Source organism: Dinoponera quadriceps, unplaced genomic scaffold, assembly GCF_001313825.1.
Source record: "Dinoponera quadriceps isolate SergipeBrazil2010 unplaced genomic scaffold, ASM131382v1 scaffold1565, whole genome shotgun sequence".
Taxonomy (NCBI): Eukaryota; Metazoa; Arthropoda; class Insecta; order Hymenoptera; family Formicidae; genus Dinoponera; species Dinoponera quadriceps.
Genome location: NW_014556124.1, coordinates 1 through 121,994, shown reverse-complemented (window position 1 = coordinate 121,994; position 121,994 = coordinate 1). Strand labels below are relative to the sequence as shown.

The 121,994-nt window shown below is 40.1% G+C and overlaps 18 protein-coding genes and 1 pseudogene across 49 annotated transcripts; 11 read left to right on the top strand and 8 right to left on the bottom strand.

The window, feature by feature from the left end:
• Positions 1-11,214: 11,214 nt before the first annotated feature.
• On the bottom strand, positions 11,215-17,923 carry LOC106746646 (sodium- and chloride-dependent glycine transporter 2-like). Its single transcript, XM_014623442.1, has 9 exons — positions 17,767-17,923; positions 17,122-17,400; positions 16,486-16,690; positions 15,790-15,983; positions 15,551-15,734; positions 15,220-15,457; positions 13,743-14,081; positions 12,201-12,353; positions 11,215-11,343 (listed from the first exon to the last, which is right to left on the bottom strand). Exons 2-9 carry the CDS (start codon positions 17,372-17,374, stop codon positions 11,215-11,217), a joined length of 1,695 nt encoding a protein of 564 aa, XP_014478928.1. The 5' UTR covers positions 17,375-17,400; positions 17,767-17,923.
• Positions 17,924-27,739: 9,816 nt separating this feature from the next.
• LOC106746862 (uncharacterized protein DDB_G0284459-like) lies at positions 27,740-37,379 on the top strand. 8 transcript variants are annotated; one of them, XM_014623972.1, is made up of 14 exons: positions 27,740-27,913; positions 28,284-28,395; positions 30,129-30,226; positions 30,344-30,443; positions 30,716-30,827; positions 30,912-31,178; positions 32,498-32,736; positions 32,809-32,968; positions 33,066-33,798; positions 34,307-34,714; positions 35,027-35,137; positions 35,282-35,473; positions 35,598-35,737; positions 35,939-37,379. In XM_014623972.1, the coding sequence occupies exons 2-14, from the start codon at positions 28,288-28,290 to the stop codon at positions 36,043-36,045; spliced, it is 2,775 nt and encodes a 924-aa protein (XP_014479458.1). In that variant the 5' UTR covers positions 27,740-27,913; positions 28,284-28,287; the 3' UTR covers positions 36,046-37,379. The 8 variants fall into 8 exon arrangements, with proteins under 8 accessions (XP_014479458.1, XP_014479459.1, XP_014479461.1 ...); XM_014623973.1 differs by having other exon boundaries at positions 27,742-27,843; XM_014623975.1 differs by lacking the exon at positions 27,740-27,913 and adding an exon at positions 27,950-28,116 and having other exon boundaries at positions 35,285-35,473.
• A 2,037-nt stretch (positions 37,380-39,416) lies between these two features.
• Positions 39,417-49,585, bottom strand: LOC106746645. The gene is made up of 20 exons (XM_014623441.1): positions 49,421-49,585; positions 48,990-49,267; positions 48,767-48,916; positions 48,485-48,710; positions 48,328-48,425; positions 47,906-48,066; positions 47,230-47,379; positions 46,440-46,675; positions 45,859-46,247; positions 45,487-45,797; positions 45,325-45,383; positions 44,948-45,233; positions 44,635-44,858; positions 43,977-44,473; positions 43,325-43,756; positions 42,916-43,161; positions 41,842-42,169; positions 41,615-41,773; positions 40,538-40,817; positions 39,417-39,586 (listed from the first exon to the last, which is right to left on the bottom strand). Exons 1-20 carry the CDS (start codon positions 49,583-49,585, stop codon positions 39,417-39,419), a joined length of 4,845 nt encoding a protein of 1,614 aa, XP_014478927.1.
• Positions 49,586-49,795: 210 nt separating this feature from the next.
• Positions 49,796-53,807, bottom strand: LOC106746644 (sortilin-related receptor-like). Its single transcript, XM_014623440.1, has 10 exons — positions 53,771-53,807; positions 53,521-53,671; positions 53,256-53,452; positions 52,676-52,892; positions 52,388-52,507; positions 51,964-52,292; positions 51,163-51,417; positions 50,667-51,098; positions 49,995-50,296; positions 49,796-49,933 (listed from the first exon to the last, which is right to left on the bottom strand). Exons 1-10 carry the CDS (start codon positions 53,805-53,807, stop codon positions 49,826-49,828), a joined length of 2,148 nt encoding a protein of 715 aa, XP_014478926.1. The 3' UTR covers positions 49,796-49,825.
• An 868-nt stretch (positions 53,808-54,675) lies between these two features.
• Positions 54,676-61,073, top strand: LOC106746710 (transferrin-like). Of its 2 annotated transcripts, XM_014623550.1 has the most exons (9): positions 54,676-54,932; positions 56,313-56,549; positions 56,739-57,038; positions 57,169-57,329; positions 57,435-57,544; positions 57,738-58,142; positions 58,769-59,223; positions 59,398-59,516; positions 59,581-61,073. In XM_014623550.1, the coding sequence occupies exons 1-9, from the start codon at positions 54,875-54,877 to the stop codon at positions 59,902-59,904; spliced, it is 2,169 nt and encodes a 722-aa protein (XP_014479036.1). In that variant the 5' UTR covers positions 54,676-54,874; the 3' UTR covers positions 59,905-61,073. The 2 variants fall into 2 exon arrangements, with proteins under 2 accessions (XP_014479036.1, XP_014479035.1); XM_014623549.1 differs by lacking the exon at positions 54,676-54,932 and having other exon boundaries at positions 56,168-56,549.
• Positions 61,074-61,143: 70 nt separating this feature from the next.
• Positions 61,144-64,599, top strand: LOC106746712 (replication protein A 70 kDa DNA-binding subunit-like). Of its 2 annotated transcripts, none has more exons than XM_014623555.1 (10): positions 61,144-61,788; positions 61,853-61,900; positions 62,067-62,251; positions 62,449-62,567; positions 62,725-62,824; positions 63,019-63,175; positions 63,275-63,476; positions 63,572-63,687; positions 63,843-64,006; positions 64,105-64,599. In XM_014623555.1, the coding sequence occupies exons 1-10, from the start codon at positions 61,759-61,761 to the stop codon at positions 64,172-64,174; spliced, it is 1,191 nt and encodes a 396-aa protein (XP_014479041.1). In that variant the 5' UTR covers positions 61,144-61,758; the 3' UTR covers positions 64,175-64,599. The 2 variants fall into 2 exon arrangements, with proteins under 2 accessions (XP_014479041.1, XP_014479040.1); XM_014623554.1 differs by having other exon boundaries at positions 64,095-64,599.
• A 35-nt stretch (positions 64,600-64,634) lies between these two features.
• Positions 64,635-66,457, top strand: LOC106746714. Its single transcript, XM_014623570.1, has one exon. It carries the CDS (start codon positions 65,447-65,449, stop codon positions 66,443-66,445), a length of 999 nt encoding a protein of 332 aa, XP_014479056.1. The 5' UTR covers positions 64,635-65,446; the 3' UTR covers positions 66,446-66,457.
• A 152-nt stretch (positions 66,458-66,609) lies between these two features.
• LOC106746717 lies at positions 66,610-67,692 on the bottom strand. Its single transcript, XM_014623572.1, has 3 exons — positions 67,333-67,692; positions 66,800-67,154; positions 66,610-66,735 (listed from the first exon to the last, which is right to left on the bottom strand). Exons 1-3 carry the CDS (start codon positions 67,372-67,374, stop codon positions 66,626-66,628), a joined length of 507 nt encoding a protein of 168 aa, XP_014479058.1. The 5' UTR covers positions 67,375-67,692; the 3' UTR covers positions 66,610-66,625.
• Positions 67,693-69,103: 1,411 nt separating this feature from the next.
• LOC106746709 (janus kinase and microtubule-interacting protein 3) lies at positions 69,104-84,646 on the bottom strand. 7 transcript variants are annotated; one of them, XM_014623543.1, is made up of 16 exons: positions 84,544-84,635; positions 84,325-84,422; positions 84,015-84,204; positions 83,483-83,815; positions 82,779-83,052; positions 82,278-82,391; positions 80,816-80,887; positions 73,934-74,023; positions 73,672-73,791; positions 73,151-73,477; positions 72,756-72,980; positions 71,676-72,335; positions 71,521-71,601; positions 71,045-71,251; positions 70,561-70,690; positions 69,104-70,414 (listed from the first exon to the last, which is right to left on the bottom strand). In XM_014623543.1, the coding sequence occupies exons 2-14, from the start codon at positions 84,407-84,409 to the stop codon at positions 71,207-71,209; spliced, it is 2,616 nt and encodes an 871-aa protein (XP_014479029.1). In that variant the 5' UTR covers positions 84,410-84,422; positions 84,544-84,635; the 3' UTR covers positions 69,104-70,414; positions 70,561-70,690; positions 71,045-71,206. The 7 variants fall into 7 exon arrangements, with proteins under 7 accessions (XP_014479029.1, XP_014479033.1, XP_014479027.1 ...); XM_014623547.1 differs by having other exon boundaries at positions 71,045-71,240; XM_014623541.1 differs by having other exon boundaries at positions 71,045-71,601.
• Positions 84,647-84,741: 95 nt separating this feature from the next.
• Positions 84,742-92,984, top strand: LOC106746713. Of its 13 annotated transcripts, none has more exons than XM_014623566.1 (5): positions 84,742-84,921; positions 86,836-87,607; positions 88,951-89,356; positions 89,865-90,374; positions 90,874-92,984. In XM_014623566.1, exons 3-5 carry the CDS (start codon positions 89,061-89,063, stop codon positions 91,172-91,174), a joined length of 1,107 nt encoding a protein of 368 aa, XP_014479052.1. In that variant the 5' UTR covers positions 84,742-84,921; positions 86,836-87,607; positions 88,951-89,060; the 3' UTR covers positions 91,175-92,984. The 13 variants fall into 13 exon arrangements, with proteins under 13 accessions (XP_014479052.1, XP_014479045.1, XP_014479043.1 ...); XM_014623559.1 differs by having other exon boundaries at positions 84,742-85,050; XM_014623557.1 differs by having other exon boundaries at positions 84,742-85,194.
• Positions 92,985-93,104: 120 nt separating this feature from the next.
• On the bottom strand, positions 93,105-95,988 carry LOC106746711 (splicing factor 3A subunit 3). 2 transcript variants are annotated; one of them, XM_014623553.1, is made up of 3 exons: positions 95,910-95,988; positions 94,640-94,889; positions 93,105-94,506 (listed from the first exon to the last, which is right to left on the bottom strand). In XM_014623553.1, the coding sequence occupies exons 2-3, from the start codon at positions 94,850-94,852 to the stop codon at positions 93,217-93,219; spliced, it is 1,503 nt and encodes a 500-aa protein (XP_014479039.1). In that variant the 5' UTR covers positions 94,853-94,889; positions 95,910-95,988; the 3' UTR covers positions 93,105-93,216. The 2 variants fall into 2 exon arrangements, with proteins under 2 accessions (XP_014479039.1, XP_014479038.1); XM_014623552.1 differs by lacking the exon at positions 95,910-95,988 and having other exon boundaries at positions 94,640-95,064.
• LOC106746715 (PRELI domain-containing protein 1, mitochondrial) lies at positions 95,489-99,101 on the top strand. The gene is made up of 3 exons (XM_014623571.1): positions 95,489-96,023; positions 96,127-96,340; positions 96,561-99,101. Exons 1-3 carry the CDS (start codon positions 95,932-95,934, stop codon positions 96,987-96,989), a joined length of 735 nt encoding a protein of 244 aa, XP_014479057.1. The 5' UTR covers positions 95,489-95,931; the 3' UTR covers positions 96,990-99,101.
• A 280-nt stretch (positions 99,102-99,381) lies between these two features.
• On the top strand, positions 99,382-101,268 carry LOC106746797. The gene is made up of 3 exons (XM_014623824.1): positions 99,382-99,526; positions 99,773-99,994; positions 100,384-101,268. The coding sequence occupies exons 1-3, from the start codon at positions 99,511-99,513 to the stop codon at positions 100,440-100,442; spliced, it is 297 nt and encodes a 98-aa protein (XP_014479310.1). The 5' UTR covers positions 99,382-99,510; the 3' UTR covers positions 100,443-101,268.
• A 141-nt stretch (positions 101,269-101,409) lies between these two features.
• On the top strand, positions 101,410-103,025 carry LOC106746796. The gene is made up of 5 exons (XM_014623822.1): positions 101,410-101,557; positions 101,947-101,981; positions 102,194-102,373; positions 102,597-102,687; positions 102,819-103,025. The coding sequence occupies exons 1-5, from the start codon at positions 101,536-101,538 to the stop codon at positions 102,866-102,868; spliced, it is 378 nt and encodes a 125-aa protein (XP_014479308.1). The 5' UTR covers positions 101,410-101,535; the 3' UTR covers positions 102,869-103,025.
• Positions 103,026-103,487: 462 nt separating this feature from the next.
• On the bottom strand, positions 103,488-111,953 carry LOC106746794. Of its 3 annotated transcripts, XM_014623818.1 has the most exons (11): positions 111,871-111,953; positions 110,298-110,402; positions 109,726-109,864; positions 108,675-108,839; positions 108,080-108,608; positions 107,359-107,892; positions 106,897-107,283; positions 106,645-106,833; positions 105,696-106,555; positions 104,872-105,315; positions 103,488-104,228 (listed from the first exon to the last, which is right to left on the bottom strand). In XM_014623818.1, exons 1-11 carry the CDS (start codon positions 111,882-111,884, stop codon positions 104,034-104,036), a joined length of 3,561 nt encoding a protein of 1,186 aa, XP_014479304.1. In that variant the 5' UTR covers positions 111,885-111,953; the 3' UTR covers positions 103,488-104,033. The 3 variants fall into 3 exon arrangements, with proteins under 3 accessions (XP_014479304.1, XP_014479303.1, XP_014479305.1); XM_014623817.1 differs by lacking the exon at positions 111,871-111,953 and having other exon boundaries at positions 110,298-111,855; XM_014623819.1 differs by lacking the exon at positions 111,871-111,953 and having other exon boundaries at positions 108,119-108,608; positions 110,298-111,855.
• A 118-nt stretch (positions 111,954-112,071) lies between these two features.
• On the top strand, positions 112,072-114,432 carry LOC106746795 (ras-related protein Rab-18-B-like). 2 transcript variants are annotated; one of them, XM_014623820.1, is made up of 5 exons: positions 112,072-112,180; positions 112,673-112,805; positions 112,881-112,998; positions 113,083-113,400; positions 113,542-114,432. In XM_014623820.1, exons 1-5 carry the CDS (start codon positions 112,093-112,095, stop codon positions 113,704-113,706), a joined length of 822 nt encoding a protein of 273 aa, XP_014479306.1. In that variant the 5' UTR covers positions 112,072-112,092; the 3' UTR covers positions 113,707-114,432. The 2 variants fall into 2 exon arrangements, with proteins under 2 accessions (XP_014479306.1, XP_014479307.1); XM_014623821.1 differs by lacking the exon at positions 112,072-112,180 and having other exon boundaries at positions 112,581-112,805.
• Positions 114,433-114,524: 92 nt separating this feature from the next.
• On the top strand, positions 114,525-115,800 carry LOC106746798. Its single transcript, XM_014623825.1, has 3 exons — positions 114,525-114,866; positions 114,934-115,391; positions 115,603-115,800. The coding sequence occupies exons 1-3, from the start codon at positions 114,614-114,616 to the stop codon at positions 115,798-115,800; spliced, it is 909 nt and encodes a 302-aa protein (XP_014479311.1). The 5' UTR covers positions 114,525-114,613.
• Positions 115,801-115,901: 101 nt separating this feature from the next.
• On the top strand, positions 115,902-117,189 carry LOC106746858 (annotated as a pseudogene).
• On the bottom strand, positions 116,447-120,290 carry LOC106746857 (protein RCC2 homolog). The gene is made up of 4 exons (XM_014623951.1): positions 119,777-120,290; positions 119,147-119,387; positions 117,812-118,659; positions 116,447-117,584 (listed from the first exon to the last, which is right to left on the bottom strand). The coding sequence occupies exons 1-4, from the start codon at positions 119,975-119,977 to the stop codon at positions 117,414-117,416; spliced, it is 1,461 nt and encodes a 486-aa protein (XP_014479437.1). The 5' UTR covers positions 119,978-120,290; the 3' UTR covers positions 116,447-117,413.
• Between the last annotated feature and the right edge of the window lie 1,704 nt (positions 120,291-121,994).

Below are 121,994 nucleotides of genomic sequence, written 5' to 3'. Positions count from 1 at the left end.
GGGGGGGGGGGGGGGGGACAAGGAAGAAGCAAGAGAGATGAAAGGAAAGAGAGCCAGGTATCCGGGAGAGTCAGCGAAGAAGTCGGCGAAAGATCGCGGTAGCGGATGACATGGGGCGAGGGCAGGGAAAGATGTGAAAAATGGGAGCGTGCTGAATGAATGCCACCCCAGCGAGACAAGACTAAAGACGCGGAAGGAGACCCAACGTTGCACAAGGTACACAGGGAAAGTGAATGAGAAAGACGTAGAAAATTTTATGCACATATTGACGTTTCATATATATTAGATAAAGAAAAAAAAAAGAGATGAAAATAAAATGCTAATTGCGAGACATTTCAAGACAATTATCAAGACCAAAACGTCACACTAACTGAAAATAAAGAAGTGTTATATCGTAGAAAGCAATATTTCACTATTTCTGTAAAAATAGGAGGAATTTTTGTAAGAGATTTTTTAAAGAAATTACGCACAATTTTGGCGTCTTACTTTATCTTTCTTTAAAAGTTGGTTACTGATTATAAATTTTGGACGCTGCACGCGAATTATTTAATTCTTTGATATTTAAATAAAAATTTAAATTATTTATCACATATTGTTCCACTTGAAAATAATTCTCAAATGTAACGCTCTCTTAAAGAATAGAACTTCTTGCAAAATATCTATTCAATCTTGTCATTTCAATATTGTCATTTGCAATCATAATTACCCAAGTAGAAATCTATTACAAACAGATAGTATAAAGATAATGCTTCAATAATATCAACAGAGGTGTACATTTGCGAGATTCAAAATAAATTCTATCGTGTTGATGCATATGACGCGAATCGTGGATAACACAGTTTTTCCTTAGCTTATAAGCGGAGAAATTAATATATGGCATACATATAATACATGTAATAATATTTTAATTAAATAAAATAACTAAAAATGTTTCATTTGAACTTCCACATTTAAAAAGGTGATTTCATATGCACTGATAAATTTCGGGTCGAGTAAATTTCAGAAAATACTATTAAAATGTTACATTTTCAATAGAAATATTAAATGTCCATCCATATGCTCAGTCTTGTACACAGTAATGTATAGCTAACTCTAGTCTTGTTTTTTCAAATCAATGCGATTCATAATCATGCATGCGCTACATTAAATAACACTCTTTGAGCGTTGGAATTCAGCACTCACCATTGTGCGTTCAGATTTACTGATCTGTAAAACCAGCGAATGTAGTCCACTGACGAAATTCTGTATGCCAAACTATGTCGTTCTGCATCTCTCGGAACTCGTCCTTCGTCTCACGTTGATCGCAGTTCATTTCACAACACTTCACCAGATTCAATTAACCCAATTAATGTCATGTTAAAAGGGCATGAATATCTCAATGGCATCGATAAAAAATGTCAATTTTTCCGGAAAAGGGAATCGATTCAAAAGAGACGAATAGGAATTTGCAAAATCGTTCAATGAGTATCGCGACATGAGCATAGCTCTAGTTTTTACATTCGCGGTACGATAAATTTCGGCATTTCATGAACACACTCGCGTGTAAAATATCGCAGAGCCGACCGCTCGAATTCGATCAGCATCGTACGCGAACGAAGTAATCGTGATTGCGGCGTGAAATTTTCACGCACGAGGATTTCGCCATATCTTAGCGAAAGTATGTTCGCAATATTTTTGCGGAGGTGACTTTCATAATAGCCCCGCACATATCGAAATCGTAAACGGGAAATCACAGAGATCGCAAGAAACCTATGAACGCTTCGCGAGTAAAAAGTTATTTCAATTATTTTAAGTTTTCATCTCACTGGTCAATGTAATAATTCGATGTAAATAAGCGAAAAACGACTTTTTATTTACTTTGTTAACTCTCTTTCCGTAAATAATGATTCATATCCGATAATATCATATCTCGCGCGAGACTATATGTATGAAAATGGAAACTAAATATCGCAACGACTACGAAATTAACGAGAACAAACAAATAATCACTAGATCATTATATTCACGCACAATTATTATATCGAATTGTTTGCCGTAATTTCTCTTTGCGATAGTCTGATGAATTTAATTTGAGACGAAACTCATATTCGATTGCGAAAGACAATCGCGATGTGAAAGCACGTATGAAAAATCTGAAAAACATACGACTGATAATCGCGAAATCTAAATTAACGCGAGCAAAGTACTCGAGAATTCCACGCACGTATTGGCATGCTGGCGCAATTCCATTGCGCATTATACATCACTCAAAACAATTAGAAGATCACACTGAATACATAGTTGTGTGGAATATGTTTAGAACGAAATATAATTAGAAGTGAAATAATCACACAGTTTAAATTAGATTTTTACGTACTCATTAGAGAGATTAAGAATAGACATATTTGACAGAAAAGTATTTGATACTTTAAATTTCTATCAAATAAGCGTTTGGAGAAATGATCTTCTAATTTAGATATTTCAACAAACATAAAATCTACATCAAGCATTGATCGCATTGATTGTGTCACTTTAAATGTTTCTACCTATTACCTTCTAATTTTGATTTCCATTCATCTTTCACTCACCAATCACTGCAGATTCAAGGCTGGCCACGTCCTGTTTCCAGATCTATGACAAAAAGGTAATATTTTATTGATTGACGAGCAACTTTTGTTAGAATGGGTTAACTCTTGAGTATGTAACTTAACGATGTATATTCTGACAACTTTATCTCGACTTTGAATCGTGAAAGGTTCAACGGAGGGAATCTGTAAACTTACCTTCGAGCCGATCCAGCTCGGCTCGAACCAGCTTCTCCGGTACGGTTTCCAGCATGTATTGGAACTTGATTTGCCTTCACGATACGACCGTAAGCTCTGCACCGGATCTGAGACGGAAAATAATTGTTCTAATTAGTTGTATAATGCTCCAGAAATTAGTCGGTTTCAACGAATAGACGATAGAGAGGTTAGGTACGGCGGTGTAGCGTCATTTTATCTCTGAGTCTAATGTGATGTTTACCTAAGGATTTACAGAATGCTTTCGGTGTTCACGACGATAACGTACGTGAAGTATCACGTCTGGAAAATACTCACTTGAGGAGTCTGAAAAGATCGCGCCAAATCTCCTGCTGCGCGTTCAACACTGTCCGTAACGGCCGCTGAATAATTACAAACATTAGTGCGCGCAGAGGACGCGCGACCATCAAAACAATAACGCGTGCTGGACCGTAAAAATACTTAACAAAACTCCTTATACATGATGATCTATTTAATTTCGGACGATATTATTCTAACGTATGTTAGAATTGAACTAATCCGTATAGAACACGATTTACGATTTTTCATCACTCGTATGAACTTAAATCTGACCATCGTAGTCACGATTGTATGTATCTTTTAAATTGTAATACGTAACACATAATACTGCCGTGCATTTTAAGCACTTGAATTATCTAAAAGTTCCACGCAAATTACAATATCGCGGACGAGTGATTGTTAACGCGTAGTAAATGCATTTTATTAATCGTTACTCGGTAACGGATATCAATCAATACGCAAGTTGTATCGTGGAAATATGAGTTAGTTTGTAATATGTCGTTAAACCGAACGGACCATTATTTATAATCTCGAAAACGTGCTTTTATCGTGTTAAAAGTCTTGTTTGTCATTTCAATGTAAAAGTTGTTGAAACGGACATCTTTCACTATCATATTTGCTGAGTAATCGTATGTCAGGAAAAGGATGCAATTTTTAAATATTCCATTCTGTAACAAATGATTTTTTTTTATCAAAGTGCAATAGTTTGAAAAGTTATGTAACTCTAAACGTCTACTTGCAATGATCCAAGTGAAAATTTTTATTCTACATTAATCCCGCAAATTTCGTCGAACTTGAAGTACCTATATAAAATCTCTTAATATTCAGCTATTCTGATATTCCATCTGCATTTAATCTTTATTCTTAATCTCAAAGCATAACGTATTAATTATATTATTCACTTAATTCCCTTAAACAGATAGAATGTGCGATAATGATTTTAATAAACATTAATGGATTATCAGTAAAAATAATAAACATTCTTTTTTGTAATAATTCTTTCATTATACTTTCTTTTTGACATCAAAAGCTTTAATAGGACTTGAATATTCAAGAGGCGTGAAAAGAAAAGAATCTTAAAGACAAAGGCTGGTATACTGTGTGTCCAATAATACTGTGTGCCGATAGAAATTTAAAACTGAATTAAGTATAATAACTCTTTAAATAAGGGTGAAAAGGAGACGCGTGCAAGGAAGCATTCATGAGAGTTATTAGATTTTCGACACGAAAATCTCTTTATCCTCAGCAAGCGTCCTTTACAATCTTGTAAACACCCTGTAAGAATAAGGAAAGATTATAGGTAGAATGAATCGGTAGATTAAAACTTCTTCACTGGGCTGGCACTCGAGCACTTATAAGTTAACACAATCATATATATACCTGAAACGCACTTCAGATCACAAGACGTTTACAATGTGGCAGAACAATGTACACCTGCCTCCCACGGTGATCTGCTAGTTTCCGACTACACTCGTCGACGAGCCGCTTTCTCATCTCGAGGCCAACATTAGAACCGACTAAAAACCATCTATTCCATTTTCTCAACACAAACGTCCATATCATAAAACAAAACGGACCAACAACAACTCGAAAAAATCGGTCACACAGCACTCCTTTTCTTTATTAAACACATCTAATTACAACATTCTGCGCTTTACGTCCTGGCTTCAACAACCTGGCTGCTCTGTCGGATATTCACTCTGACATTCGCGTAAATATGAGTAGATCGGAGGAACACGTGTTAATTAACGTGATGGGCAGGAGAACTCGACCAAATATTTTAAGAGCCGATGAAACGCTTTAATCACCCGACGGGGATTATAACTAATACATCAATACAAATATTTTCCGCGTCACTAGACAGTTTTAAACGTAATGTAACGGAAAACTAGATATCGTACCGATGGCTATGGTCGTTTTGAAAGTCCAAGCAATGTTTTAAAAGCGTTATTTATTGTAACCTCTCGGTTATCAAAGGCATGCATTATTAATTGGCCGGCGATAACTGTTGATGATTGGCAAAAATAAGTTTTGCCGAATGTTCTCGTATATTTTTGCATAATCGTTTCGAGCCGACGAACATATTACAACGCAAGAAGTACGTGCACGTTGGTTATCATTCGCGTCGCGACTCTTAAAATATTTAATCAGGCTCTCGTCAGCATCGCGTTAATTAAAACACGCATTCCTCTCTGTCTGCACGAGTGTCAGTGTCGTACGATAAATGAGTATCTGGAACGACGAAGCAGTGAAAAGATACAGGATGCTGTATCGAGAAACCACGACGGAAAATACAGCGATCATCCAAATTATTTATTATACAGCATGTTTCTAGCTTTAATAGACGTTTGACGAGTTTATTAAATAGTCGAAATTTAGAATCTAACCAATTTCACAGGTGCTTCGCATTGAATCTACCAATATCTTCTCTTCATCTTTAGACTTTATTTTAGCCTTGTTGTCGGATAGGGAATCTATATTTAAATATTTATTTTTTGTGCAGAAAACATCATTGGCAGCTTCAAGTTCAATGGAATTTGCGGGGTTAATATTAACAAAACCAAAATTTCGGCTCGAATAGCGCAACATGTAAACTCTCTTGTTTATCAACTTTCAGCTTGTCAAATTTTCAATTTCATACGAAATGCTAGATGTTGTTTTAAATTAAAGATCATCTACGATAGATGATTTTGAGGCATACTTTCGCGAAAGAATGCTGGTGGAAAATTATTTCGTAAGATTTATTCAGATTTACGAAATGTACGTATCTATCTGGTAGACGACTTAAATGAGTAAATGCTTGTCATTGGCTGGTCCGCGTGTTACGATAATAATGAGTTTACGTCGCGCGCTCGTCTGAAAATACCCGCTGCGCTCGTAATCGTGACAAAACCGAAGTTCGGATGTGCCGCGTAATTTGGTCGCATTAGTCGCCGAGCTCGGTAAAGATTCGCGACTACAATACGTCCTTAACGCGAGTTACCCTGCACGGATCTCGATGAACAACAAAGGCTTTCGCGCGGCAGTAGCTCATTTAGTTTCTCTTTGCGTTCTTCTTCCACAACTGAAGCACAAAAACTGCTTCGCGTCCGATTCTGTGCATTAGTTAAATTAATAAAAAAAAAAATATCCAAAAGTCTGTACCCATACATGCGTATTTTATTACGTATATATAATTTATTTTATCCTTTTTCAATACTTCTCATTAGCTTACTTTACTTTTTACGTCGTACATTAAGTAAGCACTGTCGCGATTACGAGCGGTAGGATGTTCTTTTTCCAGAGGGTCGTAAGACAGAGAGGAAACTGTATATTGGCTGGACCGTAAGCCCTGCGAGTAATTGAGCTCGCAAAGAATACACATATATATGTGTATTTCTTTTTTTTTTTTCATTGCTTACTCGTGCTTGGCAGCAGCACGGCCACTTGTTACAAATTTAAGGAGCACCTGCTCCCTCTTGTTCCCGTTGCCATCCGCAATTAAGCACTTTCCGTATTTTATTATATTTGCATCTTCATTCCGATGCGCTTTTACGCGTTCGTACTTAGCGAAATTGTGAAAGAGGCACAACGTTGCTTAACGTTTCGCGCAAATTAGAACAAGTATCGATTTTTATCGTCTTCTACTTGGTCGGATTTCACGAAAACGATGTTTACCACGGTGCAAAGGTTTCCTCTTCGCAGATATATTAACATGCAGAGAATATGAAAATAAAATTTCAATGCCTTTCCTTAACTAACGAAACGAGCGTTTGTGATCGTGGAAACGCGAAACCGGTGTGTTTAACACTCCATTTCTATATCATTATAATTCGTTACTGCATATGACGGAATACTTTCTTGTTGCTAATATCGAGAAAGCATTTGCATAATATCCGGATAATAATTCAATTTGTTTAATTAAGTGGAAAGATATTAATAATTTCGGTGAATTTGAACGGTATGGGTGAAATGTGTCCGCGATTTTGGACCGCTGGAGTGTAAATTACACTCCGTTCGACATTTCCCGGGTTAACGAAAATTTAATTGAGGTCGCGCTTTTTCCGAAATTTAAAATTTTCCGTATTATTTAGTTACAGTTAATTATTACTTGAGAAATAATTACAGTCATATGAATCTACGTATGAATCTAATTATTCCATATTTATTCCTACAAAGACTGTCATAATGTCTGAATAATTGATTTGATTTGAGGATGAGCTAATTGACGAATCTCTCTGCTCTATATTACTATGTAATGTAAAATCATCAGGTCTTATATTGCACTATCCTACTCACTGTTATACTATAATATAGCGGCTACTGTATTAATTGTAGACGACATATTATCGACTCTGTATTGACACGTCATTCCGTTGTATTCATGCAGAGGAAACAAAACGTTTTCCCGCGATAATAATCGGTAAAGCTCGGGAAGCACGCGTCTAGCGCACTCTCATGAATTTCATGTTCTGCCCGTCACGCCTCTGGTTGTTCCGGCCAAAAATCGCCGCGGAAGCGGTGGCACGCGAGCAGGAGAATGCAAATGCTACGGCGACTTTAATAGCACGGATTATAAAACAGATCCCGAATCCAGATCTGCGCGCCCGCGCGTGCGTAACGCTACGCTTGAAAATTTAAATCCGCTCTACGGATCCATATAATTCCATTATGCCCGCATTTGTAGCAAAGAGTGGCCGGCTTACTTTATCGGTTTAAAGCGTGTTTACGCGGAGGTTGCGACCGAAAGAAGGAAAATATCAATTCTTCCTTCTTCTCCAAAAAATTATTCAACAATTTATTCGTGTCGCCTAAAAAATTGCCAGTAACTGTATGATGAATCTTATTCATCGTCTTATTATAAACGAGAAAGCTCCGTTTAAGCACGTGTCCGAGTTGCAAGTTGTTTGCACTTCCAACAGCGTCGGTAGAAAAAGCCGACATGCAACTCACATCGCACGCGACTGTGCGATCGTTTATTTTCAGGGGCTGTATTTAAAACCGTGACAACCTTTGGAACATGACGTTTCAGAGATTAGGGACAAGAGTAAAGTGAATTTTACTTTCATTACTTTCACAAAGAGTAATCTGATTATTTCGCCCGAAAATTATGGAGAATTTGAAATTTTTTATATGGGTGCAGTACATCCTGTAATTTCTTCTAAACGACAAAAAATTAATATTAAAAGCAGTAACGGTTTTTAAGAGAAAATAACTCTCTCTGTTGTTCAACCTTAACATACGATATCACCAACGATTCACACCGACTCTTAATCGATCTGCTAAAATATTTCGCAGCAAACATCTTGTAATTGGGAACGGATAAAATGCGCGGCGCACTTCCCGTTAATGAATCGACCTACCAGATCGTTCTATTAATGCCGACGTAATTGTTTCGTTGAATCTACTTGGGTCGATTTGATCTTTCTCAATTCGCAACGGATAAAATATTCGAGTGCGAAAGATAAGCGTCGTCTCGTTCGGTTTTGCGACACACAAAAAGATAAACTGCGAGTAAAACTTCGAATTCTTTCCCGTTCTCAGACTGATTCGATTACCGGCCGAACGTGCGAACACGGTGCCAAAGAAGTGAACAAACGGACAAGCGCGCGATAAATAATGAGATTTTAAAGACTAATTGCCGCGCATTTTGTAACCTGTTGGCGTCCCGAATAAAGTTTCATTCACAACGTTCGCGCATGCAACATGACGATACGAACCAGCAAAGAAACCTTGTAATTTATATCGATTCGATACATACGTTATATTTTAAATTCTCTTTCTACGAATCTAAAGCTGAAATAACTCCGCGTGAAATCGTTTCCTTATTTTCCTTGAAAATAAGAGGTACTCCTTTTTACTTTCCCCAAAAATATATAACTTTTTCATAAAGTATTCCAAGATGTAAATAAGATCCTGAAATGAGGCAAAAATATACCGTACGCATGAAAATTGAATTTTTCAAGAAAAGGAAAAAGTACGAGACATATAAAGATATGTGGAGTTATTGCATTATCCTGAATTGTCATCGTGAATTTAGTATTTCTCTCACGTTTAAATTGTCGAGATATTGTCTGCTCCGCTTGATTCTGGAATGATGTTTCTTCAGGATTTAGCATGCATCGTTCGTGGATTTCGGAAAGGGAAAAAAGAAGAATATCTCGAGAGTCGGCGCAATTTCTGCACAATAAATTTCCGGTGCACGATGTTGCGCATTTCTATTCTCGACGTTATAATTTGCCGACGTCTCATGTGTGTTCGCCGCACTATCCACGGCATTATCACAAGGCGGTTAGCTAAAAGTGTGATAAAAATCACATATCAGGAAGCGCTTATCATAAATGTCGTATTCAATCTTGCGAAAGGCATATTCTCATTGTTACTTTTAGCGGTGTTATTTTTATTACTTTAAATGAAAAATGCATTGTGCTTCTATATTCTCAATATGTTGATTTCGAAATATTAAGATCTCTATAAACGAAAATTCAAGAAGTAAACATCGGCCAAGTAACTTTTGCCCAAGAGGCAGATATTTATTCAATATTTATTGCGCTAAAAGTCAAGAAATATCGGCACGAGCTATCGTAAGTGAAGAAAGATCTGCGGAGAGAAAATAGGAATGAAATAAAAGAAAAAAGAATAAGAAAGATTGACAGTGTAATTTCTGAACGATGACAAACGAAGGTTAATTTATAACGGTCTAAACAGATTCGATAGAAGATCCGACGCAGCAGCTGTAACGGCGCGTCGCTCTGGTAAAATTAGGTAACAACTTCGATAACTCCGGTGCACGTATATAACGCGCTTAAGCCGAATGTATTGCGGCCGAGAGCAGGCTCGGCGTCGACGCTGCGATGTTGCACCACTGCAGCTGCATTAATTACACCAACCGGCTATCTTTTCTTGTTCGGTAATCACGGGCTGGCCGTATTCCCCACCCTGATTAATTAGCTAACGAACAATATCGTAAGTCAATTTAATCCAGTCTTTCCTGATTCAATTTAATCGTGCGAATTTCAACTGGAAATTAACATCTCACGATAGCGCTTGTTATATGTTTGTGCGTGCAAAGTTCGGAGAAATTTTCGAGAAAAGAAAGTAAATACAACATAATTCGAATAAGTTCATTGTAAATCCGAATAAAATCTCCTCGACAAGTAAAATTGCAAGTTTTCGCGAATGATTTCTTGTTCGATCAGAAACCAAATAAATGCTCTCATATCGAAGAAAAGATGAGTTCGCAAAGTTGAGTTTCCAGCATCGATCGGCCACGCACGACACGGCACGACACGATGCCAACCGCTTGTAATTCCCATTAGGGACGCGCGTACTCGCGGACCTATAAGGCGCGCGGTGCACACAAGCGGCCGAGCCGCGCGATATTACAGCATGCTGGGACATGGTATCCCGAGTAACAGCCATGTTCGCCGGCATTAATTAGCAGAAAAGACGGTGCGGAACAACGCGATAGTCTCCGCGTTTTCCGACGTTGCTCCGTTGATACGTTGAGCCAAGTCAACTTCTAACGCATGAGTTTTCCTTACAAAAATTAGCCTTCAAACGCGCGGAATTAACTTACGTCTTGATTTCTGTTTCGCGTAACTACGAAATTCCACTACTATTATTACATGCTATCGATATATATTCTGAAAGTTGCCCTTTATAGGAATACTTTGTCGGCAAAATACTGACATTCTTTTGCAAATTTTACATTGCACCGATTGCGTAGAATTCTAAATGCTTTTACACAATAAATCACGAACGAAACGTTCTAATTGATTAATTGCACCGACCTTATGTCTATTTTCGTATAAAGTTAACTTTTAAAGTATCTATTTTCTCAAAATTTGTGTTGCATTGAATGTTTTTTTTTTTATATACGTGACGTTCTCTTTGTAAGGTCTTTTTGTTAAGTATATAAACTCAGTGATTTCAACAATAGAATGTTTTTGGTTCTATCTAAATGAGAGCATTTTCTCACCAGAGTTCGTCATTCACTTTGGTATCCTCCATAATAGTTAATATGATTTAATAATTATCACACAGATCGAGATAAAAAGATTGTCGGAAAACTCAATTCGCACACACACACACACACACACGTGCATTCTTATCGACTCAATTTCTTTCACGATTCAATATTCAAGACAAGCCTCTAAGCTTTATCCGAAGAATTATCGTACGCCGGATTAACCACCGCTGTGTTGTCACTGTCGTCATCCGGCGCATTCCTCTTCGTGGCCGGCCCCCACAGTGGCGAGGGTTGGAACAAACTTCGGTAATTCTGCGAACAATCAAGAAGGCGCAAATTAAATCGTCGCCGATCCGATAACGGGCATCTCGCGAGGTCATATCGCGAGTATCTTCGAAAAACAACGGAAGTAAAGGTAGATAAGAGTAATGTTAAATTTATCGGCTAACGGAAGGCGGTCAAGAAAGCGAGTTGTCGGCCTCGCTTACTCTCCGTAAAAATAGGTGCGATCCGGAACGATGGAGAGCGACGGGTTCACAGAGAGAAACTTTTCGTTTCAAAGTACGATTACCTACGTACCGTGGAAGAACTTGTATTAAGACGTTCCACGAGTTCTTGAGATTTTACAGTACGGGCTAAGTCTAACTTTTAAACCGGAACGTAACCGCCGACCTTCGAGAAATTTCCATTCTAATCGGGACGATGCAAATACGACAACTCATGTCAACGTCTACATACCTGCGTTGTAAATCTGACCACAGAAATCGGTCGAAGAAAAAGTTTCGACGACTTTTGACTTTTGTTTGTAAAAAAACTTCTTTTCTATTCTAACGAAAATTCAACGAAAGATCACAGGAAATGTCCTTTATCAACACAACTGTCACGTCACGTGGGCGGTTTTACTTACTCAAAAGATTTTATTATGTTCTTGGAAGAGTAGTACGAAGCGAGATCATAAATTCGCAAAATTCACATAAAATTGAAACAAATCAACGCGTTGAGAGATCTAATCTCGAACTTTGATAAATTTCGCAAAATAATTTTTAACCATATGTATGTATGTCCGAATGTTTGTTACGATTTCTCTGTTCTTTCCCGAGATAAAAATCTCCGATATACTAATTATAAGTGGCATTAGCGGAATCTTCCAGCCAGAGCTATCTCCTCACCTTCGCTTGCCATAGTTTTATAACGAAGAAGATCGGCATCGGCGCCAAAGTCGACAATCCGATCAGTATTCCAATCGCATCCGCCCATTTGGGGAATTTATACGAGCCGTAAGTTGCTACAGTGTAGGTACTCGTTTGATATATAAAGATCCCCTATAGATAAAAGCTTGGTTAGTTGGTCACGTACGGCAGGAGTGGAAAAACGCGCTATAATTTTATTCGGTAAAAAAGTAATCATAAATTTTGAAATCTCACAATAATTGATAATCCATTGAACTCGTATATTCTTCTCCGGTAATATCCAGTGATGTAAGATTTTGAAGAAGATCGAATTGCTCTCGCTAGGAAATATCGAAAGCACTTTTTTAATCTTGACGCGCGAATTTGCAAACGGCGATTGTTTAATTCACGAAGTTTCAGTAATTATTTCGTGCAATTAGAATAGTGCGAGAGGGCCGAAACGTGACACAATTATCAATTAAAAGAGATTTCATATTTTTAATCAAAACTAACTTCCGCAGGGCACACACCAGCGTGTCCCGCCGAGGGAGATATTCCGCGAACAACCGTGCCCAGACAAAATTCAGCCGTTATAAATAAAAATTCGCTTGGCATGCCCCGGACAGGCAGTCGGATTAATTAAGCAGTTTGGTCGTGGGAAATTCGCCTCCTAGGGCCGCGGCCCAGAACGAGTCTTGCGGACGGTAAAACTAATAAACCCTACCTTGGCATTATTCCGATAAATTTTTGCGAATAACACAAATCCTTTTTTATGTATACATGAAACTAAATCCAATAAATTCTAATAGAAATGAAATACAATCGTGATAATAAAACTCATTCAATTATGTAAGCGGGAGATCCATGTGACACCTTTCTTTCTGACAAATCGAAGAGTCGTTATGAAGCAATCTGTATAACTTCATAAAACTAAGGAATATTTCTTAGGCAGCATTATTCTACAGAGCACTTCCGCACAGTCTAAAAGTTTTTACTTTCCATATAAATTCGATTAGTCGTCTTCATGAGACGGTCGCGACTAATACACGGTGCCTGTCTCTTTCACCGAACTTTCCACAAAGTTTACAGTCAATAAACGTAGACTCCTTACTCCGATGGGATTAAGCACCGTCATGCTGTATCTTCTTCTCGTTATTACCGTCGATTGTATCGCTTGGCAAATATATTCTGTCGTTAAAGTTTTGATCGTCGCATTGAGTTTACTCGGAAGCGTATAAAGATAAGGGTCGAGATAACTTATTTCAATAACAATGGAGAATCGAGACGTTGCAAGATCAAAGTTTATACAGGAATGTTTTCATATAAAACACATCTAAACTATCACACAATTTTATTTTACGCGTTTCTCACGATTAGAGAAACATTTGTTTCCAAGCGCACCTTAGTAACAATTTCCCAATTAATAATCAAAATAATGGCTTATAAAGCGATAGATTGCTTCGTCTGTGTGAGATACTTGGTAGAAGTATCAATGGAAATTCCTGCGCTGGGTAACGAAAGGATTGAGCGGAAGACGCTTACCAAACAAGTAAGAGGTGCCAAGACAACCCAACTGAGCCACCAGTAGCCATGGAAGAAACGGCTGAAATGCATTCCCATTTCGGCGACGTTATCTAAAAATTTATTGCAGCCGTAGCACCAAGAGGCCTCGACGACCTCGGCGACTCCGATCAGTAGGATCGCCCAAGAGGCGGTATTCCAGTCCATCAGTGTAAACATATAGATACCCCCGCCGTACACCATCGGGATCGCCAGTAACCAGCAAACAATGCATATACCTATGATCACGAAACCCTCGCGTTTTCGCAAATTCGGCCACTTGTCCAGTATGGCGGTATTTATCGCTTGCACGCCTGCAAACTACCATGAAAAATAACGACGATGCTCTTCTCTTGTTTGAGAAAAATTATGTATGGATCGATCACGCGCCTTAACGCCTGTGAAAAGGAAGAGAATTTTTTTAAGAAAACTTCTGCTCGCAATAAGCTACTAGTTGCCGAACGGTAACTTTATTGTGTAAAAAGGTACATTTACATTGCGCGTTTGTTGGGTAAGTATTGATTGTTACTGTAAATTACGCCCTTCACGTTTACTCGCGAACTTTAAATTGTTGACATATGGCTAACATCTTGCGAACAGATTTTCAGCAAAGCTTTAAGTATAAAAGGTTGCAGCATGAAAGAAATGTTATCCTCCTCCTTTTGGAAAAAAAACGAGCGAAATTCGCCAGTCTATTCGACCAGCGTAATTTGATTTTCTTCGGGAAAAATGCTCAAACTTTAACCTCAAAAAAACCTCATCGATATGAGGCAAAAAGTCGGCTAAATCTTCGGTATGTCAGATAATAAATGAAAAATAAGTCGTTAAATTTAAAGATGCGAAAAATCATGTAAACAATTATTATTTTATAATATCATTCTATCCCCTGCAGTTTTCCGATCGTTTGTAATTCGATTTTGTAAGAAATTCCGAACATACGGTCGCATATACCGCGCGCATATTATTTCGCTCCATTTACCGAACTATTTCGAATAACCAGAAAAGACAAACAACTCTCCGAAACAAATGCAGTTAGCGCGATGTTTCTCGTTACGCGGGAGAACATTGAACGACCGTCCGGCTGCACTGGTAATTAATTTTCTCATAAGTACGACGAAAGTAAAGCTTTTTTCGGAGAACAGACAGCTTTTTCCAACTTTGGTCGAAAGAATTTTTTTGATTTATATTTAATCATCAACTTGTTATCGAACTTCATACAGTTGCTTCATCGGACGACGTAGTGTATTGACAAGCGCTTTCGCATTTATCGCTCCCAGCCACTGAGTAACGTTACACGACTGAAAGGATTAAACATTTGTACAACCTCATAAGCTCCCTAAGGTTGCCACGACAGGCGTGAAAGCACGTAAGATCGAATCGCTCGTATTAGCTTCTTCTCCAGACGGAAAATGCTTAGAAACGGCGGGCAATATTATTAAAGCTCACTCAGTGTACTCACTTGACTGCCAAGACCGAGAACAAAGAGCATGAAGAAGAACAGGACGGCCCAGAGATTGGGTAGCGGCATTCGCGCCACCGCCTCCGGGTAAGCGATGAAAGCTAGCCCCGGGCCGCTCTGAACCACCTTGTTAATTGGCATATGCATCTGCTGGGCCAGAAATCCGAGCACCGAGAATATGACAAAGCCGGCGAAAACGGACGTAAATAGGTTTGTGATGCTAACAAAGATCGCGTCCCTGGCAGAATCAGAAAACGTTCGACCGGTAAGAATTTTCTACATATGTAAGCATTTCACTGAAATTTTCTTTTCATCGCAAAAAAAGCCGTACCTGTGGCAATTGTTATTGAACTTGCTGTAGCTCGAGAGAGTGATTAGAGAACCACAACTGATGCCGAGCGAATAAAAGATTTGAGAGGCAGCGTCTCCCCAGACCTTGGCGTTCTTCAATGTCGACCAGTCGGGCGTGATATACCAGAGAATTCCGTCGGTTGCGCCCTCCCCTAACGTGACACCTGTGCAAATATCCTCCTGAGTTACAGTCCTGTCGATTATCCTTTTGTTTCTTACCTCGTATCAACAGTGCTATGAGAATAACGTAAGGAAAGAGCGCTGTGAAGTAGACAATTTTGCCAACGCTCTGAACTCCGCGTATTAGACAAAGGCAGCAGATCACCCAGGCTAGGGTGAGACACCCGAAGACTTCCCACCGTATGCTACCGAAGTTTTCCCATGTGGCACCGCGTATACCGAGAACGTAGTCGCTGGATGTGACCGACAATTACACGCTTTTGCAGGCGTGAGCATGCGTAATTTTCTCTGCTTGCTCCTCAACGCTGAACAGCGGCGTAAGGTTCGTTACCGATCCTCCGACACGATGCAGCGCTGATGACAATTAAACACAATGTCCCACCTCCACCGCGTTATTTCGTATAATTGCATATTTTCCGAACGATTTTTCTTTGGCGAGAACGTGTCAGTTACCGATTGCGCCCGATAAGTTCTTAATTTTACATATACTTTTGGAACTCCGACACGTGAAGTTTTTAATTCCATATATATTTCAACTGAAGTTTGCCAAAAATATGTTTCCATTTGGCTTTCTAAAATTCGCTTTACGAGAAAGGTCTTTTCGATCTCCTGTAATGTGGAAACTATCGGCGCATTTTTGACGAAGAGAAATAGACTCTAGGTTGAACGAAAAGGTCTGTCGTTCAAAAATAATAGAATTGAAGTGGGACATATATATATATATATATATCGTACCTGTAGTATTCTTCGGACGACAATATCCGAGTATAAAGGCTAGTAAATAGTTGAAATCCTCCGTCATTTTTAAAACAACCAGTGCTATTGCCTTTGGAAGAATTGAAGAAACCCATACAGACATCATCGAAGGTCATGCAAGTTTTGTTGAAAAACATGGTATTACTTTTCTGGCAATTTATGTCATCAAGGCCGCTGTAACAGTCTATCGATATTAGCGTTTAAAATTTATAAGTATCTATAGAAACTAACGAATGATATAAAATGCATAAAAATTCTTTTGCATAGAAATTATTCGTAAAATATGAATTTTCATAAATGGTCGTCGCTTTAAATTTACTATTCGGGAGAACGTAGATATTTGACATCATAATTGACATTCTTATCACAACAGAGAAATTTTAATAAAGTACGATTTACGTAAAAATTAGTGTTTGGTGAATTTTGCTGGCTCTTTGATGTTTTCTAACTCGCCAATTAAACGTTACAATCAGAGTTACAAAAGTTGTAGGATATAATATTTTTTTTTTCATTTGCAAATATTAAATTACATTTGATATTTTCAATTCGTTACTCGAAATAAAATTTCAACACAGCCGCCTATTGTTATATTATTATTTACTTATTTTTACTTACATTTTGTGTTGAAATCGTTATCGCAATAAGCCCAGGCGAGTCTCGGCAAAAAGGACGCGAAAGTGTAGAATAAAGTCCACGCAACTATTACCATGTAATATATAATCACCAGGGCTATTACGACCAAGGTAGAATAACCTACGCCATGAAAAGCAGGTGCCATACGGCTGAAAGACTTAATGGGCCCAAATGCGGTGTACTGCCCCAAACAAAGCTCCAGGTAGAAGATGGGTAGACCCATTGTTATCAACATGAGAATAAAAGGTATCAAAAATGCCCCTATAACAATAATTAATATATTCAAATCATGTCTTTAATAAGTAATGTCTTCAATTGTTGCGATTTCATTGTATCTTCTCTTTCACCACTCTTAGAATCGAATTTTTCTTTTTTCTTGCTTCCGTGACAGCTATCCGGAACGACGTAACAATAAGCGCGTGGATGAACCGTATCATCAGAGAAAAAGCTTCGCAAAAAGAATTTCACACATGTCGGATAATTCGGATATATTGATAAACGTGAGAAATCGGACGACCCGTAGAATCGATTAACCGGATAGTCGAATGTCCGGCAAATCTGGACTGTATTTACGGCTTAGTCGTATCATATCGCGTTTTACGCGTGTATGCCGCGGGACGTACATACCGCCACCATTACGATATATGAGGTAAGGGAAACGCCAAACATTGCCGATGCCAACGGCGTACCCGACGCAGGATAGAACAAACTCGATCGGGTTAGACCAGTTGCCCCGCTCCGGCTCGTCCAACTCCACCGAAACCTCGCCAACGCCGAGAGAAACCCTCTTTGCCTGCCAATAACACACGGGAACTGCGTTATAATATTTGCATCATATAAGTTACCTTCGAATCGGGAAAGATTCGACCAACCAGTAACATCGATGCGGTACGAACGAGTGAGGAAAGAAAAAAATGGGTTTTTCACACACGCATATACATTGCGTCGAAACCTCAGACGTATTTGCGTAATGAGATTACAGACTCGACTGAATTTATCTCTCAATATTGCAACGGTGAAAAAACATTCGATCGCATCATGAAAGAAGATAAAATCTAATCGATTATTTTTCTCCCCTAGTCAATATAATTTATCTCCAAGAAAAACTTCATTGACGTATCAATGATGCATTCTGGCACGTATTTTTTCGAAGAAAGTTATATCGATGCAATAATAATTGACGCGAATGCAATAATAAAGGGCGAAAAGGGAAAGTTAGAGATGAACATTTCACAAGAAACCAGGAAAAATTAATGAAAAAATTAACGAAAGAACAGAAAACCATGAATTCTCCGGAGCATTCAATTACAAGCAGGCTTTACACGGAGAAAGAGAGAAAAGAATTTTCATGTTATCTAGGATATTCAATATTTCAACAACCTAACGATATAACTGCGAATGCGCGTATAAACGGTAATTAAAAAGAAATCTTGAATTTTAATAACAAATTATAAACTATTACCAACGTAAAATTATTATGCAACAAAAATAATTACGGAAAATGTTCCCGACATTTTATCTACAATTTTAATAAACACATATACAGGAATCGTAGACATTATTGCCTGTGCAGTATCATATCCGTCAGTAAGAAAAAAAAAATCATTCAGCCACCACAGGGTCAGAAATAACCTTACAACTTACAAACGGTAAATGCGAAAAAAGTTATCTGCGAGCAACATGCCGGGAGAATGGAAAAACAGTGTGAAAAAATGTTCAAATCTTCTCTCTTTAAGATTGAAAAAGTGGAAACCCTACAGTCTTTGGGGATAGCAGCCGTTGCTGGATAGAAAATTCCGATAAATGTATCCGAGAAATTTCCGTTGAAATTTCCATCACCCCTACCGTTAATTCAGCAATATTCGTCCACGCTAAACATTGTAATTTCAACTTATATTTCAACAACGGCGATCGCGGGGGAAACAATTGCAACACGATTGAAACATGCTTACATTCTCAGAAAAAAAAAAGAAAAAACTAACCTTAGACGTTTTTTTAGATTCCGTCATTGTAGCAAAATCCGATTCAAATATCACACGGCACGGCTTCGATCCGAGACTACGTTGACGACTGTCTGGGCATTCTCAACGTAATCTCACAGCTATAATATTCTGTGACAATAAGTGGCAAGATAATACTTAAGAGCTATTATCGGGATGGTTCCCACTCGAACGAATACATTCGAGAACAAATAAATTTAATCACGCATTAATATCGCTCTATATCGCGTAGCGCAATGCGACGCGCAATTATTTCAGTTATTCACAAATAATCGCTGATACTAAAGCACAGAAAGATACGCTGTATAGTACTCCAAGTTTTCATTAACACTCGCACCGTGAGGTATCGTAGCGTTCATATAAACTCTGATAAGGTAACAATGTCGTCAGGCTCGTAGATAACGAGAGCGTTCCCCGAAAGTGCCGGTTTATCGTGAACGTTTTTGCAAAGTTGAATGATCGAACATATATGACTTTCCTTCCCATATCTATACCTATCTGGAAAACTGTATATAATAGGAAAAATAATAATTAAGGAAAGATAGAAATATCCAACAAACTTGCTGCAACTTGGTGCTGTTTTGGAAATATTAGATTCGTATAACTCCAAAAATACACGTGTGATTGTAACAATTAAGTATTACAATATATATTGTATAAAAAGATACACGTAAATTACTTTAGACGAGGTGTTTTTCTTTTTTCGCTGAAAAGCGATCGGCAATAGAACTCAGGCAAAAAGATATCGTCGTAAATTGTATCACCGGTGAAATTGATTTTGCTTATCTCCGTTGTCACTTACGAGCCCTTGGAAAGTACGAAAAAAAAAAAGATAGCTCAAAGTACGATATTCCTGTTACGATTACGGTCTTATCAGACTGTCAAAGATTGTCAATTCTCGCAATTATCCGCAGCAGCATTATCATGCAGCGATGTGTGACGCTGTCTAAAGATAAGCTTGCCGAAAGTCTTAATAAAGTCTCGTTAAACTCCATTCTTTCAAACTAGACGTGTATCAGACGATGGCGATCAATCCTATAAGATATTCTAGGATAATAAGGTATCGAGGAAGAAGTCACTCTTTAAAAAATGCATATAAAGCCGAAATTGAGCGTTATCGATTTTTATTCTCGCTCCTCCTCCACTCAGCGCTAGCGGAATAATCGAGTTCATAACCCAGGAAAATTATCTAAAAAAAGCAATTTCATATTAAAAATTGAATTGAAATGATGGCCTCGATCGACGAATTCGTTTGAAATTTGGTATCACAAGCCTCTCTGAAATAGAAGATCCAGATTAGAAACGTTCAGTTGACACACGCGAGTGTGTCGAAAGAATTGAAAGGACCGCGGTGCCTATTATTTTCCCAACGCGGGGGTAGTTCCATAATTCATAAAGTTTGTCGCAGCTCCCTTTTTCTCTGTCAGGTTGAATCTTTATAAACGATAACTTCGCGCTTGCGTTTGCCTTCCGACTGGAATCGGTGCTCCGTATGTGCCACTCCGAGGGCGAGTTTGCAAATCGTCTCTTTTATCCCGTCGCTCCACGGGAGCAGATTTGCTCGCCTTTCCTGCCTGCTCCCATCCTCTATCGCGATGCTACTGCATACGCGATTGGACGATAGCGAGATCATTCCTTTTCCGGTCCTCTCGAATAAAACAGGTTTTTCCCCATCGCCAACATTTCCGCGATAAAGTAGTACATCCGACTTTTTTTCTCTTTTTTTCCACTGCGGTCGCCCCTTTTCATCTCTGAATTCCATCGTGATCCGAACATTATCGGAAAGAGATAAATAGAACGGGATAATGCGCATTTTTAGTCCAACAAAAGTTGCAGTAAATTTGACTAAATTTTTGTTCATATATTTTTCCAACTTTATGAATATGTCGGCCCAGTAACAATATCCAAATTTTCAAAGCTTATATCAATTCGGTCCACTCACTCCGCTATTAAATACGTCGTTCTTTAGCGAAATTCGGACAATAATTTTCTCTGTCCTAAGGGAGAAGTTCTTCTACTTGGTTGTTTACTAGGTAAAGGAAAAGTTTTCGACGTAACAGTTTCCGAAAAGAAATTGTCTTAATAGGCTATGTATGTTGTAAAAAGAAAAAAAAACGATAGTAAAATTTCTTCACTGCGAGACAAAGAATGCCGAAGAGAACAAAGAGTGAATGGGAGAAAAACTATCGGTCTAGCCTAAGAGGGACTTTCCAACGAATATTTCACTAGCCATGACGAAGGAAAAACGCCGTATTGTATAGAGCGCAGGTTGTATTTTCGATCGATGAGATTCGTGCGAAGCTTTTCGTAACTTGATTTGTAATACGAATTTACAAATAGCCGGAAATGGAGGGTGACGTACATACACCGTTTTGCGGACTGAACGATATTGCGAGCCAATATCTCCAACTTGGTCAATTCGATAGTTTATCTTTGGTCGCTTTATTGCGTTCGGCGCTAATGCAAATGTTTTTTTCCCGCTTCACCCCACGTCGGACTCACCACCTCGCAAACTATGCCGAACAGATGCGATCGATGTTATCAATGCGGGCTAAAGCAGCGTGTGTTACTCCGGTTATTCGAAGTCGGGTGAAATGAACAACCGGAAAGAGTCATGGACAAACTTGGTGGACTAGTATTTTGATCGATATACAGGGTAAAAAGTTAAGAGTGTCGCGCAGTTCTTAACATGAATTCGTTGTGAGATCAATCTTCTTTTTATAAATATCTTGCAATTAAAATTTAATAAAATTATATATGACTGCAAGAGTGTCGGTGTTCTTTTTAACGAACGCCTATATATACTTGGATAGTTTAGGCCTTATCGTCGTTGAAATGAAAGTGTTTATATTTTTAATTTTTGACCGCGCTGAAAGATCCTGCCACTTTTTGCCATTCGCGAGCGTGAGCATTTAATTGAAACGATTCGAATTATCTCGTAGTATTGCTTGTCGCTTAAAAATCGCAAAATATTCTTTCCAGAATGCGAATATTTTTCCCAGAGTTTCATTATAATCGGACAAATATTAGAATCAGTACGCACTGCAGTATTCTACGTTCTATTACAAACAAATGAAAAACTTGAAATCATAATGTCAAACTCTTTATTAAGGCTTGAATATTCGTTATCCTTTTTAAGGAGGAAAATCATACCAATTTATGTGACGGAATATGTGGAAATAAAAGAATCCACGCACAAGATAACGCTCAGCACACTTGTAAAAAGATTCTTTCCTTTAAGACAATTAATAAATTAACGCAACAGAAATCATGAGAAAAACGTAAGTTGCGTGTTACACTAATTTACGGCTATTTATTAATTGTTATTAAAAGGAAAAGACATTTTTCGAAGAGTGTTGTATCAATCGTTATTTCGTGCGTATATATTCCTTTATTACCACATATATCGTCGCATAAAATGATTTTTCTGGCATCATCGAAGAGGGACAATTATATCCTAAAACAAGAATAAAAAGAAACATACAATTCTTTGTAATTTAACAAAAAGGAACATAATTGGAGATGCGCGCCCCGTACACACGGAACAAATGTTCGCAAGTGAGCGCATGATTTTAATTGCATAAATCACCTACAAATACATATCTTTCATAGGTTGAGCATTTTTTGCATTTGATGCATTCTACCCAGGCTTCTAAAGGTGGTTCCTCCAATTTTTCGTAGCAGAAAGAAAAATAAAAATACTCATCTTTTTCCCTTTATTCTGTGACCTTCTTCTTTAAACTGAGGGACCTGGGTTATTAGGGCTAATTTTCTCATAGGAACTATTTTCCCTATTTCTATCTTATTCGTCTTTTTTTCCAGCTTACTTCCGCGTACATTTGCCTCGAGCACATATCTTTCTGAAGAAAATTTCAACCTTTAAATTATAAAATCATATTAATACATTGTTTCTCGTAAAACGTTGACAAACGATGTAATTTTTAGACAAATGCATGTAATCACCTTTTTTTTGTCGAGCAATTCAAGCGCAGCAAGCAACTAGGAAGTACTTTGAAGGATACTTTGAAGAAAATTATTCGTTTTTACATTTTCTTATTTTTGTCTGTTGCAAGCATACTCCGACGTACGTCTAACCACGAAATGGTGACTAAACACTTCATAGACTCACAACAAACATCCCTTACGCTACGCACACATAGGCGATACAGTTACTTACTCTATAGTTAAAAAAATTCTAACTTAATAACACTCGAGTAATTTAATAATAAGAGGGATAGATTGATTATATTAATTATATTTTGCGATATATCAATGCGTCGGCAAAATGCAATGCAATGCAATGGAATTTTTTCCCCTTCGCTAGTATCCTATTCATCATTTCACCGGGCTATAAGACGAAAGTTGGTAGTCCGTGAGATAAGGGTTTTTCGGACAGAATGAAAAACAAAAATCTAGCTGAAGAAAGAACTAGCTGAAATTTCATGCCTTAAAGGCTTTAAGGCATGAAATTTCAGCTAGTTCTCAGAATGCACATTAAAAATCGCTTTGTCACTTGTGTGAGATGTTTTACGACCTTAAAAGGCCTGTCGAGGCCTTTTAAGGTCGTAAAACATCTTCACAGCAGGATATTTCTTTTTTTTTTTGGGATTTCGATACCTGACCTAGAGATCTGTGATTGGTCGATTCCCTTCCCTATTCCCTTGCTTTTTACCCTTAGCACTAACTTTAAAAGCAGCTAAAGGCAGATGTCACACACTTTCAAACAACCCTTCAGAGTGAACAGACGAACAGAGTTCATATTTGAAATCTTTAGTCGTTTTCTGCAAGTGCAAGTGTGTGTGTGTTTACAAGTGAGAGACAGGTAAGAGTTCATTCCCTTCTGTGATCTAATTTTGTACATTTTACATTTTTAAATATGTGTGCGTATCTGTGCAATCAAAATCTGTGGAATCAAAATCAATTGCGTCTGCTGTAAATTTCATTGACGGTATATCTGCGGGAATATAGATCCGCTAAAAGAGTATGACGAGAGAATTTACGTTAATAACCGAAAAGGGATTCCGCATCATACGATAGAGTCCGCTCGGTTCCTACAGCCGATCTGTCGTCAGGCTCTGTCAGCGACTCCATTGATGATGTACGAATTTAATGCGGACGATATCGGATGATTAGTCAAATCCGTTAGCATGCCATATTTCACTTATTATTCGATCGGAAGTAAAAACATTTTTGGACATGAACGATAGTAGCTAAAGAGACACATTTTTCTCTCGAAACTGCGCAAATTGTCCATGCAATACAGGGTATTTGACGAAAGACAAACACCACGCTCATTAAACTGAACAAAAAAGCCATTTATTATTTTGACGTCAATTTTGAAATACTGATTTCAAAAGACTGGCGAACGATCGCGCGCGATTCAGTGAACAAGTTCTGTAGAAGTGACATCTAAGGTCTATTCGTTTTCGCTGCACTAGTGCAATAAGTTGAAGAGAGACAAGTATATGTTTTCTCACTTCAACTTATTGCACTAGTGCAACGAAAACGAACAGACCTATTCTAGACTCGCATTCGCCGTTTAACCAGTCGGATCAGAACAATGCTGCGCGAGTGGGGTTTCATGGATATTTTTGTTCAGATTGACTCAATCTACACGAGCGTTGTTTAACTTATCGTCCTATATATGTTACGGCCAAAACTCGAAACCTAAATATCAGTTCCAGACATCGTCAACTAACAAATTGGAATATTCCGTGTGCTAACGCGTGCTTAATTCTCTCGTATATAAATCGCTAAAGCCGTAAAGCTTTAGTTATTGCTTTAAAATTGCTGCACTATAGAAGAAGATAGAACTGACGAGGTAAATCTGGTCGTAAGTAATTCGACTGGGTGAAATCCTAGTTACTTCATCTGAGTCCTAATTACACGGCTATCTTCTTCTAAAATACCTAAAGCAATATCCTAATTGATTCCTTAGCTTAAAATTACGTTTATGATTAAATTTATGGTTAATTTGTGTGCCTTTATTGTTATCACAAAGTCTTTTTCCCAGATCAACGTTTGCAATCGATCTTGCCATCTCTTGGAATCACTAGATCTTTGGAAAATCGATACTGAATTTTTCTGAGTAACCGGAGATCTTGTTCAATTGAAATGCTTCCATTTCATGAGAGAGCTTGCGCCGATTTTGGGAGAATATTTGACGATGACGAGGATGTCATTATGGTGAATCAAGATGACGGGAATTCGCATATAAATTTGGATGACTCATTGACAACAATAGATATAAATAATGCAAACACGATGATGGATGTCAGCACTTTCGATGATGATACACAGGATATTGAAATGACAGAAGCTATCGCCGATATCGAGATGCAAAGATCCCTTTCCCAATGGGAGTCTTATAGTCCCATAGATGTCGAATTTGACGACGAAGATATGTAAGTACAAATTATATTTCTTTACGTATGTAAAATGTAATCGGATTATCGTCTTCCGTTGAAACCTACTGGAAAATATGCCGATCTCTCTTCCTTCCTCATTTCTTTATATATGGTTCGGATTTTTCCCAAATTATTTTTTCACTATATTTTCTTATTCGTTCTATTCATTTGTGCTAATCATTTTCGCAAACTCCTTCCCTTCATTTCTCTGTCGCTTTCTTAAATATCCGTTATTATTTCTTTCTTTTAATATTCTCTCATTTCTTCTCACCTTAATTTTATTTTTTCGCACTTTCCATCTACTTTCTTACAACACATATATTATTATACTATCTAGTTTCGTTAATTAATCAGCTAGTTCTTATGTGAAAAGATAACACGGTCAGAAAATTGAATAATTTATTGATTCTACAAACGCGATAAGCTATATATATGCTAAAGTACATGTATATACTATAGTAACAAAACAAGCCCCGAGCAATGTTACATAATATGCCGACAAGCCAAACGTGTTTCTTTACCATGTTCTAGCAATCATCCGATTGTTGTCGGTATTCTATTGAACCGTCAAAGGATGTTGCACGTGCTTGTTACAGTAAACACAGATGTGTTTCGGACGAATACACGTCAAGAATCGAATTATTTGCAGTCAATCGTTTCCGATCGTAACTAATCGATAAAATGTGCCAAAGTAGTGAATTTCGCCAAACCAATGACACAGTCGATTTTCATGCTTTTTGTTTAGTAAAACATACGGGACGAAATTCAATCAAATATCTTATATTGCAATATAATTATATTGCGAAAATGCCACATTACAATATTCTCGTTAAATGTCTGCTGATAATAGAATCGGTGTGCATAGTGCTTATTATTCAATAAATTAAAGGGTAGTTAAATATTTTACACTTGTGCGCATCACGACCGAAAATGTCGATAACTTCGGAGTTTTCGAGCCGTTTAACGGGCAAATCTTACTTACGTTATTGTTATATCTCGCATGGAATTAACGTCACACTGAAGTTTGCAAGATTGCGACTGAAAGATTGTAGCTGAGAGATTCCGATGCTAAATATAAATTACGAGTACAGATAAGACAAAGTAATCGAAAGTTTGGCAAATGTTTAGAATAATAAAATCTCATTTGATTTCGATTTTTATCAGACTGCCCTACTTACGAGATGTAAACCTTGAATAGTTAAAAGCATCGTTCAACACTGCAAAAAAGGTTTTCGCTTGCTGAAAGTCCTAATTACACGGCTATCTTCTTCTAAAATATACAAACCTAAGGCAATACCCTAATTGGTTCCTCAGCTTAAAATTACGTTTATGATTAAATTTATGGTCAATTTGTGTGCCTTTACTGCTTTTCTCCAAAGATCTAGTGATTCCAAAAGATGGCAAGGTCAATTGCAAACACTGATCTGGAAAAAAGACTTTATGATAACAGTAAAATAAACAGATTCCCTTTTAACATCCCTATTATAAAACTACAATACTACTATGAATCTATAGTTCATGTTACATATGATAATGGGATTTGCTGTATTATCGGTACGAGTCAGCGAATCGAAATCAATTCGTCTTCGTCAATCTTACGCACGCTTAAATGCCAAAGGGCGCGATTGAGTGTTTTCAAAAAGAAGTGTCGAAAGTAGCACGTGCGAGAGCTCACAGCGCGTGAATGTCCAAAAAGAACACAGTTAGTGGTGACGCCCTCTATCTCGAAAACACTGAGCGCAAGCGCGGCGCGCTAGAAATGTGCATAATACGATTTTGATGCGGCGAACAGTCAAACATGAATCGAAATTCGCAATAAATTTGCGATATAAATGCCGAACAAATATTCCGGGCATTGCATGCAACGTTGTTCGTCGTGTCGAATTACATGAACGCAGATACGCGACGTTATTTATACTGTGCCAACTAAGAAACAACGGCCTTGCACATATCTATATTCTACCGCGTATTCTAAATGATTCGCACGCTCCTGGTTTCAGGGAGAAGCGATTTTCAGCAACTTGTCATTTCTCCAAGATATTCACCGCCACTAATTCCCGAAGGCGTGACGCAACGTGGAAAAGCCGGCTTCTCTCATTGCCTCTCCCCTCTTTCTTTTTCTCTCTTCCTTTCTTGCGCGTGCGCGTCCTCGCTCAAATGGCTCTACACATGAAAGAAGCACACACACGTACGTGGTGCCAAGCAGCGCTCCCTTCCATGTGTCCGCATCGTGAAAGAATCTGTGAGAGAGGCCACGAGCCGTAGATCGCGTATCTGGAAATATACTTGCAAGTATAGTGAGTTTTCGACAGAGTGTAATTTGGTGCGTGACAGCGCATTGTCGTGACCGTTCTATAGTGAATAATGGTGAATATCGCGAGCCGGTTGCCGCTCTAGTTCAGCAGCTGGTCTCAACACGCGACACTATTGTCTGTGCATCCAATTGACGCGCCAATAGTGCAATCTGCATTTATACATTGTGAGAAATACACGCGTATTTTTTCGATCGATCCGCGGCGCACGTGTGTGTTTAGTGACTAAGCGCGCTTTAAATTCCACGCCAACGTCAAGTGAGTGTCAAACTTCAAGCCGTACACGTGCGTTCCGCACCATGCTCTCTCTCTCTCTCTCTCAACTCGACATAACCTAAAAACCCTAAAAACCGCGTGAACAGCCCGATCGCTACCGATGACTATTGTTAATCAACGTTCTTCTCATTATATTAATTATATTGCAGGCAAATGGTTGAGATAGAATCCCCGATTCCGGATATGGAGACTGAACAAAGACATTTCCACGACGAAGGAAGCATTCACGAATACTATACAAGTATCTACAACCCGCAAGAGGTAGTAATGCTTGACTGTGAAATGAAGTGCACTTGTGAAATATCTCCTTTTTACGACTGTATAGTTGAATAACTGTATAGCTTTTTATATATATTATATATTATTTGTATATATTATACTTTCTATCATTATGCTTTCCTCATCAATATCATTAAGGTTTTTGTTATTTTATTTTTGGACCTCGAATTATTGATTTAAAATAAGATGTAATCTCTTGTTGTTTCTTGGAGTTCAATAACTTTTTGTTATTTTCTATACATGAATGTAAATAGAAAAAATAGAAATTCAAGGATACAAAATTCGTTGACTAGTGCATTTTGTCACATGTTATCAATTTTATAATGCTGCTTTATATATATGTATAATTTTCTGCTTACTTTCTATATATATATACAGGGTGGACCATTTTAATTCATCCAGTCGAATATTTCGAAAACCAAGCCCGGGAGAGAAAAATTTTTCAGACAAAAGTTGTTTGGTTTCGAGGGGACCATAAGACGGTACCATTGGTTTAACCTTGAAGAATTATTTGAAAGTCACATGAAGGTCACCTCAATTTTTTTTAATGGCATCCTCTATTTTTTATTACATATTCTTGTAGCTGACCTCGAGAGCTTTCCAAAAACTATAATGAAATGTTTCTTCATTGAGTACTTTTCGAGTTATAAAGCTCCAAAGTTGCAATTTGAAAATGCATGATGTGCTCTTTGACGTCCTAAACGGCCTTGGCGAGCTCTTAGTTCGAGGTCCCGGATTGTAGTATGATTCGGATGTTGTTCTCTTTCGCGGTAACGATTCCGGTAAACTCGCGAAGCTTCATGATAATTTAGTTCACATTCTCCGAGAACAAGGAGAATATCAACAATCTCTGAGGGGCGATAATCAGCCATGGGTATTGTTGGCAGACGTAAGCCTCTGATTGTGAATAATAAAGTTTGACACTCCGATCAACAGTGGGAGAGATTTCCGTAATCAATTGATACCTAAATATCCAATTGTATCTACAAACTATTAATTCCTATTAATTCCTATTGCAACTTTGGAGCTTTATAACTCGAAAAGTACTCAATGAAGAAACATTTCATTATAGTGTTTTGGAAAGCTCTCGAGGTCAGCTACAAGAATATGTAATAAAAAATAGAGGATGCCATTTAAAAAAATTGAGGTGACCTTCATGTGACTTTCAAATAATTCTTCAAGGTCAAACCAATGGTACCGTCTTATGGTCCCCTCGAAACCAAACAACTTTTGTCTGAAAAATTTTTCTCTCCCGGGCTTGGTTTTCGAAATATTCGACTGGATGGATTAAAATGGTCCACCCTGTATATATATATATTTAATGCACTTAAATCAATACCCATGTATGCTAACGTGGTTTCAATAAAAGACGTTTATTCCTTTAAATTATACAAATATCCACTTGAAATATGAAAAGGATATAAGAATCTGTAAATTATGAGGGTGTATGTGTAATATGAAAAGTGGAAACACTAATAACTAGGTAAGAGGGAAAAATAATTGTGTGTGTATAAGTATTACATAAATATCTTAAAAATGAAAGAAAAGCTTTGAAGAATTCAGTGAAAAATATATATTTATATTTTAATCTATATAGGATACAAGATTAATGCAATTAAAAAAAATATGTACATATAAATTAAAAACATAATGATATAATGATAAATAGAGAACGATAAATACATATGTTTGCATTGTGAATTATTTATTTGCAGGGTATAATACAAAATCGTTCTGATCTCTTGTTTTCATGTACTGAACAGGATTTTAATACCATTCCATATCTTTTGCAACTGCAAAACCAGGCAGAAAAGTAAGTACATCGTTCTTACTGAATGACATGATAGATTGATACGTGTTAATATATTGGTTGATTGATTGATACGTAATATAAGTACACTCAATTTTATTTTAATATATTTTAAAATAGGAAAGCACGAGTCTCACAGCAGTTGGAATCTTTACAATCTATAGAACTTCCGACAGTACACCTTAAGCAAGAAGAAGAAAACTATGATCGTTTTATACAGGTTCATAATCTCATATTATTCTCATTATAAATTATAATATTAAAAAATTGTTTAAAATTATCTAAATCAAAAATTTCAAGCAATTTTCTAATGATAGCAATGATTATATAAATATGATATAAAGAGAAGAATATAATAAAACATAACATAACATAAAAATATCAATTTATTTCTGTTTGTATATTTCTATATGTACACACGTACGTGTATGTGTGTGTGTGTGTGTGTGTGTGTGTATACAAAATTTATTACAAAAAATATCTACATCTTAGGACATGTTCCCAGAATTACATGGTGTGGAGGCTATGCTTACAGAATCATTAGAAGAATTGCATAATGTAGAAAATGTATTACCAGAACCACAGAAAGAAAAAGCGGAAATAGGTTTGTATTGCCAATGATTTTCTTCAGTTTGCCTTCAACACTGTTGATTTTTGTATAAAACAAGTATTTTTTTCTATTTTACAGTCAAAGGAGTTGAAGGAGAAAATGAATGTAAAAATGTAGATGATCTCCCCCTTAGCACTGACGGTAAAATTGAAGAAATAGAAAGGGAAAGAGAAATAAAAACGGAGAAAGAGATTAATATCGATCTACCATCTACATCTCGACAAGCATATGGATCCGTTAAAAAAGATACAAGCACTAAGAAAGTGCGTCCATATGCGAAAAAGAGAAAAACGAACACAGGAAATGTAACTCCAAAAATGAAACAAGAACAGGAGGAGAGTGCAGGTAATTGAAACTCCATATCAAATAAAATATTTGAGTCAACTATGTTTGAATGTAGTTTGAGTATTTTTGACTATTTATGGATTTCAAGTTTTAATCATAGGCACTTATTTTTCGTGTATATGGTTACCACACCGGAGGTTTAGGGGTGATCTCTGAGTGTCTCCTTATTATATATATTGAGAAAATTATTGTATTTTGATTACTTTTTTTTTCTTTTTGCAATCGATCGTAAATGAGCCAGTAAATACGTTGATTCATCCAGAAATAGTCCAAAATCATAAGTACCAAAAAATGTGTTAGAGAACATGAATTACTTTTTCATCCAAGGGAAACGTCATAGCTCTATTTGCCTGAGAATTGCATAGATTTTTTTGCTAATAGAGGTAAACGAGAAGAAATCTTTCTGATCTTTAGACAAAGGATATATTTCAAAGTATTACAAAAAAATTTGGCCTTTAAAACTCCGATTGTTATCGAGAAAATTGTAGGGCTCGAATAATAACAACGTCCAAATTTCTGTTTTCTGACGATTTCACAGACTAGTAAAGAAAAAAATTAGGATTTATATTAAAAATTACAAACTCACTAACTTATACATATAATCATAGCATGTTTATTTAAGCATGAGTAATATATAAAGAAAGAATTAATTAATTGTACTGTATCTTCATGAATTTGCGATATATTTCGTACACAATAATGACCGATGAATATCGAAGAATTTTGCACTCCGGAAATAGAGCTTTTTGTTGTCTTTTTCTGCCTTACCTCTTCGAGTAGCTGCGAGTTTTTATTATGTATCTTCATTATGTACAACGATAAACAATAAGTATGACCTATTAATAATAATATACTTCCAATGGTCTCAAATCTAGAAAACCTGATGATAGACAACACTATGGAAAAGATTTCTCTATTATAACATTACACTTTCTATTCTTTATGAGCAATACATTTAAAATTAAATCATTTACTGATGTTATAATTAAATTGAAGAAATATATAATCAGAATATTGTTTCGAGTATAAATTTACACTATCAGCTTAAAGTGAAATAAATAAAGATTTACTTACTAATAAGGTTTCATGGTTGACACACTGGGATTCCCAGACTAATTACACTGGCACATTGTTAGTCTAGCGGCAACTGACTGTTGCTGCGAGCTATTGAAGAGACTTCAAACTTTTTTTCTAAGACAGTCATAACATCTCTAATTCTAACAATAATGAAGCTTCAAAATTTCACCGAGGTTTCGGAGACTTCTGAATGTATATATCCTAGAATTAATGGAGATATATATCTTTATTTTCTGTTATAGGAGAAGGTATAGAAGCTGTGGACTTACCTAGTTTATTAGAAAAATTTGAAGAGATTGAAAAATCTGAAACTTTACCGAATGATAAACCAACTGTTGAGGACGTACGTCGTGTCAAGTTACCAAACAAAACGCGCAACGTAAAGCAACGGAGTTGTCAAACGGATGGCGCATCCAATAAATCTACTATATACACTCCGTGTCATGCCGAAAACTCGTGCGAGAAAGTAGTTATGACGGAGGTAAATTCTATTACGACAAAAAAACTTTTCTCCTTTTTTGACTTATTTTATAATTTAATTTTATAATTTTAGGTACCTAAAAGAACCGTCCTGACAACGCACGCTGTACTAAACACAGAATATTCTGAAAATCGCAGTAATATTATGTTCAAAAGTAAAGAAAGTAATAGTTCTTCTATAGACTTGGAACACGATTATTGCAAAGTTTATTCTAATGAAAGAGCGAGCAAGAGTAAGTGTAACACACAGATAATTCGATAGCAAATAAATTAACTATTCGTAAATATAATTTATATAATCCTTTTATATACATCACATTTTCATAAAAGACACATCAAAATCACATCGAAGTGAAACATCAAATCAATCGGAGAGATGTGACAATCAGCCGAAAAAGAGCGACGTGATATTGACACAAGTTAGCTGCGCAGTTAATTCGCCGTCTGCTCAAAAAGCAGCTCCGAATCTAATCAACAAAGCTCCTGCCACTGGCGACATGAACATTCAGTCAGTTCTAGCCAGGACCATCTTAAAGTCGCGACAAAAGAGTTTTGCAATGGAAACGCAGACAGGACCTAAAGCACTCCAATTAGTTTCTGTACTGAAAAAACAGCAAAATTCATCTACACAATGCTCAATATTAACCAAGAACATTAAGGAAAGCATTGTAACCACTATCAACAGTTCGAATGATGAAATTAAAAATATAATACAGCAAGACAATACTGAAAATATACCGGTACAAGAAACTAAAAAACCGATACGTAAAAAGTTAAATCTAGAAGAATATAGGAAAAAAAGAGAATTTTCAAATAATAGCAATAAAACTGGTATATCAGTACAGAGAAAATTGGTGTACCTTTATAATGCGTACACCATGACAAAACCTTTTGTGGAAAAAGGTGAAGAAATTTGGTCTGGATGTGAGATTGATACAGCTATAAAGTCTGTATTAGATAATGACGCAGGAAATACTAAATTACTGAACTGCGACGCAGCGGTCCAGACGTATGAAACGATTTTTGAATTTTCTGGAAAATCGCCACAACAAGAAAGCAAACGGTAAAAACTCCAAAATCTATTATTAGTCTACCTTATATAATATACGTCTAAATAACAGCGGTAATTGGCTAAATTTGATAATTCTTTCTTTATTGAAAATTGCTGAAAATAATTTTTAGGACTTTTAAACTTTAATTTTAATGAGTAGCGTAATACAATTAGTCGATACTAATTTATTAATGTCTTATGATAATTACACACACACACACACACTCTCTCTCTCTCTCTCTCTCTCTCTCTCTCTCTCTCTCTCTCTCTCTCTCTCTCTGTATGTGTGTGTGTGTGTGTGTATGTGTGTGTGTATAATAAGAAATTTTCATAAAAATTTTAGCACTTGAATTTTTCGAACGATTTGATACAAAGACACGGGATATTATAATATAATTAATGTATTCACACGATATAAAGAAATATATTGAATAATAAAATAAGCCAATATCTGCGATATAACTTTTATCAGCCATTCCTTTCCTATTGTTTAAATTTATTTTTGAAATTATAAATCTAGTCGTTCAAGTCGTTCGAAATCCAACACCAAAAGCAGGAGCAGGAGCAAGAGTAGAACTCGAAATAAGAGCAGCAGCAGCAGCAGCAGCAGCAGCAGAAGTAGGAGTGAGAGTAGAAGGACGAGAAGGAGTGGGAATAAGAGTATATACAGGAGAAGAAGTGTTGAGAGAAACAGGAACAAACGCAGAAGCCGGAAGTCAAGTACTAGTGAAAGTAGAAGCAGAAGTTTGAGCAGGAATAGATCTTCAAACCACAGTAAAAATAGAAGCAGAAGTAAAAGTAGAAGCAGTTCTGAAGAAACTAGACATAGCAGAGTACGACGAACAAGTCGTCAACGCAGTCATGATAGTTCGACTTCCAGTTCACTTCTCTCAACGTCTTCCTCACGATATTACTCGCGTCGTTCAAGGTATATAACAAAAGAAGTATATGTCGTAACTTATGCATCATACAGGATGGATCAATAATTATTAGCATCTGAAACATCTCAAACTTCTGCCGAAGTTGGAGATAACTCCACTTACAGCGAGAATTCACCTAAAAAAAAGGAAAAAAATTACGATTGCTCCATCTCTATCACATGTCAATCCTATTCTATGATCGATTTATTAATAGTCGTTCTCGGAATTATCCTGTATGATATTGAGGAAACGATAGTTCACGAATAAGTTACATAGATAGAAATATGAAAAATTTAAAGGACAAATAACGGTCATTTTAGATCGTCTTCTCGTGGAAGGAGCCGAAGATCAAACAATCGAGGCAGCAACGATCGGGAACGATATTATGATAGAAGATATTCCAGAAGCCGCCAAGATCAGGACATGAGAAGGTAAATAATGTCAAAATAAAAATAACCTAGCTCTCATGTATACTATCGACAAGAGAAGCATATTCACGATCCGTCTAAAGAACAACTCGAATTGGTTGAAACTTTGAGACGCATCTTTTGATAATTTTCATAATTATTTTTTAGCAGGTCCCCTCTATCATACCATCGTAGACATCAGAATGAAAGATACCGTAAAGAATGGCAACGTCAAGTGGACGAAAGAAGAGTAATATATGTAGGGAATATTGAAAATGGAATAACCAAAGCAGACCTACACAGACGTTTTGAGAGATTTGGCCGTATTGTAGGCATTAGTCTTCATTTTCGTCCACAAACGTAAGTAATTCTCTCTATTTTGCAAGGAAGGAAAAATTTATTTTCACTCACCACCAAAAATAGTATCTCTAATATTTCCTTTGTGCTTACTTATTTTTTGCCCGTGCAACAACGTGTGTTTCAGTAATTACGGCTTTGTAACATTTGAACACAAAGCCGATGCTTACACAGCCATTGAACACGGTAACGATGGCCAATTCCCTATTTATCAAATATCCTTCGGTGGCCGTAGAGCTTTCTGTCAAGTCAACTATGCAGATCTTGGTAAGAATTAACACTATAATTCATTGCCAGCGTATATTAATGTAATTCATATTAATTCACGCAGTCACATAAATATTATCCTAAATTTATAATCAGTCCGTATATTTAGTCATCGTGAATAATATTGAATACAGAAAGACATTATATTCTTGAATTCTTATATTGACTGCATATCAATTATACTTTCTTTCTTTTTTATAGACGGTGCTGCAACTAGCTCACACGGCAGTGGTTCCAGCGCATCGACGGAGAACGACGATTATGATATCGTTTTACATAAGGAAATGCGCCGTCGAAAATTGGTTTGACAATTGTATTGTCTAACAATTGTAAATGTTATTTAAATGTAAATGTATATGTAAATAATATAAATTAATCCACAAATAGAAGTACCATCATGTATATACCCGCAGTATAAGTAAAAATAGAAAATAACTTTTTAACAACACATTGGGAGATATATTATTGAAGTAACAATAGAGAAAATGCTTGTAAAAAATTGCATGATCGCTCTGCGAATGATTGGTTTTATTTCGATCTGTCAGTGTAAACGTATCATAGACGTACAGTAATCTTTTAACTTTAAATTTTATTTTTTGTTGTTTTCTCTATTGTGACATCGTCTTCTTTGCATTGTGGCGATTTTCAAGAGAATTTAAAAATGGTGTAAAAAATGGGAAATTCAGAAAATTTTATAAGAAAATTTTCTTGTATCTGATTGGAAGTGATTTTCCAAAAAAACTTGCGGTATTTATAAGATTTGCATTGTTTTCTTAAAAAATAATAACAAAACATCAAACGGCCGATTATAGAAAATCGATACATATTCACATTTATGTTCGCTGACCAAAAGTTACTATTAATTAATAAAAAAGAAAATTGCACACAGAAATATTAGACCAATTGAGATCAAGTTTACCATGCATTCTAGAGCTCAAAATCATGATAATTCAACAATTATCATATCCTTTATCAGTAGGTACTTATTAATTTCAATATGTACTCGCGCAAATCCCTGTTTGATGTCAAAAATATTTCGAAGGATTAAATTTAATTTATTCGTATATGTCAACCATGACGAAGAATAGGTATGTAATCGTCATTAATTATACAGACGAATTGTTGCTAACTGTAAAAAGAAAAAAATTGAAAAATTGGATAATACGAGATCGTGAGACAACTAGGAAAGGAATAACGTTTGAAAATGGAATTTCTTTGTAAGACATTTCGTTGTGAAGAAAACCGTTCTTAAGAATTTACATTACGTATATGTGCAAAATAATAATTTTATAAAGAAACATTTTCAGACGTAATATACTAGTAAAAACAAAAATATTATCGTAAAAATGTACAGTAAAGTTTCTTATGCCGTAGATATCAAACAGATAATAGGCTAATGTTATTTCTTTAAGTTACGTCCTCTACATGATAAAATATTTAAATGGTATAGCTTTTACATTAATCATACACTAATGATGACTTGCCTTCATGATTGTATGCAATTAATGATGTATATCCGAAGTTCTTTACCAGACAGGGAAGTGAGAGTCATTGTCGTCTCGTATAATGAAGGAGTTGTTGGCGAGATGTGTATACAGATTGGAACTTGTCCGTTGGATCGTCTTACATCTAGATACACATAATTTATGTAGCATTTTTATAATTAAATAAATATAAATCTAAATAAATAGTTATATTAATTGTAATTTTTTACGGCATATAAGATTATGTTACCTTAAATTAATTTTGATATTTATAAGAAGTATTCTGTCAGCACAATGTGTCAACACATCAAATATGAAACATTTCTGCTATTTTCTTGTTAAAATAATAAAACTGTTGTCTACTAAATTCTCGAATTTATCACAAAAATTAATTGTGATAGCGATTCAAACGATGAATAACTGGGATAATTTCTACATATAAGCGAATTTATAAGACGATCTTATGTATGTTTACATGCCGTCGGCATGTAAACATGAATAGGTCAACCTGTTCAGCTACCAATATAGAAATTGCTTCTAATTTTGAAAGGACTAATTTCTCGGTTTTATGTTTGCTAAACATTTCCTGCTCAGATTAGTAAACATTATAAATCGCTATATTTTTTTAACAGCCAATATACACACACACGCACATATATATATATATATAAACGGTGCGCCGTTAGAATCCGAACAAAATTGAATTTGAAATTCCCGCTATATTAGAATTCAGCTATGGGTGCCACTCGGCACCAAGGCAAATCAGCTGCATGGGTAACCGCGGACCAGTGCGATATCCAATGAGCCTGCAGCTCTTTTGGAAAAGCAGTACGTTCATTGGATATCGTGCGTCGCAAGTGGAGCAAATTTATGGTAGCGTCGAGCGCCATTGGCTGCCGTGAAAAACGCCCCTTTTCGTACTGGTTGCGAAAACCGTAAGACGTGCGTAACCTCAAAATGACCGATTTAAGCCCGGAATGTAACCGGAGGACAGCGATCATTGAAAGTCTTCACGCCGGAAGGACGCCAAACGAAATAATCAAGTTTCTCGGGTACCCCAAGTCGACGGTGTACGATGTTATCCGGAGGTACGCGGAGGAGTCCTCGGAGAAGGACTCCTCTACCCCGGCGAGGAAGATCCGTCGGATCGCTCAAGAGGATCTCAGGTACACGTTCTACGTTCTCAAGATCCGCCAAATGCTCTCCGATGCCGCCAAGCTCAAGAGACTAGCCCGCTGCCACTTGCTCATGTGTTCACTGAAGCAGGAAGCTGCCGGCCGCCTCAGATTTTTCTCCGACGAAAAGATTTTCACTGTGGATGCCAAGGTGAACCGGAGGAACGTACGTTGGCTTGCCCGCGACCCCGAGGATGTGGTGAACAAGACGAAATTTCCGGCCAGTGTCCACGTCCTAAGCGTAGTCTCGAATGAAGGCGACGTCATGCCGCCGTACTTCTTCCAGAAGAAGGAAACGAATGAGGTCTACTTGGAGATCCTGAGAACGGTGGTGAAGCCTTGGATGGAGGCCGTGGCCTCAGGGAGGCCATATATTTTCCAGCAAGACGATACACCCGTTCACACTTGGTGCAGAATTGGCTCTCCGACAACGTCAACATGTTTTGGCCCAGTAGGACTTGGCCTCCCGATAGTCCCGACCTGAATCCTCTCGACTATTACATGTGGGGCATAGTCGAGAAGGTTACCAACAAGTCCAGCCAGCCCAACGCGGTCTTCTTCCGCCACCGAGGCGGCGTTTGCAGCAATGAACCAGGCTCAGTTGAAGACGGCGTGCTCACGCTTCAAGACAAGGATCTCGAGGCAGTGATCGTGGCGCAGGGTGGCTTCATCGAATGAGAAGGACGGATCCCTCGAATGTATTTCTTTAATATTGGCTCTAATAAACGATTTATTTATTTACAAAAAAACGTTTTCATGTCCGGATTCTAACGGCGTATATTCCACATTTTTTTCAATCTATGTGTGTTTCAAACCAAATTTTCTACCAAAATTCGAAAATATATTTTTCAACATCACGAAAACGACGAATGACTCTTTTCATTTATTATTATAATATTTCTTCCAATTATATAAGTTTCTTCCTAAAAGTATTTCTTTACGTCTTCAAAAGCAATAATTATATTGTTTTATTTAAACCGTTTCATTCGATGTAAATGATGCGGCAATTAACTTGAACTTTTACCGACCTTCTATAGTAAAATATTCTGGTATAACAAGAGGGCTCGATTTGTCCGAAATCGCTACTTTATATGTGACCGTGTTATCAAAGATATGGGCAAATTCAGAAACTGTGGAATCAATGTCGTCCCCCATTAACCATTGTATTAAACGTAATCCGATGTGCGTATCTGAAACGAATAGTAAGTATAAATATTAAAAGATGCAATCTTGCAATCCAAGAGAGTTTAAGAGAGTAGCTTTGTTACAAAAAGATATTTTATACAAAGTAAAAAAGAATTTTTAACGAAAGTCTTTTAGTGCAGTTCAATGAAAACAGAATGAAGACAAAACCGCTTCTCTCTGCAGGACTTTTTATACGTAGGTTTAATAGTAGTATGACACATTTTAATACTGACAATGTGTGATACCTAAATATTTGGACCAGAAAATACGCTCTCTCGAGTCGAGAGTTTTCTGAAACATTTCGGCAACGCATCTCCAGAGCTGCATATTGCGCGATAGTATGGGTACACTAAAATTAAACGGACAAATATTTTTTGTGTCACCTCGCTGATCTGGGCAAACGCATTCTTCCCGAATCGTCCACTCGATGACAATATTATCATTAACCGGTGCTTGCCAAGTGGAATTTATCTACGACAGTTGTTGTTGATTTTATTCCACAATATAATCATTTCTACTTGTAGGATAGTAGCAAATTAATATCCTTATTTCTACATCGCAATATTTTGCGTTGATCATGATTTTATTATTTTCAAGAAACAACTGTTGTTTAACACCAACCTGAATAATGAAGTCACCAATCTTCGACTGGAAAATTAACCAAAATTTCCGTTGCTTAGGTGCAATGCACGCTACACTGATCGATAAAAGCACTTCCGGCGCACCTTCGACAACAATTAATGACTTTTGATTTAGAAAAAGCCTCCTCGGTATTTTTCTGGCACATAGATCACGCCATCGAGTCATTTCTAGATTAGCTAAATGCGCATTTGTGTCATGATATATTGCTTTGGTAATTATTTGTGAAAATATAAGACTTGCTCAACTTTGTCCTGAAGGAATTAAGGTCTAAAAATATTTAATCGCAATCTTCAGGAAAACCGCTGTTATCTTACACGGATGATTCGGCCGTTTTTCCGTTAACCATATCTCGTATTCTGCTGCGTTTCGATAAGGTACGTTAATTCTCAAACTGGTCTCGATGACTTCGTACAATTTGCTGCGTACCGTGTATTCTTTTATAATTCCTACGTTATCGATCTGACCCTCCAAGACGATGCATTGGTTGCTACCGAAGTACGGGCCGATGGCGCATCCACAAAACAACAAGTATGCTGACGAAAGAATAAATTCATGCAAAACCGCCGTTAAAAACATTAGTCTCGAACTATTTTCCTAAAAACGACAACTTTACCTTGACATTTTCTTATTTTCTTCGCGTGAAACTGTATTTGCACTTGCCCGTTATCACGCATATTCAAACGAAGGATCGATACAGGATTTAGGATGTTGAAAAAGCGATTGGTGTTGTTGACGAATAATAATAAATAACTAACAGCGTTATCTGACGGATTCGAAACGCTTATTTGCTTGGTTGCAGTTTGAGATAGCGGGCAGCTCAATTTTATCTATATTAACAAACGATTATACATATATACTCTCTCTGTACATCACACACATGATATTACTCGAATCCGTTCAAATGCATTTTTGTTAAAGATTCAAGTACATTTTTACAACGGCGACTGTATTGTCTCTTTAATTTCGATTAAAGAGCGATTTATTTCTATCATATCTTTTCATTTATTTAGAAACAGACCACTTTTTTCATTCTTAAGACAAATCTCACTTCCCATTTTTTAATCAATTTCGAGCTCTTTAAAAAACAGCTCTATCGCAAGAAATCATGTTCAATCACACCTGCCTGCTTTCTTTAAATTGCATATTATTGAATATTATTCTCAAGAAATTGAATAATTAGTCCGTTTTATACTTGGGACATTCCAACATCCTGGAAGTATATTGCAATTTTTACTTCGTTTCTTTGAAAACTGACTCACTATTTTCTTTCAATATTTCTCTCTATTTTTCAAGAATGAAACTTACTCTTCTCACTAAACCATGCCTGTTTTATCTTTTCTACATATTAATTATTTGGAATATACTGGGATATAATTGAATTATACAAATACCTTGGCATTGGGCACATACGTCGGTAAAGTTTGAAAAAGATGGGTCACCAGCATCAACATCTGAATTTCATTCGGATTAACTAATTGCATCGGCGTGATTATAAAACCAACTCGTATCTTTCTCCAAGCGGTGACCAAGCAAATAGCATTGTGTAATGTCTGCGTTAAGGACATAGTTTTGTGAAAATTATACAGAATCTAAAAGCGATAATGTGTCATTCAATTACCTCTTCGCTGTTCCTCGGGCGGATGTAGAAATTACCGAAGCACTCGCGAATAAGAAAGGGACAGTAGGCCGCGGTAAGGGCAATTAACACTAGACTGTCCGATAAGTCCCGATGAAAATTCTGAACTAACCGAGGCTCGTCTAACTTCTCTTGCGAATTCAAGCGGTGGTCGGTCATCCAGTCTCGCACGCGTTGCTGCTCGTAATGGTACTGCAGCCAAGCCAGCAGAAAGCTCTCCTCCGGGCAACGGTTATCGAGTTTCTTGCTCGACGAATTCACGATACTTCGATGGATGGATCTCTCGTGTAATTCACACTGCTTCGGCAAACTGGAAGGTCCGTCAAATTTCTGATGAGTGAGTCATTCGGAGGAAAATACTTGGAGGCTTTCTATAGATATAAGACGATTATTCTTCTAATAAACGATTTCCTTATAGCTTGTAGGAAGGCTCTTATAGTGATACGGTAAACCTCGATGGCGGGATTAGCGACTCCCTATGGGATTTTCTCGAGAAATGCATCGTGAAGAACGGTAATATCCGATATTCGCGTTCATGTATTCCAGCGAGCACGAAGCATTTGTAAGTTTGTAAAACCACGTCCAACCAACATCGCTGGTTTCGCAAGTCGAATGACTGTCGCGAGAGCCGCTCGCATTGATTCGGTTTTCTTTGAATTTTTTCCTATAATAAATGATGTACATCAGTAAGAGACGGCGCAAATTTCCGAAAGTCTTTTCAACGTCCGCGTTTTCGAAAGATTCGGTGTAACGGAACAATGTTCAAGTCAATTTTTCGAGTCAACTTATTAAATTATATATATATATGCTTTGCAACTCACATCGTTCTGTGCGATTTCAGCATTGATTAGGAGGTAATCGTCGTAATTTAAAAGAAATTGCGTCGAGACGTGAGCTAAATGTGCTCCGCGTGATATAAGAAAGTCGAGCACCTTATCATACAATCGTAGAATATAACTGATTCTCTCGACATCGTCTTCCGGTAACGGTTGCCTCGAATGAAACAGTACGTTAACAATTGGCACATAGAAATCAAGGAATATACCACGACATTACTGTTCTCCCAAATAATCACGTATCTTCGACCCCACGAGCGACTCGAGCACATCGATAAATGACGGTATAGTCGCGTTATCTTTCCTCTTGGGATATCCTACGTTCGACTTCCTCTTCACGGAGTAATTTGAGAAAGCCGCAGTGATACCGTGGGGAATGCTCAGGTAAAACCGAAATCTCAGGGGTCCCGAATACATCCATTCTTCCATAGATATCGTTACTTGGTGTATATACTTTCCGCAAACGCTAGCAAAGCACAGAAACTTGCAAGTTATTTGTAAAAAGCATTTTCCTCTTTTCAATTATGATTCAATTGCCGTGTGTTGATCCTTACTAGAACTCATTTTAAGCACTTTGTTACTACACATCATCCTTTTCGTTCATTGTGTGATTTCTTTGTAACACTCACCGGTCATCAATAAAATAATCTTGATGCGATAATTTCGCAAAGTGTTTCTTCGAATCGATTTCTCTCTCGCGAAATAACACTCGCTCATTCTCCGTCGTCTCTTTCTTGTCTGTTTGTACATTATTACCGACCATCTCATCGTCGTTAGTATATATTTCTTCATTTCGAGATGAATAAAGTTCCGAGTCTATAATTTGTCCAAGAGAACGATCGCCCGTTTCATTGTTTGACGATGGCGATGAATAAATGGAGACACGTTTTGCATCGTCAAACAATCGCATTTGGTATATCGTCAATAAATTATTGTCCGCCGTCGCGTGCACCTTTAGGCGACACACGCTAGTTGCACGATCGTCCCGAAACTCGATCGTCAAGCAAAATGACACAGGTTGATCACTTTTGAACGTTACCGTTCCCTCAAGTTCTATGCACCTATAAAGAAACATTTATTTTAAACGTTCTTGCACATAGAATATTCGTATAAGCAAACGATTTCTGTTGGAGGATCAACTCGTCGGAGAATTTTTTATCCCAGCCTTAAGAGTTCCAAATTCGTTGGGATAAAAAATGTTCATTATTTTCAAAGTAGCATTCATCGTTGAAGAAATTCTATTCAAATTGGTCGTTGTAAGAATGTACTCGGACGACTTACGAATGAGGAAGAACGCCATTTGGAAAATCGACGCGTATCAAATCGTTCTTGTAGTCGCCGCGGCATCGCGACACCGACGAAAAGTCCGCGCCTATCGAAGCCGAGTTATCAAAGTGCCTCGCTCGGATCATAAACCTTCTCCCAATCGCCATGCCTAAAGGAACGGGCGTGAGATATATCTCTGTCGGTTCTACGTCGATCGTGCTGGCGGGAAACTCGCCGTCGAGACGTAATTTATTGAATACGTCGAGCCCGCCGTGAACATGTATCGGCGCTTCGACACTGAAGCTGCCGCGTTTCTTCGGCTTGAACTCGAGAACGAAGTGGACGCTGTCGCCGGGATATAAGGCGCACTCGATAGAATCGGACGTTCTTCTGACCTCCGCTCCGCGAGACCACTCGATGGTGAACGGACAATCGGATTGGCTGAATTCCTCAATATTTAAGAGCACCGTTGTTCGCGTTACCCGATTCTCTATGCACAATTCTTCGGACAGCTGCGGCGGACAGAACGAAAGATTCGATCTCGATGAAATCTTCAATCAACGTGATTAAATCCGTCGGTATAGACACTCGCCTCGTTAGTCGCGACGTTGAATCGAAACAGCAGTTTGCTGAAGGAGACAACGCGAGCGGCAACAGTACAATCGATGGTTACCGTGGGTAGCTTATCGGGCAACGGTGTTATCACAAAGTTCGACAGATTTGCGTAGCGAATTTCGCGCGATTTCAGAAATTCCGACGGTCTGACGCTCAACGCCGATACCGGCCCCAGCAGTTGGTTTATCATCATCGGCAAGTAGAAAGCGTAGCTGGCTAAGTCGACCGGTTCGAAGTGCAAATAGAAGCTTCGACTCGCGCCTGGGACGATAATTATATTCTCTGTCAAATACAATTAAAAGATTAACGTCCGTTGAAAAACTCCAAAATATCAACAGATTGCTTCTCCTCTTTTTGCCAATTCTACTTACCCATATCCGAGCTTTGACCGTTTACCGACAGAGAGATGCGAAATTCGGGATATTTTTTTAACAAAAATTGCACTTCCAATATCGTCGTTCCGATATTCGTGGCTGTTATCCGATGAGTTTGACAGGCATCGACACTGACACGTTTCATCTCTATTCGCTCCGGCTGAAGTTTTAATCGCGGAAACGATACTTTACCGTTGATCTTGTACGTCAATCGCGCACTCCCTTGAATCATAACTGCGATTACGGCGGAAAAGTTGCAGCAAATATCGAAAGTAAGATGTACCTACACAGAAGCGTAAGAAAGAAATCGTTAAGATAGTAAATGAGATGAATTCTACATGAATATGTCGAAGGTCTTCGTATTCTGAAGTTACTTTCTCCATCTGAAGACTTAACCAACTAGACTTGATAATTCGAGTGGAAATGTTGAATTCTACGAAAATTTCGACGACATAGCACCTCAAGAATCGCGATACCGCGCGCCGGTATTCTGCCTCTCGGTGGACTAACGGCGCTGCCGTGTGTCAATGACGCACTGTCCACCTCGTACGCCACTTCGTTAATATCGAAGTTTCGGAGAATGGCGATCACTTTGGTCGGCAGATTGAGCGGTATCTCCCCGAGATTCACGTGGTCGTTTACAAATTCGACCTTCGGCGTCAATCGCGGTATGCTGAGTCGCAAGGACCCGCAACTACCGCTCTCGCATTTTACGATGGCTTGAACGCTATTAACTTTAGCGTGATTATTAGCGACGTAATGCGCGTAAACGTGTAAAATAGCGTCACCGCGCACGGCACCGGACGTTGGCTCTATGTAGAAACCAGAAGCACTCGGCACTTCCCATCTGCAATCAATCGTGCGCTTTCGTTCGATTCGATGTCGATTGGTACAAACAAATAATTTACCTGAAACACGTTCTCGCGCCTAGTTTGTTTTTAATACAAATGACAGAGGCCAATGGCCGGTAAGCTTCCTCGCTCGACCATTCCTTCCCAAGTTCGATCTCTCTCTTATCGATGTGCAGCTGCTTATGAACGACGTAAGCGGTAACGTTGAGATCGAAGAAGTGATTATTATTAATCACATAGCCGATGCATCCGTTAAACTTGCCAATGTCTTTCGCATGGTACTCGACAAGCTTCGTCATCGACGTCGAGTTTGGTGGCAAGATCATCAAGTCACTTTCAGGAAAGCGGATGCAGTCAGCCGGCGAACTTGTTAAGCGTATCATCACTGGGATATCGTTCGTGTTCCTCGCGACCAACTGTCGATAGTTGAGACTATTCGGCGCTACCTATCAATCGCGGGGTGTCGTCCGTGATTGAAGTAATTTATAATGAATATTTTTCTGGACATTCTCTGCTAAGGGAAAGGTCTGCACGGACGAAACAGGCTTATTTTCTCATCGGCTGTAATTTTTCTCAGAAAACTTTTCATCCAAATATTATCAGCGTCCATGCAGCTACATATATTTGGAGTTACCTACCATGCCAAAGGCGAACACGCTTGGGCGAATGTGGATATTGTATATCTGCAAGGGCGATAAAGGTATCAGTACAGCTGCTTTTCTCGTGCAAATCGATCTCTCAAGAATGGGCTTTTTCACGCGACATACTAGTCTATCGACCGGGTAATCGTCGTGTTTCCATTTAGGCGTGCGAAGAATTCGTCTCATGATTTCTTCGTCGTTGTCTATCGCTTTTATCGGCAAACTTCTTCTGCCTTCGCCGGAAAAAACAAAACATTAATTAACTCGTATTCACGTATGAGGAGGAACGCGAAGTACAAGCAGATGCAACTGCTTGTACATACAGTGAGGCGCTAAGTAGATAAAGACATATGTCCCGCTTATACATCGACTGTTACTCCTTACGCACTGAAAGAAAAAAAATACTTATTCGGTGGATACTAATAATATCTTTACTTATATCAATATTTTTGTACTGAAAAACATTTTCAAATGAGAAAATATACACATTTTCTTAAATTCCTCTTTTTCTAAAAAGCCTTGCATGAAATTTACTCTATTTCAAGAGTAAAAGAATTTTCATTTAATACATATGTTGTTAATACCGATTTTTTTTTAATCTTTCACATATCTTTCCTCTCAGTGTGTTATAACAACACGTACGTGTTGTAGAAACGCGATTTCATGCGAGAAAGTACTTGTAAGAAAAAAACTCATGTCTCTTACTTTGAAACATTCTACAATATATTCGAAATTTATCAAAATCGGAAGATACCCCTTTCAAGATACCTTTCCTTGTTGGACTTACTCAGGAATCCTAGTTTAGATTTCAAAATAATATTCACTGCACAGTCGACGGTATAACTCCCAATCTTTCTCTTTTCGATACATCGTCTCGATGCGGTCGAGCTGTAAGAATCCACCTTGACGTCGAAGTGCAGCTTGAACGAAGGTTGAACTGTACAACATATCACGTTAGAAACGATAATAACGAGGGGATGGGAAAGCCCCCCCACTCGATCCGATTTAAAATCGCAAGATTATGAAATTTATTTATCGCATTTAGAATTGATCGAACGTGCTAATTACTGCTCTCTTTTCCGCGAACTTTAATGAGAATTTCGATCGACGATTTTGGCTGAAGTCGCAGTGATTTTGGAGAACAGCGCGCTGCTGCATTCGGCACGTATTCCAGGTATATCGGCGCAACAGCCGAGAGATTTGTCAGGCGAAGTACACGCTGTGACATCTGGCCGACGAGCACGTCGCCGAAATAAAGAATGTTCGGCTCGATGTAAAGCCGTGCCGTTGCCACTTCTCCATAGAGGCAGAGTCTTATTATGTCATCATTTTCCGAATCGATGCCTGGCGAGCGGGCCGTTGACAGGGCGGAGGACTCTGTCGTTGTTGTTCCCTCTTCTGTTGAAATGCAAAGTGTTAACCACGTATGGCGATTACACAATTATTCCGGTGGTAAAACCAACCGTCGTCCATGAGACTGTCTTCCATTTCAAGTCGACGGAATCCCGATTCAGCGCAATGCACCTTAACTATTCTTATGAAGGCTATAAAATCTCCGTTTTCAGGACATTTTCTTTCACGTTTTGTCCGTTCTTGTCGCGATAACTTGCTTGTCGGCGAAAATCTGTAAATCATTTAACAGACACGGCCTTTTTAATTTACAAGATTACATATGAAAAAGCAGTGTGCTTAAGCTCGCAATGTTAAGGAAGGTTTCCCAAATCACAATCTAACGTTAAATCCTTCGACGAGAATTTAAGAATGGATTTTCTCCCCCGCAACAAAATATATATTCTCCGATTGTTTTTTAACAGATTCTACTTGAAGAAACATTATATAATTGCGCGAATATGCGTGCGTTTTGCGAAGATCCATAGGGACTCACTCTATCTCGAAGATAACGCCTTGGAACGGATCCAGTAATCCTTCGATCGGACGAATTTTAAAGACTCTGTGAGACGGATGTCGCTCATGATCGATATCCTGCAGAGATTTGATCCATTGTACAAACTTACTGAAACGCGCACTTATCTCAGTCGTACCCGAATGCATTTCACTTCGTTGCCCATTTCAGCGAGGACGACATAGCTGACGACTCGAGACGAGAGATTCCGCAACACGAAGGTGTCATATCTGCTAGTATCTTCAATGGTGGGCGAAAAATCGACTAGGGTGAGGCATCCGGTCGTGTTCGGGTGGTAGACCACCAATCGCGGCGCGATGACGTTCACTTTGATGGGAACGCGAATGTTTGGAACGGACTTGATCCTGCGGATATCGTTCGAATTTCTCTCGGGTCGGAAACTTACGGCGACGTGCCTTACCAGAATTCGCTGTAAAAGACACCTTCGTACGTGCCGACTAATTCGACTCGCAGAGTCATCTCTCTCGACGGTCTCACTGTTCCCCGGAGAGGTTTCACCGAAACCTCCAAGTCACTTTGCCCGAGGTCGATCGAGAACCTGTCAATTTTCCTGAATAATTTCCGCACTTGTCTCCATGAGAATCCTCGATTTTGTACGTTTGACGAGTTGATTATTTCCGCACCTGGTGCTTTTGCCACCTTTATTGCGGATCGTAATTATCTTCGAAACAGACTTGTAGCCTAAATCGATGATACCGAAATCTATCGACCGCGGCTCGATACTGATGCCTTCAGCGGCCAACGTGCACACGACACGATAGTCCAGAACCTTCCCGTCAATCTCGATCGGGATTATCGCGTGCAGCAGAGACGGTTTTCTGAAGGTGTAAGACACGCACGCTGTTAAGCTTAATCCGGGACTCAGCTGCGTGTTACTTTTCCAAGTTTCCACCTCAAACCCCTGTTGAAACATTCTAATCATNTTTTTTTTTTTTTTTTTTTCTTTCGTTTTATTAGTAACACTTATTCGTGCGTGTGTAATGTTGTAAATTTGGGAGGGACGTTCTCGCTTTTAAGAATTCCGATTAATAAGAATATCGAGAGAGATATTTACTATGGAATTCGGCTGGCGGATTCTGATGAACGCAGATCTATTTCCGACGTTCTTGATGGTAATACATTGCCGATACGAAATGCCTTCGGCGGCTTCGGTGAATTCTACTTGGCTAGGCGTGATGTATACGTTATTGTGCTTAACACCCGTCACGGATTTATTCATGGCAAACCTCCTTGTAACGCCTATTTCAAATGCTTCCCCAATTGACAATCTGAAATCTACGAAAATTATCGTCGTCTCGACACGTCATGGATGCATATGCGCTTGCATTCGTGGCGAAATACTCTTTTGTTTTACGATGAAGAAAGAACGAACGACATCGATTTGTTCGTATTTATATATATTTGCCAATAATAATTTGTCGGGGGATAATCAAGTTATCATAAAAGATATTTTCAAATTTTATCTAACGATGATGTAATCCGTGTTCGGTTGTCGATCAAGATCAGGTGGGCCACTAACTGGTATACTCTCTACAATCCGATTGATCCAATCGATATACACTGAAACCTGTAACGAATAAAGTGACCATAGTTCCTTCTAATAATTTGCTTTTTTCTGCTTCACGTACCTTCGTGAAAACAGTGTAAAAGTTTGGATCGCACACGCTGGTACCCAGTCTACGTGGGCTCACGGAAACGACACCGTGAACCTCCCAAACGCTGGAATTCGGCCGTTGGATCACCAACCCTCCACCGCTGTCCCCGTTACATACTCCGGTACCATTCGCCCATCCGGCACAGAAAGACGTGTAAGTTAGATACTTGCGAAAATCCTTCTTTTGTTTTTGACGACACTCGTCGTCGGAGACGATCTTCGCCGTGGTCATTCTCATGGTCGGACTAAACGTGTCGTTCTCTGTCAGCCCCATTCCTGTAAAGCTTTCAAAGCTTTAGAATCGTATTGTAATCGTCAAACACAGAATAAGATGGATCAAGAAAATAATGTGGATCATTATGAGAGAAAGTGTGAGAACATTCTTACATAGTTTTGCGATTTAAGGAATATATTCGCTCGTTGTAACACCGGAAGAAAATATGGATTGGAAAGCGGCCAGAGATGTGGCAAGCTGCACTGAAGGTGCTACACTCAAGTAATAAAGTAAAAATTTACCAATTATTTGAACTTTCCTCTTTCATAGTATAAAGAGTTAAAATAATAAAATATGAGAAGCTTTTCCGTTTTTATTATTTAGAAAAATAATTCGTGTAAATAATTCTTTCTTATTTCGGAAACTACCTACCGGCGACCAATCCGAATCCACCGTTTTCTTGAGCCTCCGTCAACGTCGCGTCGGGACGCTGAGGAAGGCAAGCAGGTGAGACGACCGAGTCGATAGTTACGGCTCTCTTCAAGATCAGCAACGCGATGTCCGAGCCATAGTTACTTTCGTAGTCCCGATACGCGCTCTGCAGTGTGATGCTCTCCACGTCGATCACTTGCGCGTCTTCTCCCGCTTTTGTCAAGTTGCTCGAGAGTATACCGAGAGCGACGCGCACCGTGTCCGTCGCGGTTTTCCAGAGGCAATGGCCAGCGGTCAACACGACGCGCTCCGCTATCAGTGTACCGCCGCAAAAGAATCTCCATTCGCCGTTCTCGTGCGAGAACAGCGTGACTTGCCACGGCAGTGTTTCGTCCTTCTCGACGCGCCACCCCTTTACGATCAGTGCTGCGGCTGATTTCAGAATTCATACATCAATCACAAGCGATCGTTCGTTTTTGCTAATCAATTGACAAACCTGTGGAGTCTCGCGTGCCACAGATAGGAGCGCAACTCAGGGGCGTTTGACTCCACGTGCCGTCGTGGAGGCATACGATGCTCGAAGACCCTTTACGACGCTCGTAGAAAGCCGGGCACTCCAGAAGAACTCGCGTGCCAACTGGAAGGGCTCGGTCACAAGGCAGCCATCCCTTGTGAGGGCCCCACATCGCCTCACATCGTTTAAACGCACCGTACGCCTCAACAAGCACTGGACATGTTATTCCTTCCTTACCTAAAAATTGCTCCGGTCAATGAAAAACATTTTTTCGCAACACTTAAGGTGGGATTCCAAGTTTCGGGATTGATAAATGGAGAATTGTATAAAGAATTCGCTTGGTAAAGATTTATTTTCTTCGCGGAACTGTCAGATGCGTATATCAATACATCTGTATTGTTCATATTGATTATATGGTTAATCAATCGTATCCAATCTAGGTGGAACGTCAAAATGACGAATCAAAAAGTGTCATCTTGACTGTCTACCTCATCCTCCCGTACATATTAATATTGATAATATTCAATAGCATCCATGTTATTCGGTTCTTAATAGATCCGTTATTTTTCCTTTCTTTCCTAAAAATTCTTCATACATGTGTATATGCGTATAATATTCGTTTGGCACGCATTAAACCAAGTACGTAAATATTCTTCGTTTGATTCGATTTATTAAAATTTCGAGCGGAAGATCATCAGTCTCTAATTTAGAGACAAATTAAACGTTAAGATTTTGCAAATAATGAGCGGAGAGATTAATTGGAAGATTACAAAAATTACTTACCGACGATACAACTCGGAACAGCAGGCGACCACCGATTATTCTGGCAATAAACTTCACTCGGACCTTGCGGAGAATCCCCAGTGTCACAGGTATAATCGAGACGCGTGAATTCGGGAACAATTTCACCCGGCCGACACTTGGAGCATCCACTTACATTATAATGCGTGGCCGCTTTTGCCGCGGGTAACCGACAAGCGCCTTCGGGCAGCGTCCTCCCGCACAGATATTCCTCCTCGTCGCTCCAGTCGTAACAATTCAGCTGGAAGTTACATTTTAATTCAGGCCGAATGCAGCCGCCGTACGCGCAGCGAAACCAATTTTCAGGGCATCTGTGGAATATTTAATGAGATCGATTATTTCACAGAGTTAAGAAGAGGGGAATTTTCATGTTTTCACACTGATGATTTGCATGAAAATTACGTACTCGCGCGCTTTGCACATTCCTGCGCTTTCGTCGGATCCGTCTCTGCATTGTCGTGTGCCGTCGCATACTTTAACCATCGGTAAGCACTGTCCTCCGCTCTCGCATGTAAACTCCTCGTCTCTGCGGAGAAAACGAGACGAAACAATTTTTAATCGATCTAAATTGTCAGCGAAGGAACGGTGAAAGATTCGGTTGAACCTTAAAGGAAGATGAGTAGTAGAAACGATTATTCGATCGAATCTTAACGAGTCGCGATAATCGTCAACAAGAATTATTTAATCGACCAACCTGCATTTATATCGCGCGCATTCTTCACCTTCGCAATTAATTGCCGCGCACATACTCGAGTCTTCGTCGGTGCCATCGGCGCAGTCCTTGACACCGTCGCAGATCGTTTCCTGATGCACACAACCTCCGTACGAACAACGGAACGTGTATTCAGGACACAGGTATTCGCGACAAGTCGTCGCGTTCTCGTCACTGCCATCCGAGCAATCTTCGCGACCTGATGAAGGCGGAAACTTATACACACATATATATGTATAAATTAAGAAAAAAAAAAGGTATTCCGAGTATTAAATGAATATCTTTCGAAATGGGCTCGTTAGAATTTTCGCGAGTCGATTTGGCCAATTGATAAAATCTAATTTGTTGTACCTGAGAAAAATTTGTTACGTATTGACAATTACTCCAAGTGATTTGATCGTTTTTTCCTTATCTCGAGATCTCGCAGAGAAATTGTACCGAGTCGAACGGTATCTCTATTAATGCACCCAAACATTCTTTTTATACGGCAAATCAATTTGTTTATTTCGAATAATGTTCAACATATGGCAAACCTATTCTTCAATTTGATGAGCTAGCTTACCGTTGCACACCTCACGAAGAGGTATGCACTCTCGATGAGGAGTGGAACACTGGAACTCGCGATCGGAGCAAATGTCGTTTAAATCACGGTCGCACGCGAACTCGTCGCTAGCATCCACGCAATCCGTCAGACCGTTACATCGTGCCGCACGAGTCACGCAAGCGCCATAACTGCATCTGTACATGTACGTTGGACATCTGTGGAAAAGAGATATTTTCATCCTGCCGAGACAACTACTTGGTAACCGAAATGTGTATATTCTTACAGAACGTGACGGCATAATGTTGCAGCTTCGTCCGAGGAATCCGGACAATGAGGAACCCCGTCGCAAATGTTCGCTAATGATGCTACGGAGCCGTCCGTGCAAATGAATGTCGATGATGAGTACGTTCGTCCCGTATTGATCGCGCAGTACCCTGCAAACCCTGATTGTTCGCTAAAATTTGTCGCTGCAAATACCTCAACATTTTTTATAATACTCTAATTTATTGACTTCTCACTCGTTCGTGCCTTACCGAGAATCATTGCAAACCACGTCACCGGTGAAATCATGTTTAATGAGAGAATTACAGGTAGCTCTGAGAATTACGCTTACTACATTGCAAAGTACGCAGAGTTGCCGTCTCTATATATACTTATAATTACCGGGCAATTATTCCGTCACTCGTCCGAGCATGATTTTTACGACTGCTGCTGAGGGAGCATTTTCTTCTAACAGAATACTGTGAATGCTATCTCATTATTATCAAGAACAATGATGTTCTGGTGCCGCGAGTATTTTTAATCCGCAAGGATACATTTGAGCGTCACAATTTCTGCACAATTTCTCTCTAGGACAACTTTGGCGGCAAATCTTACAAATCTAGATGAAAAAATGGTGACAAATGTTTATTCCTGGATGAAACATTCGTATTTAGTCATCGTCGATTACTTTCGCCGAAAGTTATCGTCACCAGATAAGTAGATAATACCCGTATCAGAGATATTACGTCACTGACAAAACACCTTCCCGTCGTGACGTGATTGAGTGTACGCACTCGTAAAAAAAAAAAAGAAAAAAGAAACGAAGACGTCCGAAAAACTATAAGGAATATTAAACACGATTTATTTCTCTCCGATTAAATTACAAGTACATAGAATGCATTCTTGTCGTTTTGCACGTAATTCCATACCCGGTCATACTTTTTGCGTTATACACGCTCTAAGATGGTCTGTTATTCTTTTGTCGTCATGTACGCGAAATATTTCTTGTGTGAACAGGATTGAAGGAAAAATTGTGAAGAAGAAAGAAATACAGGTGGGTACGTTTTGTATATAAAACTCCATTCTACCCCGCAAAGAGCAGATCTGTATGAAGGCGCTGCCATGACAGATAGCTCACACCTTGCGTCAACGGTCCGATCTTCGTCGGATTGGCCGGTGCGATTACAAAAATGATGAACATGTCAATGTGGTGTATGTATATACAGGGCGTGTGCGTTCGTTATCGGAGGCTTCTTATCATTCGGTTCGTGTGAAGAGGCAAACGGCGCACCTAGTTCCGCTTGTGCTGTTCATGCTGGACTCGATTGCTCCAGTTCGTATCAAACTCTCGCTGGATATCGTTCCAGGCATCGACGATGAGGAATATCGTTTTGCTGCTTCTGCTCACCACGCTTGTAAACGCGGATCAGAAATGTAAGTTATCCCGCAAAAAATATTTTTATATTGCGATATTTTCTTACTGAAGTGGTCTTAATTTTTTTCACCTGCATCGAACAGCGCCGAGAGGTCAACTGGCGATCGAGCCACTAAAGATACGACGAATAAATGCAGATATATTTTATTCCGTTTGACTCCTTTTGTATACGTTACAATTTTACCGGATGAAATTCAGTAGACACCACTTCATAATATGTAACTTAATGAGACATATCATAATAATATCGTTGTTAAGAGCGGTATTCCTGCTCAGATGTGTGTTAGCAACTGTACTACAAACTGCACTCCAAAATTCTCTTATCAAAGAGAATACATCGATTAATGAATTTTCAGCATACTTACGTTAATAGTCCGTTTCACAGATGCCTTGAGCATTTTGGATTCAAGGCAATCCGTAAAATCGTTATCGTTATCTCGCCAATTTGATCTTATTCGAGTAATCTAATTCCTCCTATCGCAGAGATATATCGTTACAATTTATTAATATTATGAAACATCATAAGAATAATGCTTTCTTGAATTACACATATATTGTAGAATAACTGACCAAAGAAATATACGCGTTTCGTAATTGATTTTATTCAACGTGCCTTTAGCAGATTTGAGTAAATTAATTTTTATTTTCAAACAAGTTAAAAGTTACCTGCAAACAGACTTAATTAAGTTAAATTAGCTTATTAAAGTTAAACGTTAATTATACGCGGAAAATCATACATATATATACTCGATAATGTATATATATATATATATATTTTTTTTTTTTTTTTCTCCCTTGCATAAGTAATCTTTTCATATGTGAAATAATGAAAAAAATAGTTTATTATAAGAAGGAATTAGCTGTGTTTTGTGTTCAGGATTCCATATAAGAGCATCAGTGCTCAGAGAGATTAGAAATATTCTGCTAACATTACTTTTCATTTTTCTTATTCTCTATCGTAAGCAGCTTGCAATAATGGTAATATTGATGAATTACTTTAACTTATATGAAAACAGTTATTAAGTTAAAGTTAATTAATTTTCTTTTTTTAATATCTTAGTTTAAAGGTTAACTCATTTAAATTAAGAGTCACCGACTTTTTAACCGATTAACTAGTTACTACCTTAACTCTAGCAATTCGATCGTCGGTTAAACTTCCATACAATCAATGGAAATCAACGCTACGGTCAATGTGTTAAAAAAAAACGATATTTCGACAGACAATATTTACAAATAAATCTCTAATTGCTAATTGTTATTTTTAATTTGTTCATTTAAAATAAAATTTCACCAACACCGAAGCCGTATGTGTAGCTCTGGAGGATTTTATGCCACGCCACTTGTAATTGGATGGAAATTTATATCGATCGATGTTTCAGACACATTCTGCGCACCCGTGAAAACGATAAACCAAGACGAGTGCTCCGCTTTGCAACGAGGGGAGAGCGAGATAGTATGTTTGCCCGTAGCGGACAGCGCCGAATGTTCGATTCGTTTAGCACAGGGACAGGCTGATTTTGGTGTTTTCAATGCGGAGGAATTATTATTGGCATACCCATTTTACCAGTCCGATATTGTACCCATCCAACAATTAAGGCACAGGACAAAGTTGAGCGGTACGCAAGATATGCAGTTTTAATTTTTCTATATATCTTCAAAATTACGTATAATGTTAACACACACACATATATATATATATATATATATAATTTGGATCAAAGTTATTTTGTTCGAAAATGATCAATAATTTCTGATCACGAAAGAAGAAAGACATAAAGTAAAAACGTAATCCTCAACTTCCGTAGATGAATTCGAATTCCAAACGGTGGCGGTGGTTCGTGCGGATCTGACGCAAATAATCAATCCACCCGGCACAGGATTCGGTTATTTGAAGAATGGTGGACTTTGTCATCCCGGTTTTAGTAAATCTCAATGGTGGAACGATTACATACTCAAATACTTTGAAAAAACAGTGAATCCCGATAGACAATGCCAAGATAAAGTGAGTGTCATTGAGAACGAAGTCAGAAATCTCCGAAGTTTCTTTGGAAAAGCTTGCAGACCAGGCGAGTGGGCCTCTGAAAGCTCCATTGATCAGGAATTAAGTGAGTTGTCTCGTATTTGTGATATTTTGTCGAAGCAATCTTATTTAAACTTTAGCCTTCGCCCTCTCATCAACGATTTTCAACTTACGTTAACATGATCACTGTTTCCTTTTTTTTTTTTTTTTCAAAGAGAGGAAATATTCAGAACTGTGCGTTCTCTGCGACAACCAGGCAAACTGTACTTACAACAATAAAGAACATCACGGACATCTCGGAGCTTTGAACTGTCTGATTAATGGTCGCGGTGGTGTGGCGTACGTAGCACTTAATTACGTGAACGAATACCTCAGGGTAAGTCATTACTTTTTTGAGAAATTATACCTTTTATGAAAACTATATTTCCACTCAATTAATATTGATTTATTTTATGTCATTACCATTCACACGTGTGTCCAGGGAAACAAGACGTTCGAATTCTTGTGCCCAAACGGTTCCAGACTTCCTTTAACCAGTCCGACTCCCTGCACATGGATCAGGCAACCGTGGAGCGTCGTCGCTGCCAGAACGTATGTGAACAATGTTCAATGTTCAAATTTACATCGATAAGTGAACAGCTAATTTCAAAAAGTGAAACTCGAATCTTTCTAACTTACTTTTTCTTTATTCCAATTTGGTTTTCGGCGAGAAAAGAAGGAACCGTAGGAAAATTGATCTTTACAACTTCTTTGCGTCGCTCGAACTTACTTCTCATTACTTCAGGGAAGTTGCAGAAATACTTAAGAATAAGCTGCCCAGCTGGCTGAAACGAGATGAAACGAAGGTGAAAGAACCTTGGAAATGGGCTTTAAGTCGAATTATACAAGAGGACAGCATAGCTCTCAATATAACAGAAAATTTGTCTTTAACGGGGTATTTGACCAAAGGAAGGGTCGATGTCGATTTCAGAAGTACTCAGACTTGCGACAGAACTATCCGCTGGTGCACGATCGGTGACATGGATACCAATAAGTGCAATTGGATGGCGAGAGCCGCGATAGCCCTCGGCATCGAACCGCGTATTTCCTGCGTCAAGTCGAAGTCTGTATTCGAATGTTTACGCAGAATAACTGATCAACAGGCGGACATAATCACCATCGATTCTAATTACGGCTACGTGGCACGAAAGTAAGCATAAAATTTCAAATAGCTGTGAAACCTTGAGGAACCTGTAGCTTTACACGCAGGAAAAAAATAATTTGCTGGCATAGCAAATTTTTATGCTGTCGCAGCGAAGTCTGTCAGTTACTGTATGGACAGTAAAACAATTTATTATAATATTATTATTGCCACTCGCTGGTATTAATTTGCTAAATTACTTTGCTGCGAGAACAAGTCAGTAAATGTAGAAATTATTTTGTTCTAACAGCAAATTAACTCGGCAGAATATTTTCTATCCTGGCAACTATAATAACGAATAATTCGCTAATTTCGTTATTAAATGTTATTGTAACAAATAGATAGTTTCGCTAAAAAAAAGCAAAATTATTTTCCCCTGTAGAGTTTCTCGCTTGCACGCATCTTCGTGTTAAAAGATGTAAGATTTATTTGAATGCAAAAAATCTCCGCTAATTTTTATGTTTTCGCGTTCCTGCGCATTCCTGCTATATTTTATTATAATTTCAAAAATTTACCCTCTAAATTCTTTATTTCTCTCTATCTAATTTCTCCCACCTAATTTAATAGCAACAATATTACTTTATCCGGGAGATTTTTTACGTCTCACGATGTCTTCTTTCCGATCACGTACGCAGAGTTTATGGCCTGACAACGGTTTTGTACTGCGAAACTGAGAAGGTCAATAGTAGCAAGATAGTTGCCGCGGTGCGTGAGCCGTCGGAGATAAAGAGCTTCCAAGATCTGAAGGGTCGAACCGCGTGTTTCCCCGAGTACGCTGGAATCAGCTGGCTGAGTTTCGTTAATACCGCGAGGAAAATTGGAATCGTTTCGTCCAAGTCCTGCGACTATCCGCTTTTGATGTCCAAACTATTCTCCGGTGCCTGCACCCCCGGAATAAAAGATCGTGATCACTCGCGCACCGGCGCCTCCGCAGATGTGACGACCAAGCTTTGCTCCGCTTGCTCGCGCTCGAATAATACGTCTTGCGCGGCGAACGACACTAATCGCTATTACAACGATAATGGAGCCATGCGATGCCTCACAGAAAGTGCCGGCGACGTGGCATTTGTGGAAGTGGGGAACATCAATGGTAAAACGATCAATTATCGCTTCGCAGTATAAACAGTCGGATCAGATTTGCTTTTGCATGAATATTTTTGCACATTTTTCATCAAATGGTATTATTTTATTAAATCACATTTTGCCATCCAATTATATGACACAACAAAAGTCGTAAAATGCTCGATTGATTATTATTTTGCAGAAGACAACCGATTCGATCCAAATAACTATCGCATTTTATGCAAGAATGGCAGCCTGGCTTCAAATACCGGATTCCATGCCGACGATACCTGCGCATTGTCAGTGACGATTGATAGTGAGGTAAGAGTTGAGAAATGCTTAACTTAGATTCAAACATTTGATGGACGTTACAACATTCTTTCAGGTTATCGGTCGCAAGAATGATTCGCAGACCTACACCACGGATATTTTCCTGGCCCTTTTGAAAATGGAGGAATGGCTAGGATATCGCGTGGGTACTACGAGACCACTCGACATTTATGGCCCGTTCAATGGCACTCGCAATCTCGTTTTCAAGGATTCCACGTCCGGCCTGGTTTCTACATCGTCAACGACGAAAACGGTGGAAGCTTACAAGGATCTCTTCAGTCACGTGTATCAGTGTTCGACCGGTCACTTAACAGCCAATACTAATTTCATCTTCATCGCTCTAGTCGCATTCTATCATCTCCTTTCTAGTCACGCATAGTAGCATTCGCCAGCATTCGAATATCTACGATAACATAAATGTGTTAAACGGTTATCGTACTTTTTCTTCCTTTTTTTTTCCTTATCATACTTATCAAACCTCGATAGGCCTTCGCATCGTTGTGACGATAATAGACAAGAGTGTGAACTCTGTATTTCCTCGAAATATTATAAAAGGAGACGTTATTTTCTATCCGTCGAAAATTCAATTTCGTTTATCTTATACTCTCAATACATTCATACAATACACAGAAGGGTTGCAGGAACTTTATAAAAAATGTTTGATCGTAAAATCGCAACGAACGATATAACCGTTCTTTTACAATAACGATAAAATGCTTATCGTCATAATGCTGCAACGTTTCTGTAATAATACAGTGTCCATAGAATATAGAATAATGTTGTTTAACAGCAGTTTGAAAACACACATTGCTTCGTGCCAAACGGCACGATATATGGAAGTACTTAACACTACAAGTGTCGAGCAATAATTTCTGACCGTTTCTTCATTAATACTATTTTTTCATTCATTAAGCCCTATTTCTTGTGTAAAAAAAAAAAAAAGATAGGTTTCTGAAGTTTTATGATTTAATAGGGAATGTTCAGAAACGACCGCTCGGTATTTCTAATAGTATCGTGACAAGGCTGCGTCCGACAGGTTATTAATAGCGTTGAAAAAGATTACATAAAAAAATTAAGAGACAAATAGCAAGTTGGATATGACTCAATCTACAGCAGAATGTTGCTGCCACACCTTGTGAAAGGACATACGCGTGCACATTCGCATGTGATAACGAGTGCCTAGTAGTATGAGACAAGGTAGCAAGCGGTTAAAGCAGAGGAAACCGATCAAAGGCTGATTACTTCCGAAACTTATGTTATCCGATTCATTTATTGGCTCGTACTGACGAAGAAGAACCTTCCCCACTCCACTGCTCTGGTACCCCCACTAATAGCGGATGTGACTAAGTCTGACAGACTCGTACTTAGATGCAACGCTTCGTGAACCTTGTAGATCTTTTCTCTTCTTTCTTTTACAGCTATTGTTGTACAAATATTGGTCGGTCTTCCCGCAATGAATCTGCCACCAAAACACTGATAATGTTTCTTTACTATTATCTATAAATTGTATATTGAGCTCGATAATAAAAACAAAATCTTTGTAGATAATCTCTTAACGTATCTTTCCATAACGCGGTGCCCGCAATGACATTGCATATCTCGATAAAATATATACGCTACTTGTGGTTGCACAACCGCGGTTTACACTCATGCGCATGAACGCTAGATCATGGTTAGCAATCAATAACCACCTATGATCATCTGACATTGCTGAGAGAGGCACGGCAATTGAACACGCGTATTATTGTTGAAATATTTGCAAAAAGACTTTTCTAACTCTCTTATTTAATGCACATTAAGTGATGTCAAGCAACTTTAAAGCTTTACACTGATGATAATTCTCCGGAACAACTAATGGCACCGTGACGAAGCTGTGTCCGATAGGTTAATAAAAGATTACATAAAAATAACAAGTTGGATATGACTCAATCGGTATCCACAGCAGAATGTTGCTGTCACACCCTGTGAAAGGACATATTCACGAGTGCACATTCACAAGTGATAACAGATATTCATGTGTTTTGGAGGGGATATCGATAAGAGCTTGTTTGATGCGTCAACTACGGCTGCAGTTAGTTCTCAAGGCTGAGAACAACAGTTGAATTGCAACCACCAACGAAAAGACTCGAAGATAGTGAAAGATTTGTACTTCGCCACTGAGACTTTTTGATTTTTTCATATTCGTCGAGACAACCGCCGAGAGTTTGAACTGCTTTGATAATAATTTGCAGCTATGGATGAGCTAAGTAAAGGAACGTTAAACGTAAGTTACTCGAAAGTGCATTAATCGCGCTATATCGCGCTTAACAAAACAATTTTCCTTTCAGCAAATTTTGAATGGCCGAAACGTCGAGGAGCCGATATTTCAATTATTAGTAAGTATGACACGGGCTGGTTAATTCGATTCAGAATTCGATTCTCAGTTTTCCACTTCGAAAGTTTTCCGCAAACTACTGAACAATTATTATTGTGAACTATCATGTAAAGAGAAGTAACGAGCAATTATCAATAAAAAGATTCATTATTTTGTTAATTGTGCAGAGTTACAAAAGACTGGCCGGCACTACTTCTGATTGGTACAGATTAATTGTGTCCGATGGATTGAGAATACACCAATACACAATGTTGTCCACTGAATTAAATTACTTATTTGAAAACGGTATTATGACTAAAGATGCAGTCTTTAAAGTATTAAATTACAAAGTGAGATCGTTAAATGATGAAATGTACTTATTTTTCTATGTATTTTACGAATTAACCCTTTACCTGTCTCGTGCACATATCGTTTAAAATCTATCGAATCGATCTATCGAAATATAAAAGTGACGTATAAAATCTCGTTTAATTTATCAAACAGATAAAGGGCTAACACGCGCGCGAATAATTTTGTGCATAAAAGTTTAGTCCCACTTAATTTTTTTAGACAAACGTTAGTAATATTGGGTGGCAAAATATTAAATCTCGGCAATGAAGTTCAGCGTACAACAGGAAACCCGATTGCCAACAAGCTCGAAACGAACAATTCGCCAGTACATCATGAGGGTAACACATTTTTCTAATTTCAACTTTACTTTCAGAATTAATTCCCGATGTCTGATTTATATACATAATTATTGCAATAATTATGATTATTATGATATATATAAAATTTGATATTATGATATTTTTCTATATTAAATGAAAAATCCGTTTTCGTCAGTGATGAAAGATACCATAGAACCGAGTGCTTTGAGAGATACAAATAACTCCTCTTACAAAGGACCTATTGTTCCAATTATAACATTAAGCCCTAAAAATAGGTGAGAATTTTATGTGAAATATACTCATGTAATTAAAAAATCTCCAAAAAATAATGATTACGTTCAGAGATGTTTCGTATAATACCACGACTACTTGTTACCAAATTATTTAAGCTGGCAAATCATAAGTAACACGTGTGTGTGGAAAAACCTCAAAAATATCGAATTTTCTATCATGATCATCAATTATTTAGGCAAGCAATTAAAGCTCGCGCAATCAGTAAATCTCCGATCAAAAAATGGAGTAACAACAAGGGCAAACTGTTCTCCATGCACCTGCTCGACGATAGTGATGAAATTAGTTGTGTTGCATTTAACAAAGAATGCGATAAGTTCCATGGCAAAATAGAGGTATGTATGTTATGCTATCTCATTCGAAAATCAGCAATTATCATGCTGCTCATCTACAAAAGATCGAATTCGAAACTCGTTTTATTTTTATTCATGTAGGATAAGAAGGTATACTATATCTCGAACTACGCGCTAAAAGATAAGAATCCACAGTACAACAAGTTGAAAAACAAGTACGAAATAGTGATCAACAACAATACAAAAATTGAAGAATGTCACGATGATGCAACCATTCCGTCGGTTCTCTTCAATTTTTGCCCTATCAGTGACGTGGAAAATAAGCAGACATGTGGTGAAATCGGTATTGTATATAAATTGTTATATCGCGTTTGATTCGTCTTTGATTTATACAATTACGGTCTATTACGTATCTTATGTATCTTGTGTTTGTAACAGATGCCTTGGGCGTCATTATAAAGTCTAGCGATGTGAAATATATCGTAACGAAAACCGGTACAAAATCAATAAAGGATATCGTTATCGTTGACGATAGCCGACCACATGGTGCCAAGGTAGGTGCCAATTCTTTGAATTTACATAGATCACACATATTTCGACCTTTAATCTGTCACAATCGTTGGTACACGTTAGATCTTACCTAATTTCATTACTTTTAATACATATGAAGACTTTTAATATAGATAACATTTTCTTTGATGCGTTCTAGATGTGCGTTACACTTTGGGAACAGAGGGCACAAGATTTCGATTGTCCCAATAATACGATTTTGGCCATTAAGGGAGCACGTGTTGACGAATTTAATGGAAAGAAATTGACCGTTATAAGTTCAACTGTGATCGAGAAAAACCCGGATCTTCCCAAAGCAGACAAGTAATACATTAATTTGGGAGAAATTATATAATAAATATCCTTACAAACTGCGGCATAACAACATATACGATATATTACGTGTATAAAGGACTTTTCAGATTACGCAGCTGGTACGACGGAGGCGGCTATTCAGAGGATGCTGGATCACTCTCCGGACGACAGTGGTGATTTCAACACGCCGTTGCGCACCTCTTAGAAGATGACTGAAGCGAAAATGGACGAAAACCCGTATTCATCGAATTTCTTTGCGGTAGTAGCGAAAATTGATTCAATGGATACAAAAGGTGTGCCCTAAAGAAAAAGAAAATAAAGAAAGTAAATTGAGCTTATGTTTGCATATTTCGTAAAATAAATAGTTTCGCATTCTTTTTCGCATCTATAATTATATGTACCAAAGATAAGTATAAGTAGAAAAGAAAATATTTTAGAAAGAAATTAAAAACTTTAAACACGGAATGTCTATTTCATGTTGAACGATGCAGGAACTAATTTAAACAATTTATTATTTTCGCTAATTATTTTTCATCTCTGATACAATTGATTTCGTCATCTTTGCTAAAGTATCTTATGAATGTAATTATAGTCATTGCGATGATGTAATATATATATATATTTGTACATAATTACATATAAAGACATGCCGATGCATTCTTCGTTGCGATTGTTGTTACCTCATATCGATCCGCGACCGATTGTGCAGCGAGACAATAGTGAATGAAGACGAGATGCGTAGGGCATTCTTGAGAAAGGTAAAGAGAGGGAAATAGAAGATGGAATGGAGGGAAGGAGAAGGCAGTCTTAGGCTCATCCTCGCGTCACTTTCACTTGAACTCTTTGTATCGCTCTGTGTAAAGATTTTCTAGACGGTAGAATCGGTATGCTCCTGTAACACTCATACAAATGTACTGTGAATAATTCGTGTAATTGTTATACAGTGATTTAAAGTTTTTTTTTTTTTCGTGATATTAAATATATTTTTATCGAAATGGCACTTTATTCGACTCTACACTTTTATTTTCTACGATGCGCGCTACTTTCCATCATTGTCCGTGCCGAAGAAGTTTTTGTAAGTAGTAAGAATTTTTTTTGAGAGGGTTCAAGGCATTGTGTCGAGTCGAATTATGCATATTGTCGTTTCTCTGAACAACAATCACCAAAAATCACGGTCACGAAGAATCACATTACTTTTTGAGACACAAATATCGTTTCGCATCGGTATCATTCCTACAAGTCACATGTAATTTTGGAAATCGTTCACTGTATTTTACAACTATTTTGCAACCGTTTTACTAGATAGAATCCATGCTCACAACGCAGAACATGTCTCGACTTTTAATAATTTCTAATAATTAGAAATATCTTTCGACCGCACAATTCGATCGTTCGCAGAATACCACTCCGCCGGCCATTAGAACGAGCTTCTCCTGTTTCAACCGGCCTATGGGGTTTTACGCCGATGTCGAGGCTAATTGTAGAGTGTATCACACTTGCGACGATCACGGGAACAAATTCAGCTACCGGTGTCCCGAGGAAACGGCCTTTCGCCAAGACGCTCTGATATGCGATCACGCTCACCTCGTTGATTGCCAGGCGACCGTCCATCCGGCGAATCGATTACCTGACGGCAACAACGCAGCGTTAAGACAGCCAATCACCTCTATCGACTCGCCCGACGACCACCGGCTCTCCTTCTCGCGTTCCTTCCAAGTTGTTCAACGACCCGACAAATCCGTCCCGCCGAATAAACTTCAGTCCGGCTTCGTGTTTAGCGCGAGCCTGTTCCTGAGGGATCACGATCGTGCACGAACCGCCGACAGGAGATGCGACACGAAGGACCGATTCGCGGCAGCCTCCACCGTTCGAACGCTCACCGAGCGATTCAACTCTTGGGATGTCCGTAATGACAAATCGAGCCAATCTCTGTCAGAGACTCGCGACTTCGCACGTGACAAGAGCGCCACGGTGAATTTTCGTCGTTCGTTCGAGCCTCCGACCTTCGCCAGACCGACAACTCCCGACAACGTTGCTCACCGTCCGGCTTCCCCACGTGAAAAGTCCACCTTCTTGACTCACGACTACCGTCCGTATTCAGAGACCCTGAAGTCGATCCAGGCTAACTCCGTCCGTGCGCTCGCCATGGATAAATCCACCACGGAGATTCCGGTGCACGCGTTGACGCTCTCCTTGAAGCCGCTGGTGCCGAACGAGCTTGAGTACGATCCTTATTACCCCAGACAACCGACCTCCACCGAGGCGTACTACACACCCAGCCATCGCTTCAACGCGAACGTTCGTTCACCCAGCCAGGCACCACCGGCGGCGAGCCTCAATCTTCCCTTCGAGATCCCGCCTGTACTACCCGATCTAAATAGCCTCGAGGATTTGGTCGATCGTCGGAAGCTCTTCTACATCCCGCGCGTAAATGCAAGGTCGATATAACGTTCGAGATATCGATTTCGCGCTGTAAACGACCGATCCGGTGTTGATCGAGTTCGTTACAAATTTGTGTGTCTGGAATGTGATTTACACGAAGACATCGAAGCATATAAAATGAGTATCGACCACTTGTTTAAATTCCTAAGTTCCAGTCAGTATTTCACAAATGGCGCTGACAGTTTGTTAGTGATTTGTTGGATATTTATCGACAAATCGTTGAAGCACATTAGTTAACATGGTTATTAATCCGTTGCGACATTTAACTCGTAAGAATTCAATAGCCGTTGCGATACCTGAAAATAACCACTCACGTTAATTAAATTTCCTCGCCGCTTCCAAAGCGATCATTTCTCTCACCACGGTACGTAGCTCTGATCGGCAATAGCAAATGCATCGAAACCTTCGTTCTTTCAGATGGAGGAAAGTGACACTTCTCTATGAGATATTGAAGATACGCGTTTTCCTCTCGAAAGTGTCGAATATTTTTATGCAACTCCTTAACTTGCGTTTGCAGCTGTTGCCGCGTAACTTTCTCCGTTATCCGAATAGCTGCTTCATCCACCTTCGTCGAACGACATACGGTGTCTTTCTTCAACTTTTGCATTTTTTCCTCCCCGATGACCTTCCGTGTGTCATCGCAGACTTTCCTTCCAATAGAGACTTCATTTTCAGTTCTGTTTGTCACAAGTAACTCACAGGTGTGTGGGTAGAACTAAAAAAATTTGATTAACGCATCTCTAATTACTTCATGCATATAGATTCCTTGTGTCTCTATTACGCATTGAAAGGTTGAATATATATATATATATATATATATATATATATATATATCTTCAAATAACTTTCTATCAAGTAACATTGATAGTAATTCATCGGACACTTGTAATTACCGTTTGAGTCTGCGACCTTTGCTGAGATTTTTTTGGACACATGGGATCCGCGGGAGAAAATTGTCTTATGAACAATAACTTTGATCTTAAGTCGTCTCTAGTATCGACCGACTGAATTTTTGAAATGTTTTTCTGTTCCCTTTGCGTGTCGATATTATAGTTAGTGACGGAAGAAGAACGCGTTTCACCCGGGGTTATCCTCAATAGCACAAAGTTTTTCGATGTAATCTCGCCATTATGATCATCGATCAATTTCTTTCCAAGAGCAAACTGTTTCGATTTCTTCGACGAACGTTCCAGATGAAGCGCGACGCCACAGAGCGCGCAAACTGATGTGGTCGTAATAGTTAGTCCTGACTCGGGATTGTTTTGCTAGTGGAAAAGTTATTTAATGCCATTTCTGATCCTCCATTTCTTCAGATCATTCTTTATTTTGACCTATTCCTCGCACTGTGCGAAGAAATCGGATAATTCTCCTTAATAATTTTTAAGGGATTAGTCCGTAAGAAAGTGTTGTAGAAATACTGTAAAACAAAAAAAAAAGAGCAGAAAAGAATAAAAATATACAACTTGTGACTACGTGTTGAACAGTGTTTTATAATAATAAACAAATAAAAAATTCTGAAAAAAGTTCCTCCTGAGGAAATTAAGCGGACTTTGTTAATATAATATTTGGAACTGAGAATCCGTAGACAGAAATAAAAGTACTATTCACAATTGATATAAGAAGCTTAATTGCAACAAGAACATGTTATAATTTGGAAATGTTATTACTTGATCATTTTTGTCGCCTCGTTGTAATACATGAGAGCACATCAACGATTCTGAATCTCGCTGTTGTCTCTTTGTACTATTTGCAATTAATTTTTGTAATCTCAACACGGTCTCTTTAATCGGTTGCAATAAGTCACGAAGTGTCGTAACCTGTTGGGAATTCGTTCTTTTTCTCCAATACAGTCGAAAAGTGTCATGATGGATTATAATTTTTTTAATGATAAAATTGATAATTTTACAAGAGTTATCTACATACTTGCTGGCCACGATCGTCGTCCTGCAAATGACGATAAGACTTTTTCAATCCTCTGCGGACGTTATACGCAGGAGATTTCTCGTTGACCAATGAATCGCAATTTATTAGCGGGTTGTCTTGTTTCGTTGGGATTGCAAGGGGACGATACATCGTGATAGTTCCCGCGTCGCATACGGTTTTCATCATTTCTAATCCCCAATCGTTGCGCTGGTGACTCACTTCCGCGGGCACCGATAAGATCGAATCATTTTAACGCCATTTTCATCACCTGGATGTCGTTTGTTCTCGATATTAGTGACAGATTTCGCGTTTAGCTTGTCGAAATTTTCACGGAATAATGTCTGATCTTTCGAAAAAATCATTAGTTTCTGGTGTAAATGATATCAGTGTGGACAAAGTCGATAAAGTGAGTTATTGGGAGCGAATGCTGAAGAACTACAAGAAGAGGAACGCTTCGTTGGAGAGGAGACGCAACGCTCTCGAAGAGAGGGTCCGTTTCATGGAATATACCTTGCCGTCTCTGTTGGTGGGTGCTACCCACGACGACAAACGAGAGGTCTCCAATGGGCCCTCAAATATCCCCGCGTTCGTTGCCCAGGAGAACTGAACCACAAGGAATAAGGAAGCTGACGTTTTGACGTTCTGACTGAGAAATCTTTCCGTTAATTTGAACTTGACACATTGGATGGTCGCATCGAAATCATTTTTTTCTGGAGGTAAATTGTTCGATTTAAACCGACAGAAGATGGAAAAGAGATTTATTCGAAATTACGTTAATTCTCTTGCAGATACACGTCAAGATGCACGAACAACGTCAATTCCATGATACTAAATGGACGAGACAAATTGTAGATCACGGTCGACCGAGTTGTGTTTGATTTATACAGTATAAATACAACAAGCATTGGAGAATATACACTTCTAAACTACTAAACTGTAAGAACACCAACTCTCATTCAAGATCAATGCGAACACATGCTCATTGTGTTCTACGATCGAACAAACGATACGACTAGAGATACGCATTTCTTACATACATATTGCGTTAAATCGTATACATATTCAAACATATTAAATGCGGAAGCGCACACACGCATGTTTCGAGTATAAGTATACGCCTAGTTCAGCGTATTTCGTTTCGTCTTTTCTCTTCGCAAGATTATTCTACAATTTGGTTCTCGTGGTTGCTCCGATTTTTAATCCGGTATATCATTCTGCCATGTAATAAAATCGGCTTGTGTAGAGGAAGTAACCAAGAGAAGTAACTGAAGAAAAATACTATAACGAGCAAATCGTTTCACTGAAGTATCCGCATTCCCTTTGTCACACACGTGCAATAACTTTCTCGAACGTTTTTCCGTGGACAAAATTACAGCAAAATTTTGCTCACTCGTAAAAGTGCAACGTAAAGATATAACGTAATATCTCCGTTCTGTATAATACTATAAGGCTGCACGTTAATCGTACAATGCACAGTTGTGATTTGACGCGCTCTTCCAAATTCGTCCGCGCTCTGTTCTTTTTGTCATTTTAAATTTAAATTGCATCCGGATGCATATTGAAATTTTAATATGGCAGGACAGACGCATCGCACGATACAAGGACGCATCCGTCCAGTGCAAATTCGTTCGCTTAACTTTATTCCCTCCGAATTATACGACTCCATAATGACGCTTTACTTTACGTGTGTGTGTGTGTGTGTGTGTGATCTATTTGGCACTCGATTTCACAGCTTGTACGCAAAAATTGGTCGCGACTTACAAGGAGCAGTTCGCGAATATCCTTCGCCGATTCTAACGAACCACTTTGCGACCGTGTGGTTTCTCGCGTGTTGTCGAAGAAGAGGAGATTTCGGAGTGTAACACATCGACACGATGATGAAAAGCCCGTTAAAATCGGCGAGAGGCACGTGTTAGAGAGGTGAAGCACATTAACCGGGGGGTCAGGTAGTTTTGGCACTCCTCGATCCGCAGGCGCCCTCGTTTTATTCTCAGGACGTACCATTTCTGATCGTCACTTGGGCACGCCAAGCAGCGCCAGCCGTGTATTGTCCTGGAACAACGAATGATGAATGGAACACATCACTTGGTTGATCTTTCCCTTTGTCGTGATCCGATTAATAGCGGACGTGTTAAAATTCGTTTATCAGAGGCGGAGTCACCTCGCTCCCATAATATTGCGCGGATCCCTTTAGTTACCTCGTGCGTGCCGCGGGTTCACCCACGGGTTCGTCGACCCTTCCGTGGAACTCGTGGGTGGATGGACGAAGTCTGCGACGACGAGAGACGATGAACTTTCTCGCCTTCACCTCCAGCGAAAGTAGATCACCTGCGGCAGAGAGCGTACGCATACAATGAGAACAACGTCGCGAGAGACAAAATCACGTACTCGCGTTCTTTCGCGAATTAGAGATCAAGCAAAGCGAATTTGCCCTCTATTAATATATGCCACTCGGAAATAACGCGGCGGACAATTTTGTGTGAGACAGATGAAGAAAATAGGAGAAGAGAAGCGTCATTATCGGAAGCGAAATGGCATTAAGTGCGCAATGTGATGAAACGTGCTAATAAAGTCCAGAAATATTTCTCGATCTTCTAATTAGGAGACAACGCAAACACACTCGTGGAAGAGAGGCTGTGTCGAATAGAAGAAACTCGTCGGTCGTCCGTCCCGTATACATACGCTCAAAGACACTAGGCAGTCGGTTAGCTTTCCTTCTCCTTCTCCTCCTCACCTCCTCATCACCATCCCCGCGCCTTCTTCTCCGCGACCTCGGTCTTCTTCTGTTCGCCGTTATTTTCTGGAAGCCGTTGCTCCGGAGAACACACGCTTTATTCCGCGCTATCACGAAGTGATTCCCAGCTTCTCCTCGAAATTACTACACATCAACTTGGACAGACAGACAGACAGACAGGCATACATCAGCTTTTCGTTTACGCGAGCAGCCAAAACTTTCCTCGGCGTGAAAAACGGTATTACAGCGAAGACTTGCGATGTTACCGGATCCCCCTAAATGCCCGCTTTTTATCAAACAATTCGACGAGAAGCTAGACGCAAATTTCCTGATAGAGAACCAACGGGTGACTTCCTCGCCCGAAAGAGACGTCGCGGATGAACCTGACATTCGCGGATCGTTCGTTAACCCGCCTGTGTCTAACCTTCTTTTCCGAGTCGACCGGCTCCGCGGATTCACCGGGTCCCACCTCGTCTCCCTTCTTCTTTTCCTCCAAGGATACGAGCTGTAAAAACCCACGAAACGCCGTGAGCAAGAAGAATGATTTTCTCTAATGGATCAAGAGTTCGACTGACGCACCGTGACGTTACATCCCATCGGAGAGGTGATACATTCAGCAATCATCTCGACGGTTTGAGCGGCGCTCGTATTCTTCTCCTCCGGGCTCCTCCTGCTTCGTTTCATGACGAATGCCTCGCCTCTACAGTTGACCTCGTCAAGGCTGGACCTTACGTTTCGCAGCTCGTTCTCCAGCCAGTATATTCTCTCTGTGAGCCTATAGTTCTCATCCAGGAACTCCTCCTCCCGTTGCTTCGACAATCGCTTCTCCCGCTCCCGGCTCTTCTCGGCCTCCTCGTATACTTGGAGCCTCTCTTCGAGGTCGCGAACGCGCTCCTGGTAGGCGGTCAGCTGGACTATCGAGTCCACCGCCGACATGTCCAGACAGATCTTGGACGAGTCGATCGGATGGAAGACCGGTGCCGTGTTCTTAGCCGCCCGTTCCTGAATCCAAGTCCTCAACTCTTGGAGACGTTGTACCTCCTGAAGGAGCTCGCCGGATGGTGTCTGGGTCTGAGTGCCGCGGCTGGCGAACTCGACCTCCTCCTCCTCCTCCTCGAAGATACCGCTCTCCTGAAGGGTTAGCGGCGGCTTGTGCGGCAACAACGACTTCGCGGGGCTCGTAGCGTTGTTCGTGTACGGTATTACCGTCGCCACCGCGCGGCTTCTCTGCTTGTTCTCCTGAAATGTCGTTACGTTTAGCAAAGAACAAATGTAGATTAAGAAGTATTTTCATCAAGTATCGATTTATCAAGCAAAATTATTTTCTGCATTACTTCGCTATCGAAATAATCAATTCGATGTTACTTTTCCTACATTAATGCTATGCATCAGTTGATCAGATAGAGAAGTATAATATAAGAGTGCTTGAATGCATTTTTGCGGCGAAATTTCTGTCAGCCAGTCACGATTCATCGAAATCTCAATCTTAGTTAATAAAATGTTAAAAGTAGCAATTCAAAATAGCACCTTTCAAGGAACAAGTATAAAAAGTGTCATCTCTCGGAAGATCTTTTTCGAATCACACGATCAGTCAGATAATATTTCAACGTAGTGCAAGTTTCTTATCATCTCTTTAAAATCAAATAAGCGGAGAGTCACCTTGTTCGCGTGAGCGGGCTCCGGCGAGCCGATGCCGCTGTCCATCGCGTGATCGGGACTATCCCGGCGCGCAGGTGTCTCTTCCAGCTCCAGCAGCCGAAATTCCAGAAGCTCATTTTGCTCCCGTATTTCCGAAAGCTCCACCAAAAGTGCGGCCTCCCGTTCCTCGACGGTTCGAAGCTTATCCCTCAGTTCACTCAACTCCTTGTCACGGTCGGCGCATTTCTATTGAACATACGGATACTTTACAGATGACATCAACCGTCTCGGATTATGAGGCGAAGAAAAATACGCCTTCCAATTTTAACCAGGAATATCCTTGTGTAATTGGTGGGCGCGAATTTAGCAGAACGAACGTGACGCGGCAGAAAGCGAGACAGTGAAGAAGACGCTACCTCCTGCAAGAGTGCCTTCTCTAGATCGCAAACTTGTATCTTGGCGCGCGACAGCTCCCATTGCTCCTTGAGAAGTTTCGATTGTAAATCCTCGATCTCGACGAGGACGGCCTCGTACGCTTCTCTAGTGACACCGTTGCCCTGCCACTGGCCGCAGCCACCCGGCTGGGGTGACATCGAAGACGGGGCGCTCGATAACGCGCTGTCATTCTCCTCGTGGTCTTCTTCGTCGTCCACTTCGACCACCGGCTCCAGCTCGAGCCACTGCTTGTAATATTCCTCCTTCTTCCTCTTGTTTGACAGTTGTTCCAACTTTCTTTCTCTCTCCTTATGTAACAGGGAAACATCCGATCCGAACGTACGTCTTTACTTCGGCCCGCCGAATTGCGGAACAGATACGAGCCAATATTACAGGAAAGAATTAAACGTTATATAACACATCGAAGAGCAAACCCGCATTATTTACTCGAATTCCATCCAATTTCTCAGCTCGCATCTGTTCCAGAAAACCTACTCATTACCTTAACCGCCTGTCTAAGTATTTCGATGATTTCCTGCTGCTCAAGCGCGAGTTCACGGAGGCGCTCGACCTCGATTTCGTTCATGGCTCTGCCGGGTTCTACGGATTCGCATGACCCCACCTTAAACGATACTTAATCTTGGCCTTCGTCGTCTTTATCTCGCGACAGTTATTACATAAGAAACGATGTCTGTTTGAATTTTTAATTCTTTGTAGAGCAACATTGTCAGATAGGCCGAAAATAAGGCTGCGAAAATACGTACCGTATGAACATCATCTGCGAGGATCTTCCTCTTTATACGAGATGACGAGCGTATCGGTCGGTTCCTCTCGTTCTCTCGTAACTTCCACATCTACATCGGAATGACGAATCGATTAATCCTTAACGGACACCTACCGCTATTTCGTTAATGAACCACCGTAAGGCACATACATCTTTACTTTTGGATACAAGGTATCTTTTGCGTGAAATAAAGGATGTAATTCAATCGAAAAGGGTAAAACGATGTTGCGGCGAACGTTCGAGGGAACTTTTTTATTTGAAAAACCTCGCGATTGAACAGCTGCTGGAGGGAAAGCAATCGGCGACTCTTCCTTCTCGCGTTCTTCTACTGAGTTGAGTCGCATCGCACACTTGTCGGCGAAAAGGAGGATAAAAATCTACCGTACGTCACGTCCTGCCAAGTGTTTCGATGCAACGGATGCAATGGTCGGGAGGTGCTTCGACCGGCGAAAGTGATCGGCCTGCGAGATCCTTTGACAACGCATGTATTTGTACGCTTCCGTATGTCCAAGCACATTATCTCTCGAAGCGAGGTGAACGCCTAGCTTGTTCAGCGACTCGAAAGTGCTAGAAGTGACCGCGAAAGAGAACGCTTTGAAAACGTTGCGGGCCGCTCCAAAGACTCGTGACCGATTTCACTTCCTCGAGGCAGATAACACTCGCGAAGATATCGACGGCAGTTGGAGCGTTTACTTTTGCGATTCAAAATCCTTCGTGGCGCTAATATCGCTCGTTATCCTGAGAAGTTTTCAAACATTTCTCATATACCCCGAGAGGTAAGTCTCTCGATATACTTTCAAAATTGCGTGTAAAAATTGAGCCGGTTGGAGAAAACAGAGATCCCTCCCTCAAGATAGTGTGCTGATTCTGAAGGAAACGATCGATCGGAAATATATAAGATTTTTCGAGGCAGCATTCTCTCGCGTCAGAGAAAAACACACATCTCGATTGCGATCGTCCGAATCTAACGGCGATTATTTCGCCGGCAATTCGGTGATCTTCCACCAGGTGAGCAACATCATGATTCGACGCGATGTGTGGAACGAGGCGGAAAGCCGCCAGAGAGGAGCGAGGAAGGAGAGGAAAGAGAAGGGAGAGAAAAGCCGCCGCGCTGCAACGATTGGGTTTATACGGAATCCCGAGAGTGTCTGGATGGACCGTTAGCTTGGCCCCCTGACATACAGCTACAGCAGCCTTTTCCTTCTTCTCTCGCCTCGCCTCGTAGCTTCCTTCCTCCTCTCGACGACCTGCGTGTACATACACATATGCGCGAGAGATGTGCCAAGAGTCGGCTGCACCTTGCGCGGCCGGTGCGCGCGCGCCGGTGAGATGCACTTTACGCCGTATATGTAAATCGCTGGACGAGCACGTGCGCTCGTTACACGCCGGAGTTTCTCCTCTCTTTCGATTGGACCGACGACTTGGATATCCGATATAAGACATATCGGGACAGGTGAAACGAGCGCGTTGCGCGTTACCGTTATCCGTACTTCACCGCTCGTCTCCGCTTGTCTCATTTCGTCCCGACATTTTTTTTTCTTCTTCACTCGACGTCTGATATACGAGAATAGCGCTAGAAATATTTCGCGACTTCGATGAACGTTTTGGGTGTAACCGACGCAGTTCATTTGCAATTATTTTCATCGACGTGTGCACTCGCATGGAAATTCGATCGGATGATAATTTGGTACAGTAATGTACAGTAAAATTGAGTTGGCGAATATTGTTAGATAATTTGATTCCCTTGTTAAATCTTATTTCCCTCTTACATAGAAAAAGATTATTTTTAAATCGAGAATGGATATTTTCTCATCTAGAAGCAAGAATATTATAATCTTCTAAGAAGATTTTGATTTGATTAAATTTATTATTTGATGCAAGTATTACTCGTACTCAGTTCAAAGCTAAAAATCGAAAAATATTCTCGCTTATATGTGAGAATATTTATTATTGATTTGAGACTATCTTTTTCCTATGAACATATATCTTTTGAAAATATATCATATATATATATTTCTTCTTTTTTTCGAATATCGATGAAAATTTCAATTTCTGCAAAAAATTATTCGATAAGGTGTAACTACATAAGATTCATGGGGGGGGGGGGATATTCACATGCAGATCGGATGGAGAATAATCATGTCGATTCTGAAAAATGTTTTACGACATAGGTATGTTTGAGTACCGGAAAATCGATCGTATATGAGAAGAATTTATTCCACATTTCCGACTTATATTTACACTAGAGCAATCGCCTCCTTTTGACTCCGCTACGTTTCTTAACGCATGTATATTTAGAAGTCTACTCATCGTCTATTTGGATGTGAAAAAATCCCCCCTAACCTAACTGTCTTCGCACGCGACGTGCGAAACGACAATCTACCCTGATGTTTTATTACGTCTATTATATGCTATTGCGATTTGCAAATTTCCCGTATTAAGTTTACAATAACTTTACATTAAATCTACATACAACTCTCTCTTTACATTAAATTTACATAGAATGTTAAGAAAGGAAATCAGAGCTTGTAAGATATGTATATAGTGTTCATTAAGTGCTGTCAATGAGTTGAGTATATTAGACGTACAGAAAGAGAGAAACGAAGAGAAAACTAGTATTTCGCCGCATACTAATCAAGCTGTCGAGTGGAAAAGTGATTACCATTATAATGTGTATTTCCTCCAGGTAGTAAAATACAGTTACATTATTACTTCTTTTTCTGTTGTTGTGCAGAAAAAAATCGTAAGAAGAGAATGTTCATTGTTACACAGTGTTGTTACACTGAACAAAAAAATAGTCTTAAATTAATGATAAATATTTTCATATATATGTATATAAGCGAGAATATTCCTACAAGATTATAATACCTTTGCTTGTGAATATCTTTCATTAATTTAGAGACTATCTTTCATGTACACGCGGAAACAGCGTTACGAGGGTATACGAATTTTGTGTAACAACGTTGCTCACGATACACTTGGCGAGTGTATCTACCTGTAGAATCGAGTCACTATGTAAACAGATCATACCTGCAGGATTACGTTTCCCGTAGGGTGTCCCCGCGAGCGATATCTCGACCCAACAAGTCCCGTCCCATACGGTTCCTGTGCTCACTTTCACCGATCGTCTCCCGCCATCGCCTACAACGAGCTCGTAACGCGTCCGTGCATTTCTCGTGCACGGCTCGCGTATTTCCTAAACGCACTATCCACACCGTTCAGAATCAGGCCGACTTCCTCGTGTGACACGCGCGAAAAAGTCGGCTCTTCTCCCGGTCGAGTCTTTCGGAGTCAAGTTGCGGACTCACGCTGATGGAAAATTATAGTTGAATCGACCAGTAAGTGGACGCGTTTGATCGAAGAAATTAAGTCGATTTTCATAAATTCTATTTCCTTCAACCGAGACGCGTTTGCTTGTGTTCACTTTCAACTATAATTTTTCCAAAGAAACGTGGTGCGCAATTGAAGGAATAACGAGGCTGGAACGCATCTGATTTCGCGCAAAGGAATTCATTCGCGAGCGATCCTTCCTCAAACTACACCTCTGTCTTCTCGAAACGCGATTCTCGCTCTCATTGTCGGCTCTAATTACGCTCCTGCTTTGACCCACTTGTCAAACCGAAATGCTCACCGAAGGACTTGTCGTGGGTGGCACGTATGCGCCTATCGACATTCCTACTATGCGCGTTCGCGTTGTTTCCTACGCTAGGAAAGGAAGCTGCTAATTACAAGATGGTATGCGTCACCGTTCAGGTATTATTAATAACACCGACCGCGATGACGGATTGAAATTACACACTATCGCATAGGCGTGAGACTATATAAATCTCCCGCGCTACGTCGTCGTTTTGTACACTCGACCGATCATCCCTTACAGGTCGGGCTTCCCTAATGACGATCATCTATGGATAATAAACATCCGCGAGAAACTCATCCGCGACGCGTGACTGAGGGGCCTCCTTGTGGTCGTTATCATCGAGACGAATGGTCAATTTAGGGCGAGCGTTGTCTTTCTAAAGAAAACGGTGTCGTTGAGGTGTTGGAGAAATTGTCATAGGACCCAGCCATGATCGTTCGCTAATACGTGCTCTCTTGTGCACCGATGTATATCATACGTACGCTCGTATGTCTGCGGTCGCTGCAGGGAACTTTCTTTCGAGAAGTGGCTCACCGAACGAACGACGACGGTCGAGGAGGCACTTGCGTACCGATTCTAGACGGCGACGGGGGAACGTTCCACTTGCAATCGAGACGAATCGAGGAAGCATATCCGGTGAAATAACACCGCTCCATTCGAAGTCACAGACGAGCCTTTCTCTCGCCCGTCTTCTTTTACACGCGTCGCGAAGTCATTGAGATTCATCGCCGCCTCGCGAAGGAGGACAATGGAGGATAGTTAAGTACTTAAGGCATACTTACGCGTCTACTTGTGCCTATATACGCGTCGGAGGGGCACGCACAGGCATTCGCCTTACGTGTGTGGACACACGTTTCGCTCGTGGATTTGTTACCGGGGATTCGTTACACACTCGAACTCGCGGTTTCAATTATCAGCCGCTTATCGTCTCGCGTGACGACCTATATATGCGGTTCTCTTCGCAGACGAGTCTCTCGATTGAGGAAAAGCACTGGCGGGATCTTTTAATATTTGCATATGCCCCGAGTATACAATTCTCGTAACAGCCGTGGGAGCTCGGTTCATAAATGAGGACAAGAAAATCCTTCAAGTATTCCTATCGTGTGTCTCCTGACATGGGTGTTTTTTTTTTTCTCGCAACAATGTGCTGCCGCAATAATTTGCGCTGCAATTAATTCTCCCTAGTTAATTGCTTCTTATCTGGGATTATTAGGGTAACTCGCCCGTTAACCGGATCCACGTTAGACGCGAAATAACTCAATTACGGCGAGACCATTGTTCCACTCGTTCGTGCAATTTTTCTTCTTCGGGCGAGCATTCCCACGGTATGTCGGCGACACGCAACTTATGTCGATTTCCCTGGGAACGTAATCGAATCCACGTTCTATTTGCGATCTACTCAGGGACGAGAGAAGGCGCCGGAGAAACTGGAGTAGGTGCGTGAAAATATTTTATCTCGACGGTCGCATGCGGGAGAGTGGACTCTCGCAACTGATTGCTCGCGCAAAGTAATAGTTGTCTCAAAAAAAAAAAACCACTTCGACGGAGCAATACTGTCGTACACATGTTATTTTTGTCCGTATAAAAGTGCTAGAACTCTCCAAGGTAAATGAAAGGTAAGTTATTTTAAGAGATAAACATTTTTTCCTTGATCCGAATACATAATTATAGAGCCATTAAATGCTGCGAAAATAAAACATTTACTTTGAAAAATACTCAATTATGTCGAATTAGCTTCGAGAAATTGTTCGAAATCGAGCCCGTCAGAAGAACCCTTTCCTTACAGTTAGCAAAAAAAGTTTTGTCGCGCATGAGACGAAAAGTCATCTTTACCTCGTTCCATGCGAAACCCATGAAATGCGTGTTGATCTTGAAAATTCATACACGAGCACGAGAGGAACTGATCGATGCGGACTGTCACGCGACCGTCTTTCTATGTCACACTCGAGCACACGCACTCGGAGAAGTACGCAGAGCGCGGAAGAACAGCGTGCGCGCGACCAGCGTCTAGACCGGACTGAAGAAGCCAGCACCTTCGATGGACGGCGGAACCTTCTACACTACCTGTGGGCCGCCATTCCATTCGGACTTACTACCGCTCCGGCAGGAACTTATTGTTAGACTCAAGACATAATGACAATTGAGATTCCTCGGAAGAGATTGACCTCTCTGTTGGTCTAATTCCAGCCATTAGTTTCATAACAAAATATTTATACCGAAGATCAAGTGTGTCCATTATTGCAGACAATCTCCTGAGAGAAAACGCACCTTTCAAGATAACCTTTTTTTCTCTTCGCAGATTCTCTCCACTCTTAATTTGAACATATTCCACGTACAGGCCGATAAAAATCGGATAAATTTATGCTGAAAGACCCCGCAGTTTCGCGGAACCTCCTTTCTCACTCCCTTCTTCAGATCAAAGAGTTCATATAAGCAGCGGCTGAGAGGAAAAAGAAACGCTTCTTCACCGTGAATCGCCGTACACCGCCATTAGCTCGACTAAGCGACGATAAGGCGTGATGGGTGGCAATTATATTGTGCGACCAGTAACTACAACCTTTTAGCGGCAACTGCACGATCGCGTGGCCTTTAAGTTCCATCGAAATGACGCGTATAATGCACAATGCACGCGGGATGTCTTGCACCACGGTACATTGACCCCATTGATATCGCGATATCCGAGCACCTCCTCCGACTAAAAGCGAAACGGAAGATACACGCTGAGTGTCCCATCGGCTCCGGTCATTCGTAATGGCTTCCTTGAATCGTTCAAAGTAAAGATCTAAAAAGTAGCGCCTTCTTGGAGCATGTTCAAATATCTCAGGCGCTTTAAACGGTGCTTCGCTTCACACGATGGTTCATTAACCTTTCATGTTCACATGTGCTATTCCTTTTCGCTTTCCGCCACGGTGCATACACGAAAAACTTGTATGTACAAAAGAAGTACAAAAGAAGTCCTTTTCCCTCTTAGTATTCCTTCCGCTGATTTCAACGCGCTCGACGCTCTGTAAACTTAAACCGGAAGTCGCACGATATGATAATCGCCGCCGGTACGGTCCTCAGGGTGAACCGTTGGATCGTTCACACGACGTATCTGAGAAAGTACGGAAGAAACAAAATGCCTTCCAGCAAGGTGAAGAAACGGTTATCACGCGATAGAATGAAATATCCAGTTTGTCAAACACTCGGATGATAATAAACGGAGAAAGTTGAACGAAGACTCACCTTATCGTGTTCCAGCTTCCGATCCTTCAAGAGCTTCCCGATCTCTCGCTCCTTGTCTCGCAGTTCGTCCATCTGCAAAAAAAACAAAAACTCGTTTGTATCCTCTCTCGCGCGTGTGGCGAAAGTTGTAAAAGATTAACGTCGGCCGGCGACGAAGAATAGAATACGCGACGAGAAGAGGGAGGGTGACCGGTCCCTTTCGTACCCGCTTTCGAGAAGCTCTCACCAGAAGTCTCGCTCGTCTCACCTCGCAGTTACGCTCGTCGCGGGAGCCTTTTGCCTTCACCTTGTCAGGTGGGACGTAAGAGAAACGTTCACACGTGTACTCGGACGTATTTTGTTTCGGTCACTCGCGCGATTTCTAGGAACGATGAATCACCGGGCGCAGCTATTGAATTAACTATTACCGAAGGGTCTCACCATTTCTCGATACACACGTTTATTAGTTATAGGTAATATTCGATATCGAAACGAAATCTTATTTACGACCCCCGTTGGAAGAATGAATTTCCGAAACTGTGTCATCTTTTCCGAATGTTGCCCTTTATTTGGTCCACTTTCTATAACGAACCTTTCTCCTTCTCTTTTCGACATTTGGCTGACCGCCAAGGGTGTATTAATCCGCGTCGGCAATGCGGCAGACAAATTCGCCGGACGTCACCGCGCGCTTTCGACCGCAATGTGGCATGTTAGGAAGCAGGAAGCTACTCTCATAGACGAGCACGCCGCGAATAAGTAACTTAAATATAGCGTTCGAGCCGGGCGCGGCGGCTAGAAAAATTAGAAACGGCCCAGAATAAATTGTCAGGCACCGTTCGAATTTATGATCAACCACGCGACTAATTTATGCGAGTGAAATCAAGTATTTAAAATAAAGCGACTTTCAGCTACGTTACGTAATACAGGAATACTTCGCCGAAGAAGCCGCCGGAAATGATTTCTTTCTTTCGATTTTCCGCAAACACGACGACAAGATATTTGAAAATGTACTCATTCAGTACTTTGTCGCAATAATGGAAACTGTCGAGTACTCATTTCTACGAAAATTTCATCGGATTTTCGCAGAAATTCCAAAGCCCAAGAATAGCGTGGGAAAAAATCATTTTGGATAATCGCACAGCGAGAGCATTCTTTCACGTTGAGGCTACGTTGCTGGACGTGTCGGTAAAACTTTTGTCCGAGCCAGCCGGCAGGCTGAATCGTTGCATCCTGGACAGACTCTTTTCTAGTTGGTCGATTCCACACATTTTTAATAAGCACCTTCGAAGGGTCTGACGTTCGTGCTCGGAAAGGAGGATACTTTTACGTGCCTGAGAGTTCTCGATCACTCCCGATGCGAGAGTATATTACAACGCTCGCTAATCTCCCTTCGTCAGTCACAGTAAAATTATCAAGCGCCATTAAGCCGCTTAATGACCGTGTTATTGATACTGTCGATATCTATATTACATTGTACACTCACCATCTTTGTAGTTTCGTTGCGATGGGATTCTCGCAATGCGGAAAGCTCCGCTTCGTAATTCTCTTGTTGGGCTCGTATCTCAGAGATACGAGGCTTCTCCGCATCTAGAGCGACCTAAATACAAAAATATCTCCTGTAAACGAGGAATAGAACGAACAAGATCTATTGCATCGTAATACTTCCGTAATACTACACGCACGGAAAAGTGCGAAAAAACAAAACTGATTTTCTGGGAACTAGAATCGAAATTTTAGTTCTACACTCCAAAGTCTTCTTTTGTGCTACAAATGCCGTTTACTTATTTTCTCCACTTGAAGACTTAATTTAAAATTTCGATGCGAGAAAACTCGCGGTTGTAAAAACAGAAATGATCCTGCAAGAGATTTCTACTCAGTCAGCTGTTCACAATTATCTCCCAAACGAGTTTCCTCGCCACCCAACCAATTTTCGTCTGGTTCCCACACGAACTTTCATTTCCGCGATTGGAAAGAAAGCGCTTACACGCAATTTTTCTTCGAGTTTTTCGTTTTCGGCACGAAGACTTCGCACTTCCGTTTCCAGGCGACGCGTCTCACCGCCCGGGGAAGTGCCATCGGCATTGCGAGTCGTACGTGATTTCACCGATTGCCATTCGAGCCTCCGTATCGTGCTCTCAGCTTCGGCCAAGCGTTTCCTGAGAGTCGACAGTTCGCGATTCTCGTTTTTCACAGGATCCGGTTTGAATGACGGTGACGACGACGACGGTGACGACAACGGCGATGCGGAATAAGCGAGTCTGAAGAAAAATTAATTTTCGAACGTCATTATACGGGCGGCGGAACTTTGTAGCCTACATACACTGAAAAAAATATGATTCAAACGAAGTTCTTGTTTGGATAACAAGATGTTGTGAGAACCAAAGGGAACTAAATTTTGGTTCTTATAATTGTAAGATTTATTTGTCCAAACAAGCATTTTATTTAAGTCAACTAAATGAGTTTCTCAGATTACAAGAAGACAGCTTTCAAATACGACAATTCTATTGTAAAGGAGAGCAAGAAACACACTCTTAAGCCGCCTCGAGCAATTCTTGTAATCGGACAATTTCTAAGTCATATTTCGCCGCAAAACTTCAGACCTGACACGACGAAAATAGACCGTCGTGAGATAATAACAAGACGCGGGGCTTCGTCATAAATGACTCATAATTCTCGGGATGCGTCTACCTGGTCTTCAACTCCTCTACGATCGGCTGATACTTGGCGGCCTCAGCGAATCTCGCCTCCCTGAGGGCAAAATCCCTCTTGGCAATTTTCGCCGCCCTTCGCTCCTCGTGCAGCTCCGTTCGCACATTCGCCAGATCCTCGCGCAGTCTTCGAATTCCCTCCTCGAGCCATTGTATCGTTTTCCGCAATCTGGCCGTGTTATCCCTGCCCGTTCCTGCGGCCTGTAGCGTTTTCGCATCCTGCGAATCTATCAACAAAGCCGGCTTTCTTTTGCACCGTGACGGGTCCTTCTTGTCTTCCGTACGCTCGGCTTTTCCTTTGCCGCTCGTGTCGCTACAAATTTATCCCAGAATAATTCATAATATTTCTGGAAGATGTTCACGAAGAAATCTTACTTCGTACCCAAAAAGACGAGCTTTTTCTACTTTCTCAGCTATATTACCACCCGTTGATTTTCCAATAGACGGTAATAATCGAGTATGGAGAATATATATGCGAAACTTCACTCTCGTCGCTATTAATATATCCTTACACATCGAAGTTGCACGTTCCGTCGCGTCGCTGCGTCTTCTTAGGGATTTCTATGTTGGTCGTCGAGGGTTCCAATCGTCGTCGCTTTCTTGCACCCTCCACGAGTGTGGAAGGGTTAATTCCGTTCGTCGTTGATTTGTTCGTATTCGTCGTCTCGACGGTGTCTCTCTCTGAGGAGCTCGCCATCGTCACTGGAAACGCGAGTATTTATAAACCTTCCTAATGAGAGTTAAGGCAATATAAGGAATAATATATATGTCTTCGATCCACACACTGCATCGTCAACGAGTGAGACAAATATGATACTTTACGTATATATTTGTTGCGAGATATTTCATCTAGAACTCGGATCTGCCCACTCATGCTTCTCTTATACCCTCCGGAGGGATTTTCCATCCATCACACAAGACTTATAGAGGAAAAATCGTTCGTAATATTTGGCCTGAGTGTAGGTATTTTTTCAAATTTGTTCATTAATGGCGAACATTTTGTTCGTTTTAAGTCAGGGCGAAAAGGCCGGACGAACTTACCGTTTTCGTAAGGACGACCCGTTGAACTCGCTTTGGTGTATTATTGCACCTGCTACGGCGGGTGGATCCTCCTCGCGAGAGACACCGTCGCCAACTAAGAGAGGCCTTAAACTATACCGTGCGGCCCGCTATATGTACTCGCCAACCAAGTCATCTCTTTGGCTTTATTTAGCAACCTCCTCTCGTCTCTCGCCTCCTCGCCCGCCCACCCACGCTAAGTTTGGCCGACCGGCTATTCGCGTCCGCTTTTATCCGCGCGAGTTTCGCGCCGAAGTCATTCTCAACGACGGTCCGTTTCAACTTGGGGGCGAATTTTTTTCTTATATTTTCACATTTTGCGACAGGCCGTTCATCACATCGATCCTATTAGTCAGTCATGTAAGGCCATCTGGAATTTTATTATGGAACAATGATTAATACTTTTGACGTCGAAAGAGCTTGAAAATTGTCTCGTCCAGGAGAAGCTCCACATTGCGAAAAGTTGCGATATCGTTGAAATTATCCGAGGTATAGATTGCACAATCTTCTTCTTGTGTGTGCGTCATTATGGCAAATAATGAATAAATGCAGAATAAACTGCTATAATATATACTAAAGCTGCGTCTATACTTTGCCTCGCAAAATAAGAGCGGCATCTCTGAGGGCAAGCAGGTGAGTCTATATTTACTAGCCGATACCGCTGATAAGAAAGGGGATGTGAATCGGCTCGTGGCGAAAGGCGTCGTGTGTGGGGCGGGTGCGTCGAAACTCCGAGTCTCGAGAAGAACCCCTATCGATCGATAGCGACGCCTGTGCAGTGAGCGAGCCCGAGCCACGATCGACGACCGTAAAGCCCGGGGGAAACAATCGTCTTTCCGACATGGCTTGTGTGTCGCCGTCGTTATTCCCTTCCGTGTGCTCTCGCCAAGTGACTTTGTGATCCGTACGAGTTCTCTCTCTCTCTCTCTCTCTCTCTCGACTCTGTAAAGAACCTCTCCTGCCCCTCTTTGGACACAAACCGTTCTCAACGGCAGCGCCAACGCGATGTCATGTGGCTGAGGGGATGCGACAGTAGGTGCAACGGGAGTTTGGTGAATATTATTTATACAATCGCCTGAGCGCAGCCTTCATCGGCGAGAACGAATTCGTGAGAACGCTTGTAATTAATTCTAAAGAGGAAGTTTCTCTCCGACGTAAATCGACTGTGCGTTTTCCGCAGTCAAATTTAATTAGCGCAACGCACTGTTGAGATCGTGCAAAATAATTAATAATGTTTACAGTTACACGGAGTCTATGGGAAACCACCAAAGAGCCACATGTCGATTAACGTTACCTCTGTAATTGGCGACGACGAATTTTGTACGAAAATTAATTAATCGTTGCTGCGGTAATTAATTCTAAAAGTGAAAAGTGGAAGGATTTCGTTCCGCGATACATCGACGAACAAAATTAACATTTTTTATTTTCAAAAATTTGCGATATAATTAAAGAGACACCTATTATACGCGTGCAATTTGGATGAATTATTCCGTAACGTGAGGAATGACGAGCTGTTGTGAAATAGACGGGTATCTATAGTGCGATGCACACATACGTGCGTATAGAACCGGTGTTTACGTCTCATCATCTGCATCATAAAAATATGATTTCAGAATATTTTGGAAATGAATGAACGAAGGAACGAATTGAACCGAATCTGGCGGAAAATCTCGATAGAATCTTTGTTTCAACTTTCGCGCTTGCAAATATTATTTTGCTTTCATTCATTGCGAATACGCTTCTGCGCCGTAAAATTACAAAGAATACCGGGGAGAGGTCAACTTGAAAATAGCGAAAAATTAATAACAGCGATTTTAATCAAGCTTTTTAAGAACAGATTGTACAGAGATTGCATAAAAATGTGTCTCGGTATTTGCAACGTAACATCTTGTTTGTAATTAAAATTACCGGCTCACGGGGAAAGTCTGCAGAATTACGAAACACGTTTCGACGTGTAACTCATTCGAGCTAGGTGACACTCGGACCGAGAAAGTCGATACTCAGTGGATACTACGCGGATCGAAATGTCAATCTTGGGGAAACGTTCTTGAACTTTGACTCCACAACACAGTCATTCGCTACGTAACGATGCGTATATCGACAATCTAATTGCAATATGGTAGTCCACTATTTAGCTAACTCCGAGTTAAAGGCTAGTTTCCTTCAGGTTCTAAGGACTAGGTTCAATTCTTTTAATCGCACAAAATACAAAGACGGAGGGAAAAAGTTAATCCAGATAGTGATTTATCTCTCAGTCATGTTCGTTTCTTGCAGGTTTAATACGAGCATAAAACGACTGTCATTCTGGCTATCAAGGAAGATCTTCAGAAACGAACGACCATATACGTGCGCGATACAAACGGTGGACATGAGCGCTTGGCTTTGCTTAGGATCGTAAAGGCGTGGAATCAAGTGCGGATGATAATTACTGGGAAGGAGATAAGCGGCAACGAGCCACGAGCGACGTTGGCACTTGATCGCGAGATCCTCCGTCAGCCGTTCGTCCCGATCGCGTGAATCGTGCAGTGGGAACTCTTTTCGACCTTTTTATGCATCATCATCAATAATCACGCGATAATGTAGCAGTGTTAAATCGATTCGGGAAGCGGGAAGATTATCAGGTGCTCGGATGTAACCGACACGTAAGGACTGTCTGAAAGATGTGAAAAACACGACGGTGATTCATGTCAAATAGTAATAGATGTCACGAAGGCCATCAAACAGATTGGCGCTTTTTAAATTAACGAATTGTATCAGGTGTTAGTTTTGAGGGATTTTTTGTAAAAAAAAAAAACACTTTTATTTTAGGCGGAAGTTAAGTTATATTTTATTCAATACAGCTAGCTATATAACTTTTCCCATTTTTTCTGGCGATAAGTGAATTCCGCGATGAAAAGAAAAAAGAAAAATGTCCGTCCTCCGAAGCGATCATCGAGCCATTTTTCCTCTTTTTTCATACGTTGCCAGTCAGCAAGGCTGTGCTGCATCGATCGAAATAAGTGATAATCTGAAGGAGCACAGTCTGGTGAATACGCGGCGCAGTGTGGTAAGACTTCCCATTGAAGTGCCGATAACGTATCTTTAACTGCTTTTGCAACGTGTGATCGAGCATTGTCGTACAACAAAATCACCTTTCTTTGAACTATTATCGAACGTTTCTGGTTCAAAGCACGATTCGATCAATTGTTGTTGTTGATAATGCTCAACGATGACTGTTAATGAAGCTCATAATATACGACGCCTTTATATCCCACGAAATGCACAACAATATTTTACTTCCATGGATGTTGCGTTTTCGATGATTGGCCTATTCACGATTTTTTACGCTTGGAATTATCATAGTAGATCCATTTTTCATCGCCAGTTATAATGTGATACAAAAACTGCTTCTTCTGGTGAGTAATGAAGTGCAAACAAATTTTAAATAGCCAATTCAGACAATTCATGTGGGACCCCTTCCTCTTGAATCTTTCTCACTGCGTGCAAACGATCAGAAACGGCTGATTTACAATAACATTTAATGCTTTAGCTATGCAGTTTAGCTTCTTGAAGCATTTGAGCTGAGTTTTCATCCAACAATGCCTGCTATTCGGCATTTTCGAACTCTTTTGGTTGACCTGAACATTCTTTGTCTTTCGGATCAAAATCATCACTTTTGAATCGTCGAAACCCGTCAGTACCCACATGTTTTAACTGATGGAGCAGACACAGAATAAATTTTTGAGATGGTTCAGTGAGCTGTTCGGCAGCTTCCGAATCAAAGTTATAAAGTAGTAAATGACGAAAATGCTCTTTATCACGTTCCATTTTCAAGCAACAGTGTGGGTACGAATGCACGTGTTAAATTATTTGTAGAAATATCCACGCTTTGAAATGACTTTCCAAATATCTCTGGTAGATTTATAGCCGTCTATGTGAGTGAGCCCTCAAAACTAACCGGAACACCTGATAAAAACTGACAATTTTACATTTATATATCTTATCGTAATAAAACAAGACACTAGGCAGTAATAAGAGAGAAACCTTGAATTATTAATTATATTCCACAGAAAAATATAATCTTAAAATGGTCTTGAATCAACGATAGATACTCTCACATATAAACAAGAATGTTATAATAGAAGATTCTCAGAAGATTTTTAGAAGTTTCGAATCGAGCGCAAGTAATACTCGCGTCAAATTCAATCAAACCAAGATTAAAATCTTCTAAAAAGATATAGTAATATTCTTGCCTATATATGAGAATATCTTTATCTCTGATTTAAGATTAATTTTATTTCTGCGTATGAATATATCAACGCAAAATTTCCACTTAAGAATTAATTTCTCCTTTATCTCGATCACCATCACGTCTTTTTATCTTTAAACTGTCTCATATGTCACATATAGTCGTCACGTTGGCAACGGAGAACGAGTTCAGATGTCCAGTGTCACGTAAATTCGCCGCTGCACCAATTTCTGAGAGGAATTGGAACGGTCGAAAGCAGCGAGTCCGGAAAATGTCCGAGAGCGAGACGAAGCCGGCCTCGCCGATACCCACAGTCACGTGTGCGCAATGTTGCGGCGGTCTAGCGACCTCGCAATGTCCAACCCTTCAGGTCACTTCGCGGATGCTGCGCTCGCCGAGCCACGAGAGCGTCACTACCGATCTGTCGCTCTTCAGCGTGTCGTCGATCGCGAGTGAATTACGCGGTGCCAACAGATTGGTGACCTTCAAGTCCTACAGCGACGTACAGCTGACCGGACGAGGACCCTCCCCGAAACCGGACTCCGCTCGGCAGATTCAGGGTAACAGGTTCGTTTCCGCCATCCTTTGAAGATCTCTTCGAAATAAAACTCTTCCTTGACCAACCGGAGTCAATCTGCTGCACAGAAAAATAAAGAATCGAGTAAATATAATCACTCCGTTGCTCCTTGGCAAATTCTTACTCGAATTAAGTAAATTTTATTCTGGATCAAGTAAATATTTTGCTTGGGTAATTTATTTGGAAAATATTTGAATGAAACAAATCTGATCCAGGTAAAAATTTACCAAGCAGTATTGGAGTAATTATTTATTTGAATCTTCGTTGAAGAAAAAAAGAAAAATTTATTCGTGGGATATGTTATTTCACAGAATCTCTTTGTCCGAGAGACGTCCTGGGAAATGTTCTTACGACTTGAGACTACGTCCCTTTATGCTGCATAAGGTCCCACAAATAGATTTATAAATAAATATTTTTTCTTCGGCAATTTTCTTCTCCTTCTTTTCATTGAGATACAATGTGTGTTCTAACGTTAATTCGTTTTCTTTTTTCGATCAGGCCAGCGGACATCCCCGAGATACTATGGTTCGAAGAGGAGAACGAGCTAATCCGCAGCTGCGGCGTTCTGTCGTCGGCTTTGGGATTACGCAAGAGCTTTAGCACGAGCGACGTGTCGCAGCTCCCCAGCCCGGACGCGTCCGGACCCGGGGGTGGTCTTCGAACGGCGGTGTCCGCCTTGGCTCTAGATACCGCCCAGCGCAACACCTTGCTGCTGGAGCACGCGAGACTTGACCATGCTTCAAGATCTTGCAGCACGTGGGTCGCGGTGGGCGAACCCGTGGCCAGCACGTCTCAGCTTCCCAGTCCGCATGGCGGAGCCGCGCAGGAGCAACAGCCGCAGCAACTGCTGCAGCAACCTCAACAATCCTCCTCCTCGAGTGTTCAACCGATAGCGCAACAACCACCGCCACAACCCCCGGCACCGCCACCGCCGCCTGTGCCATTCACCGGAGCGGACCTGGTTCGGTCTGTCAACAAAAAGGTCCGACAGAACTACATACGACGCAGGTCAGTTAATCGTATTATCTTTGGCTACCACTATACCTCCCTCTAACCCATTTTGTGGGACTAAGCGCTGGCCGGTTTGCTTCTGCGAGCATTCATTTCATATCAGGCAGAAATATAAAGTCAATATAAAAAAATATTCTAATCCTCAGCCAGTTACTACTTTATATTAACGTAGTGTTAACTGAAATATCCACTAATTGCGATTAATTTTAACACATGGCACATGGCCCTTATGTGTTACTGGACAGAAAAGATTCAAGTAAATAATCACTCCGATACTCTTTAGAAAATTTCTTACTTGGATCGAAAATAAGTATTACTTGCCAAGTAAACACATTTCGCGATAATTATTTCTGATAATAGCACTTTCTTCGGTTCATATATGGCAGAGAGTGGTGTCTTCCAGTTTTAATACATTCGCGCATCACGGCTTGAATTACACTCTCGAAATTTCAACTCGGAATAAATAGTGACGATTCACTCAGGTATGTTCCATCAGGTTGCTGACCACGTACCGCGCTTTGGAGCGCCTCTCGCAGAGCGAATTCAATTTGGACCAGCTGGAGGCGGCGGCTACCGCGGCGCAGACCTCACACGGTACCACTTTGCTCGTCCCCGGAACAGCCGCAGGAGTACCCGGTGCTTCCTTGATCGGACGGAAGGAGCGAAATCACGCGTTGACAGTCCGAGATGTCGAGAGGGAACGTGGGAATCAGTTGTCCAAGTACGAGAGGAACATGATGATCTTCAACTGGCTTCACACCCTTGACGACAGCGCGGTCGTAGACAGCGTCGAATAAAGGACGCAGAGAAACAACGTTTTCTCCGACTATGTGCGCGACCTATTGTGCCTAAGTCTCCCTTTCTCTGCGCAATACCACTTTAACGAGGACATTTCATCGATACGGGCTCCACTACACAACTCTTTACACATCTTGGACGATACCGCTAAGACTCAAAGTTTCTGGCCGTCCCAGGCATGTTCGGCGTATATATAGAAATTACACGAAACCTTGCGCGCATCGAGATCAATTAGTTGATTTACATGCTACCATCCATATTTAACAGACTTCGCAAAATGTAGCGTAGCCTCTCGTAAGATTCGCTCGCGCAAATGCGAGAAAATTTCTCGATCCTTTTTAACATCTGACCTACATATATACAGAGTTCGCGCATCATTTCTCAACGACGGATTCTCAGGCCAATTACGTTGGTAAAAATGTTGAGATTTCTAATGTCATCCAGTTTGACCGCGGTGAAGAAAAGAAGCCAGAAGCCGAGTAAGCTGAAGTAAGGCATCGTGAGGCATCCGTCCCTTCTCGTCCAGCGATATCGCTTTATAATCAGCGTCCAATATGCGAAAGCCCGGCTATGCACGTGGCCCGTACGCTTCAAGATGCAGACCTTTAGAAGTGAATGGAGGAATCGCGCGAGCTGGGTGAATTCCCCCGACGCAATGATACATTATAAATATTCTCGAATGACGACTTGAATCTTTCATTCATATTGATTGGCTGGAGGAAAAAACGATGTTTGAAAATGTTTCTACGATACGTATTATGATATTTTTATGGGAGATTTCATATGTGTAGAACTCTTCTAGAGCTCAGTATTTGCAAATTTGGTTGCGAAAAGAAGTTAAGTGTAAATCTAGGCACTAATCTTAATAATTGAACAGATTCAATATGTAACGAGGCTCGTACTGAGGAAGTGACATATAAACTAAAAGAGCACATATATATATGTGTGTGTCAAGTACTCGGACACATATCGATGAGAAATTTTTATTCGATACCGCAGAATTGGCAGATCGGAAGTAATAGTGTTGTTGCTTTTCACAGCCAAATTTTAATAATAATTGTAGACCGAAAGTGCGGATATGAGAGAGGGAAACGATCAAAAATGTTTTTCATACTCTCGTTTTTTTCTCTCTAATATGTCAATAATGTTTATAGTATCTATACGAGAGTCAACTCTCTCTTCTATATTTACACACGGTATATTTTTTTTCAGTTTTATTTAAAGCTATCCTTTATATGTGCACTTTCTGCCTATAATTAGCATTAATAACATACGAGTCTTATGCAATGATCAGCGATGCGAGGTGTAATTTAAAGAGCTCTACTTGTGAAATATAAATAAGGCGATATGTTGACGCGCGATTCCCATATGAATGAAAAAGAAAACAAGTCCCTTGAAATTTCGTTTATTCAGGACGATGCACACACACACACACACACACACGTATATATATAGGAAATTTTACCGGAATAAAACGTTGTCCAGAATACATGCGTAAAGATACTTAATTTCGTGATGTATGTTCTTTAAGAGAAGCCTTAATTGTCCGGTGTAAACAACAAATCCAGAGAATTATTTTCTTATATTTTCTGCGTGAAGAATATCGGCGATAGATGGACATCAGTATTACGCGCCGCGACCGTCTGAGATACCCGACTGTCATTGAGATATAAAATGAATGTGCGGCCGCAATTAATGCGCTTTCATGTATATTGACTGTTCCTTCCAAATGTAATATTCGCTGACATGACGATACTTTGACTATCTGACACACAGAATACCGAGCAAATAAAAAGTTTATTAAATATTTGCATGCGGTCTCTACAATCATTGAGATAAATGAAGAAGAAATAAGTGAGGAATACAACAAAGAAGAAAATGGACAATAAAAAACTATGGTGGGGGGTTCTTGTTATCAAATCGATCACGTATGAGAGCTCTCATCAGACACTTTATTAGGATGACAAAAGAAAATGAGAGATAATTATAAGAAAAGTACACAATCGATAAGTAAAAATCGTAATAGGTACAATGATACATTTTACAGCAGGCCTTGCCTCTTAAGATCTTCGTACGTTTTGCGATTGACCACATTGCCGAGGGAATCCTCGAATTCCTCCTCCTGCTCCGGTTGCCAACGTTCGGCCTGCTTCTGAGCCTTGAGCTTCTCCCACAGAGCGAGTGCGTCTTCGATCTGAGTGACATTCGCGAAATGCGCCGTGTTCGGGATGCCGAGACAACGCATACCGTGCGCGTGTCTCCATTCCGCAAAATGCCTCTGGAATGCCTTCGGGCCCTTGTACGTGAAATTACCGCAGATCTCGCAGTTGTAACTGATGTTGAGACCGTGCAGTTTGTACAGCCAATAGGGTATTGGCTTGCCGTCCCATCCCAAGGGTAGATTCTTCGGATTGTACGGCACCTCGTTGTCGTCCTCTTCCTCCGACTCGCTCGCGCTCGCTTCCGCGTCGGAATCTCCCCTCTCGCCCTCGGTCCTCGCCTGCTTCCTCTGTACATTTTCCTTCGTGGCCACTCGTTGCCCAGACACCAATTCCGCGAGTCTGTACACGTGGGATTCGAGTCGCGCGACCTCCTTCTGCTTCTCCGAATCTCTGCCCTTGGCTGACTTCCCCTTCCGATTCTTGGCCAACAGATTAGGGTCCAGGGAAGCCTCACCCTTCGTGCTGAACAGTCTCTGTGCACGTTCTTCGAGCGTACCTCCACACTTAAGGCCTAATGCCATCAAGGCCGATTTCAATCTGTCCAAACCAAGGGACGCCAGTTCTTCCCACGATGAAAACGCAGATAGTTCCAAATGTGCTCCTACGTGAGTCAGAGCACTTCCAGCTTCCTTGGGCCAACCAGGAAATGTATTCTTCTCCCAATGAGTCTGAAAATCCTTGTTGGCTTCCTCAATCTCCACGCTCACATCCAACAGAGGCCTCACTCTGCTCAGATAATCCGTCAAATATCCTAGCAAAGACTCGACGTATCTTTGATACTCTGCGTTCTTCCTTTCTCTGGGAATATCGAACAGATGATCAAATGTTGACAGATAAGTTATGTAATCAATCTTTTCTATCCCCTTGAGATTAATGTACTTCTGATAACATTCATGAAGATCCAGGTATTTTCCATAACCTTCTTCATCTGTAAATTCGACGAGATTAGATAACTCTTCTGTCGGATTCTCTCTCATCTTAGCCAATTCCTCAAATTCGACAGACATAGGAACACTAATTTCGTTAGGATGTCGCCGATAGAATTCCTTTATAGACTTCAAGCGTGAATAAAATTCTGAGAATTCATTTGGACCAGAGAGAGCTTGAACCTAAAAAAAATTGAATATATATACATATATAATATTTGATGTAATGTTAAACATATACTTCCATTGACCTCTCTGTGATCAGGTCGATATTACACTTATCTTCATGTTTAGTGCAATATATATATTGAAATACCTCTTCTTTCCTCTGCCCATCCTTATCTTCGTACAAATCCTGCAAGTGCGTTGTACTGTCCGTATATTGATCGAGCAGCATTTTCAGTCGATGCTCCGAGTTGATATTTTCACGATGTCCCGCTTTTTTATGCAACATCTCCTTTACCATTGCATCCATCAACCGCTCCCTTTCTTCATGATATCGTCGTTGCTGCTCCAATATCGTCTCCATTTCAAAACTCTTAACGTAAATTGATTTAAAACACTTTCTGAAATTTTTAAGCGCTCTATTTTTCCTCCTCTGTTGTTGTTACTGTATATATAATTCCTAGCACGCTTTAGCGAGAATATATATGTCAAAAGTTTTATTCTTTTCAACTTTATAGCTTTCCACTTTAAGTTTATAGGTTAGAATAAGAGACGTTCCTTCCTTCCTTCCTTCGATCCTTCTAGTGGCAGGTAGCATGTCGACCTTGTATCATCCCAACACCACTCACAAATAGAATAAAGCCAGCGGCACACGATACTTATTTTCGTTGTTTGCTGGATGGAAATACTGCGTTTTGATTGGTGTATTGTCATCCATTGTTGGAAATGCGCCAATCAGAACGCAGTATTTCTGTCCAGCAAACAACAACGGAAACAAGCATCGTGTGGCTTAAGTTCAAAGCGATAATCCAATCAGAAAACCCGATTGATCGTTTTCTCATTGGACCATCGGTCGGCTGGGCTTTCAACTTACGGCGTTTCCGATTTGCTGACTCGACCCGACTCAGGCTCATCGTACTGCCTTCTAATTGGTATGTGTATCAAAAATTGATGCATTTCAATCAGAACGCAATACGATGACTCCGGACGAGTCAGCAAAACGCCATTAACTGCGTCTAATCATCATTCCACTACGGCCGATCGATCAATGATTCGTTTCTTTCTTCTATTAAAGAAGCTATCTTCGATATTTTTTAATTTGATTTCGGTCCTTATGTCGATTATTATTTGAACGTCGATTCTTTCTCTCGTATTGCCATCTATCGAGTCTGAGACATAAACTGTATGAATCTGTGCGTGAGTGAGACGCTGAATGGTGAAAAGAATTTCTACGAGTGATCGATCAGAATCGTGCACATAGGTGCGCTATGCCCAATATGTGGCGTTTCCGCTCGCTAGTCTAAACTCCTGTCATTTCTGTCTATTGTATTTACCGTAATCTCAATCTCGATCTCATTGCCATAAGCCAAACGAATTTTTGCCGTTCACTTCGGCTCAAACTTACGTAGAAAATCACTTACGTGATAAAGGCAGCACGACACAATGGTGAAATATTATGAACACATTATGGTTTTTCAATTCGATTGGACCCAAGTCGCACGAGGTTTCTTTCAACGATATCCGAATCCTCACAGGTAATATATTACGTCATATATATATATATATATATTATCCCCCTCAGTCATGAGTCTTACATAACATATGTTATAAAATGATTCAGCTAATGTACTTTTACAGTGCACATGTCCTTAGTGAAGATACAATATCGAGGGAAGTCAGAAATGGAAAGCTCTATTCCAAACGGTTGCTAACGAAAACTAACAGGGTGCCAAAATGGGGAGAAAGATTCATTAGTAAAAATATTGTCAAGATTGTGGAGGAGAGTATTGTTGATCCAGAAACAAGAACCTTAACTACTTACACAAGGAACTTAGGATATACCAAAGTTATGGTAAGTTAATACTATGTAACAAAGTTAATACAAATCATCTATTTATTATCGTGAAACTAGAAATTGGCACGTTAATTATTAATATCTTGATATTTAATAATCATTTGTTGGAAATTATTATTAATTAAGACACATTCACAAAATGTACATAAAGCATATATATATATATATATATAAGTCAGACATGTATAAGTCTAGCAAAGTTTATTTTATTTTGCAGAGTATTGTTGAGAAAGTAGTTTATCAGATCTCTGAAGAAAATCCAGAATGGACAGTTGCCAAGAGGTCAGCATGGATTGACAGTCAGGTCTTTGGATTCAGCCGAGCGATTCAAGCTTTTGGATTGGATCGATTTAAAAAGAACTGTTCTAAAATGTCGGAAGGCTTTAATTATGTTCTTACAAATATGTTTCCTCAGAGAGCTCAGTTTATAAATCCCCAACTTTCTCAGACAAGTTTTTCCATGCAAGCTGGCCATAGCACCACAGATGATGGCATTACTCAAGCAAAACCAAGTCTTGCAGAGGATTTCCAACATTCTTTGCAAGGTAGAGCAGAGAAGGTAAAAGATGCTGCTAAAAAAGCTACAGATTTGGCGAAACAAAAGGCAGGGCCCATATATGCAGCTTATCAGTCAAATCAGTCATAAACTTGGTGTGTCTCCATGTAGGCAATGACTGTGGTTTATTGGTATGAGTAATGCCATTTAAATGTCTACTAATAACATGGGTATTATTGTAATGTATCTTAGACTGTATCAAGGTAAAACTTTGAAGATTAATTTGATAATGGACGGATTAGTCAGTGAGTTGAATGTGAGATAAATATAGAGTCAGGAGGTCGTTTGATAAACAACTGAAAGTTGAGGTGTAAGATTTACTGCGATTCGCTGAGATTGATAGATTTGCAAGCAGAATGTAATACATGCGTAATATTCTTGAAAAATCGCGACGGATCTATGTCTCGTATGTTATCATTCCTTTTAACTGCCAGATCGCTAATAGTGCTGTCAAATGTGATTTATGCAAACTAGAATGCGCATTAAATTACTTATTTTTTATGTGCAAGACGGTATTTTCTAGCTTTTTAATCATTTCCGCGCAATATTTCTTTTCATAAGATAAACAAGAGAGGCATTACATGTATTACATGTATTTACAAACACATATGCAGTGTTGTATTCATGTCGATCATTGTTCGTATTCATATGGCAATTAACAATTGCAAAGGATTAAGCATTTTACAGTTGTTAAAGAAATTTTTTAGTCACATATATACAGACAAATTCAGAAGAATATAATTTCCACTGTAAATTATTCTGTTATTAATGCATTATTTTTTCTTAATACATCCCACCGATACAAATAACGTGTCGATTAAAACGCCAGAAAACCTGATTATGTCAACGCATATCTTAGATGTCACAATCTAAATTTGATCTTAATCGTGCATATTACGTGCGTGTAGAATCGTCTGTATAAACTAATCGACAATGTCCCACTTGTGTTGTAAATAATCAAAACAAACATTAAAATGTCGAGCGGAATTTTGTCACTATTCCTAATAGGATCAAAGAAGAAATAATTTTTAATTTTAATTTTAGATGAACTATCTTGTATTTAAGGTTTTTTTTTTTTTTTTTACAGTGCCGTATAATATCGTACCTATTTTTGATGTTTAGTTTAAATTAGCACAATTGTGAAAGTGCTTTTAACGGTTTAAAAGATTGTTGCACAAAATGTGTATCCTAAGACGTTCCTCAATTTTTAAGTTGTTTCAATGAGTGAACGATCAAAACTTTAATTGTATGTCGCATATTCTATCGTCAGTCAAATTAAATGTTTATATATTTGTTTCGAGAATGAATCAATAATATTTGTTATTATACAATATCGTGTTAAATTCAGTCTAGTTTCATGGCAAATAATAATGTTTTGAAGCTTCAGAAACGTCAGAAAGAATAACAATATATATTTTACAAATACACCGGTGAAACTAGCCACTATTCTCCATGTGTTTGCATATATATACATATATGTATTTATATGTACTTTTATGTACGTATTATACAAGGTAAAAAAAGAAAAGTCGGTAATTATGTATATATAGAGAAAAGAATTTGAGTTGTAACATAATATATATGATACGTTCTACGATGATAGCTTTAAGATTAATATGCAGCATAGCTATATGTATATAGTATCAGTTTTTTAAAGTTACATGTACACTACTTCGTCCACATAGATGCGTATATAAATGTTAAGTAAAAAATTTCATATGACAGTAACATATGTTTCGAAGGTGAAATCTTATCCGAAATCCATATACAGAGCGCCCCCATGGTTTATGATCTTAACTCGAACATCGTGCTCCTGACCTCAAAAGAAGGTGAAAGACCAAGTGTTTATTAAGTAACTTCGTTCGCGCATGTACGACGATGACGACATTTATATATATATATATATATATATATATATAGAAAGATCGCTATACGCAATACGGATATCCCCGCCAGTTGCAAGCGATTGGGGATGCCCATATATTTTTCCATATTAATATCGTTTTCAATGATGCAAGATGATACTCAGGAGCGTATATATATATATATATTTTACCGTATCTTGTTACATTTCATCGCGATATATCTTTGTTATTAAGCGCATCGCAGAAAAGGGTTGGGTAATGTTAAATTATGTACGGAGAGATTTCTGTTTAGACGATATAATTTATAAGTAGTTATAATAAACTATCCATTAAATAATGTTTGCGTCTGCCGTCTACTTATTACACATATCACATACATTTATCGCAAACATAAGGAAAACCAATCAATATTCCGTATTAGTGTGATTTATATAAAAAAAATTATATAAACTACATAAATAAGTAATAGGACTCACGTATTGATATTTACGTACAAAGCTGTCGAAGCAATTGTGAAGCATTATGCTTATAGCGGGAGCGCCAAGTGGTGGGAATCCATTTTTTCTATATGAGGAAACAGGTCGGGGCGAACGGATAAGATAAATAGACGGACATCTTCAGCGCGAGAAACAGTTTGTCAAAGTTCATCTTGCATAACTGAATTGGATCTTCGATCTTATTTTTTTTCATCGAAAAAAACGCTATCACTTTCCTTCGGTTTGGATTGATCGCATACGGAAATAATCATGAAGTATATCGTATGTAAGTATAATAATAATTTGCCGAAGGGCACATTTTAAAGGCAAGAAACTTGAATTCTTAGAAAAACTATATATATAATTATGGGAAATTACGTTTTTGATATATTCCGCATATAATACGACTTATTAGAAAGGCGATGAGAGACGTAATATAGTAATAATAATTATTATGTTGCATCGCTTGCACTTTACAATCATGTTTGTTTTATATTTATTTTAATTGATAATTCGCCATTTTGCTTTACAGTTGCGCAAGTGTTGTCCTTGGTTTTGTTGATCGCCTTGGCCTTTCCACAAAACGACCGGTCGAGCGGGATTTCTGGTAATTCCAATAATCCAACAACCAGTACCACGCCAACAACCGATTGTCCTTGTATAGCTACTGCAGAGTACAATCCAGTATGTGGCACTGATAATGTTACTTACTGGAATATGGGTAGATTTAACTGCGCAAAACAATGTAATCCAGGTAAGACATGTCGGTTTTATTGCCCTTTAATATTATTGTCATTACGTATAACATTTCCTTAAAAAAGTAATTTTTAAATATCACTACCAAATCCAAACTTTTGCTCTTTAATTTCAACGATTACTGATTATATATTATTAATTAAAAATGGTCACTTTTTAACTTTCATATTTTCATCTGTCAAATCTCTCGTTTGTCCTATTTTTCAAATTTTCCAAAATCTCTCGGTTCAATGGGATGTATTGTTCAATAGATGTAATAGACAATACTAGGAAAAGAGAAAAAAAGGAGATTAATTTTGCACAATTACTCTTACAATTACAATTTCGTAAATTTTTAACATTTCCCATAAGTTTCCCATCTGATAATTTTGTAATATTTTTTTCAAGGGCTCGAAGTAAGGGTAATTAGAGCTTGCGAGCCGTATAGCCAACTGAGCAGTAATTGAACCGGCAGTTTATTATATTCTTCATACAATTTATATTGTATGGCAGCATATATATACATACATACATACATACATACATACATATATACATACATACATACGGTCGTTTCTTATGTGTATTTATCGTGCTAACGATCGTAAAACAATGATGCTTGCAGTTATGTCATCGTTTCTTATCGTGTATTTTTAAATAATATAAAGAATTTGGAGAATTTTAATATCCTACAAAAATACATACATACATACACACACACATATGTATAACTTAAAATAACTGACTGAAATGTAACGTTAAGCTTAAAAAAGATTAATAATTATTGATCAGAGAAGAATAAGTTGGAGAGGTTCATTAAACAACCTGCAATCATTATCATTTTTCCTTCGAGAACCTTTCCTTCAAAAATTTGTAGAAGAAACTAAAATCGTGATTGCTAACAGCCACAACTGATTATTTGATCTGCGTTCATAAACTTTCCCAACAATAGCGTATGTAATTAATTTCTATGATTCATGTGTTTCTTATTGTTGACCTTGTAGGCATAACGAGTCTTCTTGTCAGAAAGCTTGACAATTAGCATCTGGTGAATAGTTTATATAACATTACTCTGGGAAAATCCAGTTTATTTATTATTATTACATATATACGGTCGTTTCTTATGTGTATTTATCGTGCCAATGATCGTAAAATAATAATGCTTGCAGTTGTATCATCGTTTCTTCTCACCGCACGTGGATAATAAGTGGACCATGACTGTGTATTTTTAAATAATATAAAGAATTTGGAGAATTTTAATATCCTGCAAAAATACATACATACACACACATATATGTATAACTTAAAATAACTGACTGAAATGTAACGTTAAGCTAAAACGTAGTTACCCATAATTATATAGTTTTTGTAAGAATTATAACTTCACACGTACGTATAAGATCCGAGCGCACACCAGTTGCTTGTAACTGTGGTTGGCACCGCTGCTATAAAAGGAAGCGTAGCTGACACTTTCAAATAGTGAGTCGTCGACCTTCGGTGGGTCTTCACGTACATTCTTCTCAGCAATCAACGGATTCTTAAAGGTTTAACCTTTTTAAAATGTTGTTTCACTTGTTGTTAGGTGAGAAATATATTTTTATAATTGTAACTGCTTTGTGACATATCCCCAAGCAGCACGTAAACGTTCGAGAAACGTTCGCTTTACGTTCACTTGGTTTCGTTATATTCAAAGTGGGAACGTTCGAAGAATATACGTTTTAGAACACTTAATATGTATCTTACATAGCAAAAGTGTCGCAATATCACAATTATGCTGCTTTGTTACAATTCTATTTTTTAATTCAAATATATACATCTTGAAGTTTGATTATGTCTATTTATAATAATTTATTTAAAAAATATATCAATCGCTAAAAGATATTAATATATATTGCTAATATATATTGCTGCTTGGGTCGTTTCTTATGTGTATTTATCGTGCTAACGATCGAAAAATGATGATGATTGCAGTTGTATCACCGTTTTTTATCACCGCATATCCACAAGTAAGACCATAATTGTGTATTTTTAAATAATATAAAGAATTTGGAGAATTTTAATATCCTACAAAAATTTGAGAAATTAAAGAAAAATAATTTAGTCATCTCAATTGTTATTCTCATTGCAATTTTGTTTACATATCGATTTGAGATTTATTATTTATTATTATTATTTATTATTATTATTATCCAAGAGTTTGACTTGAGATGCCTTTCAGAATTCGAATAAGCTGTCCCAAGTAGATGGCTTCGTTTTTGATGGACCAACGGCTGGTGGTCAAAGTTCAAATGAACAACAAAGAACTATTACCACTACTACTACAGAATCAACGAGTGGAAGTATGACTACGACTCCTCTTCGTGAAAATGTATTCGACGAATGTGTCAGATCTTGTCCGGTAATTATAACTGATTATTCCTTAAAATATATAAACTTTTTGATAAGTGAAAAATGTGGAATAAAATTCTACTATATTTTGTCTGTTTATTCGAGAAAATCTTAATGATTGAAAGATTACTAATATATTTCCGTTTATTTTAACGAGATTTGTTATATATATATATATATATATATATTGATTCATCTTGTTAAAATGTTACATATATGATCTTAAAAAACAGGTGACGCAAGAATATAATCCTGTTTGCGGTACGGACAATGTTGATTACACTAATCCAGGAGGATTGGGTTGTGCAAAAAGATGTGGAAAAGGTAACATATGACCAGTTTATTAATTTTATAATCAATTAAAGTGAAAATATTCAGATATGTAGTCTGCATTTTTATCAACAGTAACAAGTTATAACCAATTAATATATCCAATATATTTTCAATATTTACAGAAGTAATATTAAAGTACTATGGGCGTTGTTCAACGGGCAGAGCTGGATGATTTTATATATAATAATTTTAAATTAAAAATATATGCATCTGTCGAAGATGCCTTTTGATTACTTGTGCTGTATGAGTTATGAAATAATCGCTATCGTCATTTTTGCTGAAGTTATAGCTTATTGTCTATGTTTCAATAAAGAGAATAATGCATCTGATCTTAGAATTATATTACTTACAAAATAAAATAGGCGTCTTTCTGACCCTACTGTTGAGTCGTACCACGATCTCAATTTTTCGGCAAGTAGCGCCCGTAGCGGAGACTTCCGAATTAAACGTCCACAACAAAGATTCGAACTTTTTTTAATCAACATTTATCGGTTACTTGGTTAAAATTCGAACTATTCTGAATACCTGCGAGGTCCAACTTTAAAATATGATAATTCTATATAATAAAATTTCGAAAACCAAGATGAATTCAGCATTCGAACGAGAGTCAAATATTTTTCAATACAGTTCGACCACATTTAATTGCGTGACGATCGATAGGCGCTTTACCGGAAATTTGCTTATTGTGCGAAGTTACGAATACTGAACTTTTAATTATAAATATTTGCAATTCTTTCATTTTGTAGTTTAGTGGGCAAGGACAGGGAAATCGAAAAAAAAAAACACACAAGTACAGCTTGCTAATCTTTCGCAGTATTTACTCCTCGACAAACGTTTTACACGTTAATCCGTCGCTTATACAAAAAGATCATCGCGGAGCGCAGCTATACACGGTAACACATGATGTATTTTTTTTTATCTTACACGAGATTCAACAATGATCGAGTAAAAAAGCCGTCCACGTTTGTTTGACGCGGTAACAAGGGTTGGTAAAATATATAATATGATATATAGCGATATACATAATATAATCTAATAATCTCTATCTGTTACATAACATAGAATCTGTATATAAATAATAAATAGGAAATAAGGATCGGAAAATCAAGGTCTCGGGTTGGTGATTAGCTTGGTAAGACTTTAGCACTAAATTACCATTACGAACATTTATATAGGACTATGGGNGGGGGGGGGGGGGATCGGTGACAATGGAACAAACAAGAAGAGTGAAGACAAATCGAGAACAGTGAGAGATAACTAACAATAGACGTGACTATACAGCTGATTCATTTGGCATAGTAGTCTAGAGCGGACTTTTCTCTAACGCGATAGGATGGTCAGTGAAGATCATCGACCCAAGCGGTGTCTAGTGACTCGATGAGAGTACGGACGAAGGCCATTTCCTTCCGTGCGTTCTCTAAGATTACTCGAGGATCTTGGGAGGTGCATCGTAATACATTCGGCGCCATCACCATCGCGAGATTATTGGCGTCCATTTTAGTGCGGGCGACCACCTCGGGTCTAGCGAATATCTGCAAAGTCGTTTCACATACGGCGTAACGCATACATACTTTATTCAAAGAAGTGCATGCTATACTAGGCTCGCACTTTCATCGCGCATTAAATACTGTAACTACGTCGTTTTTAAACTTTACTTGAATAATCCGCTCGACATACATGGGACATTTGAATTACATAATTACACACGACTGAGTACACGTTTTGAAAATCACAGACAAATTTCGTGAAACTTTTTCGGGAACTTCACTCGGGGGTAACACTCTGGGGCCCCCTACTTGAAACTTGTCTCACGTGAGATACTCAGAATTTAGTGTTAGATTTGACCTTTTCTTTTAAATATCATGTAATATATTGTGACATTGTGATTCAGCTGAAAAACTCCAAGGCCCGCATCAATAGTAGTTACTTGTGTGTGACGTGAGATACTACTCAGAATACAGAAAAAGTTTGATCCAAGTTTCTCAATCGGATTACACGTGGCATCACACTTGTAATCGCGATTCAACAGAGTAACTCGAAATTGCAATTTGAATATCTCTCTTGAGACGAGTTTCAAGTAACAACTATTATTTATATACCAAGCCTGATTATCTCTCACCTGAGGTAAGTTTTCAGCAACGATTATTGGTACGATCGAGTAAAGTGTCCTCTTACCTGAAGGAAGCGTATCAGGTGACACAACACACGACGGTTAAGATCCGGCAGACGATCGACAAGAGCAGCTACGTTGGCCGCGGAGGCTTCCGGGTCGTCGTGTCGCATCGACACGCACTCCACGTAGAAGGAATCCGGTATCAACGGCTCATACAATTCACGCACCCACAATTTCAGCAGAGAAGCGGGCGCGTGGGCGTCCTGGGAAGCTGCCAAAATCGCGCCGTCCTCGAATTTGTCCAGACAAGACTTCAATGCGCTGACTTCGTCAGCGTCCGCGGACACTCGGAAGATACCCTCGGTCAGGGTGCCGCCGCGCACCAACACTTGACGTGTCAACGTAGTCTGTATCCATGGTAACTCTCTAAGCGGGTAACGGTCCCTTTGCAAAGCCATCACTTCCGAGAGCGTCGCTCCGAACATGGATGCGCGGAAGATTTGTATCTACGAGAGAAGCGTTAGAATTTTACTTCATTATCATGTGAAATTAGTTGGTCCGTAAATTAATTTTCTTAAGAATTTTTTCCAAATTTGACAGTATGTTAACACGCGATCAATAGATATGTAAAATTATCAGAAAATTGACCATACCGAGACAATTGAAGTCGAAGTTAGCACTATTTATATACATCACGAAAATCCGTGGTTTAACACATTTCGTGTTGTTAATTAANAAAAAAAAAAAAAAAAAAAAAAAAAAACTAGCAACATTCTAGTACTCAGACATACAAGATTGGAGAGTGCAAGATATCAAAGGATTTTTAACTGGAAAATACAGATGAGTCATTCCACACCCGGGAGACACACCGGGCACAATCAATTACCCTTGCTTGATCGATATCCTCCACCGTGGCCTTGCGAGGTTGTCGTTTGCCGTGCGCGCCGATCCGCTGCAATCGCCTGCAGGCCACAGTCGCATAATGGCTGACTTGCACGTGTATCGGCCATTTAGCGACCTCGGGAAATTGGAAGTTGGGATCGCGATGCCTGTTCATGTAACCTTCCAGGTAGGGCTCGAACGTGGCGCTAGGCGGCACGAAGGCCAGACACACAGCCATTAGTTCCCAGCCGCGTCGCAGGCTCTCCTTCCGTGGATTCTCCGTCGTCTGCCGGCAGATCTGAACGTAGAGCTCGTCCCGCAACGGCGGCTTCGAGAACGCGGTGTTCACAATATCCATGGCGACTCCGTCCAGCGTCATGCCGACGTTGGCCTTACGATCGCCCATGTACACCTGGACCAGGCGGAACAGATTGCAAGCTTCCCGCTTGAGTAACTTCTCGCCGTCCACCATCGCGAGCATGGGCTGCGGAATCGGGTCCTTGGACCAGCTGAGAATATCCCGCACGCTGAACTTCTTTCGAAACAACAACCTCAGTCCCTTCGGTCTGCCGCAGTTCAGATTGAGATTGTCCTGCGCGTACTTCTCGATGTCGCCGCCGCCCATGCTGTCATCCCGCCGCGCTTCGTCCAGGTCAGTGTTGTCAATCGTCGTGCCGATACTCGGAGTAGCGGCTGAGGTCACCGAGGTGGCCGTTGGTAAAGAGACTTGCCTCGTGGTCACCACGCTGTCTCTCGCTTCTATCTGGGACACGATGTTCGGCGGCGAGGGCGGCCGCGGCCTCGTCAAAGTGTCGGCCGTGTTGTAGTAAGTCGCCAGACCCGCGGTGTCGTAGTTTCTTAAGTCTAAAGCGGAAAGAAGAGGGACGAAATCACGAAGACATCGAATAATAGATCTTGCGTTTCTTTTTTTTTTGTTTTTGAATTTTTCTCACCGGCATAATGATCCTCGAGATACTCTTGACTGGAAGAATCGCCCTGATTGCTGGCCGCCTCGTCGTCGGCGAACTGATCGTCCGAATCGTCATCGACTCTCCCGCCGATACCTTCGCCCCTGCCACCTTCTTCATCCAGCGAATCTTCCCCTTCCTCCACTAGTAGAGGATCCCCGAACTTGTAACAACCTATACGGGGAAGGAATAACATATCGTCAATTCCGCCGTGGGAACAAGGAAGACTCGTTTTACCTGATAACTTCGCTTGTTGGAGGATATAATGCTGCAACGGTAACAAGTGATCGGCATCGGCCAGAAGGTTACCGTAGAACGGCGACGGTGGCGGACTGGGATTTCCGTTGCTCCTCTTCTTCTTGCCGTTGTCGCCCTCGGCGTGACCCTCGGTCTCTTCGCCTACGGCACTGTTGCTGCTGCTATTGCTGCTGTTGCTGCTGCTAGTGTTGCTACTGAGTCGCTGCCTGGACTGATCGTGGGTCTGACTGATCAAGTAACGCTCGTGCATGGAATCGTCGTCCCGTTCCCTCCTCCTGCTAGCTTGCTGCAACTGCTGCTGTTGCTTCTGCTGCTGCTTCTGCTGTTGTACGAAACTGTAACTGCGTCCCAACGGCTGCGGTACACCTTTGCAAAAAACAACGATCCACCATGTATTACGCGTGTTGCAGGAAGGTGGCGAAAGAAGACAATCTCGCTTACAGTCCAGTGAATTATTGCACGCTGTGTTTCTTCGGTACTCCTTCTCCCGGTCTCTCTCCACAGCTTCAAGGCCTCCTCTCTGCTTCGATGAGTTACTACTGTGCACCCCGGCCGCTCGACCGAGACTCTTGGCCGGATCGTTCCTCTCGGACAACATTGCACCATACATGTCCCTGACATTCGCTTCCGAGAGTGACGCCGAGCAGCCGTGATGCCTCCTACCTATGCTACCCGTATTATCCTGCTTATTCACGTTTCTCGTATGCATGGAACTTGGATAAAAGGCTGGCGGGTTCGTCTTGTCGAGACTATTGACGCGTTCACGGTGATGCTGCATCTCCCTGTGGTAACGATTGCCGCTCTCCACCAAGGAACCGTATTTCTCACCCTGCGACTTGTAACTATGGCTAAGCTGTACCTCCGGCGGACGATATGGCGGCATTTCCTGCCTGAAGACTCGGGATTCCATCATCGACTCGCGATACGGCGAGGTGCTCGGCTCGGGGCCGTACGAGCCTCTGCTACTTTCCCTACCTGAAACGTCGGGAAAACAGCACAGCTGAAAGGCTGAATTCACAGTCAGATCTTGAGATCCTCTCAAGTTCAGATACTCAGATATGCGTTTCATTGGCCAAGAATTGGTTATCTGAAGATGAAATTCGGACGATCCTATAATTAAGATACGAGTGCATATCACGTGATTATCACGTGACCCCCTTACCATTTTTACTTTTGTCCAGGTCCAAATTCCCCGTCCTACCTTCGCGTTGTGGATCGCTGAACGTCTTCTTCTTGAAAAGCGGCGTGCTGGTCGAAAGTGACAGGCCCAATGGCGGTGGTTCCCCTAACGACACCGACTTTTGATTCTTCACGCTTTCCAAAGTGCCACTTTTGTGGCACCTGGTTTCTAAAGTGCCGCTGTGCTGCCGAGGGGACGATTGCGCGGTGCTCGCCGGCGTTTGTGCGGCCGAACGATGATGATGCCTGTGCGGCGAATCCAACAGACGATAACTGGTCGACTCCAGAGAAGTTCTACTGTGCGAGACGGAACTGTCGCTAGATCTGCCAGAGTCCTGCGAGTGATTGTGTTGCCTGCGTGCAGTAGGTACTTCATGGTGCCTGTGGTGCCTATTATTGTGATGATGATGGTGGTGGTGATGACGCCTCGAAGACGGAGACGGGGAGGGAGGGGATGTCTGAAGGTCGACGCCGACCGTAGAAGTTCGCGTTTTGTTCGCGCTGCCAACTTGCTGCGGAAGAAAAAACTCGTCACGAGATATGCTGTCGCGCAGTCATCGTGAAGAAATTGAATTTACCAGCGTCGGAGCCAAATTCGGACTCTCTTGGTGATTGAATCGCGTCGACCGGCTGACTGAGGGAGTCTGCGTTTGCGTCGAAACCGACTCCTTTTTCCTCGGCTCGGTTACTTTTTGAGCGTCAGACGTGCTGCCGCTCGGAGGTTCCGTGTTCTGCTTCAATGTCTACAATGCGAACAGAGCGAGTTAACAACTGTATATTAACAGCAAAATAATACTCTTCGTCTGATTAAAGACGCCAGTCTTATCTTTGTGAAGTGGCAAGATAGCGTGCGAATTATATACAACGTGACGAGCAAAATCGCGACGTAATTATTTACATACAGCGCGCGTTGAATGTACATAGAAAAAGAATCAGTTCGAGCGGCAGCGCGATCGGAGTGAATTTTATTCAATAGGAAGTATCATTAAAACTGCTATGTTTTGCTTCAATAATTCAGTCCAATGTTCAGTTTCAGTGGTAACGCATTTCTTTCCACGTAATATACCGAGTTCCGTAATTCTCGTATTGGCAGGAGACACTAATCTCGACACAATAGCGCACACACAGAATAGATATGTGTACAGGTGGGCGTTACAATTGCATTCCGTGGGACATCCAAGCGGTCGTTTGTCAAACTCGATCTTCCTTTTTCTCCTCAAACGGACAAATAACATAATCGCGAGAGAGAAGTTCGTGGCACGATGGTATAATGTAAACCAGGGTTTTTTTTCTCCCCGCTACAAACGTCTATTTATAGCCGAGAAGAGAGCAGACGCTTGCACACTTATATCTCCAGCACTCTAAGATACGCGAGTTCTGTGTTACCCGAAGAAACTCACAAATCATTCCGTGCGTCTATAAACATGCGCGCGCGCACATACGCGTAAAACCGTACGCCGGGCTTACAGATTTTACGTGACTCACGAGCAGATTCCGCTGGGTATCAATCGGATCGGATGTTCTTATCTCGGGCTGTTTGATCACAATCTAATATGACTCAAGCATAAAACCCCAAAATGTAAGAAGTGTTAAATCAAGTACCGGTGATAGAGCAAATGTCCCCCTTACCTGAAGTTTCGCCAGTGGTATGATGTCACAGTCGGTCGGGCGGTGCCACACGGTTTTCTGTGATGTCGCATTGTAATAATAAAATCGCGAGGTGTTCTGATCAAATAACTCCCACCACTGATTGTTGTCCGTCTTTTTTCTACAAATTATTAAACGGAACATTGTATACACGTTGTATATGCAGGACACTTTCTCCCTAAGACTTTCTCTAAAATAATTACAATGGCATCGCGATATACTTTCAAATAATTAACCGACACATGTTATCAAGCGCACTCTAATTCACCATAGCGATCCATTACACGAATTATAATGGCATTAGATACCCATCTGATCAATTCATTATAACGACATTAATCAGGCATTAATCTAGTCAGCTTACAGAATATGAATGGTAGTACTNAAAAAAAAAAAAAAAAAAGGGGGGGGGGGGGATATTTTAGAAGAGATACTCTGTCGGTTGAAATATCTAATGGATACCTTTGATAAGCTTTTTCTGACAGTTTTGCAACGTACTGTGCACAGGAATTAGCTGCTGCCTAAGAAGCGATATGCATAAATGAATAGCTTACACTGGTACACCTGGCGGAGGATCCCAAACGCATTCTCCCGTGGTCAGGTTAGCGTACATGTGTTCCTTGGTGCGTGGCTCTATGATCTCCACCCATTCCATCCTACTGCAATTGTCATCCGTTAACATTTCCCGTGAAAAGAAGAATAATCTCCTCCGACCGCGAATCCCTACTGGGCTCGAAACCGTATCAAATCTTACGCAACCGCTGCAAATCACTCTTTTCCCTTAAACTTTCACTTCCTACGGAGTACACGCTCTCGGAACCGTCTTTAGGTCGTTTACAAGTGGCGCGTATGCACTTGGAGGGAGAGACAGTCATAAGGCAGGATCGATATGTCAAAAGTATCTCGAGCGTAACTCGCGGACACGAGCATCGTCGTCGCATCGATGCAGAGAGACTGATAGTACCGCAGCGTCCATTATTTTTTTTTTTACATCCGAGCGCCGTAACCGCGATGGGAACGGCGATCTCGTCGGAATAAAGGAGAAAGATATCGCACACCGCGAGCACGTAGTAGTAGTACGTGCACCAGCAGCCCGACAGCAATATCGGGGAACTAATTGGAACGTCGGGCGGAACGCGAGTGATCGCGCAACGACTCGACCACGGGGAAAAAATCGCCCTTACCACGGAACGGACAGATGGATGGATGGATGGATGGACGGACGGACAGATAGACGGGCAGGAGGAGGGGTGGAGGGGACGAAAAGGGGCCGCTTAAGATTCGTGGTGCGCGATTATTCTCGACGAAGGCGCGCGAGACCGATAAATCCGGGGCGAACGAAGGAAGGAGGGTGCTTTCGCCCGTTCGCTTCACCCCGCCCCCGACGGGTCCGCAAATTGATAGGAATGTTGGACCGCGATGCAACGAGAGAGAGAGAGAGAGACGCTTTCTGCTCTGATGTCATGCTGGCCGTTTAATTGGCTGAAATAGGCCGCGGAAATCCATCCGCGCGTAGATCGAGAGCGTATGTGCGGAGCGCGCACGTTTGCTTGCGAAAGAAGAGGAAAAAAGGGCAGAAGGCGAGAGAGACACAAGTGACGGCTGCGGAAAGGGAAACGCGAAGGCGTGATATCTGGTGGAAAAGCGCGAGCTATGTAACGTGGACGAGCCTAAATCGCGGACTACGAAAATGCACGCGCAACGGACAGAACGAGCGAGAGAGAAAGAGAGAGACCCGCCCAATCGCGACGACGGCTAACTTCAGCGCGAAAGCGCGTTTCGCGAAGGAACAAGCGCAGCGGGAAATCACTCGTTTATCATTAGGAAAGCGATGGCGGCGAGTCTTTTCTCTCTTTCTTTCTTTCTGTCTCCTCTTCTCGTTCTCTCTGTTTATACAATGACGAAGAGCGACAGAGATCACGAAAGATAAAGAGAGACGAAAGGAGAGGGAGGGAGGGAGAAAACTGGGACGGGTGACTGCAAAAAAAAATTCACTATCGATCTGTGAACACCATCGGCCCATCGTGCGTGCGTTTTCCCTAGAGCAGCGCGCTGCACCTCGGGTGCAGTCGGGTGCAAGACAGATCACACATTTCGGTGCGGAGGGATCTTTTGTCGGAACCTCACCCGTCGGATGCCATTTCGCGTATTTCCGGCTGGTCTGTCTTCTTCGTCGTCGTTGCCACCGTTCCTGTCGTCGTCGAGTTGTCGAATGCGGTGTGACGCGATGTGCCACCGCACTTCGCTCTTTTGCTCCGTATCACCGTTAGCTTCTTACTCCCTCGTCACGTCACTCTCGCCGTTGATCACTCGCTTGACACTTCTCACTAAGACGACGATAACACTCGGATGTCCCATTTCCGCGAGCGCGAGCAGCGACGCGGCCCCTTCATGGCAGCCTCGCGGCGGCCATCTTTTTTCTTCTGTTTAGTTCGTGGTTAGTTTCGCCACTACATCGTCGCTACTACTCCCCGTAGATAGTGACAAAAATTCGTCCTCGCACCGCGCACCCCTCCTCTTTCCAATCTCCTCCGCCTTCTCTTTTTCCTACCTCTCTTCTGCACTGCACCGCTACACCATACTGCACTCGTACCAGCAATTAATTATAACAGCAATTATAACGCTTGCGGGAGGGGGGGGGGGACATTTTCCGCAAACGAAAAGTCACTCGTTATTAATGATTCTTTGAGTAATACCAAAATCATCAGAATGATTTTCACCTGTTCCAAAACTCTTCGCAGCGGAAACGCTGGCGCGACCTTTCGCGATCGAAAAGACAATCGATCCACCAACAAAATGAGAATCGAACATCGATTAATCGTTCGATCATCACCCTACTCCTCTACTCTGTGACGTACTTTTTGTTGATTGCTAGAACCATGAGCAGCGGTGTTTAATATTAATGTGTATAAATTGACGCGTTATTTAGAGGAGAGAGAACAATCGAGCGTTCGTCTCATTCGAATATCGCAGTCAGGTGATCACGCCGTCATGGATCAGGAGGACTATCTAACGATACTAAAGATTCTCATGATAGGCGAATCTAACGTAGGAAAATCGAGGTACGAACATCTGAGTCATCGTTACGCTCTTACATCAGGATACGTGAGATTAATGACACACTGCGCTATCTACAGCATACTCCTGAGATTCACCGAGGATGAATTCTATGAAAATATGCAGAGCACAGTTGGTATGGACTACAAAACCAAACAGATCTCCATCGATGGCAATGTTGTGAAGCTCGCAATTTGGGTTTGTATCGTGATTCGATTCATGAGAAAAAGATCTACGCAGCATTGTTATCTCAGATTTAATGAAGTTTAATTCCTATTACAGGATACCGCGGGTCAAGAACGATTTCGTACTTTAACACCAAGCTATTACAGAGATGGCCAAGGTGCTATTTTAATGTACGATGTTACAGATCGAAATACTTTTGTAAAATTAGAGACATGGCTCAACGAGTTAAATACGTACTGTAATAAAACGGACATTGTCAAAATGGTAGTAGGTAATAAAATAGACTTACCAAACAGAGAAGTAAGCACCGAGGAAGGCCTGCAGTTTGCTAGAAGACATCAGACCCTGTATATTGAGAGCAGTGCAAAAACGGCAGATGGTGTGAAATGTTGCTTTGAGGAACTCGTACAAAAAGTATGTCCAAACTTGCTTGTACTGGTAACTATTATAATTTCATATATATTTTTGTTTTTACACTTCTCAATAACACACATAATTATAAAAATCTTGGTGTTACTTTATTATTAATATTTTATAACATTTTGCATTCGATAGATAATACAAACACCTGGTCTTTGGGATACTCACTCAGCCCGATTGTATGACAACGGCACCATGGGTGTTGCAAGGCATCGAATGGGAAAAAGGGGAATGCAGTTGGGTGTCAACGATCATCAACAGCAGGACATGTATTCAAATTGTTACTGTAGCCTGCTATAATCGACTGTGAATATACGGAAAGTTCATACGCTTGCTACGACGAACGTGTACACGTGTACAGTGTACACACTGTTTGACGCGGGAAATAAATCTGAGAAACATCGCGTGTAACGCGAAAGAGACTGGATACAGTACATCATCGCTTTAAACATGCTACAGATATTATTCAGATATTATCAAAACTTATCGAGAGATCTGCATGTATTTGCTTGTAACACGTACGGATTATTGTTAGATACCATTAACATATGGAATAAGAATCTTGAATTTACTGCGTTCATGTAAATACATTGTACTATTTACAGATGTACCGTAAGGAAAAGGCCGTAGTGTTCGATGAGATGTTTGTACGAATAGTTCCGTTATTCACATTTTTGTACAAGTAGCGGTAGCTCAAACATTTTTAAAGCCTTTCCGATTGTTTTTTTATATTCTGCACAATACGCGTGCGCTTGACGCATATCGTTGTTACATCCGGAGAACGTGTATCATACTGTAAAAATGTATCTAAGGATTCTGCTTCGCTACTTTGTCTATATTATGTGCTAATTTTTAGACCGTACAGCATGTGTCGCGTTGGAAATATATACTATGCCGTTGGAATGTATACTAGCGGCGAGTATGTACTTTATCAGGAGATCTCTACACATCACGGTGATATCTAAGTAATATTGTGCATTATTATATTATATAATTTATTCGTTTGTAAATATAACATTTTCTGGATACGTGGGTTATCATTCCACATATGTGTATATATATAAAACAAATTTCTCTCATGTGTATAAAAAAAATAGACATTTGTAACAACTGCCTAAATAGTCGGCTTGCATTTTGACATTTGCGATATTTCTACAACCTACGTTCTTATTTGACTCGTTTAAAGCTGTCAAACTTATGAAGTGCAATGGATGCAGAGGAAATACCTGAGCTGCATATAAAATTAACAAATAAGGGAATGCTACTTTATGATGGATGGAGTAAGGAAAAATTGCTCGGCTTACTAAGAGACAAACTTATGCGGCAGTACAAGATTAAATTATTATTACCCATATATCCATGTAACGATGTGCAATGTGATGCATCACTTGAATCATGTCACTCTATTATCCATAGTGGAATATATAATGAACGTATTTTAGTCGAACTAGAAAGAAAAGGTATCAAGATCTCTTCTGGAAATACTCCTCTTATCGTCATATTTGAACATTAATCAATAAATTTCAGGTATGTCTCCACATAAAATTATGAAAGTGTTCAAATATGGTCTCCTTAGTCTCAATTCTGAGGAATTGGAATATTTCCAAGATTTTGGGGCAGATATGAACGTAGTGAACAATAAAGATATGTGGTCAAGGAAACTAGACGTGAAATTGATATGGAATCTCATAGTCGCCGGTTTAACTGAAAACCAATGCTGGAATATTGTTACGTGTGGACTGGTGTCTCAGGATGAAAGGGTACTGTGCCGACTTCTGTGGAGCGGCGTGGATGTTCCAGGAATTCTGAATTGGCCAGGACAGATCAAGCCAGTTACAGCGACAATAATCACTTTTTTGAAGAAACTTGATATCGATGAGGATATTCTTCTTTATGTAAAAGAGCACGGTATCGATGATGAAGTCGAAGATATGCTGATTGATCTTGGATATAACGAATATAGTGAAGAAAGACAAACTTTAGAAGTATTTAGGTATCTTATGCTCGTTTTTATCATCATGGTTTAAATATGATCGACGATCAATTCCATTGAGTTGGTCACAGTTCAGCTAATTGGCTAATACGATTTGCGAGTTAATCGTCGATTAGATTTATAATGGTAGAAACGGGCATTAATCGATTAGAGAGAGAGAGAGAGAGAGAAATTAACAGTCTATAATCAATTTGAAACAATAGGAAATATTGTGCAGTTTAACCATATTGGAATCTACGGCATCGTCTTCATTAACAACGTCTCATTCCGCTGGTTCAAATAAAGCAGTCCCTATGTCTGTAAGTACGCAATCCGCTCCATGTGCGTGCACGTGCTGTTTGAATTTACTGCCGAATAAACAAGGCCATGAAGCTCTCAAGAGAAACGATTATCTAAGGTAACTGTACACAACTGTAATAAGCGTGTAATAAGTTTATACAATTGTTATACAATAATAAAACAAATATATTAATATGTAACAATATTATTTAACACGGTAACGTATCAGACAAAATGTAATGGTACCATTGACGTGGGCAATAAGTAGAACTTTAAAGTGCCAACCAACGAATCCTCAACATTACATAGCCCACCAATTGTTACGTTGGAAATACGGTAACGTTTCACAACAGGAAATGGATAATGTTCAACAATTCGTTGTTTCCGCTACGATAGCGATGGATCGAAAACTTGTAGTAATAAAATTTCATTTTCTTTAATTATAATATAAATATAGCTTCGTCTTGCTTATACAACGGAAATACTAGTACGAGTTTCTTAGATGATAATAACTTTGTTAATTAGGAGAAACGTAAGCGAGTAGAAGAAGAAGATACTATGAAACGAAGATGCCGTGAAAGATATTATCTGCGACATGTATCCAGAGCAAAAAAACATTGTATCGAATCAAAAAACGTTGCTTGAGATGTACAATAATAACAACAATATGATAAGTCCAGTATTTGGTAAATCAAGTTTGTCAAATATATCCAGAAATTTTCCACATTCTGTGCGTTATTTAGGTACCCAGGTTTTAAAAGCACAAGATTCATAAAAAATTCGTTTATTTCATATTTGGACTTGTACATTTGTCGCAAGTTTCCTCCATCAGAATAATATTTCAGTGCAGAAATCGCACGAGAGTATTATATGGAACGGAATGGAATGAATGTCTGACATCACAATAAAAAGATGTTTATAATACATCCTGGCAGTGATCGGAGTTGTAACTTTAATTCAAGAAATACTTAGACACGTTATTTTGTTTTACCATGTTGTACTCGACCAAACTAATGTTTCACAATCAATAGATTAATATAATGATTAAATCATCTCCTATCAAATTTCGAAATAAAACACATATTGAGATTTAATTCACATATAATCGTTAAAAATATTATCCACTTGGATGACTCACTCGTATTGCTCTTGTACAGAGATCGACCCTGTACGCGCACTATCAAAACGATTTCTGCAGATGTAATGATTCAGGTACTACTGTGATGAATCAATGGATAAACTATCTGAATATGTAAATTGATTATGTAAAGCAATAAAAATAAGGGCAGTTATTGCTAAATTCTACAACGTTCTCTTTCCGGCTCCTCCAGCTTCTCTGTATGAACAACTATTTTCATTCTGGTGAAAGTTACAGCGAACTTCAATAAAATAGCAACGTATCAAAATATATTTTTGCATCTATCTTGTTTGGTCTATATCCTGAGCTGCTGAACAGAATGGGTTTTTCAAATGATACACAGATCGACTTTCATTCGCGCGTTAAGTAAAAACTGGAAGTACAAAGTAGAATAATAGCCTATGTCTCTCCTGGACTCTTTTGTGGCGGTCTATCGTTATCGTTCTCGGACCGTTCATTTCAATTTGTCAAAACGTAGCTGTGGCTCGCCGACGACGTTTCTTTCTTCTTGTTTTCTTTCTTTTTCCGACTCAATCATCTGCAAGTGACGTAATGGAAACTCGTTTTACACAATCGAAGAATATCTCTTGCCGTACATTACACGGAGTACACTTGTAGCTTATTAATCTTCGCTCTTTCCTCCTCGGTATCGTCTCGGCAGATCATAAGCGTATGAGACAGACCACACGTGACGGCAGTAATGTATAAACCTTCTAAAGCTTTCACCTCCATTGGGGTTGTCGACGACTTTCGCATTTCACCAAAACCCTGCAATCGAAATGTCACAGGTTACATTGAGAAATATTTAGAATTCAGTTGCGCAGCTATTGATAAAGTATAAAAAATGCACGTAAGTGGATGTTTCTTTCCATCGTATAGTGATCTAAACGTTGTAATTGACACCCATTTCTTGCGAAATGATAAGGCTCATTGTGATTAAATTCAAAATTATATAAAACAAACGGAAAATAAGAAACGTAATTTTCATATCTTACCAATTCTCCAAACGTTGGACTGGCGCCCCAAGCAATAACGGAATCATCGGCCGCGACCACAACGCTTGTCTGTGAACAACCGACGCAACGAATCTCCCAGCCGGACAGATCCTGAATGGGCTTGGGGTACATGTTGGCTTCGCCCGTGCGCTTCGTCTGGCCGAACATCAAAGCAAAGCCGTGCACGTTGATCGCGATGCTATACGTGCTGCCGCAGTGCACCGCTCTGACACCACGGCTGGGCGGCTCTAAAAACTTGATCAGACGCGGCACCAGCTCGTCGCGCTGCTCGTTATGCCCGAGACGACCGACTCCGCCAAATCCCCAGGAGAACGCGCGGCTCTTGCTGTCGATCGCAACAGTGTGGTAGTGACCGCAGCTGAAGTCTGTTATCTCGACACGATCCAACGGTGTCACATGACCGTCCTTGGTCCTCTCGACGTACAAAACGATCCTTTTCGGCACTTTCTCGTAGTGAAATGCCATTTTCGTGTTCGTGATAAAGTACTTGCCATCGGTGTTGTGACCTAGAGCACCGTACTCCGGACATCCGAACGAGTACAGGCCACCCTTGATGTCCAAGATCATGGAGAACTCAGCACCGCATCCTACCTTCACTATCGGCGGCCCTGAATACTTTACTTTGGTGGCAGTGACGATACAGGCATCGGATTTTCCGACTCCGCATTGGCCCAATTTATTGTCGCCAGCAGCGAAAACTATACCTCGGCTCGTTAAAAATAGAGTATGATTGCGACCGCACGATGCCCCTATGACTGTGTGTCCTTTCAAGGCTTCGACCTCGGTGGGCTCATCACGACGCTTCGAATCACCGACACCCAACTGACCTGAAAAATCGTGCCATCCAAGCAATACTAAGTCTATTTCCTGTTCCTGAATTAGGGCTGCACTTCATCCCTTCGACGCTAAGTTATGTACTTGTTTTGTCATTGTAACAGTAAAAAGTGCAACCTAGTTCAAGAATAGAAAACAGACTTACCGTCATGGTGATGGTAAAATGAAAATAAACTGAGAGATAAATACATACAAGTTTATATATATATATATATATATATATGTATATATATTAAAAATATATAATAATAATACAATTAATAATATATGTATCAAAGATGAACTCTTTATGTTAAGAAACTTACAGAATGTAAGTAAATTCAGCGACACATTTGTAGACATCAACTAATTCATTATTAGAGGTAGATTTTATTTTTTCATAGTAAACGTGTTAAACAATCCTGTACTATGATAAGATATACGGATTTATAAGTACCAATCTTGCACAATTATGCAACAAAATATACATAATTTGCTTACCTTTGTCATTTTTACCAAAAACCAGGCATCTATTATCCTCTGTAATGATAATACTGTGGGACGCAGCAGGTCCGGATGCAATCAAACGTACTCTCGCATTATTCAAATTTTTAAAGGTGTGCGGCGTCCATAGGCTACGTCCTACATTTGCCTTTATCCCTTTAGGTGGTGCTTTACGACCAGCCATTTCCCAATTAGTAAGGCCACACATGAGCAACGTTCCAGGCTTACCCCAGCCACCCTAAAAGAAACTGTCTTTTATCGCATTCAGGATATTCAATCGGATGTGTTATGAAAAATTTATGATAAATTGCACCGATATATATTACTTGTGCTAATTATGATCTAAAATTTGAATTTTCCGTCTGTATCGCAAGTAGAATCGTACAATATTACAATGTAAATAATTTACACAAATGATCTTAAAACAATCATAATGCAAATTAAATATTAGCGGAGATTCAGTACGAATAAATTTTGTCGCAACATTTTGCCTTAGCAGTATAACAATTAGTGGTTCTTTTGAGGTATCGGTCGCAAACATGAGAATAACACAAGGGGACGCGCTGCATCGCGGGTCCGTGAAAACACTACGCGTATATCGGTGCGAGAAAAACGCGGAGGTATCACCTCCGGTGCCGGTAGCTCAGGCATATCCGAAACGTCCGTGAGCGCATCCTCGGCGGCGTCCTCGCCGTCGGCGTTGGAGCCGGCCTCGGCGTCGTCGACTTCCGAGTTGTGCTCGCTGGAAATATCCTCGTCGTCGTACTCGACCTTGCGCGACTTGGCACGATTCTTCTTGCCGCCCGTGTTTTTCCGCTTGGTTGACATCGTTCTTGTCTACGCGCGGCGTTCTGCCGAGACGTTGACGCGCGGTCTCGCTCGTCTCTCTCCTTCTCACTCTCAATCTTTCTCTCTCTCTCTCTCTCTCGTCGGGAAGAAAGCAACACGAGTCTTTCTCGGCACTGATCGGTGTTTGACGCTCGACGGCGGCGTTTATGCGGACGACTGTAGTGACATTTATCGATGTAATGGCGCTGGAGCAGCCGTGTCGCGCCGCCGACAAATCGACAACAAAAACGCGGCCACCTGGTGCTCAAAAATCATAATAAAACCATGCTCCCGCGATAAGTATATACATACATAGTATACATACAAAGCGAACCTCGCAGTTTATGATTGTAAATCGCCGGGGGCGCGCTCCGTGTTTCCGCGCGTTCCGGCCGTATGGAACGTGTCGGAATTGGACGGCACCGGGAAGATTCGAATCGCGACACGTGAATCGCCGAATCGCGATTCGAAGGCTCCTCGTCGCTACCTCCTCGTTTTATCGACGAGGATAAGATACAAAACGAACGACTGGAAAGTCCGAACACCGTGAACGGGCGTTTGCCTACAGGTGCGATTTTCTAGATTCAACACGCGCAACAGGTTACACTGCATTATTATGCGAACGCCAGCTGACTATAGCGCGACGACATGTAATAGTTTCCACTATGGCATGTTCATTTTATTATATATCATATGATTGAACTAAAAGATATGTCCTATATTAATAAAGAGCCAATAGGTATTATATTCCGTTTATTGTAAGGCATAAATTAAAATTTAACATTTGATTGAAATCAATTTTTTAATATAAGAAATCAACTAAAGTATAAGGTTAAAAATTGAGTCGAACAATCGCCATTTTTCACTTAATACGATATACATTTGTGATAAACGAGAGAACCGTTATGAATTTAACAGGGGGCAGTATTTTTTTTTCTTTCATTGTGCATCGCAGAGTGAAGTTTAAAGATTCCAATGTTTGGATAGATTAAAGTTAGGATGGTACTTCAATGCATTTATCCAATGCATTAACCCTTTGCACTCGAGGGCTCCGGAGCGAAGTTATTTAAAATTTGTCTTCAAACTCTTCAAACTCAAATGCAAATAGCAAGAGCGGAACATCCTATACACAATATATATCAGAAACATTACCACTACTGCAAGTTTTGGCAATTCTTCACGATTTAAAAAAAAAGTTGGAGTTTGTTCTTGTGCAACTGCAAATTGTGATCAAAGTCCTTTTATCTGAGGATAATCCAAAAGAAGTGCATCAATAACATTGTCTATTGCTACTTTAGTCAGTACTATCAATTCTGGATGACTAATTTGTGCATAATTAGTGTGTAGTTTCAGACTTCGCTTTATCAGAATACAATTCTTCTCAAGTATCCTTTATTGCATCTTTTAATTATGAGTTTTCCGCAATATTATATGATATACGATGCTTATATATTTATCTCTGTCTTACAGGTAAAACATTGGAGGTATGTTAACAAAGTTATTCACTGTCTTTTAAGGGCTTATCTTTTGTTAAAATACTGCCGTATTATACGTGTCTAGTTTATAGCCAGTTTTGTATTTTTTACGTTATTCGCGATGCAGCTTACACTTGTGGCGGCTATACTCTATCTCGCTTGCATGCGAGCTCGCCCCCGACCACACGCCGGCGAGCTAGTCTTTTGTCACTGCACGGCTAGTCTTTTGTCGCTGTACGGCAGTAGAACAGTGGAGACTAGCCCGCCGTTAGAGCTGCATCGTTCTAGTGTTTCTCTACGTAATAAAAGAGTCTTTCTTATTCTCTGTGCCGAGTACTCAGTGGGCGCATACCTAGATTCTTCCCGGGCTATCCCTTCTAACCTCCACACACTTTCATACAGCGTCTGTAACAAATTCAGAGTTAAGATATCATAATTTTGTTTTATCGCGCAATAATCCTGAACGTAGTAGCCAATAAGTAAGTAAATAAGAGTTTTATCACTCGCGCCGAAAGACTGGAGTCAATTGCATTTGCGAGAAA

What these genes read in the sequence shown, in the direction of transcription:
- LOC106746795 (XM_014623820.1), top strand. Translation starts at nt 112,093, where the DNA reads ATGTCCCATTTCCGCGAGCGCGAGCAGCGACGCGGCCCCTTCATGGCA. An exon ending in TCTAACGTAGGAAAATCGAG is followed by an intron (nt 112,806 to 112,880) that starts GTACGAACATCT and finishes CGCTATCTACAG; the next exon opens with CATACTCCTGAGATTCACCG. An exon ending in TTGTGAAGCTCGCAATTTGG is followed by an intron (nt 112,999 to 113,082) that starts GTTTGTATCGTG and finishes TTCCTATTACAG; the next exon opens with GATACCGCGGGTCAAGAACG.
- LOC106746862 (XM_014623972.1), top strand. Translation starts at nt 28,288, where the DNA reads ATGGTTGAGATAGAATCCCCGATTCCGGATATGGAGACTGAACAAAGA. An exon ending in GTATCTACAACCCGCAAGAG is followed by an intron (nt 28,396 to 30,128) that starts GTAGTAATGCTT and finishes ATTTATTTGCAG; the next exon opens with GGTATAATACAAAATCGTTC. An exon ending in AGAAAGTAGTTATGACGGAG is followed by an intron (nt 32,737 to 32,808) that starts GTAAATTCTATT and finishes TTATAATTTTAG; the next exon opens with GTACCTAAAAGAACCGTCCT.
- LOC106746645 (XM_014623441.1), bottom strand. Translation starts at nt 49,585, where the DNA reads ATGAATAAATCCGTGACGGGTGTTAAGCACAATAACGTATACATCACG. An exon ending in GGCGCGAGAACGTGTTTCAG is followed by an intron (nt 45,798 to 45,858) that starts GTAAATTATTTG and finishes GATTGATTGCAG; the next exon opens with ATGGGAAGTGCCGAGTGCTT. An exon ending in CGTATGTGCCCAATGCCAAG is followed by an intron (nt 40,818 to 41,614) that starts GTATTTGTATAA and finishes TGTCGTTTTTAG; the next exon opens with GAAAATAGTTCGAGACTAAT.
- LOC106746713 (XM_014623569.1), top strand. Translation starts at nt 89,061, where the DNA reads ATGTCCGAGAGCGAGACGAAGCCGGCCTCGCCGATACCCACAGTCACG. An exon ending in CGGCAGATTCAGGGTAACAG is followed by an intron (nt 89,357 to 89,864) that starts GTTCGTTTCCGC and finishes TTTTTCGATCAG; the next exon opens with GCCAGCGGACATCCCCGAGA. An exon ending in CAGAACTACATACGACGCAG is followed by an intron (nt 90,375 to 90,873) that starts GTCAGTTAATCG and finishes ATGTTCCATCAG; the next exon opens with GTTGCTGACCACGTACCGCG.
- LOC106746644 (XM_014623440.1), bottom strand. Translation starts at nt 53,807, where the DNA reads ATGATTTCACCGGTGACGTGGTTTGCAATGATTCTCG. An exon ending in ACATTATGCCGTCACGTTCT is followed by an intron (nt 53,453 to 53,520) that starts GTAAGAATATAC and finishes TCTTTTCCACAG; the next exon opens with ATGTCCAACGTACATGTACA. An exon ending in TGCGCGCGATATAAATGCAG is followed by an intron (nt 52,508 to 52,675) that starts GTTGGTCGATTA and finishes TTTTCTCCGCAG; the next exon opens with AGACGAGGAGTTTACATGCG.
- LOC106746857 (XM_014623951.1), bottom strand. Translation starts at nt 119,977, where the DNA reads ATGTCAACCAAGCGGAAAAACACGGGCGGCAAGAAGAATCGTGCCAAG. An exon ending in CTGAGCTACCGGCACCGGAG is followed by an intron (nt 119,388 to 119,776) that starts GTGATACCTCCG and finishes AGTTTCTTTTAG; the next exon opens with GGTGGCTGGGGTAAGCCTGG. An exon ending in GTCCAACGTTTGGAGAATTG is followed by an intron (nt 117,585 to 117,811) that starts GTAAGATATGAA and finishes TTTCGATTGCAG; the next exon opens with GGTTTTGGTGAAATGCGAAA.
- LOC106746715 (XM_014623571.1), top strand. Translation starts at nt 95,932, where the DNA reads ATGGTGAAATATTATGAACACATTATGGTTTTTCAATTCGATTGGACC. An exon ending in CGATATCCGAATCCTCACAG is followed by an intron (nt 96,024 to 96,126) that starts GTAATATATTAC and finishes GTACTTTTACAG; the next exon opens with TGCACATGTCCTTAGTGAAG. An exon ending in TAGGATATACCAAAGTTATG is followed by an intron (nt 96,341 to 96,560) that starts GTAAGTTAATAC and finishes TTTATTTTGCAG; the next exon opens with AGTATTGTTGAGAAAGTAGT.
- LOC106746794 (XM_014623817.1), bottom strand. Translation starts at nt 110,425, where the DNA reads ATGTTAACGGATGACAATTGCAGTAGGATGGAATGGGTGGAGATCATA. An exon ending in CCTCCGCCAGGTGTACCAGT is followed by an intron (nt 109,865 to 110,297) that starts GTAAGCTATTCA and finishes AATAATTTGTAG; the next exon opens with AAAAAAGACGGACAACAATC. An exon ending in CCAACAAGCGAAGTTATCAG is followed by an intron (nt 106,834 to 106,896) that starts GTAAAACGAGTC and finishes TTCCCCGTATAG; the next exon opens with GTTGTTACAAGTTCGGGGAT.
- LOC106746798 (XM_014623825.1), top strand. Translation starts at nt 114,614, where the DNA reads ATGGATGCAGAGGAAATACCTGAGCTGCATATAAAATTAACAAATAAG. An exon ending in AGTCGAACTAGAAAGAAAAG is followed by an intron (nt 114,867 to 114,933) that starts GTATCAAGATCT and finishes AATAAATTTCAG; the next exon opens with GTATGTCTCCACATAAAATT. An exon ending in AAGAAAGACAAACTTTAGAA is followed by an intron (nt 115,392 to 115,602) that starts GTATTTAGGTAT and finishes TTGAAACAATAG; the next exon opens with GAAATATTGTGCAGTTTAAC.
- LOC106746717 (XM_014623572.1), bottom strand. Translation starts at nt 67,374, where the DNA reads ATGTGTCCAAAAAAATCTCAGCAAAGGTCGCAGACTCAAACG. An exon ending in AAAGGTCGCAGACTCAAACG is followed by an intron (nt 67,155 to 67,332) that starts GTAATTACAAGT and finishes AAATTTTTTTAG; the next exon opens with TTCTACCCACACACCTGTGA. An exon ending in GATCAGAGCTACGTACCGTG is followed by an intron (nt 66,736 to 66,799) that starts GTGAGAGAAATG and finishes GGTTATTTTCAG; the next exon opens with GTATCGCAACGGCTATTGAA.
- LOC106746796 (XM_014623822.1), top strand. Translation starts at nt 101,536, where the DNA reads ATGTTGTTTCACTTGTTGTTAG. An exon ending in TTATCACCGCATATCCACAA is followed by an intron (nt 101,982 to 102,193) that starts GTAAGACCATAA and finishes GATGCCTTTCAG; the next exon opens with AATTCGAATAAGCTGTCCCA. An exon ending in AATGTGTCAGATCTTGTCCG is followed by an intron (nt 102,374 to 102,596) that starts GTAATTATAACT and finishes CTTAAAAAACAG; the next exon opens with GTGACGCAAGAATATAATCC.
- LOC106746712 (XM_014623554.1), top strand. Translation starts at nt 61,759, where the DNA reads ATGGATGAGCTAAGTAAAGGAACGTTAAAC. An exon ending in AGTTCCATGGCAAAATAGAG is followed by an intron (nt 63,176 to 63,274) that starts GTATGTATGTTA and finishes TTATTCATGTAG; the next exon opens with GATAAGAAGGTATACTATAT. An exon ending in GATCTTCCCAAAGCAGACAA is followed by an intron (nt 64,007 to 64,094) that starts GTAATACATTAA and finishes ACGTGTATAAAG; the next exon opens with GACTTTTCAGATTACGCAGC.
- LOC106746709 (XM_014623541.1), bottom strand. Translation starts at nt 84,409, where the DNA reads ATGGAAAATCCCTCCGGAGGGTATAAGAGAAGCATGAGTGGGCAGATC. An exon ending in AACTCGAAGAAAAATTGCGT is followed by an intron (nt 82,392 to 82,778) that starts GTAAGCGCTTTC and finishes TTTTGTATTTAG; the next exon opens with GTCGCTCTAGATGCGGAGAA. An exon ending in TACTTAGACAGGCGGTTAAG is followed by an intron (nt 73,478 to 73,671) that starts GTAATGAGTAGG and finishes CTGTTACATAAG; the next exon opens with GAGAGAGAAAGAAAGTTGGA.
- LOC106746646 (XM_014623442.1), bottom strand. Translation starts at nt 17,374, where the DNA reads ATGTTGATAACAATGGGTCTACCCATCTTCTACCTGGAGCTTTGTTTG. An exon ending in TCGTCCGAAGAATACTACAG is followed by an intron (nt 15,984 to 16,485) that starts GTACGATATATA and finishes GGTCACATCCAG; the next exon opens with CGACTACGTTCTCGGTATAC. An exon ending in CATAGCACTGTTGATACGAG is followed by an intron (nt 15,735 to 15,789) that starts GTAAGAAACAAA and finishes ATATTTGCACAG; the next exon opens with GTGTCACGTTAGGGGAGGGC.
- LOC106746711 (XM_014623553.1), bottom strand. Translation starts at nt 94,852, where the DNA reads ATGGAGACGATATTGGAGCAGCAACGACGATATCATGAAGAAAGGGAG. An exon ending in ATGGGCAGAGGAAAGAAGAG is followed by an intron (nt 94,507 to 94,639) that starts GTATTTCAATAT and finishes AATTTTTTTTAG; the next exon opens with GTTCAAGCTCTCTCTGGTCC.
- LOC106746710 (XM_014623549.1), top strand. Translation starts at nt 56,240, where the DNA reads ATGTGTAGCTCTGGAGGATTTTATGCCACGCCACTTGTAATTGGATGG. An exon ending in GCACAGGACAAAGTTGAGCG is followed by an intron (nt 56,550 to 56,738) that starts GTACGCAAGATA and finishes CAACTTCCGTAG; the next exon opens with ATGAATTCGAATTCCAAACG. An exon ending in AGCGTCGTCGCTGCCAGAAC is followed by an intron (nt 57,545 to 57,737) that starts GTATGTGAACAA and finishes TCATTACTTCAG; the next exon opens with GGAAGTTGCAGAAATACTTA.
- LOC106746797 (XM_014623824.1), top strand. An exon ending in CGCAAAACAATGTAATCCAG is followed by an intron (nt 99,995 to 100,383) that starts GTAAGACATGTC and finishes ATTTTTTTCAAG; the next exon opens with GGCTCGAAGTAAGGGTAATT.
- LOC106746714 (XM_014623570.1), top strand. Translation starts at nt 65,447, where the DNA reads ATGGGGTTTTACGCCGATGTCGAGGCTAATTGTAGAGTGTATCACACT.